The sequence below is a fragment of the Corvus hawaiiensis genome, chromosome 3, assembly GCF_020740725.1.
Source record: "Corvus hawaiiensis isolate bCorHaw1 chromosome 3, bCorHaw1.pri.cur, whole genome shotgun sequence".
In the NCBI taxonomy this organism is placed as follows: domain Eukaryota; kingdom Metazoa; phylum Chordata; class Aves; order Passeriformes; family Corvidae; genus Corvus; species Corvus hawaiiensis.
This window is the reverse complement of record NC_063215.1, coordinates 94,505,998-94,612,094: the sequence shown is the minus strand read 5'-3', so window position 1 is coordinate 94,612,094 and position 106,097 is coordinate 94,505,998. Positions and strand designations below refer to the sequence as shown.

Here is a 106,097-nt window from a genome sequence, read left to right as displayed (position 1 = left end):
AAGTTACATTTTATAAAGGAATAAGGGTTGAGGTTCATATCAGTAATGTTATTTACTCTGTTCATACTAGAAGGTAACACTTTTTACTCCCCCCAGTCTGCCACAGGAGGCTCTTTTTTACTCTGCTGGAAGTCTGTAACCAAGATAACAAACTCCTGATGCCTTCTGACTTGTGCCAAGAGCCAGTGCTCCCACAGCTCTCTTAGCACTTCCTGTGATGTTACAGGGAATTTGGCTCAGATGAAGTGCTCGTGGATTCTCAAGACTATTGCCATTTTCAGCTCCCCTTTGGTTCTCTTCAGCTTCCTCCCATGTCCCTCAAACTAGTCTGCAATGCTGATCACTAAGCAAGTAAATTTCATGCCTTCCCACTTTAGCACTGGGAAGAACCTGGACTTGAAGGGTTCTGTGTGTTCCTGCACTATACAGTTCACTCCTTTTCCTGGGACAGTGGACATGGAGTGTGTAGGTGCACAGACTCTTTTCTGTCCTTTCTCATTTGATATAAAGCCCTGCCAGCTCTCATGGTCCAGCCCTGGTGTCTCATTTTAAGTGCATTTTACTTTATTTTATGTTAAATGACAGTGTTTTGTTTCAAAGCTCTGTCATTATGAAAATTTTCTCTGCGGCCTGAACGTGTAGAGGAGAAGCTGGATGTTCAACCTACCTTCAGCATTAAATCCCAGTTGATCTTCTTTCTGGAAGATTAAATTGTACAAGGGGAGTTGCATCTCAAATCTCTTCACAGTAGTGTTGTGTCATGATCAAGTGAGTTTCCAATCAGCCTCGCTTCTTCCCTGGACTCTCCTTCACTCCTTTCTAGGAACTGCCTCCAGCAGAAAGTGGTGACCCTGTTATTTCCATTCTGCTGTTGAGATTATTGATTATAGAAGTGAAAATGACAGTATTAAACAGTTTGGGCTTGAATATCAGCCCCATGGGAATTCCACTTGTAATGGTTTGCTTCCAACTGTGCACTGCCACCCTCTGAAACTGAAAATCCAGCCAAGATTCTGTCCACCTTGCAGTCTGCCTAGTTTACATCTCCCCAAATTGGTTATGAGGATGTCAGAAATCGTACTGAAAGTTCTTCTAAAGTAAGCCATCTGCTGTACAGAGAAAGTGTTTTACAGCAGCAAAATATATAAAAATACACACAAGGAGGCCACCTCTGGTAATAGCAAAAGATACTGGGGTCAACTTTCTTGTGCTTCTATAGGTCTTGGGATCTGAGTATCTTTGTGTTGGAATCAGCTTGGCTTTTGTTGAGCCAGTCCTGCATCATAGTGGGAATGGAATGGTGCTTTTCATACCTTAACTGGCATTAAAGGAACTTTCATAGGGAGGCCTCTACTTCTCTACCATTTGCTGTTCAGCTCCTTAGCTCTGTATGGTGATTGTCCCAGAGTTCTTCTTGGTGCTGTGTGGAGAAGGTTGCAGACTTCATGGGAACAACACTGGATTCAGTTATTATCCAGGCTTGCCTTCTGCAGGACTGCTGCCATGTGCTGAAGGAGTGTTGCAAGCCAGGGAGCCTGCCAGCCACCCCTCTGCACACACAGCTAACACGTTGCTGTCTGACTCTTACTTCCTCGGGGTAGCTGGTTCAGGCTCTATGGAACGGCTTCTATGGATCCTCAGGGACAGGCACACGGAAAGGTTGCTTAGCAGCGGTGGGAAGTCTTACAGGCAAGTTGTCTTTAGGGAAATGTCTCTCTTACCATGAATTCTTTTGGGTTTGGTTCTTTTTCATCCTGGGATTTGAATGTTGAGGAATTAGAAAGAGTAGAGTTGGCTTTTAGTTTTGGGCTATGTTCACGCAAAAGTGGGAATAATCTCTCAGCACACACCACAGGCAGCTCTAGAGCTTGGAGGTGTGGCCAGGAGGAGCTGGAGCCTCCCTGCCTCTCCTTGCTGCCACTCAACAGTGCCCATGGAGTCTGGGGGTTCTGCTGTTGTGGAAGTTTGAACTGTTGGGACAGAGAAGAACTCATGTCAGTGGGGTGGTTGGGGATCCCAGCCTTGGCTGAGGCTATCGATCTGTCAGTGCTTTCCCTCAGACCGAGTTCTGGAAGTTCATCCACTGGAAAACTCAAGAGGCCTGACTAAAAGTCCCACAGAGCTGTGCTTTTCAGACAGTTAGGCAGCTTTTTCCAGTAAGGGGAAGAAGAGGTTTCATTATCTGTTTTATTCCAAGACTAAGGGTCAGGAGAAATAGTGATTCCTGGTTCTGTTCTGGGAGAATCAGCTCCAGGCGTGGCTAATTCAGGTGTGACTTTTATGCAACAGTATTGAGCTAGTTTTATTGATAATACTATTTTTCACCTTGTAGTAGTCAATATGTATTAGTTAAATGTGTTACAGGCTGATAGAGGAATATAAGCTGCAGTAAAATAGTTCAGGTTTTTACAAAGCAGAGCCCTGTGAATCCCACATGTTGGATGTGCATTGTCCCCCTCTGATCATGTTGGGAGTGTTTCGGTGCTGCTCAGTGCCCCTTATCACCAGCTGGCTCTGAGAAGTAGCTGAGCATTTAATGAGTAGATGAGTATATGATGTATTTATTTATAAAAGCTCAGTACTAAAACATCCTCTCATTTCAGCTTGAGACCCTGCGGAAGGTTATGGTGATTTTGTCTTGTTGAAGTTCACTGTATCCACCCACGCACACCGAGGTGGGGGTGTGTGTGTCCCAGCAGTCTGGCCAGGACTAGGTGCTACAGAGGACAGGAGCAATGGCTTCTGGAAATGTCTTTTATATTCTTTGGGATTCAGTAGGACCTGTGGGGCTATGGGTTGCCTCAGTATCCTGCTTCACCCATCCTAAATCTTAAGTAAAGCTGCCGGTTGTCTTTTCCTGTTTCGGATGCCTTGGCTGGTACCTAATAATGTGAAGAGGAGTGGCACACACCACACACTCTCCCTCTTGTTGCCAAAGCACAGGTCTGCTGCTGAGAAGGCGACTGTACCACGGCCATTTGGAGCTCAGGCTTCCTGGGCTGGGTGGAAACAACACATTTCTCAGCATCTTCCCACTTTATTGCTGTCAGTCACATCCCTTGTTATCCATACATGCTGCTCTTTAAAGACTTGCTCAGTTATTTCTTCTGCTGTTTCATACATGTACATTTCTATTCATACTTCATTCGTGGCAGTTTTAACATTTCTTCTACAAATCTTTGTTCCACAGATAAAAACTGCTTTGCATATTTTTATCTTGAGGCTTTTGCATATTCATCCTCTTTTTTTTTTCCTGCTCTTCTGCCACCTTTCCCCCTCTCCTGGCATGCAAACATTAGATGCCCAAATCTTACATCTTTGATGGAGACATTTGTCAAACACTCCTCTCTTGGAGGAAAAAAGAAGAGGGAGAGTATGAGGAGTTTCGCAGTGCGCCAGGTGTAGGAGCTACGAAATGGCAAGTACTGATCTTCGTCTCCATGACAGCAATGATTAAATGTTACTTTTTCATCAGTTTGTGAATATATATTTTCACAGTCTCTTTTCAGACAGCGTGAGCTCGGAGGTGGTAAGTTTTCCAGCTTGTCCTTTGCGTGGGATCCTGGAAGGAAAGCCAGACTGGGTAGAGAGCCCCGGGCAGGGTGGGACAGCTGAGCTCAGGTTAAGGATGATGTCTGTGCAGACCACTGCGAAATATTTCAGTGACTTATAAAAGCAAGGTGTTGATTTGAAATCAACCATGTATTTGAGGAAAAACGTGTGAAACATATTTCTGTACTTGCAGTACCCTTAAGTGTGGAGGATGGTAAAGTGTGTTAATGAATAGGAGAGAAGATTATATAAAAATAACGAGGGTGAGGGGATCAGCAGTGTGTTCACTGATGTAATTCACTGGTGTCCTGTAACTAGACATGCCTGCTTTGGAAAGGTAGTGTTTGCTCCCTGTAAAGACAGCTCCAAGAAGCCTGTGTTTTCTTGCAGTGATTGTGTCAGAGTCTTGGAATGAATGTGCAATTTAGCACAAAATACACTAGGAGAAGAAAAAAAAATCTGCAGTAATTGCTAGGCATCTACTTAATGCTGTTGAGCTAATCAGGTGTCTCATCTGTGTATCCTTCCAGGTCAGGTTTTGGTAATTCATAAAGTGCTCTAATAGCTGAAATCTTGGAACATGGCATGAACTCTGACACAAAGAACTTTGTGTTTTATTTTCTTTTTCTGTGTACTGCTTTGTAATGCAGGCTTTAAGCTCCACTCTGTCAGCTTGAACAGGATGGAGCTGAAAACAAGGAATTTTGAGGGTTTTTTTCCTAATGGAGTGGTAAATGCTCTACACTAGCAATATGTTTGTCACTTGGAGCATGCAGAAGCACAGTGTTCAGCTGGGAGGCTGGGGGTAACTACTTCTAATGCCAACATATGTGAGACAAACATTTCTGTGTGGGCAGCGTTTCAAATCGTTGGGCAGATGTAGAAGAACAGTTATCCAGACATTGAAAGGTGTCACATCCATTTAGGACAGCAAACCCAAGACCCAGTGTGGTTGCTTCATCGCCCTGGAGCACAGTGGGAGCTCAGGGTGGGATGCCCTGCTGCAGGCATGGCTGCTGAGGTGCTCGTGGTTTCCAGGGCTGCCGTAGCAGTGGTTGTGGTGAAAGGAGGATGGGGTCGAATCCTGCTCTCAGAGGTTTGGGGTCCACTTGTAAACCTTCACCAGTGACAGAGACCTAGCTGTGAAGTATTTGAGGAGGATATGTGGCACTGGGAATGTCTACCTGTGTAAGCTGCGCTCCTGGTTGAGTGCCACCGTGCAAAGAGGGAGGGGACAAAAGGTTGTTTTGTCCTACTGGAGTCAGGGATATAGTGTAGTAGTAATTATTTGAAATCTAGACATACCACTGCAAGTTTTTTCCTGAATAAAATGCTTCCTGAAATGCATTTAATCCATTTTTAATATCACCTAATCTCAAAAATAATCTAAAATACTCTAAAATGATAAAAGAAGTTAGAGAAGTAGAGAATAAATTTGAATTTTAAGTCCTAATTACATTTAATGTTCTGGGGTGAAAACAAGAAATGCTGTCATAATTTACTTAAAATATGCCAACAGCAATGTTACAGAATCACTTTTACTTATGCTGTTGATTAATTTATGTAATTAATGAAAGATTCATTCATACCAAGTTGTGAATTCACCTTGTTGGTATGTCCCCCGTGTTTTTGTAATTTTTAACCTTAGCCTGTTATTTGTGCTGGAGAAAACACGTGTGTAAATGGGAAAACTCACATGCATTTGGAAAAGTGTTTGTCTGAGGCAGAGCTGTGCCACCCTCTGGACAGCTTATTTGGGCAGCTGGGAAGGCAGGGGGTGATCTGTAAGAGGAAAACTTTGTGTTTGGGAACTGTGTGTGTCCTGGAACTGATGAACACAGCCAGGGTCTCTTTCCAGCTTGGGTATCCTGGCATTGCTGCCTGGCTGGAGCATGGGCTCTGTGTGTCTCCAGCAGGGAAAGACAGCACTTCTTTGGCGCTGCTGTTTAATTCTGTATCATCACAGATTTCAAAGTGACTTCTGTGGGGTTTTTTTTCAAGAATTAAACATTTTCACCCTATTACCAAGGGAGTCAGTCTGGGGAATTCTGTGCCTGAGGATTAGGGCTTTGTTCTCCTCCTTTCATCACCCTCCAGCTGCAGTTGTGCCTTTCCAAGTTTCCTCACTTCTGCTTTGCAATGCTTGACCCTGTTTTGCTCAGGAATGTGGTGCTTGGTTGCCTGGTGCAGGAGGTGTGCATCAGTCTGGTGGCAGGCTGCAGACCTGCCCTTTGATCCTTGTTCCACTGTTTGACTAGTACCTCTGATTCCTGAACCACCCTTTGCTCTGGAGTGCTTTGAGAACAAACTGTGGATATGTACTTCCTCGTGGTTTATGGACTATCCTCTTGATGGAAACAATCAGGCAAGAGTAGTTGTTTGCATGTGCTTTGTGGGGAGCTGGCGGGATGGGAAGTGGGAGTCCTGCTCCGCCTCCCCCTGGCACAAATGTGAGGGGGGGCTTCAAAAAGGGGTGTTCCCCAGGGCAGGGTGCTGCAGAGACTCTGATGGAGAGTCTACAAAGCTGAGCTCCAGGCCAAGGTTTCCTCCAGCTTTCCCACCTCACAACTGTGCTTTGGATCCGAATTCAGATGTACCTATGAAATGACATGGGAACAGCAAATGCAGGTGCTTTGAGAGAGGCATTTTGCTACTTCAGTCAGTTTGCTACTTCAGTGTTTCAGTCAGTTGCTGAACACTATAGGTCTGATATAATTCAAAAAAAGTTCCATGTAGGCATTACTTCAGATTTGAGATAGCTGCATTGCTGTTGCCAGAAATAAATTTGCCTAAGCCTGTGTCTTCCCCACAGGGGGCTGTTAATCACATGGTTCCATTCTATTTTTCTGGCCTTATCTCTTAATTAACTAATCTCCAATAATGCTCTTTATTTTTTTTTTTTAATAAGCATTTGTGATCCGTCCCCGTTTTCCATCGATTACACTAAAAGCAGCGTTGTCTTCTTTTACAAAACAAGCCAGTTGGGTGTGAATCAGTAAGTGTTTTGCTGGGATCCCTTTTTCTTTATATCAGCCTTGAAAATCTTCCCAGCCTATCAGGTAGGGAGTCTGTGGTGCCTGTGAGCCTGATATAGCATTCCCATGCTCTTTGCTAAGATGCACACTTGTGTTTGTGTGGTATTACAAAATGCCCAAGCTCATGTAATGCATGGAGGCTAATCTTATCAATTGTATTAAGGCTACTTAGGAACTAATAGCTTTAAGGAAGCTGTTTATATTTCCTCCTTTAAAGCACTTTAGTCAATGTTCTGTGCCCCTTCAAATAAATGTCATCAGTAAAATAGTGCACTTTTTGTCATTTCTTTTAAATGTGATGTTTCTTAAGAGTTGACATTTCAAGGCCTTGGGCTGGCTCTCATATCTGGGTACTTGGATTTAAGCCACTAATCCATATGGAGGTACCTAAAAAGAAGTGGCCTGGTTTGCATGAATTAAGCTCACATCCTTCTGAAGTTTATTAGTTTGAAAATCAGGGCATGGCTCTGGAAGTCGTCGGATTGCTGCAGGGAGATTTGACTTTGTGAGCTCTAGACTTAAATTTAAAATAAGAACAATGTGTTCTTTTGAATGTCCATTGGAAGTTAAACGGGGAGAAAAAGAGGTTATAAACCCAGCTGATTGTCAAAGATCCTGAGGATGCCAGTGGTTTCACTGGTTCAGCGTGACCAGAACATCACGTTTGTGGCTGTGAATATATTTTAATTCCTATGTACTACAAGAGGATGCTGTTAAAATAGTACAGCAAATTCTGTTTCTAGTAAGAGGCAGGTGATTTAGGGGTCTGCTTGCACATCCTGAGCTTAGCTGGGCACATGAAATGAGGAAGGTTTGCTTTCTCTCAGAGCATTATATAGAGGTGGGGAAAACCTTCCCACGTATAGGGACACATAAAAGAGATCCAAAAAATGAATTCAGAAGGAAAAAGTCAGCAGTAATGCAAATTAAAGAAATCTGTATTAAATTGTATATATTTAAACATTTTCTTTAAAGAGATCTTTACTTGCAATAACATTTTAATACCTAAATTTACATTTGCAGTCAGCAGAAATATCTTTATCTAGAACAGCATTTGCAGTATCACAAGTAAGTATGTGTAAGATTGGACGAGTGATATATTACATGTAATATTTTACAAAGCAGTCGTATTACAATCCTGTGGTAATCATAAGATGTCACAAAGATCTTCATCAGCCAGGAGGCTTTATTTTAGACAGCATTAGCCCATATACTCCTTGTTCCCTGGTTCCAGCACTGCTCTTCATAAACCTGTCTCAGATGGTCTCTTTACCCGCCTGATACCATTGCTCTGGGAACTGGCTTCTCCAGTGTGGCATTGAAAGAATGGTTTGAGAATTTGTTACATTGGTTTAGCACTAATCTGGTAAAAAAGAGAGACCACGAATAATTGGAGAGTCCTGTCTAAATTAGTGGCCTAAGCCAGATTTCTAGAGCAGCAATACATCTAGATCTCTTTGAAAAGTCAATCTAGTCAAATAACTGGTATAGATCACAGCTCGCTGAAGCCTCACAAGGAAAGACTGTAATTAATCCTTGTAACGCAGCTCCTATCCACATGTGACTCCTCTGAGAAGTTCTTCTCTGGTACATGTGGGCACATTGTGTGCCATCCACAATCCTGTTCTTCCCTAATGGACCAGCTGAGAGGGGCAGCCGGTCCCAGTGACGTCCTACTGAGCAGGGAGGAGCTGCTCTGGCTCGTACAGTTCTGTCCCTCAGCAGAGCAAGAGACGATAGGCTGTGGTGAGTAGCAAGTTGGCCTTTTGTCAGTGCCCTTGTCCTAGTCAGTCTTATGCACAGAAGAGGAGAGTGACTTTTAAATTCATTATTGTAACTAAATTCATGATGATAACTAAAGTTAAAAGCTTTGACCAGCTTTGAGAAAGTGAAAGGTCACCACAGACACCTGTCAAAACCAAACCTTGCGTGCAGGTGGCCTGAAACAGCCTGGGCATTGAGATGGAAACCATGGCTTGATGTACAGACACATCCCTACCTGTCCTGCCTTGAACTGATCTGTCCATCCTAGAAGGAATTTGGACAGAAGCCGGAGGAGCTGAGTGCTGCTGGGGCAAGTGCACAGGTGATTAAGAACGAAAACCAGTGGGCTGTGCAATGGTTACGCAGTGGCAAACACTGCTCCCTTTGAGGGCCGGCCACCAGCCAAGGAGAAGGGACCCTCTGAGAAACCTCTCCCAGGTACATCCCTGAGAAGTAGAGGGTTTGCACAGCCAGGGTAAATATAATGTGGTGCCTGGCTTGCAGGGAGGGACTGAGGTGTCTGCAATCGTTGGTGCAGCAGGCTGGGGCTTGTTCTCTTGGGTTTCTTTCCCTTTAGCTGAAATTATCTGGCAGCTGAAAATAAACTGAAGATGATGCTCTGTTCCCTTATTAGAGGCTGCACACCACAGCAAACTCTTTCCATATTTTGTTCCAACTTGGTATATGAGAACAGGATCCTCCAGCTATGACAGTATGTTTGGAGAGATGCAGCATATGCAAAATCTGCCTTCTCTTTGATTTAAAAGATATAATGAGGAGTACCCTTTCACTGATAAAGAAAAGTAAAATTTGCACATTGGGGATTGATTTAAACTTAGTTTTCCCTGGCCTGAAAGGGTGAGGCTTGATGTACTTGTGGATTAATGATACCCATTTTCTAGGCCCCTGGAAAGCATTTAAAGTGTGAATTCTAAGTGGCCTGTCTGGCTTTGGGTTTGTCTTTTTCTTGCCTTAAAAATAGTTGGGCTTGAATATTCTGGAGCAAGTTATGAGATGACATACTCTGTAAAATGTCCAGAGTAACCATAACTGGCATGTGCTCATAGCCTGGATTCCACCCACTACAAGACTTCTGCAAAGAATTTAAATACAAGGTGAAGCGTAAGTCTACAACACATGCATTCAAGATATACAGCCTGCAAAAAAACCCTGAGAAACAAACCCCATGAATCTCACCTGAATGTTGTTTTCAGCATGCTTGGCTCCCTCATTTAATTACAATTTTTGCTTAGTACATAAATTCTCAGCATAAGTTTGCATTTTGTTCTATGTACATCTTAAGAATACAGCAGAAAATACCATTGCTTAGCACATTAACAAAAATCACATATGAGAGGTTTGTCAAAATACCTGTATACTAAGTTATATACAATTCTGGAAATCCTTCTGTCTTTGAATTCTATCATGTTTTTCTCCAGAAACCCAATCTGTTTGTTCTTAAAAGCTGAAGTACAGAAAGTATGCTGATGAAACAACTTGAGCAAAAAATACTAATTTTTCAAATTCCACTTTAATTTCAAAGTAAGATGGGATGGATCACCATGTGATGCCAGCAATCTTTTTTTTTTTTTTTAAATTTTTTTTTTCTTAAACTAACTGTCTCTGATAAGGGAACACGTGAATATTACAAGTCGTAGTTGTGGTCATATCCCCAAAAGGATATGGGTATGGTGTACTCACATTGTGGATAAGTGTTTTATCCCAAGGTGCACTATGTTGTATGCTCCCATGTACAGAAGTGAACATGTGTAGAAATGTGTATACGGTGGTTGATACATAGCTTTTAAAATGTAGATATATTCACGATTCTCAGTTTGTGTTATTTTTCTCTGAGAAAAAGTCCACCTCAGTGAGCAGCTCAACTGACCGTTGTGATGGCTGGCGTCTTCCCACCTTCCTCTCCTTCGGCCCCTTCGCCTCCTGCTTCCACCTGGTTGAACTTACCCAGCTTTTTCAAATTCTCCAGCGCAGATTTGAAAGTGTCCTTCAGGCTGTTCTCCAGGATCCACCCTTCGCTTTCACATTCGGGGTCTTCGGGATTGGCAATGCTTTCCAGGGAGGTGTGCAGCAGGCGCAAGCCAACCATCACCGACATCTGTGCCAGGCAATGGGAAAGGCAGAGAGCGTCAGCCAGACCTGGACGCTCCCGTCCCACCCCCGTTGTCCCCTGCTCTGGGCAGCCTGGGCTGCTGGTGCGAGCAGCAGCTCTGAGGCTCCGTGTGCCCAAGGGGCCTCTCCACGTGCCCCGTCAGTGTCGGTGCCTCCCGGGAGGTTTTAATGCATCCCCGGCTGCTGTGCACGGGATGTCCACAAAGCAGGTTGGATGTGCAACAACGTCCTTGGCCACCACCCACTTAGTTTTAACTAAATGTTTTGACTTTGCATTGACCTTAATATGTTTGGTGAGTATATTAAGCTGATCAAGGAGATATGAATGAATCAGCGTCTCTGCAGCATTAGGATTTTAGCCACCAGTTTGTCTACTTCAGATTCTGATTTTGTTTTGATATAGGTATGTGCAAATAAGGAAGCCAAGGCAGCAGGTGATCTCTCCCTGGCTCCATCTAGAACAAATTTGTATTTCTGATTAAATATTACCTAGTCCCAGCAGCCCTGATTGAGACTTTTTCTACTGTGCTGTGTAACACTGCTGACACTGGCAACACCCTGCACCTGCCTGCAGAGAGAAAGTGTGTATTTAGCCAGTCTCCTGCCTTCTAACACCGTTCAGAACAATCTGACCTCATGCTTGTGGTGCTTATGGAGAAAAGCAATTGATGAGTGAAGTAGAGAAGGAAAGAAGAGCAACTCCCAGAAGAGCCAGCCTGGTGATGTGGTAGGGCAGGTGGTTGGGATGGGGCAGCAGTAAGACTGGTTGGGTCCTTCACGTGCTGGGTAAGGCTCAGATGGAGAACACTTACTGCTATCAGGACCTCACAGGATTTGTTCCCTAAGGGAACTATGATGCCTCTGTTCCCCTACCCAATTTCCCAAGGAACTGATTACCTTTGGTCCTCCTAAACCCTGATGGCTAAAGAGGCTGGCAGATTTGAGGTTGGGCTTCAGCCACATGCCATGGCCAATGGCAGAATTCAGCTCTGGCTTTTGGGCTCGAGGGACTGCCCAAGCATGTGCTTCCATGGACCATCCATCAGCCTGTCTACTGGCATCATCCCACTTGTGTATGATCAGTGTCTCTGAGCTCTTGGAAGACTAAACCTGCACTTGGCTACTCAAACTTTGCAGATGTTCATATTTCTCTGCCTTCACTCAAGATCAGAAAGGGAAAAACATTGGTCAAAAAACAAGCTTCATTAAACACTTCTATATCCAAAGGCAAACGTTCAAACTGCTAAACACCGGAATGTATGACGAGCCACACTTTGATCACTAAGGAAGTTTCCAGTGGGTCTGAGTCTGGAAATAGTCTCATCTAGCCAATACCATGATGACTTAAATCAGTTAAAGCACTATTCTATAAAAGTCACAAGAAGTGACAAATCCCATCACGTTAGTCTTGGGATTTAATGCTTTTGACAACTTCCTTCCACTCTGAGTCTCAGTTTTGCTGCTCTCACTCATGGGACCAATATCTTTTAAATCAATGGCTGTTGCAAGTGCAGATTAACAGGGCTGGGTGCAGGAAATGGCCTCCACGTTGCTCTCTCCTTGTGCTGCCTTGCTGCATGTCCGCAGGAGCTTTGTTTTGTGATTGACTTGCCAAGTGCCACTCTTTGATAGCCAAAGTAGGTGGACTGGCTTCCTGGATGGCTCTAAGTCACTAAATATTATCATGCTTTTAAAAAGGAAGGTGCCTTTGCAGTACTGAGCATCTGACCTGTCCTTGGATGAGATTTTGTGACATTTTCTCTCAGTTTAAGACTTTGTTTTCTCAAAAACTTTTCTAAGCAAGATTTTGAGTCCCTGAAGCTGAGATTGCTTAAAAGCAATGCAAAATGTCTGGGCTCTTGTCACCTCCACTGACTTGAGCCTGCCTTCTCTGCCAGATGAGAACAGAGTCCAGGAAGTTTGAGACAAGTATCTGGTGAATTAGTTTATCTCCTGTGTGATCACAGAGAGTCTTGGAACACCAGTTTAGCTGAAGTCTTGCACCAGGGAAGGCCTAACCCCATGCACCAGTATGTGCTGGGGGTGCCTGGCTGACAGCAGCTTGGAAGCAAAGGGCCTTGGGCTCTGGATGACACCAAGTTGTCCCTAAGCCAACAATGTGTCCTTGTGGCAAAGCAGGAAAATGGTATCCTAGGCTGCATTAGGCGAAAAATTGCCACCAGCCTGAGGAACGTTGTCCTTCTTCCCCTCTGCTCAGCCCTGGCGAGGCCACAGCTAAACCTCCAACCTTAACCAGTCTGTGAGCTGTAGATTTGAGCTTAACCACAATCCAGCACAGAAGGCTGGGCTGTCAGAGCCCTGGAGCGAGACCAGTCTTGCTGTGTGATGATTTCCCTGTCATGGAAACTCTTGTCATTTTACAGCAACTTTAAAGTGCCAGGAAGAACATGGCCACAGTGTTCCTCCAGGGCTAGGGCTGCGCAGGCTGGGCTGGTGTATCCCCTGCACCACAGCATGCTCAGCCTCTCCAGCTGGGCCAACAGAGGAAACTGTGTCCGTCTGGAGGGTCCCTGCTGCCTGTGGGCTGGTTTTGGAGATTACCAGGAGGTCACTCCTACTGTTCAATGCATCAGAGAGTTTACTCTCCAGCACAGGACATGCAATGTGCCTCCTGTGAATGTCTCCGTGCTCTCCTGGAGCTCAGTCTGGGCCCGGTCTGTGGCACATGTGGGGTGAATCCCAGGGTCTTGGCTGTTGGAGCAGCTGTGACCCATTGAGACCCACATGTTTGCACAAGTGGAGGACCTGAAGCATCTCAGGAACCAGCCTCAGCCCTCTATTCCTTTTGAAATGCTCTATTCAGGGCACCCTTGAACCCCTCTTTTCCTCTTTGCTGGCTGAGGCAGGTCAAGAAGACATCCAGGCTTGCTCTTCTTGACCTTTTGCAGCGAAGCCCATCTGTTTGCCAGGGTTTAGCCTGAGGCGGCTTAGCCAGAGCAGGGTGTGATCTTTTTTTGTCATCCTCATGACCGGTTGTCACTCATGGGAAGCCTACAGCTTTTGTTAGGAAAACCAGCTTCTAGATATTAGCATCTTTTTCAAATAGAAGTTTTGATATTTCAAAATAGGTTCATTCTTCCTTGTGCCTAATATAGGAAGGTGGAACAGAAATGACCTTCCCTGACATCCCTACACTTGTTTGTCACGTTACCTTTTTCTACAGCTCAGAATAACAGCTGTGATTAGTATTTCCCTCCGTCTTCTCTCCCCCTTCCCACATCCCAATTCCACCAACCCAGCTGGAAGAGTCCTCCACGGCCCCCAGCAGGGCTTTGGTGGAGAAGTATTTGGTTTGAGTCCACGATGGCTGCAGATGTAAAGCAACCCAGGATTTTGCTTTTGCACTTTGCTGTGACTTCCCAGGGAGTCAGTCAAAGGGGAAATGAGAAGTGCAGAGCCAGCACAGCCACTGCCCCCTGGGCTCACCCTGCTCAGACCCACACTTACCTTGGCCAGGAGTTGGGACCTCTGCTGCCCTCCTACTCAGCATAAAATTGTTTCCTGACTGGAATTTAAAGGAAGTGGTTATATTTCAAGGGAGACTAAATTAATGTCTGCTTCCTGCTTTGCTTCCTCTCTTCAAAGTTTGCCTTAAAAGCAAAGGGAATTTCAGACCCAAATCTGGGCCCTTTATGGCAGAATATCAGGCAAGTCATAAATATTCAGGAGGGCGAGTTATTGTAACCCAGGATTGTGTTGTTTCTTTAAAGTTTTGCCCTAAAAGTCCTCTGATTGCCTGAAAGAAAGTCTCAGCTTCTATTTTGAAAAAGACAAAGAAAATAAGATCTTATTTCTTATTATGCCACAGGCTGAAAAACATACCCAGGTGTACTTTAAAGAGTTAGACATAAAATACTGCATTTTTATCACTGCTATTAATGTTAACATATCACTGTCATTAATCTCCTGTAAGTTAGCAGAGGTAAGTTACAGGTTCCTAGTCATGATTTTTTTGCAACTGGCATTGGTATTTTTGTGCTTTTTTCCCCTGAGTTTTTGAATTTCTTCATGACTTTCAAATACAGTTGAAATTCCCCTCTCTTCAAGAACTTTGCACTTGAATCTGGGCTAAAATAAAGGCCTTCTCTTTCTTTTCTTACCAGAATAACAGTGCAAAGAAGTTGCACATTTCTCTGCAGTTTGGAGCAGTTATTTTTAAAACAACAACTTAATGATAGTTTTTTCAGTTCACAGATTTATGTAGGTGTTTATTTTCTAAAAAGCATCTTCATTCCTGGAAGGCTGTAGGCCAGTGCTTGTATCAAAATGTAACTCATCTTTTTTTAATTTGCATGCATCTAAATCTTTTGAAAGGCATCAGAATAACTTAAAATAGGCAGGGCCATTTGCAGCAGCCATTGCAAGGGTTGAAAGGATCTGCTGCACCCCAGGGAGCTGCACCCTCCCTTTTACCAGCAGGTCCTGCCTGATCTCCAGCACTTCACGTGCCAGCCCTCGTGCCACTGCCAGCCCACGCTCCCCTAGCATTAGTGTTGATTAAGCACCCTGGCTAGAAAACTGGCCACCTCCCAGAGGCAGGAGGATGTGTTTTCCTCACGTTGGACCAATGGTACTCGAACTGCACTTTGGGTTATGGTGCCCACAAACACCTGCACTGGGCAGTGTTGGCGCCTGTTTGCGTTCACATCGTGGTTTTGGGAAGCAGAATAAAATAAATTTAATCCACCTGCTCCACCTAAACCACTTTTTCTGACCAAAAACCATGGTGGAGCTGATGAAAGTCCACATGCTGCCTTGAAATTGTTCCACCAATGTGTGTGCAGCCTAAAGTCTTCTTTTCTTCAGTGTGTAAACCCTTTAACTGCACTTTCTGTCCCACTAATTGCTGTCATACATTTCTGATGTGCTGCTTTTTTGTATTTCTCATTCCCTGCAAGTGGTAACACATGTAAAATTAATGCATCTGGAAGCAGAGCTCTTGCACTCTCTTCCCTACTCAGCACCTTGCCTTTGACAGAAAATCACTCCCTTTTCCCCCTCTTGCTGTGGGATACTCGAAGCTCTGGCCCCTTGCTCTGCAAGAGGAGTCTGTGATCCCACACTCACCCCAGCTCTGTCTCCAGCCTGGGACCTTTTAGCCCTTACTCAGTCGTTAGCTATTAGATATTTTCTCAGCCAAACAACGGGGAAATTTATTTTAAATAGATTTGGTTTTCACTCAGAAGTCCACGCTGAAAGATGCCCCGCTCCTGCAGACCTGATGCTTCCCTGAAGTGTGTCTGAGGGGAGAGGGTTACCTCAAAGAGCCAGACGAGGAGGGTGACGGCGCCCATGGAGCTCATCATGCCGCTGTAGTAGTTGAGGAGCGCTTCCCGGCAGCCGCGGCGCCACAGGTTGAGCTCCTCGGTCTGGTAGTCGTAGCTGTAGTGGGCAGAGTTGTTGGTGACCTGGTACTGGATGCAGGGCCTGGGGGAGCTGGGGTTGCAGCAGCTGAAGGGGACGCCGTCCACCAGGTACCTCCCGTCCACGTTGCTTTTGATCCGACTGCGGGCAAGGGCAGAGGGAAGTGTGAATACTCAGACACACAGACACAGAGACACACACAGGGATACCCAGGAGCAAATTTGCACGAGGAAGGAAAGCAAAGGCAAGGAGGATTTTCCACCGTGCCTTTCCTCCGTGTCCCCTTGTTCACATAAGGGTGTTTGTCCAGAGCTTCCTTCCTCTCCGAAATCCTTTTCTATGTCAAGGCTACACTGAGTCTGTAATTAACTCTTCCTGGTGGAAATGCACGCTCTCGGGTCACTTCTTCAAAGAAATCAATTTTTAACAAAATTAAATGGCAGAGAGAATTCAGGAGGGGCAGTCAGAAAAGAGTGATCACAGCATAGTTAGGGTGGAAGGGAGGTGCTGGAGCTGACCTGAGCTTGGAAAAGAACCCAGAACAGCCTTAGGATCCACCATATCCAGACAGACCATTGATCTGGAAGCAAACCTAATAGCTTCTTTTTGATGACAATAGCTCCAGGGAGGGGTTGTGCATTTATTCTTGGCTTGGGAAGGTAGCCAGCATTGAAAACATGAAATGTGCTTCAGCAACAGGATGTTGCAAAAATTTCCAAAGTCCTTGCAGGAGCTCCCCAACTATTGCTCATCTGACACTGTGGTTGTTCTCTGTAAACAGTCATTTAGCCTGGTGTCTGAGGAGATGTTTACATGAAAGATAACTTAGAAGGCAAATAGTTCCACTGACTTTGCAAAAAACTATAATGAAAGGACTGCAGTTCTAAACCAGGCCATTTTGCTTAGAAAATGACAGAATGGAGAGCCCCAGTGGTCTAGAGAGGCAAAAAAAAAAAAAAAAAAAAAAAATCTGAGTGTCACTTGTAGCTTTCTATGTGGATGTTTTAAAATTATGTCATAGAGAGAGAGGTGATTCCAACAACCTGGTGAAGGAAAATTCCACTTTGCAGTCATGACCTAAATATATCTAAACAGCAAACGCAGTTGAGGTTTTCTCTTTAAATGTAAAGTGTGCTCTGGATTGGGTCTAATTCCCATTCATGTGTAAATGCTCCATCGGTTTCAGAGAGATTGGATCAGGCCTTTGCTCTACAAATACTATAAAAATTCCATTGTGGGGGACAGACTCCCACCTTCCCTGGAATTAAGGAGAATTTTACTATTGGCTTCAAAGGGGCCAGGCTATCCTGCCAGGAATGGGAGCAGAGATCGTGCACCACCACATAGTACAAACCTTGAATTCACAAACCCCCATTTGCAGATTTTTAATGCCCTATTTCCTGCCTCAGTAGTACAAAGAAATTACCTTGAGTCTCTGTTCCAAACAAGGCATCAGTTATTAAGGACAGTATAACCTTGTTTTCCCTCTGTGCATTGCCCTTCCACTGCTGCTGGATTAAGCTACAGCTCTCAAATCTCCATATAATGCTGGCAAGGTTTTTTTCAAGTAGTTATTTATATCCATGGGCATAGCTTTGCAATGGAAACACCCCCTTATTAAATAGTGAATGTATTTGCTATAGCCCTGCAGCGCAATGGGTTAAATCTGGAACAGTTTTCACTAAAAAGTCCTCATTCAGAATTGCAAAAACAACCAGACCACCCAACAAGTCAAAAGAATATGCAGAGAGACACACACAAGTGAAATACCACTTACACAGTCAGGCAGGGATCCCAAGAGATCCCAAGAGATCCACAAAGCTTTTTTTCAAAATTACTTCAGACATTTTAAAATACAGGCAGTGTATTTAAAAGGCAGATTGCTTCCAGTTTATAGGACCCATTATGCAACCACAGAGGATAAACATTAATGAATGATGTTCCCAAAGAACTTGGAATAACCATCTCTTTCCCTGGTGCTTAATTTTTTAAAAGGTTGTGGGTATTTATGCCCAATGCTATTTTTTTAATTTCAAAGGCTCATTTTGTTCTCATGTTTATTTTCTGCTTGAGCTTACTGCACCTAACCTGATTTTGAGATTACTGCCTCTTTGGGCACTGACATCAAAGCCATTAAGGTGTTTCTGGTCAACAACCTGGTCTGGTTTGTACAGAAACAATAAACTAGTGCTGGTTTCATGTGAGGTTTTAAAAAATTAGGCACACGAGAGAACTTAAAATACATATGGCTACAAGGGCCGCTGTGTAAAGCTAGGAACACCAATAGATGCTCAGTATTACCACAGCACTGAAGCAATCCATTGAGTGAATATAAAAATAAAATTCTAAATCTTAAGGATCTAAAACACATGAGTTATTGGCAAAGTGTTACTGCCTCTATTTATTGCCATGCGGCTGATTAGCTGCCAATATCTAAGTGGAGTTTGAAAAGTGGTATCAACAGTATTTCTCCAGGGAATTCTTTTTTTAGGAAATTAATAAATCACATTGACATATTCTTAAGGATCAGTAAAGTTCTGATACTTTCCTGTTGATTTTGGGAGTGTGGCTCAAGGTAATGGGTTTATAGAGCAGAAAAAGACGGTAAAAAATATTGTCTGTTTCCATCACATTGAGTAAGAGTGAGAATTGTATTTGGTGCTTTATATTTTACGTTATGGATGAATTTAGAGAAATTTGCCAGGGGAGGAAGCAATCTAGCTGATGATTTGGGATGCTTTATTACACAAGATCCCATTTTATACAAACCCCCCTCCAGTCAGTGCCTGTTGGCACTTGAGCATTACACTGATCAAACATCGATATTACACGACACAAACCCCAGTAAGTCACTTACTCTTTCACTTCTTTGGAGCTGAAGTCCAGATATCTGTTGCTGATCCACTGGATTTCGAACCAATCTTTGTAGCCGTTGTTGCCACAGCACTTGAACTCAATCTGGAGCATGTCGATGGTCTTCTTCATGAAGCACCTTCCGGGGGTGTCTGTGTCCCGGTAGAACTTCATGCCGTTCTTGAGCCCCTGGGCCAGGGTGCTGTCCAGGGAGCCCCGCATGAGAAAGCACATCAGAGCAACGAAGAAAATGAGTATGTTAAAGACGCAGCATAGTGCCAGGTAAGGTTTCAGCAAAGGCTTCCACTTGGCAAATTTAGCGGGATCCAGAGAATCGTAACAAATTTTGCCAGCAAAACCATTGAAGGCGCAGGATAATATACCCATCAATATCAAAGAATTGGGCACAAAGTGGCTTTCAGAATTGTCCATCACTTCGCTTCGCTTCCGGAGCTCAATTTTGAGGAACAATCCCATGCTAAAAACAAGGATTCCAGCAAAGACCGAAAACCAGTTCATGAGCCATAGTCCCTGTGCTAGTTTTACCCGTTTCTTCTGATTGAATTTGACTTTCAGCAGTGCCATCTTTGTAGTGGGAGATGTTGGAAGATTTCACAGCCTGGACCCCTCTTCTCAGCGTAAACAACTCGAGGAAGAACCATTCAGGCGTCGGAAGAGATCCCGAACGGCTCATCGGGAAGCGAGCTACTGCACAGTCCTTCCATCTTGAAGTCTCCTGTAAGGATTCAAGCAAGTAAAATATTCAAAGGTCCCAATTAACAATTTCACATTAGTGAGAATAATGGGCAATTAGGACCCACAACTATTTCTGGTGGTTTCTTACAAGCAAAGGAGAAACACTCTCAAGGTTTCAAATGATTTGATCTGGATCTGCAAGACGTCATTCTAATACCTTTAATCATTTGATCCAATTTGAAGAAATGTCTGTCAACAGATGAGAGGAGGTAATCCCTCATTTTACTATTTAGTAGATTTGTGCTCTCCTATGATAGGCTGCTGGGCAGAATATGAAACCCCAGAGATATAAAAAGATCTTTGTTGCCCGATGAATATGGAACCTTTAAGGAAAAAGGAAGAGGGCTCTGGATTAAAAAAGGCTGCTTGTATACAAACATGCACTTCCTCACCGTGATCCTGATATATTCATATCTACAGCCAAACCCACGTTCTAGTCCTTATCCTTCTGTGTTGACTTGAGATGACGTCCTGTGGCTTATGCATTCAGAAAGCAGATAAGTGTGTAGTTTACAGTGACCTAAAAAAACTAAGCTTGGCATTTTCTATTTACTTCCAAGGCTTGTACCATCTCTGGGTCTTGGCAGGAGAGGAGGAGAAAGGAAAAGTGCAGAGAAACTCAATAAATAAACCCTGGGCTGAAATCTAGAGATGCTTTTATAAAAAGTGAGCTGGCATGAGCAGCTTACTGGATAATCACCAGGTCAGGGAAGGGAACAGGGCTGCCCAAGGAGACCCACCAGGAAGGAATTCAACTCAGCAGCTGGAGAAGGACCCTGGGGATGTTGTATCTGAGTGCAAGGGAGCATCCCAGCGGTCGTCAGGCTCTGCTGAAGGACCTGCAGCCAGCTCTGCTTTCATGCTCTAGTGGGCAGAAAGCAGGGTACAAGCCCCTCCTGTGGCTGTGGCCTCCTGCTTGCACCACACAGCTGTTTCAGGCAGGCAGAGGTGCTGGGCTTTCACTCTCTCCACTGCTTGAGGAGTTCTGCTTGCTTTGAAATACCATCTCCCACTTTCCCCACAGAGGTTTGGAGCTACTGGGAAATTCCTGCACTGGCTCACCCCTGCCACCAGAATGCAAAATTAACCTCAAGCAACCTCCAGCAATGGAAAATTCTCCTGCAGGTGTGTGAGGGCATGGGTCCTAATGCTGCAGGGGAGAAAGGAGCAGCCCCAGAAGAGGGACTGGGAGGATTCTCTCTCGCCTGTCAACCAGACCTGCTGCTGCCACCACCCGAGTCCCTGGGGGCATCCTCTAGTGGCTGCCAGGAGCATGGCTGCCAGCCCTCAGGGACAGAGAGGGGAAGGGATCTGCTAGGAGCAAGGCAAGTGTGAAAAATAATAATGACAATAACGAAAAAGCCCAAGAACTGAAAAATAGTATTTTGGTGTTCTGCAGCTCTGTGGTACCGTGGATGCTGCTCAGTTGCCATTTGAAATGCTGGAATGCTGAAGGTTCCTTCAGGAAGGACAAAGGCTGGCAATTCACTATTTCTTCCTGTCCTAATAGAAGGTTTGTGTGGTGAACCTTTCCCAGCCCATCCTGGCGCTATTGCAGTGAGCTGGAGGGCAGCTGGTAACCGGGATTTTTCTGAAGCAAGCCTGGTTGTTTGCATTGCTGCTGCCCCTGCCCGTGAGTGTGTAAGAGGAGACAGGGAAGGTGATTATCCATCACGGGCTATTCTCTCCTCTTGCCGTGAAGTGAATGAGAAGTGCTGTTTCTGAGAGAGCCTATTCGTGTTTTTATGCAATAAGTCATGGTGCTGAAATAGCATCTCTCCTGGCAAAATACCCCACAGCCAGTGCCGCGCATGCTGCGTTTCACTGACTCTTTCAGGGCTCAGCTAAGAGACTTGAGTTTGGAAAGTATCTGACAGCCTGGAGTTAATTCTAGATAAAGGAACTTGAAACCATTTCCTTTCTTGTCAGTGATGACAGTGAAACTGTAATTAAAGTGGAAAAGAATTCTCTATGAGGTCTGTGGGTCATGAGGATATACAATGAAATATTTCCTGCAGAACAAAAAGTAGTAAACCTGCCCACAGATGTAAGCCTAGTGCTGCTCTGGATATGGGTAATTTAATATTCAGCAGATGAGTCTGAACACCTGTCATCTTAATAATTTAACATTTAGATACCCATGATAAATCTGATGATAAAATCATGTAGGTGTATACACTACGGTGCGTCCTCTAATTCAGGAATAAAAGTACTTTAGTAGAACATGCAGGACATCCTTCAAGGCTCACAGATCCCTCCGAATTTACTTTCTGCCTATAAACAGAGGAAACGGGAGGGGTCCTCGTAAATCAATGCTAAATTGCTAGTGTTAACTGGGGAATGATCAGTAATTCACCTGATGTTCAGAAAGGGACACTCACGTACTAATTAGACCTTTGAGACTTCGGGTGGTACCCTTAAAGTCATCACAGAGGGCAATCAGCACTACCAAAACAACCCAGATTAGGAAAAGTGCTGTTGATTTAAGTAGTTTCAGTAGTTCAGTACCAGCTGGGGATTTAGAGTGGCAAAAACTACCCCACCCATCAACTTAACTCGCCATGCTTGAGAGTTTTAAAGGGGACTGGTGAGCAGTACTCTGACACTTCCTTCAAAAAATGAAGTTAACACTTTTTAAAGTGGGAATTAATGCTTTCCCATTATCCCAGACACGGAGCTGACAAACCCTGGGCAAGCATCGGCACAAACCTGTCAGCTAGGGGCTGTCTCTGGCAGAGCAACCTAAGGGAGAGGAAGGTGATGGGGGATCATCGAGAAGCGTTTTGGGGTGTGGACAGTTTAAAAAAGAAGCCCCTTTTTGCCTGGCATCTGCTTTTCTTAAAAAGCTTTTTCTTGGCTGTGATTTGTCTTTAGTTTGGCACTTACTACCGCTTTCTATTTCAAGTAGAAAATGCTGAAATTGATCCATAGCAGATAAAAGCTAATTGCTGCAAGAATATTTGAGTTAACGGTCTCCTCAGATGTTGTCTATTAAATTCAAATGTATAATTCATATGCCAATATTGGAGGAAAAAAAGGTAGAATAAAATATTCAAATTATTATTGATCTCACCGTGAATCTGTTCAAATTCAAAATCTAGTTTAAATTTATAATGTGCATGTATAACAACACAATATTGATACCTTTCCAAAAAGCTATGCCTGTTAACCTACATATAAGCTACACATTTATCAGTTAAGAGAGAGGAATCTAAACAATTTAATCTGGTATTTGTTAAACAGTCTGGTTCTCAGGTCTGGACCAATCTTAACCTATCTTCGGGGGCAGAAGATATAAAATACATATACCCCTAAACTATGGAAATACCCTCAGTTGGTAAAAAGAATAATTTCCTGGCCCAATCTTTCTTTCACACTACTCTGTGATATGAAATGTGTGCCTTTCTGAGGCTTTTTTTCTTCTTTCCTTTCCCTAGGAGTGGTTATATTTCACTGCAAGAATAATGATGTCTGGTTTTACCTTTGATGGGAAGCTATTGTGTAGAGAGGTTTGCTCATGTACCCTCACTTACGGTTTTGCTTTCAATTGTAACTCTGTGGTGTGAACAGGGCCACTCCTGAGGAACAATGTGATAAAAATGCTGTACCTCACTGTACGATTATCAGGTGGAGAAAGGTCTGATTTATGACTTTTTTTCCCCTCCTTACACAGGTAACTAGGTAGGCTACTGTTTTTGTGGCATGTGAGGTGACTGCAGGTTCTGAGGCTGGGAACAGAGGCAAGTACTAAATTCACTGCTGCGATTGTTGTAAATCCTGGGAAGAGTGATTTGACCTGCTGGACTCCGTAGCTCCTGAACTTTGCTGGGGCACACTGTGGGGGTTTTGGTGTGGTTTTGCTCTGTGTAGTTACCAGGATTTCAGCCATCATTCATGTGGTGTGTAACATGTTCAGAAAACACAGCTTTTTTGGAGCCCCGAGATGGTCATTATGAGTATTTGTTTGTATTATTGTGATACCTGGGGTGTAGCATTCACTGCTGAAAAAGTAAGAGTTAGAAATCAAAGTTTATACTTGCAGAAACAGGAAAGAAATATGTTGGGAATTAAAAGAAGCTCACAAAAAGCTCATGATAGTCATTACTGCTGGAAAACATCTCAGCACAACAGGTGGATCCTCCAGTCAGTCAGATAAATCAGAGCATGATATGAATGGAAATGCTGAAATTTCCCCAAGTTGCACAGATCCTTTTTCTTGCTATTCCCGTCTCTCCTTGTACGTGATGAAATTGGCTGTTTAGTAAAACCTGAAGCAATTCCAGGTAAAGCCACTGAGATTTGAACCTTGTCTACATGCAGCTATTGCTTAAATAAGAAACTTTGAAAAAAGAAAGCCAAGCCTTCAAAAATACAATTCATAGAAGTGTGTAGGAAATTGTCTTATGCATGTATTTCTTACCCGTTTTTTCTCACAGCAATTCTACTACAGCTCACATCAGAATCTATTGAAGTGAAGGAGGGCTGGATAAAGAGAGAAAGCAAGTAACTCCATTTCTGCTCTTGTTATTCAGAGAAGCCGGGGCAAACAAAGGGAAATGCCTGGAGCCGAAGGGTGTTGATCCCTCTCGGGACAGGCCTCTTGGTGAGGTGATGGCCCCATGGGAAGCAGCAGCAAAGCTCCTGGCTCCTTCTCTGGAGGCAAGTTTTGGTCTGTGCTACCCTGCAGTGCCTCAACAAATGGCAACGCCCAAAGCTCTGTGTGGCCTGGAAAATGGCCTCAGATTTCTCCCAGGGGTTCGATGCTGTGTACCTTTGCATAGGATTGTTTTATTTCCTCCACAGACACCTAGGAACTTTAAAACACTGAGTAACAGCCCTGCGGTGAACTAAGGAAGTTTCGCTGGCTTTAAAGATTTTGGTGAGGCTGCCGACTGGAGGTGGGTTTTCCAATCAGGCTGTCTTTCAAACATGTTTGAAACAGGACTTTGCTTTCCTGACTCGATGTGGAAAATGGTACTGCAGCTCAATGCCCTCCACTATTTTTATAAACTTTCTGCCTGTTAGCCTCTATTCAGGGCAAATTTGCACCGGGTTTATGATGCTGATGTTTCTGTTACCCCGTGTTTCTGGCAGTCATTTGTTTTTCAGCCCCTTGTGATGTCTAGCATCATCAATTTATTTATACTATGTGATTTTTAAAGAAGTTCTGGGTTATTCTGGTGGCAACGAGATGAAAACCAGAGCTAGAGTTCTTGAAGAGACTTTGCTCACTTCAGTTGTACATTATGCAGGGTAAGTGAACCCAGCCACTGTGTAGGTCACACTGACAAACTGGTGCTGGAGGTGCTCTTAAATGGCTGGGGAATTACTGTCCCTGAACATCCTCATCCACTGGCCTTCTTTGAACAGTTTTCTCTCTTACTTCATGTTTTTAGTCCATCTTGCTCCTAGGCAAGCTGGCTTGCAACTAGCTTGTTCCCACAGCAGTTCTGACTGCTTCTGCCTAGAAGAGGCTGGCAGGTGTTTTCTTATTTCTCTGAGGGAAGAAACCGAGCATGCGTGGCTCTCCTTTCTCCAAGCTGTGATCAGCGGGAAGACAAAATGCCTCTGACCAAGCTGGCATTGCAAGTCTCCTTGACCCAAGAGGATGGAGGCAGCCTGGCACATCTGAACTCTGTCCAACCTTCCCTCTGAGTATTTCTAAATTGCAGGCTTCAGAAGGGGAGTCCAGGAGCCTGGACACCTGCAGCTGGCAGCTCAGAGCACATCATGACACACTCCTTACTCTCTTAGAAGGAGTTTTGTTTCCATGTGATGTAGGAGATGCTCCATCATCAAGTCATCTAGAGACAAGACAGCACAAAATTCCTTGCTTGTTGAGGCCAGACACTCTCAGTAAAACTGTTCCATCGCTTCCATACTTAAGGTATGTTTTTGACCCCTTCAACAAATAGCTTAAGTGAGGAAGTGATTTTTCTGATGGCTTGTCAGTTGAAGAAAAACCTACAGACATGATTAAGCTACAAATACTGTGGACTAGACTTTTAGTCTTTTCATGTTCAATGTTTACTTTGTAATTAGATCGAGCAAAATAATCTAGACTCTATAGCATAAACCTCCCAAAATATCCCCAACACCTTATTTCCAAAACTTGCGCCAACATAAAAAACTATTTTTCCTTCCAAAATAGATACTAAGAAATGTTGAGTTTTAAGCAATAGCTGTGGAATTTAAAATATGGATTTTTCTATATCTGTGTCTATCCAACCATTCTGTAAAACATATATACTTACTCCTACCATGCTTTTAAATACTTAAAATTTATTGAGAACATAATTCACAAGGTATCCGAGTTGCCACTTTCCACTAGATTTGACTGGAAAATGGATTCTCAAAGAACTGTAATTTGGGGGTATCAAGCAGCATCCTCTCACTCACATGGCATTTTACCTCTTTCCTACCTAGAAGGCCTTGCAGAATGCTGGGGGTTATTGTATTGCACTGTCTGCACCATGGTGTCAGAATGGAACGTTCTGGGACGTGTAGATGGCAGCCTGCCAGTGCTTATACTAACAGTGACCTTTTTTCCCATATAAAATAATAATAATTTTAAAAATTAGTGTTGCTAGCTGACTAGAAATACTTAGGGGTTTGGCTTCTCTCCCTTAGAGACCCAAAAAAGTTGCAATTTCTATACTGAATAGCTCATGAACATACCAGCAAAGCTTTACTAGGGCTGGAGTTCACGTACTGCACTAACATACTTCTGTTCCAAAATAGTTTTGAATTTCTCCTACAATGATTCTACATTAGAAAAGTGTAATTTAAAAAGGTGTATGGAAACATGTGCAACTGTGTATATATAAAGGGATACATTTAAAACTATAAATCACATTTAGGTATTTGCCTGACCAAACTTTTCTGGACTTGCTATTCTGAAATGGGATTTCCTTGTTTCATGCCATGCCTGACACCAAGAGCCAGTTACCTGTTTTGTATTACAAGGGTAATGCTAAATCTTTAAGGGAAAGTAGTTGAGTGGCACCATGTTCCTGAGGAGTATTACCTGCTAACTGTGGTTTGACCAATGTGTCTGGAGGAAAGAAAACGGTAAGAGCTGGGATGTCAATAACTGACTTGTGAAAAACATCCCCAAGGACGCAATTTCAGAGAGAAACTAAACTTCCATGTTTTGATTCCTGCTCTGTTTATTCAGGCACTACTGCATGCCATGGGCCAAGAGCTGGAACAGGACATGGCACTTCCATGTGAAGTGCACTGGGAAGCCTCAGTGCACCCCTGGTACCTGCCACAGCCTGGGGTCTCTCTCCCTGCCTGGATCTGCCGGGATCCATCGCCACAGGAAGGACGTGTAAATGCTTAGAGCTTTGGGCAAGTAGGACAAAGGTGTTACTGTAGTTCTTACAGGCTGAACATTTTGCAGTCTCAAGGCTAGAGGATGCTAACAGGATTGATCTGTCTCTACTGGCATCTGTGGAGAACAATTAACTACACAATCAGGTTCTGTACTAAGATGGATGGGTTAAAAGATACCTGAGAGCCTCAACTGATCACACCCCTCTAAAAAAGGATATAAAATATGTACATTAAATTAAGACTGAGGGTGTCTTCTTTAAATCATTTTATGATGCTGACAGTGCAAAGAAGAATCATTAGTAAAAGGACAACTGAAACAATTCAAAACAAGTGTATTTGAAATGCAAAATCCAATTCAGTCAAAAATATACGTTAACAGAACAAAACTGAAAGCTGTCAGGAATATAAAAAAACACCCTTTTCCCCTCCCCCTTTAAATTAAATATGCTGAAAACACATTAAAAAAATTTCTGCTCAAAACCAGTCAAACACCCAAGTGAAGTTTCAGGTAGTTCTTCTGGCAGTGGTGCAGTTTTTGATGGTTCAGCTAGGATTCAGTGTCTGTTAGAGGCACATAGATGATGGCTGCACAGCATAAACAATTTGCAGTTTTAAAATAAAGCTTTTTGCTAAGGCAAGAGAAACAATTATTTCTTGCAAAATGTCACAAGTTAAATAGGGGTTTTAGAAACCTAGAACTGCTATGTATACTTTATGTATGGACAGTGGTCACTTCAGCACCACTAACAGGGCACTGGAAAGACATTGCATTCCACAGTGCTGCTACTTTTTTATTATTATTTAGCAGGAGTGAAGAGACTTAAATTACTCGGCACTTTATGCAAGATAACATGCAATTTTGGAATTGGAATATAGCACCTCATCTTTCTGTTTTGCTGACTCCCTCTGTCAACACCACACTCATGCAGTAGCAGAGTTCTGCAAATTAGGATCACAGCACAAGAAGCCTGTTGTCTGGTAAACTAGTGGGACATCCCTGAACACCTCTCCCCTGAAGCTTCAGATTGCAGAGGAACAATTGACCCAGCTTCTGTGAGGTTCATCAGCACTTGATGGATGCCTCCGAGTTGCTTACAGAAGCAACACCCTTTCACATAACATTTACAGATTGTGAAGCTTTAGTATTTATACAAACTCCCTAAGTTTGTTAATCTTGGAACAATCAATATATTAGAAGAGCATTAGATGTTTATTAGAACACTTTTTTCCTTTAGACTTATCTCACTTGAAACAAAAGCCTAAAGCCAACTTACAGACTTAACCCGAACCAACAGAAACTGGCTCATCATTGTATCATAGCCTAAGATGCATCTCGGTCTGCTGCACTGTGCAGTTACAAACTCTTCCTTTAAATTAACCTTTTTTTCCCCCACTACCTCACAGCAGTACCGTCCTGCACTCCCCATAAGATACAGTGTACTCTTGTCAGCAACGGGAGAACCACAAAAATATGAAAAATTTGGTATTTGATCTTTTCATTCCAGTACAGTTTGTACGTCTTGCAGCCAATTCATATTCTGCCTGGGTGAGTGAAAACAGCACAACAGCTCTAACGGAGGCTCACTTTTGTTTGTGTATCAGTGGCCTTTGCCCCACCTTAACTAGGTAAAACTCACAATGAGATACTTCAGAGTTCGCAAATCCCACATACAGATTATAGCAGCAACTTGTGTAAGAACAGTAAACGCTATGACTGGTATTCTTCAACTAAGAAATCCAGCCATATACTATAATTAAAAATTTAAATACTGAATGGAATCACTTAACGGCATATCGGGGATTAAGTCCCATAGTTTGTGGATCAATGTGTTTACATCTCTTGCACAGCAGAGCTGCCTCCGCAGTCAGTCCCAGCAAGTGATTCTTTCCGGCTCGGGGATCAGACTCCAATTGGGCGAAGGCTTGTCAGTCGCCAGCCAGTCAAAGTCATCCACCAGGTTCCAGTTGTTACTGTTTCTGTCCAGCCCAGACGACTCGAAATCCCCCTCGATGCCAGGGTACCTCCAGGAGTAGGGCGCGAAGGAGACCTGAGTGCAGGCCTCGATTACGGCCCGGCTGGTCACCTGCACGTAGACCCGGCAGTCGCGGGTGCGGTGGGTGCGGAGCTGCTGGCAGGCCACCGCCAGCAGGCAGTCGCTGCAGCCGTCCACCAGCACGGAGGTGGACACGGGCCCGCAGAGCACGGTGCAGCCGCGGCAGTCGCGCATCCGCAGTGTGTTGGGGTTGCCGCGGAGCCGCACCCGGCAGCCGCGCAGCTCCGACAGCAGCACGTCCCGCTGCAGCAGCTCCGCGGGGCCGAGCTCCAGCTCCTCGTCCTGGGCGCCGCTGAACCCGCACAGCGGCGGCCCGCCCGATTCGCCCTCGGCGAGACCGGGGCCGGGCGCGGCGGGGGCCGGCGGGGCGGGCTCGGCGGGGCGCGGGGCGCTGCCCGGGGCCGCTTCTTTCTTGAGAGCGCGGAAGGCGAATTTCTTCTTGGGCTGCAGCTGCTGCCGCCGCGCCGCCAGGTCCCCCTGCAGCCGCGCCACGGTCTCCTGCCCCTGCCGCACCTCGTAGGGCGCCAGGAACCGCACGCTGCCCGTCAGCAGCTTCTGCAGCGCCTGCAGGCGGGCGGCCGCCTCCTCCAGCGTCCCCGCCGCCAGCAGTGCCTCCACGGCCTCCCGCTCCCGGGCGAAGGCAGCCAGGAAGAACTCGCTCTGCTCCTCCTTCACTACCTGCGCCTCCTTCTTCTGCCGCTGCCGCTCCACGCCCTGCTGCCGCTCCGCTTCCCGCCGCTGCAGCCGCTCCGGCAGCACCACAGCGGAGGCGGCCAAGCCCACGGCCACCTCAGGCTGTGAGGGAGCCGCCACGGCCGCTGAAGCTGCCTCTCCTGGCGCCGCCATCTTGCCGCTCGCCTCCCCTGCGGTCACTAAGCGGCGCGCCGATTGGCTGCCCGCAGCCCTGACTGCGTCGCCGCCGCCGATTGGCGGCGCGGGAGACGCGCGGCGGGGGAGGGCGGGAGGGCCGGAGGGAGGGGTCTCCCGCGGTCTTAAAGGGGCCGCCGCCTCGCCGCGGGATGGGGTGAGTGCTGGCGGCAGGTGCCGCGATGGGCGGGTTATCCCGCTTCCCAAATTAGCTCCCGGGATATAAATAAGCTCCCGCCCCGCTCCCCCGCTGTGCCCGCGCGGAGCTGTCCGCTTTTTCCCGTTGCTCTACTTAACAGCCCCCGTACCTCGGGCCGCGCCCGTCTCCACCGACCCTGGGCGCAGGGCTCCCGCGGGCGGCGGGGCCGGGGCGGGCGAGGAAAGGGGCGGCTCGGTGCGGGGCCCGAGCGCGAGGCGGAGGGGTCGCAGTGCAGAGCTCCACCCGCCCTCCTGAGCGGGGTCGGGGCCGCCCCGAGCCGCCCCCGTGTTGCCGAGGCGCCGGGCGGTCCCGGCCCCCTGCCCGGGTGGGGTCCCCTGGCAGCCTCACGCGGCCGGCGGCTTCGGGAGGCTCCGTAAACGCCGTGTTTTAATAAACGTTCCCTGCTGCCTCCCTCTCCCGCAGTGAAGTGGCTGTGAAAAAGGCTGCTGAGCCTTGCAGGTAGCTGCAAAGGTGCTGCCAGGTGGATCGATATCTTCCTAGGTGCTTATTTGGTTTCTGGAGTGTTTTGTTCCAGAAGAGAGTTCGGTTCTTGAAGGAAAATGTGGGAGCAGTGCCAGTGGATTACTGTGCTCCAGAGGGAGGACTGTATGAGCAATCCACAGAGGCCTATATGGAAACATGGGAAGGAAGGCTTTTATAATTCTGAAATGTGTTTTAAGTAAATTTGCAGCGGGAACCAGAAATTAAGTACACTGGCTACAAAGTAAAAAAGTGACTGTCGTTGTGCTCTATTCATTTGAGAATTGTTTTTCTATTCATTGTATTTTAATTTGTGCAAAGAAAGTTAACACTAAGCACTCTTTTAGAAATGTGAAAACAAATTTAACTCCTGTTCATTTCTACAAATACCACCTCCTTTCCCTTGTCATTTCGATGTCAGTTGTAACAAATTAACACAGGACCTACGACTACCCATTGAAACAAAAAAGTGGTAAACCCAAAGTAGATAATCTGAATTATCCGTCCTCTGGTAATAGCATGAGTTTTTTGCCTAATGTTCCTGTTTGGAAGTATAAGATCTTATGCCCCTTAAAGATTGCATTTGAAAGTAGCTGTTTCCTGAGAAATGTGGTTTAATTTCTGTATTAGAAATGGTATAATGTTAGAACGTATGGAGTACCCAAACCTTATATGTGATAAAGTCAGTCCAGTTGGGATGACAGAGGAAAGGCAGTGAAATGCCTTTAACCCTTGCAATGTACAGAGGACTTGCACTAAAATAGAGAATATTCTTTCCTTAACAGTGTTAACATAAAAGTTAAGGGGATTGCAAGGGATTGTTATGTAACAGCAGCACTTTGGAGCAGGTTGGATGGACAGTGGGATAGGTGAAGTGTTTGATGCATTACAGCTCTTAACGCAGCATTACATCTGTTGCAACACTGGGATGTTCAGAATTTTGTTTCTGAAAAATCAGATTGAGTCTTAAAAATTAAAACCTCTTGGATTGTAGAAGAAGAGTGTGCTCAGTCATGAAAAAGGAAGGGTACTGAAATATTCTTGCTTGATATTTTTCCCTACCAGTGTGTTTAAATGATACATTTAGTAAGTCTTAGGCATTTTTTCTAATAAATAGTCAAATCCACTCCTGCAGTTATTGCAGCAATGTTTCATTAGGCAGGAATATGGTGCAATTAATTCTCCGGAAGACAAAAATCCTTATTTCCATGTTGTTGAAAGATGTGGTAGTTTAGTTTTAGCTAGCAGGCTCTTTTTGCCTTATGTTCCCATGAGTCTAGCTAATACAGGTGGTAACAGTGATGGAAGTGCTTATCCCATTCGTGAGAATATTGACAGAAAAAGGTTTTTGCTGTTTTTCATAGGCACAAATGTTCCTGGAGTATGGCTTTGGTATTGTTACACAGATGTGAGCCAGTAGATGAACTGCACTGGGTAAAAGAACTTTATATATGGAAGGATTGCAAGCAAACACTACTGTACACAGCACAGAATAAGTGCTAAATATTTTATGCTGTAGTATAATTACTGCTTATTATATCTGGACGCTTAGAATGCTAGATATTCTGAATTGTTTTTTCTATAGGCAGTTGGAGGTTTAAATTAATGAGGACCAAATAACCTTTTGAATAGAAGCTTCTGGGAGAGACTGGAATCTTTTTACCTTGCTAATGCGTACAATTGTTTTTTTGGTTAAAAGCAAAAAAAATCCAGACGCAAGAAGGTGAAATATATCACCATAATGAAAAATGAAAAAGGGAGCTGTCAAATTCTTCCAACTATTTCATCTTGATGTTCCAAAATTACTTTCCACACTTACAATTTGAGGTTTTGGTATAATTGATATTGGCATGTATATATATATATATATATATATATATATATACATATATAGATAGATATACTTTTTTTTTTTTAATGGTCATGCAAAGACTGACAATTTTCTTCCTGACTGCTGGCAGCCACTTCTATGTTTTGAGGCTGCTTAGTGTGCCAAACAGTAACCACTGGAATAAAATGTAAGCCTTCTAGCTCAGGCTTGGACTCATTTGGGTAAGCTGCAACAAGTAGTTTGGCTGTTTGAGGGTATGAGAAAAAAGTAAGGTACATAATTCTCTGTGTTATATGTTTTTCCTGTTTTTCTCCTCTTGGATGTGCTTTCTTTCCTCTCTGGTTTGAAAGTAGATAGCAATCATTTCAGTAAGACCTTTTGCCATTGTTTGCACTGTACAGTGTAGTTTGTTTTATGTGAAGTTGCAGGTTGCACTTGTTTACTTTGATCCAGTGCTGTGAAACTCCAAAACATGAGCTCTGTGCATGCTTCCACATTTAAATCTGTGTCCCATGGTTATCAGTCATGAATGCTATCTACCTGAAATACTTCACACTGATTTGCTATAGCTCGACAGCATTACCTCACAGCCTTTTAAGTGAGATGTATTGTGTAGTTCAGCTGAAGGTTCAAGATCCTGTCTCGTTCCATCATTATTTTAAGAAGACTGGGCAGTAAAAGAGAGATCCACAGAGGCAACTGGGTATTCAGCCTCATAATAATGGATTCTTACACCTGAGGTTCCTGTGCTTGTAAAAGTCAGGAACCTTATCGTTGTGGTGTGATCTCGAGATGCAGATTTGCAGTCTCTCAAGCAGAGGAAGGAAGGAAGGGAGTTATTGCTTATCATCAGTACGTATTCCCAACACTGACAATTCTTATTCCAAAGGGCGTAATGCGTGTATGTTGCACCGTCACACACACAAAATGCTATGTGTGTTTTCAAGAAAAGCAGCAGCCTCTGTGCCTTGCATGGAGCTCTTATCTGATAGATGTGATCTCTGCCTGTTAGATTGAGTTTCTGCAGAAGAGATTAGCAGAGCAACGTAATTACTTCTGGCTACACAGTAGATACTTCAGCGGCTTGTGCAACCAGCGTATTCTGCTGATGGTTTTAGTAAGGGCTCTTTGAACTCCTCTGGCACTGTGATCAGGCATTAAAGATGCAAGCCATATTATGATTCATTTAAGATACTGTAGGCTGCACATTTTTCACGGTGCAATGGGGCTTCATTAAAAGTGAATGCCGAGTTACTGTATCTCGGTTCCTTTGGAAAAAAGAAATTCTTTGAACATTACGTTTGGCATACTGATTGTTTTTTGAAAAGCTTTGGTTTGCACTAAAATGTTGTGCTTAATATATTTGGCCATATGGAAAACCAGGACAATGTAAAATACATGTTTTTTTAAATCACTAATTACAGAGTTAAAACTATGAAACTTATTTGGTGCAACTTAATTGCTGTGAGTAATGCAAAAGCTTTGAAATGTAATCCTTAGGAATGCTTAAGATACTAATTATATTCCAACCAGTCAAGGTGCACTTGTTTTGAAACTAGTCTGAGCTGGTCCCTTCTGAGAACCTGGTATTTCCAGTGCCAAAGGTGGAGAAACAGATTAAGTTCTATGAAAACGAGTTATCTTTCAAAACCAGGGACAGACTTCAAAGCATAACATTTTATGACAAGAGGTACTTCCAGGTTAACAAAGCAAGGCAAAATAAGTTAAACACAAGAGCTCAAGAGCAGAAAATCACTTAGGTTTGGTCCAGGCCTAGCTGCTGACTGCTGTATAGAATCCTAACTTGCTAACTGACTGTAGTTAAATTCTGAAGACCTGGTATGTAAGCTAGAGATACTGCTTTATGGACTCTTCATTTGAGGCAATTATTCTATTAATTATGGAGTTTGAGAGATTTTTTTCATTGCCTTGCTTTATACTTCAGATAGTTTTACAATTTTTTTTTAATGCATTTCAGAAAACTATGGTTATTGGACTAGCCAGTTCAATGGACCACCTAGGTTCAATAGCATATCAAAGTTTTCTGTTTTGGAATTGTGAATCTTACTTGCAAATATATTCCATTTATCTTTCTCAGTAATTTAAATTGAATTAACTCCAAGTCATATCCAAGTTTTCCTATTAGCTCTCCTGTAGTATACTCCCTAGTGGATAAAACGATACTTGTATTCTTTTTACCATTTATTCATCAAAAAAGTCTGTCAGCTATCATTTTGAATGAGGGTTCCCTCCTCCTATAATTAGCATTTGTTCTTCAGTCTAAATCTGAGAATAAATTCCATTCATATTGATACACTTTCTAGTGATAACATGAAAACTTCTTTTACAGCAGTCTTCATTCATATCCAAATCTTACCCAGTTGGTTTCATAGTAGGGACTCAGAAATGCCCAAGTAAAACTATTCTGTCTCAAAAGTCGTGACTTAGGTGATGCTTTATTAATAATGTCCCTTCTGTTCCTCCATTTTGTCTTGTCCTTATACAAGTATAGCTTAGCATGTCTTTGTTTCTTTCAAGAAAACAAATGCTTTTGGTATAATTTATTATTCTACTGTGTTTCTATATCCCTGTATCACCTAATTTCATGTTTTAGGCCTCCATTTTTTGCTTAAATTCCTCCTATTATTTTTTTTTTTTTTTTTTTTTTTTTAACATCTTCCAGAACACCTCAGTTGTATTAGGAATGGTTCTTTTGTTAGTTTCATTGCCTGGCTGCTGTTTTTAATTACTACTACATTTTAGAAAACCCCCAAACCCTTGTGTCCATCTATTCATTAATATACTCCTCTGTGTTTCTGTATCCTTACTTACCTGATTTTTCTCCCATTCATCTGTGCTAGCCAAATTAACGATGAATATCATAGAAGGTTGTCCCAATTTCTGCCATCATTTTTAGTTTAAACTCTTCTATAAATTTTGGCAGTGTTAGTTGTGGAAGATGACTTCTCCATTATTTCTGTAGTAAAGTTCTGTCTCTAGAGGTGAGTTGTTTTTTATTTTTTTTTCTGATACATTTCAGTGGCTGAATATCTTAAGATTATTCTAACTTGGAAGTGAGAGCTATTAATATTTCAAACTTAATTCCCCTTTTTAAGGTACTCTAAGCTGAAGAATATGAGACTATATTTAAATAACCTAGAGAATGATGTAGTTATTCTTGATCTGTTCCAGTAATAATTTTGAATTGCCATTTGTTTCAATGGGACCTCCAGTCACCATGTTTTCTTTGGCTCTACTTAATTGTCTGCTGTATGTCAGATCCCCATCTCAGAGAAGCACAGTTCTCCAAAATCTGCTCTTTAGAGTCATCACAGACCAGCCCTGTTGGCCATCACACCATCTCCAGTCATAGAAACCTGTCTGTCTTCTGGTATTGGTGTAAATCTCTTGTTCTGAGCTTCACTCTTCATTACCTCCTCTTACTACCTACGTCCTTACCAATCACCCCTTAAGATACCTTTGGTTAGGTAGTCCTGTCTTTGGTGTGATGATTGATACTGGAGTCATACAGCTTTACAAATTACATCATGCAGTTATGACCCAGGTTTTGTAAGTACTGTTTTGTATAAGGAAGGCATGGTATCAAGCTGAACGTTGTGATGTTTAGGTAATTTTTACTGGTGAGTCATCAAAATAGTGGTGCCAATTATTCAAAATTTGGTGGTTAGTATGGATATTGAACTAACTTTTTCATGTGTTATGTTACATTTATATTCCATGTTAAAATCCTTGTCTGCCTTCATGCCACTGTATTTGCATGCCCTACTACTAGAGGTAGACCTCTGCCTCTCTATTGCTTGTGCCCTTTAATGATGACGTATTTGTTTCTGTACCTTCAAGCTTAGTAATTTGTTCTTATTTAAATAATTAATTAATAAAGCAGTGTGTAGAGGGATAAAAGGTGTGAGAAACATGTTAATTAATGGAGAGAGAAAGAAGCATGGGAGGAAGAAGTGCCATCAATAGATCAATAGAGCTGAAGGATTTGGTCTGAGGAAGCAAGGCTGCAGTGGAATAAATGGCATTCTTTTCCATCCAATATATCTCTGAAAGGATGCAGTGAGTTGAGGTTACAAACCATCTATTCATGCAAGAATCTTGGGATGGCTGTGGAATTAATTCCTTTAATGCACTAGCTTAGTCCTTAAATTCTTCATTATGAATCTACTGCTGCTTTATCTTCTTTTGGGGTACTAATTTATGATTGCACAAGAATTGGAATGTATGTGATGCAGACCTGGAAAAATGGGCTGATTATCAACAAAGTGACTTAATGTAGGAGAAACCTGGAGACAGAATGAATGCGGGTGTTTCGTACCCCCTTATTTTCTCCCTCTCAATATCTAAGCATAGTTTTCAGTTCTTCACAGTCCGTCATTTCAGGGCGATGTATCAGACACTCCAAATGTCACTCGGTGTCTTTGCACACCTATGAGAGTGGTATTTGTTAAACAGCATGGTCACAGTTTGACAGCTGGTGTCAAAATACAGCCAAGTAGTTTGTTGTGTGATGGCTGCACATGATGTTCCCAGTAGCTGTTTTTACACCAGTGTCTGTCTTCTAAAGATTTACCTCATTCCTTTTGACACTGGTCTTGCCTTCCTTCTCGTGCTTATTTCCCCTTGCTCCTTATAAAGCTGCTGCAGGAAAATGTATTAATGTGATTGTGAAAGCTCAAGAAAGACAGCAACTGATTATGCATTGTACATAATTTGGAGAATAGGACTCTGGTTGAAGATGACAGCTCTGAGCAGGTGACCTTGAGGTAGAAGAATGCTGACATGCAAGGGTCTTTTGTATTAATGTAAGGCAGTGAGAAGAGGGGTAACCTCCTGGGGCAATGACACCCAGTTCTGAAACACCACATGATGCTCTTAAAAAAGCATGAGAACCTGCCAGCAAAAAGCAGTAGTTCTTTAAAACATGGTCTGGAAAATTCTGTAGTACACCTGAAAGTGGTAACATTACAGCTGTTGACTGCATTCAGACCTCTTATTATTGAAGGTAACATTAAGTGCATACTTCAATATGACCTATACAGTTACATCCAACCCTTGATTTTTTTTGGTAACCATTTCTACCTGAGCCAGTTTTTTTTGGAAACAAATGTGTGTAGATGTGAAGAAATCTAGTTGCTGCAGGGTGCTTCATTGTATAGATGATGTTAGCTCTCCTTCCCTTTTTGTACTGTACCTGCTTAGTAATGCTATTGTCAATGCTGCTTTGAAACATCCTTCAGGGAAAGTTAGTTAGGGCACCATCATGGAAAATTTACGTAGGATTCCTTGTATTTCTTATGATAACAGACTCCATTCAAAATCATTTGTCTTCCTTTCTCCAGTTCCTTCTTTGTATCATATTGCCTACTTCCTATTTGTGGTTTCTGTAGGGCTGGGAGAGTGATAATAATACACTGATCAAATGTTCTGCCTTGTAACCTCTGAAGCAAAGTTCCTTCCTGTTAAGCAAATCAGAAGAATGCTGGTGGTATCCCTCCATACAAGTTGAGCAATATTCTCTAAAGCCAGTGATGCTGAGTAGGCTTGAATTCAGGGCAGAGTTTGGCCTTGAAGCATTTGCTGAAGTTAGGAACCTTGAAGTTTGGCCTTTTGGATTTTCTAATGCTGGTGTCAGGAGTACAGGCTTACAGCTCTTCCAGAGCTCTTTGGCATGTGTGGTGTTTCCGTCCATGCTGTGGCTGTTGGGGTCCTTGCTGTACTCATGAGAAGGGCAGTTAATATTATATATAATATAATGTTATATATTATATATCTTTAATAACACACTGCCATGTGTGGGTTCAGTCTGGGCTACACAAAGGATCTGCTGGACTCCTGCAAAGGCTTGTTTGCTTGGGCCCAACCCTCCCACTTAGGGATGATTTGAAACTTCACCTCAGTTTTCTACTGTGGGCATGCATGTAAACAAGGTTTGTAGAAGAGTCTTAGCTTGGGGGAAAAAAAAAGTTTGGAATTGGTTGATTACTTAAAAAAATAATATAACAAGATTCAAATTGAAAAGCAGTGCTGAGGTTTTTCTTCTTACAAGATAAGGAATCAGGCCAACTTCTTTGAGAAGGTCCACTTAGTACGCTGTCCATAACCATTTTGATACAGTTGTATTTAAAAACCAAAACCTTTTTAGGAGTTTCTTTGAGCTGTGTAAACTAATAAAGAAGGATGTGCTACTAAATAAAGTCTTCAAATCCTCGTCTCTAAGGAGTAACTTAACAAAGTTACTTAGGAATAAAATAGAAAAGCCCTTGGGAATTACCATTACTAGCAAAATAAAGGTCTTAAAGAGTTTTTTTGTTGTTGTTTTGAAAGCATTACTATACATATCTGCATGCTAAGAATCTGTTTTCAATCGTGTTTTTTTTTTTTTAAATAAACCAGGCTTCTCTGAATTATCTGCAAAAATAATTAATTTTTTAGAATTATTTAAATTACGTTCAGTGAATGAATGAAATGAATACTGTAAGCTGGGTTCATTTTCTATAATGAAAAAGCTTTGAATAAAGTTATTAATGTTTTTAGCACAAGTGAACTGTAGAATAGCATCAATGAACTCTCAGTGCTATAACCTTTGACTTTAAATTAACATTTTTAGGTTACCCAAAACTTTTTTAAGTAGTTGAAATTAATGTAATTTGTTTCCAGCAAGGCTGATAAGAATACATCTAAAAATACTTAAAATTTTGTAGCTTGTCAGGGGATCAAATCTTATCTTTTTCAAGGTGACCTCGCATTTATTTTTCTGGGGAGCCCCCTGGTCTTGCATTTATTTTTCTGGGAATCCCCTCCCTCCCACAAAGCTCATAGTGGCTTACAGCTTTAATATGAAGGAAATCAACCAAATTTTTGACATTAACAGGATAAAAACTTTAGTTTATTTTCCTGTAACCCCTAACACACCCCAACTTTTACCTAAAGCAAACAGCTCGGGCTAGGTAGCCGGACCTACGGCTTTCTCAAAAGCAACCCCCCCACCCCACCCCCCCCCCCAAAAAAAAAAAAAAAAAAAAAAAAAAAAAAGGAGCTAAAGTTTTTAAAGGGCCTGGCTGTAAAAACGCGGAGCGAGGATCGCGCTGGGGCTGGGGACTCATCATGCCAGGGCGGCGGTGCGTGTGCCCGGGCGCCGGTCTGCGGCGTTGTGTCCCGGCGGAGCTGCGCGGCCGTGCCGTGCCGGGCCCGGCGGTGCGGTGCCGGTGGCGGTGGCGGTGCGGGCGCGGAGCGGAGCCGAGCGGAGCCGCGCTCTCCTCTCGCTCGCTTTCTCTTTCCCCCTCTCTCGCTCGCTCCCTCTCCCGCTCGCTCTCCCCCCTCCCTCCCTCGCTCTCTCGCTCTCCCTCTCTCTCTCCTACACTGCCAGCCCCTGATGTGATGGCGAAGAAACCCCGTTGACAAGGCACTGCTTTTTCATGACGGTGAGTTTCCCTTTGAGTGTATTATAATTTTGTGATAAAAATTTCAAGGAAAAAAAAAACACACAACCTCCTTCCTCCCTTCCTTCGGGGAGGGAAAAGAGAGGGGGGAAATCTATCTCCAGACAGACAGAAAAGAAAGAGGAGCAAATTAACAACCAGGAGTTGCCAAAACCAGGATATTAGGTTTCAGCCCAGAGAGCTATTGGCTCTGGGGCTATGTATATAAATATATATCTAGAGAGAGAGCGAGCGAGAGGGGAGACGAGGAGGAAGAAGAGGGATATTTTGTGGGTGGCTGTTGTTTGGGCAGATGTGGATTCACATGGAAATGAACTATATATATTAATTTTTTTTTTCCGCGAGGCTGGTGGTGGTGGCTGCTGAGGGCACTTAAAAAAAAAGTTGTTTCTTAAAATAAAGGCGCGGGGGGGGGGGGGTGGGGGGGTTGAAGGGAGAGATAAGGTTTCAGGTCCAGGCTGATAGCTGCAGAGAGGGGAGAGGTTTGGGGTGGGTTTTTTTTTCTTTTTTTTTTTTTTCTCCTTCTTGCTGATGCCATGCAAATTCAGGAGAGGAGGGAAGAAAAATCTCTTTTAATGACTCATTGATTGAGCCGGTTTAAAATTAGTTGTTGTTGTTGTCTTTTTTTTTTTTTTTTATTTTCCGCCCCCTTGATGGCCATCAAGAGAGGGATGGAAAGAGGAGAGGAGGGAGAGTGTGTGTGTGTGTATGTGTGAGTGTGAGAGAGAGAGTGAGAGGGAGAGAGGGGGATAGAGAGAGTGTGTGAGGGAGAAAGAAAAATAATCTTTTCAAATCTCCTCCCTCTTTTTTTTCCCCCCTCGTTTCTTTGCTTTTCTCTAAAGCTCTGTGGTCTGTGAAACAGTCTTTTCTTCCTCCTCGTCGGGAAAATGGAGACACTTCGTCTCTCTCCTGGCTGTGCAGCTGGGAAGGATTTTTCTTTTCTTTTTCCCTTTTTCACTCATGGCTTGATTTTTTCCTTTCCCCCGTCCACTCGCCACCACCCTAATCTTGTCTTTTCTTTGAGCTTGTGTCTCAGATTTGTACCTTCTGGGGATTTATTTTTCACTCATTTCCTCGTTTTCGGTGTCGCCACTAGATTTGATTTGATTTGTTTGGTTTTTTATTTGCAATTTCCTCCGAATCGCTCCGTGCCTCCTGCTTTTAACCGAGGAATGGAAACGGTGCCGCTTTTTGTGGGTGCGCGAAATGCTCGAGCGGTAGGTTTGGGCTAATGCGCTTTTTTTTGCCTTTTCGGGACCAAGTTTTTCGATGTGCTTTTTGTTTTATTTAATTTTTTTTTCTTTTGGAGAGAAATAATATTTAATTGTAACGCCTCTTTAAAACACAATAAAGCGTCTCTTTCTGGAGTGACCCCTTTGGCTTCGCTGTAGAATGGATGTGAATCCTATCCTTTGTGCTGCTGGGATTATTTTGCGTAAAAGAAGCAGTATTTTGTAAATACATTTTTTACTTGTGGCTTGAAACAGTAGTCGGTCGTGGAGGGGGTTTTCTGAAATGCTCACTGTTAACATTTATTGAGTCACGAGTGGTATTCAGTATGTAAATGATATTTTGCTTTTTTGGTATTAATTGCAAAATTCAGTTACAGATGATGGCAGAAAACAGGCATAGAGATGTTAAAAGCCGGGCAAAATCGAACGACGTATAGAAAGCACGTTGATATTTACTCAGAACTGTTTCTAATCACTGTGGGGAGGAAGGAGATGTGGAGGCCTCTGCCTTTCGCCATTCCCTGCTCCCCGCTCCTCTCCTTCCCCGGGCTCGGCAGGGCGGGGTGGCCGAGGGACTGCAGGGAAGAGGGGAAAGCGGCTCCGGCGGCGGCCCCGGCCGTGCCCGGGCTCGGCGGGCAGGCAGCCCCGGCTACGCGGGGGAGCGGGAAGATGGCGCTGCCTGGCTCCCTGCCAGCGTTTGTTGCGCAGTTTCACCCGCTCTCCTCCCCCACGGGCGCCATTTTAAGGTCTTTTCTGCTGTCGCCGCGCCGTGTGGGGCGGTGCCGTCGCGCCCAGCTCGGGCCATATTTCTGTGTCTTGTCTGGGAAGCGTTCTTGTCTTGGGCTTTGGGAGCCTCTCCGCGAAATCCTAAAAGCCTTGCTTCCCTCCCGTACCCCACACTCCTTTCCTAGTCTTTGGTTACTGTCTTGAGGGGGGTGTTAAACAGGCTTAGCTCGCAGGGGCCCGTGGGCGCAGCTTCAAGCCTGCCAACATCCCTTTCTAAGCTTGTTTTTTTTACCTCTGAAATACGTGTTTCTTGTCATTCAGAGTATAGGAATTTAAAAAAAGATTTGAAAGAACATCTTGTTCGGAACCAAAAAAATGACCAAAAAAATAAAACATGACATTGAAAAAGAAATCCACCTGTAAAAAAGGATCCAGTGTAGTGCATAGGGCAAGGTATTCTTCATTGAAAAGGCTTCAGTACCTTTAAAAGCGCTTGCAAAAAATAAAAGCATAGGTAATTTTTTGGTGGCTAGGTTGCTTTATTTGTTGCTGTTACTATCTTTGTAATTTTTTGGTGGGGGGAGGGGCTAGCATATTTTCAAGTTTCCATCGCTCCTTTATGTCGTAGAGGAAGCTGTCTTTTCTAAATGACTTAATTTGGCAGCTCGACCTCAATATAATTTTAAGGTTTTGTTTTGGTGCTGTTTTTAGGAAGAGGACTGAAAATACTTGCCTGGGTTTTTTTTCCAAAACCACTTTTTTTTTGTTTTAACATTTCTGTACGATCTGCTCAAAGCTCATGAGGCTTGAGTTTAATGCCAACATCACCTGTACCTGGGAAGAGCAAAGTGTGCTGCCAGACCAACTTAGGCTGTGCCCGCTGAGGAGTGTGGAATGCTTGTGTAGTTCTTGGGTTTTTGTTTTTTTGACACACCAGAGGAGGGCTTCCCCATTGCTGTTGCTCATTCTGGATGGAAGTGGGAGATTTTCTAAAATTCAGGAATAATTTTAAGGCTGTTTAAATTTTTTGCCCATTGAAGTGGAAGGGTTTTAAACACACACTCATTGCTTGGAATATACTAAAAAATTGTCTGGATATAAACTGTCTTTTCTAAAGACTTTTGGGGGTCAAATTTATTAACATTTTAGCTTTGAAAAAACCACACCAGCTGTAAAACTTTAATTGTTTACAGATATTTTGAGTGTGGAGTACAGTATTTGTTCACATATTTCAGAAATCTTTGAACCTCATTGAAGTCACTGCTTCTTGAAGTGATTACTTTTGTTAACAGGAATCTTGGGATCAAGATAATGAATTTTTTTTTAATGATAGTGTACTTTTATATAATAAAATTTCTCTATTATGTCCTAATGTCTGGGAGATTGTGCATTTTTTTTTTAATTAATTTGTGAAAATAGCAAAGAAATGGGATAAAAATGACCAGCTTATATTCTCTCAGGGCCTAATACTTGCCAAATGACTATATATAATCTGCACACTGGCCTGCTTGCATTAAAGCATGGTGTATGCTCATCTTGAGTTGAGATCTTTGTTGGGTAGTACTTAAATATTCCAGACCAGTTCTTTTTAGATGTGTTTTTGTCTGTCTGAGCTTAAAAGTTTGTTGTTGTTGTTGTTGCAAGTAGCACTTTGCATTGGGTATCGCTTGTTTACATTGCTGGAGGAGTGTGAGGCTCACCCTGTTGATACAGTAGCCTGGTTGTGCTTCCATTGATACACCTTGGCTTACTCACTGGCGTGATGCTCGTGTGTTTAGGTGTGTGCTTATTTTTTTCATACTTCGAGTGCTTGCTTTGTATATGATACCTGTATTCTTGAGTTGAAAATGCTCTCGGTAAATGTGTGGACTCAGTTGAGGTCAGTGGTACAAGAGATGGTTCTACTGTAGCTAAGTATTAACATCACCTTATGGATGTGCAGCTTTCCTGCCCCAGCTCCTTCAAGTGTCCTTTTCCAGTACAGTTTATGTATTTAGTTTAATTTTACTGAGAGGAAAGCCCCAAAGTTGTGCTAGTATAAGCTGCATTTCCAGTTTCCTCCAAGGTCCCTTTCTGTATTCTTGAAGTTTTGTGGCAGAGCTAAGTCCATAGTCTAGAGCTGAAGGGCTTTGCAGTCATGGATGCCTGGGTATGCTCCCTGCTGTCTTTTCCAGAATTTTGCTGGTATCCATATGGGTTCCAGAGAAGTAGTATCTTCGTAACTGCAGTTAGGTTTCACCATGAGGCTCTAATGATCAATGATCGTGCCTCTTTATGCTGCATTAAGCTTGTGTTAAATCTAATGGCTGGTGCTTTTTAGGGTAGATGTAGCAGTGAGAGCGTGAAAGTGTGTCATTCCTGACTAAGTAGTGGCTGCAGAGCAAGCATAAGAGCCTCTCTGATAAAGTAGTCACTCTGTTCAGAGAGTTGGCAGAATTCCTTACAGTGGTTCTGCTGGAATAAGCTGCATCTGTACTTGAAAGGTTTTTAATTTTCATATACCCGGGCCAGCATAGACATGGAAATTATCTACAAAGACAAGTGTGATTTTCTTTCTTATGGCAGAGGGGAAGCAGTGACAATAATAAACTGTTCTGACATTCATTGTGAGCTGCCACTGTTTTAAAGTCAGAATGAGCAGTTTTGGGAAGGCCCTTGTCACACCAACTAGATGCATAAGGACCAGCCTGAACTGAGGTTTTTTCAAGGTCATCACATAGTTAAATGAATGTGTGTATCCTTATTTTCAAATATTAATTTGTTCCTGCTTTCCTTGTGGAAAAAAGCCCAACTCATCTGTTGGTATTATTTTTGCTTTATTTGAGAATTGTTGAAGTTTTAGACAAAAATTACCATCGTTAACTAGCACAAAGAGACTATCAAGGTTTTTTTTATTCCTTTCTTTTCTTGCAGTAATTTTAAAATGTTCTAGAATTAAGGGAACCCTTACCAAAAGAAATAGAAAGCAAGCAGTAAAAATCACTGTAAAAATGTAGCACAGTAACCTTTCTCTCATTGAAGGTATTAAGAAAGGGTGGTGAAGTGAAGAGAGGGGAGGTCTGGGGAGAAAGATTTAACTTCATTGCGAGAGACTGATTGATTATTTTTGTGAACTCTGATCTTACACCTTGTCTCAGGTGGAACTTGCAGTAGTTTTACTGTGAACTTGATCCAAGCACGGAATTTCAAGATCTGGTGTTGAAGCTTGAATTTATTGAGATAAATCAACTACAGAAGTTATCTTGGCCCCACTGAAATAGGTGGCGAAATCTCCATTGGTCTTAAGCAAGGCATTGGCTTCAAGACTGACAGAATGGGTGGCATGGGGGAATTTCAGGTTGGATTTGGGGGTGCTGATATGGACTGCACTGCTGAAATAGTTACACATCTGTCAATTCATCCTATTCAAGTTTCAGAAGATTTCCCAAACATAATAACTGAAAGGAGTATAAATGGCTGTTCAGATAATTATTGGCAGTTGTTAGCTGATATAGCTCATGTGCTTGTGGCAAGGTTTGGTTTTTAAACTAGGATGGACTAGAGTGGCAATGAAAAGGTATTAATTGGGCATTGGCTTATAAATCAGCTGAGAAATGATCAGTTCATAAAGAAGTTATGGGATTGCAGAATAATTTTTCAGAGTCTTTGAAAACTATATGCACAGAAAGACAAGTATGAAACTCGAGTATTCTCTAATAGAAACAAGGTAAGAGCATCTGAGGGACTGACTCAACATTCCTTGAAGTATTGTTTTGCACAAATAACATATGCTAACAGTCTGCACTATTGCATACAGTAGTTTGTAGAAATGCTTAGGAGCATCTAATTTCTTTTGGGCAGGCAAATGTTTCCTTCCTGAGGAACTGCTGAGATTATGCCTCCTTTGCCTCTTTTGGGATGAAACCGGTACCTTTCAAAATGTTTTATGAATATTGAAATTCCTGAGGAATTGTGTATGTGGTGAAGCAGCTTGGAAGACAGAGCCCAAAATAGGCCATAGCGTAGTGATGAGGATAGTCATTGCTGGGGGAAAGGTCTGAGCCCAGCCTTTAGCCTCGGGAGTCCCATGGGATAGGGAAGCATCCTGACTTCCAGACTGAGGTTACTCTGGCTTTTTTCTGTGTGGTTTAAAAAAGTCTGTTTCCTGATGAAAGTTTTCTCAAGATTTTGGTATTGCTGAGAGCAGCTCTGGATGCAGTAGGAAAAAGATTGTGTTGAATAAATTAGAAATTCTGTGCTGAACATGTGTCTTTGGAGGAAACCAGACTGTAGACAGCCACACTGGGCATTCACACGTGTACTTGGTGTGTTGACTGTATCTGGATTAGCCTTTAGTATCATATAACAGTTCAACTGTTAGTTGAACAGCACATTTCCTGTTTTTTTTCTTAACATACTAAAATATCACTGTGGATTTTGGAAGTTCGATAAGTTAACACATTTGACAAACTCAAATCAGTATTTTTTTAATGGCGTACTAAAGGGAAATAAAATGTAAGAGTTGGATAAACAGCCTATTGTAGGTTGTCTGTGTTGTAGTGTGTGGTTTCTATTTCCTTCTGTGTGTGGAGCTGGTATTTCACAATTGTGTAACGATCCTGCTTGTCCTCTTAGGTGTTCATCTGCCAGATCTTAAAAACCATGGAGAGGCATAATGTGCCTAGAAATTCATGAGAGGAAGCACTTTTGTGTCCCTTTTCTTGTTGCTATTTTTCTGATTCCTGAATAGTTTTTATTTTTTAGAGTAGTTTTTCTCAGAAAGGTTTTTTCATAATTCTTTTGAATATTTAAAAATTACCGATTTCTTCTCATACTCTGTTGCATACAGATGTATTTGAAATATTGATGCTTAAATTCAGTTCCACATCTAATTTCAAACATTAGAAATTCATCTTAAAAGTACTGTTCAGATTTAGATTCTTGGACTGAAAACATATTTTTGTATATTTAGAAAGTTAATGCTTGCATAATGCACTATGTGACTAGGTTAGAATCCCAAATTTCTTACTTTGTTAGCTGTTCTTTAGAGCACAGTTCCTGGTAGATTTTGCAACAGTGTAGTAGTTACTTTTTTGATTACTCTGGGAAAGAATATATTCATAAGGAGTAATTCCATATTGTAGAATATAAGTACAGCATAGTTTATAAGTGAGTAGTTAAGGCCTTGTGTTTCACAAAGTGTATTTTAAAATTAATTTTGTTTCCTTACTCCTGTTGTCCTGAAATGACAGTTTTTGGAAAATTGTGATGTTTGAATGAGATTTTCGTTTGCAATGAATTTTTCAATATTTACCTCTTTTCCACTGAGTGCTGTGCAGCATATGATTTTTTTACAGTAACAAGAGGGGGAAGTGGAAATACCTCTTAATATCAACTTTTGTATTCCATTCACATAAAAATCAATTTTTTGAGAGCAGAGGGCTTGACATGGTGAGCCGCTCTTAAGTTGATTATAAGATAACGGTCTTGGTTACTTACAAGAATCTGAAATTCACTTCGCAAGATACTAGATTGCTCAAAAGTCATATTGACTTGAAATTTAAGAATAAACTATATGGTAATAAGGGTTTGAGTTTATACTCTTTTCTTACACTTCTGTGTTGCAGAGAATGCAAATGAGGTCTGATTGTTCCTGTGTAGGAGTTTCCTTCACTGGATCCGAGGCTGCCTGTTGGATAGGAACGTGAGAGAGAACTGACAGGGTAAGGCAGGCAGTGGTTACAGCACGTTAGCAACCTGAAGTGCACGCTGCTGCTATGTTACCCAATGGGTGATAAAACTCAGGTTGTTTCCCCCTGGTTCAGAAGCACACTGAGCAAAATACTAGCACTCTGGAAATGAATGAGAGTTCTGGTGGAAATTTGTGTGAGGGAAGGACGTGAGTTCTGGGTGTTCGACCTCTGCAGTCAGTGTGGGGTCACTTAATGCTGCTGCAATCCTTTTATGTAATTTAGCAAGGGATGGATTGGGTTAGTAGAGGTGTCTTATATCCGTGCTCAGAAAGGTTGTGAGGGGTGAAAATGCCACCAATTTGATGTAGCACACTCAGTTCACAGCGGTACCATTCTCTGCAGTGACTGTTGCAGTAACTGATTCGTTCTGGTTTTGTTGTTCTGGTGACTGTTGTTCCAGTGGCAATGTGTTTCTTCAGCTATTCCATAGTGAAGTTACTATTTACCGTTGGGATTGTCAGTTAAAATTCTGAATGGAGAATGGTAGAGCAACAGAACAATTCAGAAGATTTGATAGGACAGGTTCATTATAAAGCACGGGAGAGATCTTGTCAGAATTCCTGCTGACATGATGTATACAAAGTCATATTGAAGTTGTGAAGATTAGTGGGTGTGTGTCATAATGACAACAGTAATTGCTTCAGGTGCTATGTGCGTTACTGCGTGCAAGTTTATCTCCCATTATAAAGGTTTAGCTACAGCAGTCATTACCTTGCTCTGAAGCATCAATTTCCAAAGGTCAGTGTTCACTCTCAGGAGTCATGCTGCCAGTCAGGGATTGATCCCATGTATTTGCACAAAACTTTTAAGTCTAGATTTTTCCAACGGTTTTGCAGATAAATTTATTTACTTGTTACTTACCAGGTTTTGATATTGATTATATCACACCTTTTGGAAATGATTGCTCTAAATGTTGCTCTTCTAAGCTATCCATTAGCTTGTGCTTTTTGCAGAAAGTGAAAATAGTGGTTTATTGCTTTGTATCTGAAGTGATCTATTAAGGCTGTATGAAATTATGTGGCTTTGAGAAAGGAAAATAATTATTTTGTGGCAAGCTTGAATATAGCTTGAGTAAATTTAAAATCCAGTGCTTACAGCACTTAGAATACGGATAGTATATGAAGCATATGTGAATAGTTGGACTGCTTCCGGGCAAATCTAGTTTTAATGACGCTGCAGGTTGTAGAACCTGCATGTGTTACATGATACTATGGATTGTGTAGCATGTTGGTTAAAAATTTAGGCTGGTAAGGACCACTAGGGGTTACCTGGCCCTGCCCCTTGCTGTAAGCAGAACAAGCTTCACCCTTAGAACAGGTTGGTCAGGACCATTTGAGTTTTGAACATTTCTGAAGAGGGTGATTCCACCCTCTTGCTTGGACATTCTTCTTAGTGAACATTTTTCCTTGCATCGGGTTGGGATTTTCTGTGTTACGTGTTTTGGCCCTTGGTTCGTGTCTTGCTGTGTGTTGATAAGAAGAGACCTGCTTGGCTCATCTTAGTGCCCCTTTTAGCAGGCTGCAGGTAGCACCTGGGTTTGCCTTCTGTTGCTCAGGCTGAAGAAAGGCAGTTCCTTCATGTGACCACAGGATTTGACTTGCACTCTGTTGGACTCCTTCACGTTGTTTTGTATTTCTTTTAAGAACTGTGTGTATGTGTAAAAGCCAAACAGAGATTTCAGCACAAGTGCTGATGGAAAGGGAATCACTGCCCTGGACCGCTGCCTGCGCCGTGCTAATGTGAGTGTGTCGGTTGTATTCATATGTGTGCTGCAGCCCCACACTTGCTTTAAGCTGACTGAAGCACTGCTCCCTTCCCCCTCTCTTGTGCTGGCACCAGCACTGCTGTAGCCCTGTGGCAAACCAGAACCAGTCAAGAATCTTGCTCATCCTAAGTTGAAACAGATCAATGTATTTTATCAGATTTTTTTGTTCCAGATGACTCTTCAAAGCCTTGAGCTGATCCAGGGAAAGTGGATGAGAGGAGGGCAGGACTGCTCTATTCATCTTTCGTTGCTCTTTGCTCTGTAGTAGGTCGGAGTGTTGAAATGAAGGCAGAGGCTTTAAGGCCAATAAGAGTCTCCCAGAGGATTGGCTTGCATAGCTGGGATTTCCTTGTTAGTTTTATTACTTTCAACTTCTTTCCTATTCTGTTTGGGAGCATGTGATAAAGGGCACTCTGGTTATTTCCTGAAAGGGATAGGCAGGGCTTCTTGCACAAGTACATGTGATCCAAATTGAAATCTATGCTATATTTGCCGGTGTGGTAGCAAGCTACAGGGAATATCTGTGCTGGGTTGTGGCTAATTAGTGAGGATTGCCCTTTGTAAATTAGTTGGATGCACTAACAGGGCTGAGTTTGGCCTACTTCTTATAAGCAGATTTTTGTGGCTTTTTTTTTTTTTTTAAGACACTGTAGACCAGTATTGATAATTAGATATTGCTAGGCTACATTGTAACAGTGCTCCAGCAAGTTGTGTGACTCTTCCCAAGGTGTGTTTTCCCCAGCTGTCTCTAGCGTGGGCTCTTGGCAGGGCCCTGAATGCGTTGATGGGCCCCAATGGCCCAGCCAAGCCTCGCCTAGAGCCTCCACTGGCTGAAGTCTTCAAAGACTGATTCAAATATAGAAGTGAGTCAATATTTAAGGGTCTAGGCCAGTGATCTCCAAATGTTTTTGATTGCACGCCCCTATTGGTAAGATTTTTGAGCATGCACCCCCATTATATGTATATTTATTTACATACACAAGTATATGTGTGTATATTAAAACTTCATGTAGTACTGAAGTTTTGATACTTTCTTCTTGCACCCCACTGGATTGTCTTGCACACGCCCACTTTGAAGACCACTGTTCTAGGCTTCATAACTCTTAACTCCACTCATTGTGGCAAGTTTTATTTTCAAACTCTCCTGGCTTAATATAGTTTATACCCATTTCATACATCACTCATTGCTTTGGCCACTGTATTGTTAATAAACAGTGAGGAGGACAGAAAAGCAGAAAAAGATAGTTGGCAAGAAAAGTGACGCTTTTATATCACTTGTGCTGTAGAAAATGCTTTAGGAAAATTCCACAGGACAGGCTTACTTTTGTTAACACACTTTTAAATGATCATCTGTGTCAAGGTCATGTGTTGGTCAAATTCCTCTTTTCGAAGCAGACTGAATGACTACTTTTGGGTGAATTTGCTTTTGGGTGTGCAAGTACTCTGATTGTTTGGCACTGCCTCTGTTGCTCTCCTGAAATTAATAGGGCACTAATCGTTTGGTAATCCGTGTTGAAAACAGGCGTCAGTTAAAAAGATTTAAACCTGCAGTGTCCTGGTTTCAGCTGGGATAGAGTTGATTTTCTTCCTAGTGGCTGGTACAGTGCTGTGTTTTGGCTTTAGGATGAGAATAACACACTGATGTTTTAGTTGTTGCAGAGCAGTGCTTGCACTAAGCCAAGGCCTTTTCAGCTTCTCATACTGCCCCGCCAGTGAGGGGGCTTATTTGTATTTGCAAGTAGTAATGAATACTGTGACCAGTATTTATGACTAGGGGGTCCTGCCTCCAGCTGGGTAAAGGAAGGGGACTACCAGGTTTGACTACCAGGTTTATTGGACTATGGATTTGGCACATCAAAACCACAGGAGATACAGGACTCATTTCCACAACAACCTCATAGGCATCTAGGCCAAAGAGTTGGATATATCATCTTTGCTATCATGCATCAGCCTCTGGGAAAATCAAACAATACAGTGGACTGTTAAAGGCCACTCTGAGAGCAAGAGGTACTGGGACATTCAGACATTGGGATATCCATTTAGCAATAGCCATCTGATTAGTTAATGCTAGGGATCTGCTAAATTGGCTGGACCTGCCCAATCAAAACTTTCATATACTGTAGAAGGGGATAAAGTTCCTATAGTGCACATAGAAACTTATTTTGTGGAGGGCAGTCTGGGTTGTTCCTGTCTTGGGCAAAGGCAAACCCATCCATGGGATTGCATTTGCTTAAGGACCTGGATGTACTCAGTGGGTAATGCAGAAGGATGGGAAAGTCCAATGTATACTCAAGGGGATTAGATTTTGGGTGAGAACAACCCATGATGACATTAATTGCTGTATAATACTGTATTTCATCACTACTCTGGTTGCTTTATGCCATATCTATGGTATTGCAGTAAGAATTACTCATGTTAATGAAGAATGAGTGCTGATGAAACTGAGTAAAGTGAAGTGATGATGGAACCAGACTTCAGCAGGTAGTAATCCCAACACCACATATCATCTCTTTCTCTTTGAAAGACTGATATGACAGATGGAGCCCAAAGTCCTGGACTAAGTGAACTGAGTGGACATCTTAGAAGGATGGCACATAGACTATGGGCCTATATCTCATATATCTGCATATATCTGCATATATCTCAAAAGACAGGAAAGGTGGTTGTGATTATTTGGGATGTACTGGAAAGTATGGGACCTGGGCATGATGAGATTGGTATAGAATAAGGGGGTGGATACTGTCCTGGTTTTGACTGGGGTAGAGTTAGTTTTCTTTCTAGTAGCTGTGTTTTGGATTTAGGATGAGAATAATGTTGATAACATACTGATGTTTTAGTTGTTGCTGAGCAGTGTTTGCACCAAGTCAAGGACTTTTCCGCTTCTCACAGCACCCCACCAGTGAGGAGACTGGAGGTGTGAAAGAAGCTGGGAGGGGAAACAGCCAGCAGAGCTGACCCCAGCTAACCAAAGGGTTATCCCATACCATTTGGCATCATGTGGAACGGTAAAATCAGAGGGAAATGGCTGGAGGGTGATGGCCCATTGCTTGGATTGAGCTGGGCATCAGCAGGTAGTGAGCAATTGCATTGTGCATCACTTCTTTTGAATATTCTTTCATCATGGCTATTATTTTCCCTTTCTTTTTCTGTCACATTAAGCTGTCTTTATCTCAAGTTCTACCCTTTTTTTCTGGATTATCTCCCCTATTCCACTTGGGGGAACGAGCAAGTGGCTGTGTGGTTGCTCAGCTGCCTGCCAGGTTAAACCACAACATGCAGTTATGTGGTTGTGTCCGTCTTTGGTATGTATGGTGAAATAGGAACAGATTTTGGTCTAAATAGGTAGGTTTATGACTTGGCTGTGATCTTGATGGTTCTTTCACAGACCACATACCCCTGTGAGTCTGTTTAAATTGCACATTGCTCCAGTGGTAATTCACAAAGCACTGCCATGCAGCATCCTGTTAGTGCAGTGTTGCTTACACGTGTTTGTGGGGATATTGAGACGGTGGTGATCTGTCTGTGTGTTTTTGCGAAGCCCCTTAGGCAGTGAATGCTCATTGGAACAACTTTTGAATGTAGCGAGAGCTGTGTGTGGTTAAGTGGCTCTGTGATGTGGAGCACTGATCAGCTGTATAAAAGCTTGGTGTTGGTTTTACACAGGTGAGCTCTTTGGTAAACCAGCCTTAAAAAATGAAATGGTGACATATTTTTTCATGTGTGACAGAATTCTGCTAGTGCTGACAAAAGTGTTGTTAAAACTTATTAAGAAGGTGCACTTCTGAAGGGAACTGGTTGTGATTTTTGGTATTTATAAAAAATGCAGCTGTTTTCTTTGGGGGTTATTATCTGTCCTAAAATGGTAGGAATTTACGGTATGTTGCATAGATTTTTCTTGTATCACGTTTATCTAATAAAACCAAGTGTATGTTTAGATAAAGGGTCTAATAGTGAAGATTATGTATTACCATTGGGGTTTTCTCACATCAGTGTTTTCATGCATTTTATTTTCCTTCTGATCATTATATGCAAGTTTTGAAGAATTCTGTGAACTTAACAAATTTATCTTAATTTGTGTCAGTTGTTTTAATACCTTCAGGAGTATTAATTGAACAAAGTTCAGTATTGTCACTTCTGCTAATGGTGAACGCTTATTGTAATAAAATCACAGAGCATATTTGGTTATGTAAAGAAAAGACTTTTTATTGTGTTTTAATAACGCTGTCAGTATTGCCATAGACACATGGGTTGGGATATTCAAAAGTAGGTTCGCAGTGTGGAAACAAAGATAATTTTGACTCACGGTAAATTTTTGCTTTTGGTTAGCTGGGAGACTTTGGAACCTTGTTCTTGAGACATGGGTATGCTTTCAGCAGTTAGAGGAAATAACAGCTTTCTGTAAGTGGTACTACCAGTACAGTTAAAGCAGAATGCTAGTTGCTTATTAATTTGATCTTAGTAACACAAGTTTACATTTAAATTTCATGACATCATACTATGTCATGCCACTTGCTTATCGTTAAATTGCAGTATCAGTGCTCAGGCTGGTGGCTCTATGCAAGAGTAAGCAGCTGGAATACTGAATTGTGGGAGAAATTGCTTTTCTTAAGGTGCATAATCACCTCATGAATGCTGATTTTTGTCAACATTGAGATAGTTATTGATAGCTGTGCTTTGCTTTTCTGTTCTCCCAGAGAGGTGATACTGAATGATCCTTATACTGGCATATGCTCCATTTCTCCTTCACCCTCACTGTAAACTAAAGCACAGAGAAAGAAAAAATCTGAATAAGGGTATGCAGTATAGAGGACATGGTACCCTCTGCTAGTCTACAGTATAAGCTATTTTCAGAACCAGTGGAGTATAGAAAAATTTCAGGAAAGAGGTTGCAGAATCACAGGACAGCCAAGGTGGAAATGAATATCTGGAGATCACATTATCCCCTGTCCTGCTCAGAGGAGGCTCTACCAGAGCAGCCTGCTCAGGGTCAGAGCAGGCAGGTCAAGGCTGTGGTCCAACTGTGTTCTGGGCATCTCTAAGGATGGAGAGTCCATAACCTTGCTGAAAAACTTGGGCCAGTATTTGGCTACCCTCAGAGTTTCATAAAAGAAAAGTTTTTTCTGTTGTCTACATAGACTTTTTGGTTTATTTTGTTTTGATTTGTGCCCCTTGCCTCTTGTTCATTCACTGGAGACCACTTAGAAACGTTTGGCTCAGTATTCTTAATACCCTCACACCAAGTATTTATACACAAGATAAAGATTCCCCCACACTTTTCTATTCTTCAGGCAGAACAGTCCTGGTGGTCTCAGCCTCTTGTATAGCAGGTGCTTCAGCCCCTTCTCTGTTTTAATCATTATGGAGATCAGGATGAGGAATGATTCATGTGGATCTCTGGTCAGGGAGAGTAAGTTTCTATTTGGCAAGAAGTAAGAGAGAGAAGACAATGAGTTAAAGCCAAAACTGTGTTAAAACATTTGAGTGATAAGTATGACAGCACATTTTTTAAGGGAAGTTGAGAAAAAAACAAACATGGAATGCAATGATCAACTTGATGTGATTAGAAAATACTGTAAAGATGAGATTGGATAACTTAAAGGAAGCCAGGGTACCAAGAGGTTTTGGAAATGCTAACATCTGTTGATAATTGAACTGGGGATTAGATGGGATGGTCCTGAGAGTTACTGACAAGGACAAGGGAGATGATATTCTGAGAGTTATGATGAACAGGAGAGCCCAGAATGTGCAAACAGAAGCTTTGAAGGAACAGCAGTTGGAGGGGAGAGGGGAGTGTGAGAGTGTTTTTGGTGCAGCAGTACCTGATGGAGTAGGCAGTATGTGAAGGAGTTGGTGGTCGTGACACTGTGAGGCTAAAAAGGCTCTGCATTGGATAGTTGCCCTCAGTTTGGGCAGTGCACATAAATTCCCTCCCTACCCATTGTTAAAAGGACTGTCAGAACTCTGTACTATTTATTAAACAAAGTTTAAGTACACTTTTGAATATTGCTGAGGAGAAACTTGAAATGGCCACATTGTCACTTAGCTATTGCTAAGAAAGGTCTGTTAGAAAATACTGTTTCTTTTAATGCTTAGTCATGTCTTGGCTATAGTTTTGGTTCTAGACTGTAGCAGCATCCTCATGACACTGACCTAAGTTTATTTACCTTTTTGGCTGCTCAGTGTTAAAGCCACTAATGTGTAACAGCCTTTTTAGGTTCTGTAGGGTTTGGTTATTCACTCACTTCCTATAGAAGCATTTTAATTGGACTCTTAGATTGCATTGTGTTGATATTTTTACTACTTGAATTCATAGAAATTCTTTTTAATCAGTTTGCTTAATCATTTGTCTTTCTTTGATTTAAAATTCTAAAAACCCCCTGAATGGTAAAACACTGCATGGGATTTTATAAATTTTTGCATGTGACTGAATTTGATTTTGAGATAAATCAGCAGACATGTGTAGAAGGTGCAGGTCTACTTAAGAACTTTGTCAATAGTAGACAGCTATCAACTTCATAAATTGTTTAATAAAAAATACTGAGATAGTCTAAATTGGTATTGTTGAAAACAAACTTTTGCGTTATACATACCAAATACCCATCCTCTCCTTCTTATTCTAGTTGTCATGGATGATGACGATGATGAATCCTGTCTCCTTGATCTTATTGGGTAAGTTTTCCTTCCATAAGTAATTATTGCAGAAAAGTTGGGAATAATAATTTTGCAAAATCGTCTTCTAGAAGATGATTCTATCTCAGTATTGTCTAAAGATGAGGTGACTTGCAGTGAAATGAGTAGACATTCTTCACTTCTTCCACGTGGAGATGTGTGGATTGCAAGGCCTTCAATCCTGGTGGTTAGTAGCTGACAGTCCACTTGCTGACATTCTCCTCAGGGGAGGCTAAGCAATGTGTGTTCATGGAGAATGGATTCTCTTCTCAGGTAGCAGTAATACCAGATCAGTGTTGATGCATGTTACTGCATGGATGTTAGGGACGTTACTACAAACTTCACTGCAAGTAACTTTTTAAAATCAAAACCCCAAAGATCTCAGATTTTTTTTGTGGAACTAGATAAGTTGGTGGAACTAGATGATTTATTAATACTATGCTTGTATTTTAAGGGAAAAGAAAAGTTTTTTTTTCTTAATTACAAATATGTAAATATTTCATTTCTACTAATAATACACGTTTGCATCTAAATGTTAGAAAAAAAGAATAGCTCTGTACTGTTGTGTATTCACAAGAATTTACCAGCATTTTGGTCAAAGATACTTCATTTTAATAAAATTGGTGATTTTGAATGGTCATGTGGGTTGTTGGGGTTTTTGTTTGCCCCCCTCTCCCTTATTTCCATAACAGATTTATATGAGCTTTTATAATTCTATATGGCAATCTCCAAAAATAATTAGGATAGCTGAAACATGAGCAAGTTTTGTGTGGATTGTGTATGTGACAAGTTGCCTTCCTTTGGCTACCATCCTCGTCAGTATTCAAGAACAGATAATATGCTATAAATGCATTGAAAACACAAGAAGAGAATTGAGCTTTTCATGCACAATACTTTGTTCATACTCTTCTGGAAATTAGTCTGACATCGGTCTCATACCTGCTGTTAAAAGATCATTCCCAGTTCATACAAGCATTTTTTACTGTCTTAAGTGTAGGAAATAAACAGACTTTTTACCTTTCTCACACACCTGAAAACTTCCAGTGAAACCAGTGAGAGCTGTAACTTCAGAAAAACCAAAACATCTCCACAGTGGCTGCTGCAGTTTGAGGGTTGCTCTGGGTACTGTAGCAAAAGCAGTGCCAGTAAAGGCTTGGTTACATTCTGTGAAGTAACTGTTGTGCGAGGTTGCTGATTGTGGCCATATGAAAACACTGCTTGGAACATAAAGATGATCATGGGACAGTTAAGTGCTCTGTCATGAGCACGAATCATGAGTATCCTGGTACAAGATCACAGGTGGTCCAGAAAATGAAGTGCTCTCCATACAGATGAGTGTTTGTGTGAAAAATTACAGTGTTCTTCCTGCTGCTGGCAGCAATTACCGTCTTAAGCGTCTAGAAGACTGGAAAACAATTTTTTTTTCATCTGATCTGTGATTTGGTAAGTGCCTTTTAGAATTCCTTCCTTACTAAACACAATATTTAAGATGATGAAATGTTCTTAAATTTTTAATTGCATTTTGCACAACTGAAAGACAATGAGGGTAATTAGTATTAAATGGCCTGCTTATTTTACTGATAAAATTCATAAGCATAATAGAACCCTATATGAGATCATGAGTTCTGTGCTGCTTAATTTTTGAAATTCAGTGAAATCTACTATGAAAACGACATTTTTATTTTAAAATATATGTAACCACTTCAATATTGTAAGCATAGTAGTACCATAAAGTCCCTGTGAAGTACTGTCTAACATGCCTTTTGTAAACTTGTGAACACAATTTGTTTTTTAAAACAAAAAAAAGAGGAGTAGACGGGTGTTTGTCCTTTTAGAAGAGTAGATGTGAATCTGAAAGATCTTTAACTTTATGCCTGTTTCTTTTCTAGGACCATCAAGCAAGAAGGAGCCATTTTTAATTACTGCTTTTTTACATGAGAATCTCCTGCTTTTAAAAAATGTTTTATTATTACTTGTTAATCAATAAACATGTTTTAAAAATCAAAGAAATCCATGTCAGTTTACTCTTTATGCTTAGGGAAACACTGTTTAATTGTTACATTAGAATAATCCCATGTAACACAGCCTTTTATTCTTTTTAGTTGGTCTATACATACACTTAAATTAATGTATTTGTATTTGTTTGAATTTCTGATACTTATTCTCACTCATTCAGACTACATTTTTAATATGAGTTTTATTTAGTGCTAGTGCTAAGTTAATTAAATACACTGAAATTCGTAATATTAGTCCGTTATTCCTATGGTTGATTTAACTTGGAAAAGGTGCCACTTCTTCTTCTTGAGGGGACTGTTACTCTGGCAATCATAAATTTTTATTAACTTGTGTTAAAGGTGACAGAGAACGTATCAGAGAATCAGGTTTGTAAATACCCTGTTATTAGATGCTAGCTAAACAAGGCAATATAGTTTAGCTATAGAAGAGGTGGTACCTGTGTTAGTTCTCACGTTATTTGGTGGTAGTATATTCCTTAGGTCTTGTACTGTGTGCTGCCATAAAATACCATGTGTTTTAAGAGAATATGAGTAACACCCTCAGAAGGGAAATAGAGTGCAACTAAAATTTTGTGATCAACATAGTTTATTACTTGCCTTGTTAAAATGGCAGCAGATACGATCAGCATCTGGAAGTTGTGCTGATACAGAAACACAGATCCCCAGATGATATAAACTTTCAGCTTTGCGTTGGATTCAATGAAAGATGTGTTTTTATTAGAAACCTGATTTATATGAGTACAGTATGTGGCTTAGTTAAATTAGCCTCATTAGTAGAAAGGGCTTCCAAAAAGTGTTAACTTCTTTATCTTTTTTCTCCCTTTAAGGGACCCACAAGCGCTGAATTATTTTCTACATGGACCTAGTAGTAAATCGGTAAGTAGCATTGCTGTGTATTAGACATAGATAAGCTTCATTGAGTATATTATTTCTAAACACAATTTTTGTCTTTTACTAGAGCAATGAAGACTTGACTAATGCAGAATATTCTGTAGCCAACTCAAATTCAATCTTCGCCAACTCCAACGTAAGTGGTCAGGAGATAAATTACATTAGTACTGAGATTGCATGCTTCTGTATGGCTGTACTTGGTTTTTATAAAACTGAATGAAGTAGATGTGGGTTTTAACTTTTTTTGTGTGAAAATTTTGAGTACTGACATAGAACCTATCTTGTGCTCTTAGTATGTTAAGTATTACAGTGGGGAATTAATTGAAAAATACTGCATTGTTGGGCTGTGCTTTGTAAATATGTAAAGATATATAAATATGTATATATTAAAATGTGTAAATATGTGAAGATGCTCTCTGGTATAACTCTCTCCAGCAAACTGCACTCCTGGCTTTAGAGACTGTAGGTGTAGTAGTGCTCAAAGATAGACCTTGAAGATTGGTCGTTCATATGTTTCCTGTGTATGTTAGAATAGCTTTTTGTTTCTTACTTTATGTAGATTCTGGGCTGGCAGTTTTTAAAAAAATAATTAATGGGTTGTTTTTTTTCTCTTTTTGTATTTTTTTCTTTAGACTCAGGAGGTAGTTTGGGATGTGTCCTCCCTGTAACTTCAGTGTTAGGGAAGTCACTTTAAATTCATTAGGTGTTGCAAGAAGTCTTCAGTGTTCCTTCTTGCCAGGACTGTATTGCAGCCTTTCGCTGTGTTTCACACAGTGAGGTTGTGGAATCTCAATCCTTGGTGACAAATTCAAGGCTGGTCTGCTCTAGTGTGGGTGGCAGTCATGCTTTGAGTAGAATGTTGGATGACTTAGAGATTGTTTCAGACCCACATTTCTTCGATTTCATTGGTGTGTTTTTTAAAACAACTGAATTGTTAATCCCACAATTAAGTTACTTGAATGCATAGACTAGGATTTTCCTGGTAATTCCTCTTTCTATTGTACTGTTTTCTTGACTCTTGTTTGTTTTTCCTATGTTCATAACAGATACATGGATACACTTGTAGGTGTGTAGGGACCTTAAATAATTGGCAGGAAGAAATTCTGAGAGCTATTAATCTGTGTGTGGAGAACTAGTGACTTTCCTGTAGGCACAGTAGTGTAATGGGAAGTGTTTGTCCTGTCGTTCTCCTTTCAGGATCGTTATTAAATATTGTAGAAGAAGCAGGCAAGCTGGTTGAGATAATGTTGAGGGAGTAGGGTACCAACAAGTAACAGGGTATGCCCAATTTTTGGCTTATGGGGAACAGTGGTTTCAACCTGGTACCAGGCTGGCATTAGCAGACAGCAGCTTCCTGTATGCAGCACTGGCCAGAGGTGGGATTTGAGGACTCACCCTAAGAAAAAACAGGTTTGGGGGGAAAAAAGGGTGACATATGACATGCATTTGTTATAGCCTAGACTTCCTAGTTGTTCTTTGTAGACATCCTTCTGATAAGCATGACTAGGTAGGCAGGAGTCAGGTGTTTCTGGTATATTTTCAGAAAGTGAGTTTCTTTGGGTAATTTTGAGAGGCAGTGGGAGATTCTGGACAAGGTAGATTTGTTGCATAGGGAGTAGCAGTTGAAAGAAATAAAAATATTTGGTGAAAGCTAAGAGCTCTCTGGTATATGAGATTGGGGATAGGTAATCTAGAAGGCAGGTGGTCAGAGGAGCAGGGATTCCTAGTGTATGTTCCTAGGATGACATACTACAGTTTAATTCTCAGCACCTGTTCCTCTCATACTCTGTACGCATCATTTTATATCTTCATATATAAAAGATATATATTCATATATCTCTTCACTGATGCCATCTTCTCTTCCCTCCTCCCTCCTGAGAGAGCCCCGTGCTGACATAAGTGAAGAATGACTTGATTGGAAATACAGATTCTTACGGTGCACTGGGAAGGAACAATTGTTACCATAAACAGATGGTTTAACAGTCCCTGCTCATAAAATGAGATATCTGAAAACTTACATGCTTCTGAGGTTTTTGTCATTAAAGTTTTTACAGATACTGAAAGTTCTGTATTTGTATGTATTCAGAACTGCTACCATGAAGTAGGATTGTCTGTCTTGCTGCCCGTCTAATGCCTTTCAGTGGCAGAGTTTACAAATTCAGTGTCAAGGGTTCAGTGCCTCAGCTGGTAAGCATGCTCAGCCAACACCTAACACAAGCAAGATGAAGTTCCTGCTGACTGAAGGAAAAGAAAGCGCTGTCCACCCTTCCCACTCCCTTACACTGCCTCCCATCCCCCCCTTCCCTGAGTTGATTGAGCCTGTACCACCCCTACTGATTCCAGGTTGGTTTCCTGTGGCAGTTGTCATGAGAGGGTTCCCTAGCCATTGCCCTGTTGCCTGGCTTGTACTGGGTGGCTGCTTCCATTATCGTATTACAGTATAATAGAACAGCATAAGAGAGCAGAATATTCATGGAGCCAGTGAGAATAAGACTCTTCTTGATGGTCAGCAGGTTCATGAAGCTGCAGAGGCTTTGATTTCTTCTTGAAATTAGCATGGTATTCTGCATGGCTCTTCTTCTGGATAGTAGTGATTGCGATATTAACTTGGAAAGTTCCAGTTCTTGCATATAAAATTGTTCTCTGATGTTAAATAGTCCTGGGAGCAGGGAATGAAACTTGGAATTGTCTGTTTCAGTGGGAGAGTTTTAAGCTATTAATCTTGATTGCATGTAATATTATTTATTAGTGTTACTACTGGTAGTAGTAGTAGTTGTATTGTTAGTACTAACTGGAATAGTATTAGTGGAACTGTTTAAGTTACACAGTTGTAAAAGATTTCAGTTTGGTCATTGTCCTTGGAGACAAGTTACAGATGCAGTAGGGAATTCTCCTCAGGAACCTGACAGTTAAGAGTACTAATTATGGCCTAGTTAGTGATTCCTTTTTGCTTTGACTGATGGTAGCTAGGTACAGTTGAGAACCTGATTTGTAGCTTTAGGTGTTCATGAGGTTCAGACACTGTGACTTTGAACCAGTGGTTTAATTCCTTTGTTAACAGAAGTGTTAAAAGCTTGCTGTAGCTTTATAGTTGTAACTTGAAAATGTTTTATCTAATCTTAAGAAAAATCTTTTAGTATTTTAAAACATGACGGAAGTTTCAGAAAATACACAGATTGTTTCAGAAACAGACTAGGGTAGAATTCTGAATAAATATGCTTGGGGAAGTTAGGGTGGGGACATCATTGCATGTGATAATTATGGCTTGCAGCATCCTCACACTGTTTACATGAGGTGAAAACAAGCGTCTATGACCTTCAGGGAGAAAAGGCTCAGGGTATGAATGTGACTGATAATTGCACACCCACAGTTTCCATTTATCCTGACCTAAAAAGAAACTGGTTGTAGCTTCTGAATAGCTGAGATGTGCTTATGCAATTTAGAAAGGTGTACTTTGCCTTGCTTAAAACTATTGCGAGTATTATTGTGCATTTAAATTGGTCATTCTATCTGCAGAAACCTGATGCTTGTGTTGTCTAGAGTTTCTGGAGAGAACTTTGTTTTAGGAAAATCTTGGCAGAGTAAATAGGTTTTGATTTTCCTTATCATGGTGTTTATGGATGTGGATTTGAAGGATTTTTTCATTAAAGGTGCCACTTAATATTTGTGGTAGTTCCAATGTTTATAGTTTCAGTAATCTTTTTACGAGCATAAACCACAAAGTCTGTGACATTTTTTTTTTCTTCCTGCCTTGTTTCTAAAATTTTTTTAAACAAGGAATTAGCATAATGTTCTAACTTTATGAAATGGTCACTAGTTTACACTAAGTGATTATAGAAATGCTGGTGGAATTTTGGAGATGAATCTCATTTGATAGAAGTCAGTGAAAGGAAAGCTTTCTCCTGCCTTTTCTCTGCTTGTACTGTTACTACTGAAGCCTTGCCCCAAAGTGAGGTACAGTGGAGGTGTTTTTGCTCCTCGTTTCTTTTATCCATTTGTTGGTAGAGTGCTCTGCTTGAGGAAGGGAAAATGGTACTTAGAGAGCATTTTGTGTCGTCTTGAAACAGTGCAGCTGCAGAGCTAAGTGCTGTGTATTGAGAGATTTGAGAAGGGAGAGGAGCGTCTCCAGCAGTCTGAGGGTGTGAGCAGGATATCCATGACCTGTTTGTGCTGTCAACATCACCCTGCACATGCTATGGGAAGAGTATAATTCTGTGTAGAAAGTTTGCTTGCATGAAGAAATAACAAATGAGGAAACAAAGCAGATACTGGAATTTCTGAAAGTGATTTATTTCTTGTTTTGCATTTCAGAACACTGATCCTAAGTCGTCTGTAAAAGGTGTAAGTGGTCAGCTTGGAGAGGGGCCTAGTGATGGACTGCAGCTGTCCAGTAGCCTTCAGTTTCTTGAAGATGAACTTGTGTCTTCTCCATTACCTGATCTTACTGAGGATCAGCCTTTTGATATTCTTCAGAAGTCGTTGCAGGAGGCCAATATTACTGAACAGACTTTGGCGGAAGAGGCATATTTGGATGCCAGTGTAGGTTCTAGCCAACAGTTTGCACAAGCTCAGCTTCATCCTTCTTCATCAGCATCCTTTACTCAGGCTTCTAATGTTTCTAATTACTCAGGTCAGACGTTGCAACCTATAGGAGTTACTCAAGTGGTACAGCAACCTGTTGGAGCATCATTTGCAAGCAATACAGTCGGTGTGCAACATGGCTTTATGCAACATGTCGGAATTAGTGTTCCTGGCCAGCATTTGTCTAATAGCAGCCAGATTAGTGGTTCTGGGCAGATACAGCTGATTGGTTCATTTAGTAATCAACCTTCCATGATGACCATCAATAACCTCGATGGATCTCAGATAATACTGAAAGGCAATGGTCAGCAAACACCTGCAAACATGAGCAGTGGCCTCTTGGTTCATAGACAAACTCCAAATGGGAACTCGCTGTTCAGTAACTCAAATTCAAGTCCAGTAGCACAACCTGTAACTGTTCCATTTAACAGCACAAATTTTCAGACTTCGTTGCCTGTCCATAATATCATCATTCAAAGAGGTTTGGCACCAAACTCTAACAAAGTTCCTATTAATATCCAACCAAAGCCTATTCAGATGGGTCAGCAGACTGCTTACAATGTGAATAACTTGGGAATACAGCAACATCATGTACAGCAAGGGATTCCATTTGCTTCTGCAAACTCACCTCACAGTTCAGTAGTTGGTCCTCATATGTCTGTTAATATTGTTAATCAACAACAAAATACAAGAAAATCAGTTACACCTCAGACAGTTAGCAATGCTGGAGGTAGTATTGTTATCCATTCTCCTATGGGACAGCCTCATGCACCTCAAAACCAGTTTCTCATACCTACAAGTTTGTCTGTTAATTCTAACTCAGTTCATCATGTCCAGGCCATAAATGGACAACTTCTTCAGACTCAGCCTTCCCAGCTGGTTCCTGGCCAAGTGTCTGCTGAGCATGTAATGCTCAACAGGAACTCTACAAACATGCTAAGAGCCAACCAGTCGTATTCAGGACAGATGCTGAATAATCAGAACACAGCTGTTCAGCTTGTTTCCGGCCAGACATTCACAGCTCCTGGCAACCAAGTTATAGTAAATCATGGAACTTCCCAAATTGTTGGTGGACAGGTGCCACTGCAGCAGGCGTCGCCAACCGTGTTGCATTTGTCACCCAGCCAAGCTAATGTTTCTCAAGGCAGATCGAGTTTTACTACCATGTCACCTGGGCAGTCCACAGTCTCAAATATGTCAGCTTCTAATCGATTTGCTGCTGCAAGTTCTTCTGGTTCAGTACATCCCAGCTTGGGAGCATCGGTTCAGTCTGTCGCATCAGGAGGGAGCTTCACAGGAGATCAACTGGTCCAGAACAGAGCTCAAGTTGCCGTCAGCGCATCGCATCGTCTTCCAGCATCCTCCTCCAAGTCTGTCAGCACCTTTAGTCACACGTCTGTGGGAGTAACACAACAACAGTTTGCCTTTGGTCAGGTATGAAAGCTGCTTGAGAATGTGGCCAAAGAAAGGCTTCTAAGCTGTGCTAAAATCTGGTTAATACAGAGAATGTTAATTTTGCTGGTTTGTATTGTTACAAATACTGTGGAACTGCTGAAAATTACTGTAACCCAGAGTCATCATTTCACTTGGTATTTTCTAAATCTGTCACTGACTGAACAACTCTGTCACTTTGATTAATTCCAAAGATGATGTTGGTGATTTATAGTATTTTCAGAAGTGCTTAGGACTGATCCATTTCTGCTCCCATTTAAAGGAATGGGAATTATAAGTTTATACAATTGTGAGCTCTCCTGTAAACCTTACCATAGGCTAGATGTAAAGGCTCAAGTACATTCTGAGCACTTAAAAGTCTTCTGACCTCACTAAAACCTATGGATTTTTAAGGTCTGACTTACTGAAATTAGAGATGAAAAGGTTTCTTGGGCTTCCTTTTGTTATTTATATATTGGTGCTTTTGTTATGTGTATCTGGAGCAGTTAGAAGCAAAGACAAGAAGTGTTTCTTAGAATCCTTAAAAACAGTTTGTAAAAGCATAACATTTTAAAAAAATGCTCTAAGAAGTCAAACTAGTAGTAGTTAAAAAAAAATCTGAATTCATTCTTAAGGTGAGATGTGGTCTTTTCTGTCCAGTAGATACACTTGCAGTATATATTCAACTCAAATTTTTCTGTTTTCTTAAGTGAACTTACAAACAGTCAAAAGTTTAAAACAAAAAAAAATGCATAAAGTTCCAGAGTGACCTGTCAATTTTAACTCAGTGACTTTTCACACAATTAGCAACAAGCTATTCAATTTCTGTCCTTTTTTTGATTTTTTTTTTCTTTTTTTGTCATTTTAAAATACTGGTAGCTCTCTCAGAATGCATTTGCACTAATTAGATCTTTCTCTTTTTCTTTTACTTCTTTTACTTAGATCTTTTTCTTTTTCCAAAGGTCTGATGGATTTTTTTTTACCAAACTCAAAATCTGCAGTGAAATAACGCCTTAGAAAATAATGTGTATTTAAAAAATTTGTATGAACATGTTGTAGAAACACATTTGTAGTCTTTGCCAAGACTTCTGGTACAGGTTGTAGCATTTTGTTTGCAGATGAGTAATTTGAGGCCTGTCTGACTTTCTCTTCATGTGTCTACATCTTCCTATTTGCAGGTTATGTGCTGGGTCAGTGAGTTTCAGCAGTTATAAAAGCATAGTATTTCCTATTGCAAAAAGATAATTTTGTTTTTGTGCTGAAATTTCAGAGCTGTAAATGGGAGGACAAATGCCGCTATTTGCCAGAATCTTTTTAGTTTGTTTGTACTTTCATTTTAAACATTGTACTTTATACTAAACCATGTATCATTTAGTTGCTAAGCAGTGGACGGTTTGTTCCCCTGTGGGTGTTTTTTGTTGTGAAAGCAACTTCGTTGTCTTGCAGGTTTGGAACTCTGAGAAGCTGAGCTTTGTGAGTGCCACTTGTAGTGGTAAATCAGGGGTCTTGTAGAGTGCAACTGGTATATATTTGTGCTGTTAGTGTAATTTCTGTTCCTCTCTGATTTACTTTATAACATTCTTGAACTTGGAGGGATTGAGATGTGTGAAATTTCACCACTGATGAGTTTGAAGTTAAAAAAGTATACAGAGAGATGAGTTTTCGGTCCCTTTTCTTTGTGTTTCTTAAAGCTTTCAGTAAATATTTCACTGTGATTTTTTTAAAATTTGTTTTTTATTTTGTGTATGTGGCACAGAAGAAGGCTGTGAACCAGACATCACCAGTTTCTGCATCGAAGACACAGGACAATATGAGACAGCCTCAGCTAACAAGTCTTCTGAGCAACACACTATCAGGTCAACTAAGGTCTTTTTAACATAATTTTCTTAATTTTCGCCAGCAACAGAGATTCATTCTTCTTCAGTATGCCAGGCTTACATTGATGGCTTATGCTCATAGGGTTCTAAAGCTTGTTTGAATTTTATTTTTAGAAGAATTCAAGCTATATTTTTTCAGTATTGAATGTGTGCTTTGATTTTTCCCAACCATGGCACTTCATCTTCTAGAGTGAAAAGTTGAATGTTCACAATTAGCAATTTTTTCTCCCCTCTATGAAATCCAAAATTATACCTTCTTTCTTTTTTTTTTTCCAGCTTAGGAAAATAGAAATAAGTAATTTTCAAAATACAGACATCTGCTAAAATTCTGTGAAACTTCTAGATTCTCTAATGTGGTGGCTGCTTCAGATACAGAGAGAAGAGAAATAGCTGTTACGAGGTTTTGTGCAGGCTGTCATCACTCACTTTGTTCTTGAATGTGTCACTTTCAATTAGAATAGTTCATGCATTGTTCATGGCAAAATAGCAGCTTTTCAAGCAGCACCATACTACTAAAAGAACAAAACCAGTACATTCAAGGCAAACAGAAGAATGCAGTAACCTTCCTGTTCTCTTTGTACATAAGTAACCTTTTGAATAAGGTCCTATACTCTACTTTGCTTTTTTTTTCGTTGTGTACTGTTATGTGTGTAAGGTGTCCAGGCAATTCTATACAATCAGCACAGTATGCTGGGTGTCTTTGGGAAAAAAAATCTAATAAATTCTTACTTGTTTTGGTTGTATCATAGCATGACTAATAAGATGCTGTTTGAACTATAGAGCAAGGCAATTGGAGGAAGTCTACCTATCTAAAAAATCTAGGGGAAAAAATGTGCTTGCTGTCTAAGTACTTCCAGGAGCTCTAGAAAAATTTGGTTGATACACTTGAGGGAGGGTTAGTATTGAAAAGCTTGATGAAATTTACTGTATGATTTTAGGTAAATTGTCGGGACACTAAACTTAAAATACTTGAATTTCTTCTTATGTTGCAATACTATGGTAGGATGTGATTTAATCTGAGGATTTTTGTGGTTTGCGGGACAAAATATGAGTCCTGTTTCATTTTTATGAGTTGGTTTCTCCACAGGATAGTTGCAGTAATGCTTTTAAGCATAAGACATATCTTTCCTTAAAACTCAATTACCAGGATAGGTACATAAAATTATTCTCTTCTTGCTTAGGATGACAAGAGTATTTTTAATTTTTGTTTTATAGGACAGGACTCTGGAGGAAAAATTATACAACAATCTCTAGGAACAGCACAGCCACAAGAAAAAGTGATAGGATCATCATCAGTTCAGCAGAGTATACAGGTAGAGAATCCTCTTATTTATATGTTTCTCTGTCTGTCCTGGTTTTTGTCTGGGATAGAGTTAATTTTCTTCTTAGTGAGTAGTACAGAGCTGTGTTTTGGATTTGGGATGAGAATAATGTTGATAACGCACTGGTGTTTTGGTTATTGAGCCGTGCTCTCTCTGCAAGTCAAGGCCTTTCCAGTGCCCCATGTTGTGCCAGTGAGGAGGTGCACAAGGAGCTGTGAGGGTGCAGAGCCAGGACAGCTGGCCCAAACCCAAAGGAATATTCCATACTCTGGAACATCATGTTCTGTATATAAATGGGGGAATTGGCTGCGAGCTGCTGATCACTACTTGGGAACAGGGTGGGCATCAGTTAGAGGGTGCTGAGCAAATTGCATTGTGTGTCGCTTGTTTCTCCTGGGTTTAATTGCCCCTTTTTCTCTTTTTCATTACAACTTTATCATAACTATCATTACTATGTTATTTTATTTTGTTCTGTTTTTAAACTGCTCTTTTCAATTCACAAGGTTCACTTTTTTTCTAATTCTCCTCTTCAGTAGTGTGGGGGGAGGGAGTGAGCAAACAAATAAGGAATCATTGGAGGTTTTTTGTAGAGTATATGAACTCCCTCAAACTTGACAAATTCTACCTTGACATAGCAAATATTGATTATTTTGCAAATTGATACACTGGATGCTGCTTTGAGATTCAGTTCAGTAAGTGGAGTCTGACTGTACTGTTCCCTGAAGATAATTTTGTGTGACATGGCAATTCTTCATTGAGTTGGCCGTAAGTTAGACCTACTCTTCTCATTAGTTCTTACAAACTCAGCTTTTTTCTGGCTGATTGGGAGAGAGTGGTTTGTGAGAAGTAGCAGGAAAGTTCCACCTGCTCTTTGTCTGTTTTACTGCAGTCTTCTTTTTTTGCCATCAAAAGTTCTCCCACATACTGCAAGTATGCACAAAAACACTGTCCAGGATGAGTTTTTTTGGAGAGGATCTGACTTAGAATTTTTGTTTGTAAATGTATTTATCAATGTAGTAGGACAGGAATGCTTTTCTATGTCTTACTGATGTACAAGTAGAGCAGAAGGTAAAGTAGTGCTCAGTTAGGAGTTCAGCCTGGTTGTGTAATAGTTGATCTGATGTTCATTCTCCTTGGTGGTGACTACTTTTTATGCTCTGAAGTTAGAGGCTTTTTGAGGCAAATTCTGTTACAGTCTGCCTGCCATGAGTCTTTACCCCCTCGGAGAGCCTCAGGTCCTCGGACAGTGTTCCCAGGAAAAATCTTGGCTTTGCTAAATGTCTGAGCAAAGGGGAAAATTAGTTAGAACTCTACCTGATGGGCATATCTGTAGTATTGACACTGAAATAGAATTCCTAGAACGACTTTTACCACCCCCCAAAGCTGCTGTGGCTTTTGAGAATTTAAGTGCACAACCTTAGCCTGCTTTCCTCACAGATACTCTAATCCATCAATATCAGCCAAGATAACATCATCTGAGAAATGCAGAGACAGTTTGTGAGAGCAGATTTATTTGGAGAAGTATTTAGTTGCACCTTTCCTTCTTTGCACTGCTATATTTTATCTCTTTCCTAGTGAAGTATGTATAATGCACAACAGTGGAATTTGCCTACAAACAGCATTTCTGACCTTTGGTTTATGTCACTTCCGTATTTTGTTGATACAGTGCCCTGTGAAAATAGGAGATAGTTGAAAGTGTTCATATTTACATGGTGGTTACAATTAGTGTTGGTGATGTACCTAATTGACAAAAACAAATACTGAAACTTAGGCTTTGGAAGTGAGGGGATATATTGTAACTTGTCTTTTATTTTGAACTTAGGTGGATGGTCATTTAGTTGGACAGAAAAGGCCTGCTGCTAAGCAGTTAACTAAAGGAGCTTTGTAAGTCGTTCTTCCTTTATAATTTTGTTTCAGAAACCTTAATTTTTACTTTTGTCAGGGTAAAAACCTGTACAGTATGTGTTAATTATATATCATTAATTTTTGTTGTAGTATTCTACAGCAATTACAGAAGGATCAGGTACATGCTGTGACACCAGATAAAAGCCGGTTCAGATCATTAAATGATGCAGTTCAGAGACTCCTTTCATACCACGTGTGCCAGGGATCACTGCCAACAGAAGAAGATTTAAGAAAAGGTAATTTTCTTTTTAAAATTTGGCAGTAAGTTTGTAATCAGTGTATTGCAAGGATTCTTAATGTAAATTAGAGCAGTAAGAAAAGGAACATTTTAAATTTTGTGCAGTTTATTGAAGAGCAGTGTTTGAAAGTGTACTTTGTCTTTCTAGTGGACAGTGAATTTGAATCTGTAGCTACACAGCTTCTGAAGAGGACGCAGGCTATGCTGAACAAATACAGATGTTTGCTTATAGAAGATGCAATGGTAAGGTGTAGAACCCAGGTACACTTTGTTTATGGGATGGGATTCAGTTTGTTAAAAAAATACCTACAGAGCAGGCACATGAACTTCTGTTGTCTGCTTCTGCTTTGCTCTTACACTGAAAAGGCTTTGATAGTCAGGAAGGTGATTTCTGTGTATTTCTGTGGCTGATGGAACCTGAAATAGTGGTGATATTGTCCATTCAGAGGCCTCCAGCCATATTATAATTGGAGCCATATCATATTACAGTTTAGGAAATCATTGTCCTTAAAAGCTAGGTGGAACTTCATCAGACATGCTTCTGATTTAAGTGCTTTCACAGTCCCAGGTATGAGGTAAAATAAAACTGACTAAGTTACTTCAAGAATTGTATTTTACAAGGATCAGGAAATGCCATTGTGACTTCGGACATGCTAATTTTCAAGCCTGGAAAAGTTCTGAGTTCGAGTATAATAGACATTTAGGTATTTAGAGACAGGAATACATAATATAACTATTAGAATTAACATGGTTTTAAAAATGAACAGTTTCATTGTAAAAGATCCTAGCCATTAAATATTTGCAAGTATTTGCAGGTGCAAAGGGAGGATGGAGGTTGTGATTTGTTCTTTTAGCGTCTGGTATGCTGTATAGCAAATCCCATTAAGTAGTTTGGAAGGGTTTATTTCACATAGCAGTCAGGTTTTAAACTAGTTGCCTGTGTTACAGCTTAGTACAGTGAACATTTTCTGTGATGAATGGATCCAGCTGGCTTGAAGGCATTGTTAGCAAAATGCAGCTCTGCACCAGCTAGTTACAAGGATGGGAGAGAAGTGCAGGGAAGATGATAGGGTGGTCCCAGTTCAAGATTTTTGCTGGTTGATCCTCTAAAAGAGAAAGATACTGTATGATGTAGAAAAATTGTGGTATACAGTAGTGAGCATACTAAGTCATGAAAAAGTACAATTCATACAAGTGAAATAGCAATTCCCTGTTCTAAAATCTTTCTCAAATAAAATTTGCAGTATAATGTGAGTAATATTTTGTGATTGAGTTTCAGAAGTGGTTGGTTCAGAGTCAAGATTGTTGAACTGTGAATGTTCTTCACAAATATGTAAAAAAAGAAACGTCTTTTTCTCTGGAGAGTAACTAAGCTATAAATGTTTTGATTTGGTACCAATATATGAATCACTACAGAGATTGTTTTTTCCTTTTCCTCCAGCGGATAAATCCTTCTGCAGAAATGGTTATGATTGATAGGATGTTTAACCAGGAGGAAAGAGCATCTCTGACCCGGGATAAGCGTCTTGCACTTGTGGATCCTGGTAAGTAATGCTTAACTCCTAAATTAAGTTTGGAGTGTTTAAAAATAGTTGCGGCCGCAGTGAGGCTATGGATTGCTATAGATTCCAGTGATTGAAATATTTGATAAGAAGTTGCAAGATAACTTTTTATAACTCCAGAATTCAACAATCCAGAGGCACTGTAGTATTGAAGCAGTTATTTGTGGGGAAAAACAAATATTTTACCTGTTTGTCAGAGAAATGTTTGAGTTTCTTTTGACTGACTTTCTTTCCCTGCAGTCATGACTCCTGCAGGGCCTCCATTCTAGCAGGGAAGACTCTGTGAGTTTGCTTGCAGCCAGAAAGAACACCACTGTTTGAAACATGAATACTCTTGTTCATCCTAATGAAGTGTTGCTTTTGGAGTGTCAAGGCCATTTAAATGGCAGCAGTTTTAACCGGAATATTGTTGAACATAGCACCTGGAAACGCATTATTTGTAATTGTTTAAAGGTTCTGTGTGATCTGCATATTTTAAAAGATATTCACAGGTGGTGTTGTAGAAAGTGTTAGTCTTCAGAGACCATGTTTGCATATTCAGAATGCCAGGAAGTGCCCTTAATCTGGTTTTACAGTGGACATATGTGCATAGTGTGGTGATTAATTTAGTGATAATCTCCTGCACTGTACGAAGCAGAACACTTAAGCATATGAACATCTCTTAAAGACACAGATCTGTAAGCTGTGGATATTATTTGAATTCCAATACACAGAAACTGTGTTGGAGTGTCAGTTATTTGGATGTGTAGGTAATTTTAGTAAAATGTTGCTACTTAATTTTCAGATGGTTATCAGGCCGATTTTTGTTGTTCTGCCAAACAATTTGAGAAAACAGCTGAAGAAACACAGTCCAGCAAAAGTGACCATCAGTCTAGCAAAACATTACCTTCTCGAAGTCAGACTACCAAAACCCAAGCCAGAGACCGACCAAAATCCAGCTCAGCAGAGTCCACAAATCACAGTAAACTTCCTCTAGTGCCTAACAACATTGTGACACCACAAGAAGGAAAAGCTTCTTCTAAAAAATCTGAGAGCCTCACTAAAGCTTTAAAGTTTGAAAAAGCTAATTGTTCTTCAGAGAGCCAATACGTGGCCCTTTCTGAAGAAAGGATGAGTGGGAAAGATCTTGCCAAGTCCACTGAGAATTCTTCAAGTTCTGAAGACTTGTCAAAAATTGTGTCAAGAGGCAGTCATGGAACACACAATAAAATATCAAGGAACACAGTTCAATCTTTCTCAAAGGTAATATGTAATAATTCACTTCAAGACAAAACTCTGAGGAGCTCTCCAAAGAATGAGGTTTTGCATCCTGGTAACAGGAAAGGCTCTGGTGAACCCCAGCAAGACTTACTGCTCAGTAAGAGTTTAGAAACTACATTTAAAAACATCTTGGAACTTAAAAAAGCTGGGAGGCAGCCACAAAATGAGGCAGCAAGTAGTGGCTCGGTTGAATTAGAGTTTCCTAATTTTTCACCTATCGCTTCACAAGAGAACTGCCTGGAAAAATTTATTCCAGACCACAGTGAAAGTGTTGTAGAAACTGACTCTATTTTAGAAGCAGCTGTAAATAGTATCTTAGAGTGTTAATAGTTACAGTACCATGGACAAGTTATGTTTCTCTTAGCAGAAGCAAATGTGAATGACACCACAAGTACAGCCTGACATGCATTTAAGGTTAACCTTTCTAAACTAGATTCTGTTCTGTGTTTGAGAGCAATACTCATTGTGGTTACAGTGAGATATCCAAGTAAAGTTAATCCTTGTTAGAATGCAGTCTGTTAGGGCCTTACTGTTTCAAGTATTACTATGATAGTGCTTTTGATAATTGAGCAGTACTGCAACATAACAGGGTTGCAGGTTGTTAGGCCCTATATGATATGGTAATATACTGACAATCACAGTCATTTGAAAGGATATATTTATTAAGAAAATGTTTTTAAAGAGTGATGGAAGCAACAATTCTCCCCTACCCTTCTCTTCCACAAATCATCAAATTTTTAGTTTTTCTGGAAAACCCACTGTACCTCTATTCAGAAGTGATTATTTGCTTTGTTAATGAATCTGTATTCTAGGATTCTTAAGTTGGAAGGAAATCATCAGTGTGTTTACAAGGCTTCATAATTTAAACTTTAAGTGCTTTTCTATTGCTTTCTGAGCAGAAACTAGTACTTGATGATATATTTGTAGTGGGTAACTTTAGTCTGTGGGATGATATTATATGATCTTAGTCACAGTGGCATGATATGAAGTAATAAATGCTTGACTAAGGAAGGTAGAATGGAAGCCAGTAAATAGCAAAGTGTACAGGATGAGGCCATGATAGAGCCATGAATTTATATATATAATACATATATATGTTATCTCTTGAGGAAAAGATTTTGCATTTTATAATTGGATGTAGTCAGCCTTGAGTCTTTCTGAAGTGGTATAAATGTTTTTTTTTTGTTTGTTTGTTTTTTTTTTTAATTTGTTGTTTGTTATTTTTTTTTAGACCAAGTGTCAAAAGCACTTTTTTTTGAAAACTGTATTTGTAGCTTATATTTTAAGAGGATGTTAGCCTTACTCTGATTAAATTTAAAGGCCAGTGTTTATTTTTTATTTTTTTTGCTTTTTGCTGTCAGAGAATGTTAAGTCATCCACCGTAGCAGTCATAATTATCAAGATATGTACAGACCAAAGTTGATCAGCAATCCCATTGTTTAAACATATCAAAAAATGTGTAATTATTAATTCATATTGTAAAGCCAAGTGAAACCATTGCATGGTTTGTATTTGGCTTGCTGTCATGTTGTTAAGATAGAATCTTATTATTTTATTTATTTATTTTAATCTATGACTTTTTTTTTTGCTGCCCATGCTGCTTTGTTCTAGTTTACTTTGGTCATGAGTGCTTTTATGCACATAAGCGCGCTGACGTTCGTCACGTGTGTGTAGTACATATGTCTGCTCAGGAGGATACAGCTTTTGTGGTTTCTAAGGTATGCTCATGTTCTCCCCCAGAACTTCTCCACCATTTCTCAGAAACATTACCAGCCATTTTCCAGACTTGCTGATTATGATTTTCACGATATAGAGGCTCATTGTGACAAGCTGTGGTTGTCAGTCAGATTGCCAGGAGAGAAACCAAAAGGTTTTGCTGGTGTGTAATTCAGTCTATCTGAATGGCACAGAAGGAAAGCAGGATTAGATCCTTGGGATAGTAGAACATTACAGCGCAACTCAGTATTGAGCTACAGTCCACTGTCTGACCACTAAAGGAAACCAAATCTAGAAAGCAATGAGAGAAAGATGAACTTCCTTAAAATTCATTTCCCCTTCAACGTGAATGGAAGTACTGGTTTTGTATGTTACTGGTTGCCATTTAAAAAAATTGTGCCAATTTTAAAGTCCATGTTTGTAAAAACCCAACATTCCCAAGTGTTGTATAAAATATAAATGTATTGCCAGTTTTAAATTTTTAATTGGGTGTCCACAGAATAGATGCTCAGGCAGTTAGTTGTTTTCTTATTGGCAAACTGACAAGATAGTCTTCACCTGTTGCCTTTTTAGATTTAATAATATTCTCATGGCTGTGTATCCTGATGCATATTTTATTTTATCATTTTGGAAATGGAACCATTCTGAACTATTTAGGAAGGAGAGCAGTAAGTTACACAGCTGTATGTTAACTAGTTAAAGTTTTCTTTTATTGAGGAAAAAAAAGTGAAGTTGTACATTCATCAATCCCCTTGTTTACTGTACCACCTCGAAATGGGTATGGGGATGCCAGCCTCTCTACAGCAAGCACATAACTGAAGCATCAGGTTGTGTGTCTTCTACTGGGTCTCCTTGGGAAAGGGGGACAACAGCATATAAAAATGACAAATTACAAAAAGTAATCGTGGTTGATTTGGTCAGATGCATTTCTCTGAACTGCTGATGAGAGGAACCCATTGAACAATCCTAGTAAGACTGATCTTAGATTGTTAATGATCTGTTGTTCACTCCTTTGAATTCAATTCTAAAGGAACTCTGGTACGTGGTGAAGCAGTTAATGAAAAAGTTGTATTTTTGTGGTGCTTAAAAAAAGTTTATTAATCATATGGGCTGAAGTCCAGCAAAGTATTGTGAATGTGCATGACTTTAAACATGTTTTCATTATTTTGCTGGATCAGCATTGTGATTTCAATGTTATTTAATACTGCCTAATATTAAAACAAATTTTAAACTGGCAATTAAGAAAACTATGTTCATTTTGAAGATTTTAGTATAATTTATCTGTTAGAGTAGGGAGGCCTTACAGACTGACTTCACTTAAAGAGGATGTGTCACTTATTGTCAGTGTGGTATGGACTTTATTTGCTTAAATACCTTCATTTGTAAAGTATGTCTCACTTGAAATTGCTTTGTATACATTTTGTAAAAATATTTATAAAATGTTTTGTAAAAAAAAAAAAGTATAACAAATTGCAGTTTATTTTGTTATGTTGGATAAATACTGTTAAAAGACACAAGTCAGTAAATATATTGTTAATCCATGGATAGGAAATGTTTAGTTGGAGATTACAAATTGAAACAACCATTGCAATACAGCCAAAGATTTGGGAAAAAATGTCTATCTGTGATTGTCTTGATTTAACCAAGTTGAATATTTACATTTCCAAAAGATGATTGGTCTCAGTTTTAAGTAATATGACTACAAAATACTTTTATTCGTCTGCTTTTCATGATGCAGCTCTGTTGTAATATTCTTAGTAGGCCAACTTTCCATACTCCTTATGCATCTTTCTGAACATACACTATTAGGATTTGGTTCATGTGGCATTATAACTACATACAATAATGTTAATCTCCAAATTACAAGAGAGCCAATGGTCCTGCCTTGTTGGTATTGGAAGTCTTGCCATGGCGAGGTTCTTGAGACATCATGCTCTCCTTCTCTGGTGTGTTTTCACAAGGTAGAAGAATCATCTTCTTGATACCTCAGGGAAATGGAAGATAAGAGTCACTGTGTGACTGCTGCATCCACACTGCAGATTTTACTCATGTCCAGCTGCATTTGGTTATAGATACCTGTGTTTGGGTATTTCTCATTCCTTCCTTCTGGCTGTGAGAAGATACTACAGTTGCAGGTGATAAAATGAATCTTCCTTCTTTTATTAGAGGGGTGATGAACCTTTTCTTACTGTGATTTAATTTTTCAGAAAGAATGCTGAGCCTCTGATCTAGTAAGCTCTTATGCCTGGAACTTCCTCACTTTATTTTTGGAGGCTATGGAAGTGGAGCATTGGTGAAGGGCACTGCCTCTCAACTTGGAGTAGGGCCTGCACTGTTGAAAGGTAGAAATCTTCACGGTTAGTATTTGTTATTTTGTCAATGAGACAAAATAAACATGCCTTTTGAATGCTTCCCACATGGATGCAGACAGCAACAAAATGAATAAAATCAGTTATATATTATTTTAATCTCTATTTGGGTTAGGATGGCTAAGCATCTTGGGGTTGTTTTTTTTCCTTTTTTTGTCATGTCCCTGTAGAATCACCAGGCAAACCTTTTGCATTGCTAAACATTTTATGTGAAGTTTACTGTGCAGCTGTCTTCACCTGGGAATATCTTTATGTTATAGGAACATGGTGTATTTTTTTTATTGCCTTTCAATAGCATTTTTATACTGGCCCTTGTTATGTTTATTCCAACTTACGGGGCAGAATTTCAGAAGATTTGGGCATGTGTGTTAATGTGTAGCTGATTTAAGAAAGTCAAAACACCATTCATTTTGAGGATCTGAATGAAGAAAAAAAAAAAGCCAGAATAAGATTGGCACAAGGAAAGGTAAGTAGATAATTTTAAAATGTAGAGGAATTCCTCTCTTCTCGGGGAAGTGTTTGTTTTTATAAGCCTTTAAATTTTTCCTTTAAAATCATACACACATTTCCTTGGACTTTACACAACAATGCATTTTTCAGACAGCTTCAAGAAATGGGAGAAATTGTGGCTGGGGGTCAGCTCTCACTTTGGTTAAAGAAAGTCACTGCAGAGAAGAAGCAAGTTCTGGTGAGGTTCTGCTCATAGCAGCTCTGGTGCACAGATGCAATGCATGTACAGATTTCAGATGGCAGTAGTGGTGGGCGTACTTCTCTGTGATTTATGGATTGGCATTTGTGAGTGCTGCTAATCTTGCAGCTGGTCGTTGTATTGGAATTGGAAAAAAATGTGTTACAATAGGTAAACACCAAGCAAGCTTAAGGGAGCTTCCTGTACTAGGGAAGAAAACCATCAAAGGACACAAAATGTCCAGCTGAACCAATATTTTTGGTGTAAAAGCAAAAGCCTTTAAAGTTGCCGTGCTGTATGCTGAGGACAAACCCCATTTTATTTTTTTCTAGAGTTTATATCTTATCTTGTGGGGAAAAAGTATTTTGTCAATGGAGGAACTAGCTGCATCAGAATTTAAGGCTCTTCTGTATTTTATTTATTTTTATATATTTATACACAGACATGTATATGTATACGCAAGGTGGGAATTGACCTCTCCTCCCAGGCAGCTAGTGACAGGACAAAAAAAGACTTAAACTGTGCCAGGGGAGGTTCAGGCTGGATATAGGAGGAACTTCATCACTGGAAGGGTTGTTCATCCCTGGAATGGGCTGCCCAGGGAGTGGAGTCACCATCATTGGAAACCTGCTATGGCTTATCTCACAGCGTGGCATTGCTGGGTGTATCTGGGGCTGACAAATGGCCAACAGGATAAAAAAATGCGTGGAGTTAGTATTAGTGAGGTTGAATAATTTCACCTTGCTTTCATGGTAAAATTAATGAAGGATTTTGAAGGCCTCTGTTAGCAAGGACAAATAGCAGAATGTCTCCTGTGTCTGTGGAAGGCTGGATACCGAGTGCTCAGGAACAGGGACTTGGAAGCCTTTGTTTCCAGAGAAGGAAATTCACATGAGGCTGAAGGAGATGAGGCTCCAGGGTTTGGAAGAAATTAACAGGAAGGTGAGTAGGTGTGTGTGGGATGGATTTTTTGGGGACTTTTGAGATTTAAATGACTTGAACTTGATTTTAAAAACACAGGATGTATTGCAGACACAGGAAGTTGTACAGTATTATATCTGTTTATATATTAGATAACATAATCAACATACTTAATATTAAACATACTGCTCTTTTCCCCCTTTGCACCTGGGTGAAGAATGAATTTATTGAATATTTTACTCAGATGAGGATTTGTGTGTCTTAACAGTTGCAAGGATGGGCTCACACACTATTTGAAAGCTGCTTGTGAAAGAACATACCTAATATGCACGATCTGATGTTAATTTGAGCAAGAACATTACTAAAAACTGTGAGTCAGTTCCAAAGTAATGTGGAATGGGGGAGGTATTTTCATGCTACTGAGTGGATGTCATTGACAACATAATTCTTTACTAAGAGGTAAGGGAGGTATGGAATCTATTTGCTACTTCACTGTTCTTTTTCTGAGGTTAAATTTTCCCCACCAATTTGAATAATTTTGAGTTTTTACTGAAAACAATATACAACCTTAAGATATCTGTAGTAATTAGAATTCCCTTTATGAAAATGCATTGTGTTTCTCTCATCTATTAAGAAGGGCAGTTTTAATCCTGTGACAACCAGTCTGAGAGTTAAATCTTAGTTCCCAGGAAGTTGAGGACTGCTTTTTTTAAAGTGGAATATTAACACGTATGAGTTTGTTAAAGCTAAAAGGGAGATACCACTCCACTCTGATTTTGTTTTGTTTTATCCTTTGGCAGTCAAATTTTAATGTCCTAACTAAGTAATAAAGCATTCTTGGATGCTTCTAGTCTTAAGTCACTGTGACCTGTTTCTTCAGCAATGTTCTGTCAGAGGCTGTGTGGTTCGTTTCAGAGTCATTGTTATCAAGCAGGTTCCTACAAAAAATAGTCATATTTTACCTGTGCCCCCATTTTCCATAAGTTTTCCATAACTTTTGGGGAATTCATGTTTATGTCTTCAATTTGTAAACTCTCTAGCTAGGACACCCCCTCTGCTATTTGCATGCAGATGTGTTTAGCATCTACCCAAATCAGAGTGAAGGTATTTTCTTCCTTACCTGGCTGGTTTGGTAGAAATAAATACCAGGGTGAGATTATTGATGGCAGAGAAAACTGAATTTATTTACTTTTTTTTTTTTCATCTGCCATGCTCTTTCAGAGTGGAAGGTGTTAGTAGTAGTTTTATGGCTCTGATACCAGGGTCCAGGCACTGAACGAATTTGAGACTGAAGATTGGAATAAACAATGCTATGAATGGTGTGACCAGGAGCCTCAAAACCTTATACTCAAATACAGACCTGTTTGTTTGTACTGCAATCCAAAAGCAATATTTATCTTGAAATCCAATTTTGTTGTGTGTGCGGAGAGGAAGAGGAGAAGGAGCAGATGTAAATTTTTAGAGGGCCATTTTTTTTTTAGAACAGGAAAAAAAAAAAAGAGGGTTTTCACTTGCTTCTTCCTTCCCCTCATTTACTTAACAAAGTGGCAGGAGCTTTGGCATTGGTGAGTTGACAATGTTCTGTAAAAGGTTTAAAAATGAGAAGCATGGTGGAAAGCAGAATATGCAGCTCTATTTGTCCATTCTAGAGGTAGCTCAGTAACATCAGGTTCTGTGCAAATAAACAGTAGGTTTCACTTGTCTGCTACTAATTATCACCCAAATTTGATTTTCAAGCTCTTCAAAGGGACTCATATCTTTCCATTTAGTTATTTGTTTCAGTGCAATGAATCTGTAATTCAAACAAAACATGGGTCAGTTTCCTACTGGAAAAAGAATGCAAGGAATGTATTTATCCACAGTCATATCAGTTTAATTTTAGTTTAATGTATGTGGTGATTCATGGCCTCAGTGGGGAGGTGAATTTGTGTCAATCCGTGAATTGGCTTTGCCTGTTTGGCGAGTTTGTAAAGGGCTTGGTCAGTTGTAGAGGGTCTTAAATAATTGTGCCAAATGGGGTGGTTCTGGTGGGCTTTGAGTAATGAGAGGAAGTTTTAACATTATACAGATGTAACCAAATCTCACTGTGGAGACTTTTCCCCCCAGATATTATTTCCCTTATGTGAGATTGGGCCAGTTGGTCTTTCACACAGACATTTTTTGTACTGCAGTAATTATCCTTTTAATCTCTATAGGCAGACTGTATTTATTCCTCTCTCTGTAGTGATGCAGCCAACAGTCTCTGAGGGCACTGAAACTGTGGCCTCATGCCTTTCCTTCACCAAAAGCACCTACTAAAAATGATAGGCCCAGGGAGGAAATGAGGCAATTCAAGACATGTCTGGTGGAGTGATTGACTAAGACATCAAGCAGTGTCCTGGAAATCCTTCAATACTGTGTCATGTGGATATTGTCCTGGGAAACATGTGCTGGGTGACCCTGCTTGAGTAGGGACCTTGGACAAGAGGACCTCCAGTCATGCTATCCATCCTTAACAACTTTGTACTAATAATATTCAGTTAACATTGTGTAGAAAGGTTATTTAAGTGTGCAGTACTGGCTGCAGTTTTGAATTGAACTTTATGGGGTCCCAGAGGTGATGGTGTGTCTTGAAAAATACACTAATTTCCTCCTTTTATGACCTAGAAAGAGAATATACTGTGAGAAATGTGTTAAAAGATTGTTACCAGTCAAATGGTTAGTATTTTAGAGAAAAAAAGAATTGCAGGTGTGATAGCCTGTATGACCCTTGATCCTGCTTAAGGGAGCATATTTTTAATTTTTATGCTCTCACAGATTAAGTGCTGAGAACATGTCAATACTGCCCTGGTGCACATGGTCATACAATGGGTTCACGTGCTCACACACGTTCACCTTTTGGACCTGCAGTTATCCTTGGCTATCAGACAGCTTTCTAAATGACATGACTGCTCTTCTTCCACAGGTGCCTGTCTCAGTGCACAGGGACAGCACAGGTATCTTGTACTGTAGTCAGGTCTATCTGAGGGCTTGTCTGTGTGCTCTGTAAAGTTAAACCAAGCCTAATGAGGCCAGAGCCCCATCTGAGCAGCATCTCCATTTCCTAGTTGAGTCCGTTCCCTAGCAAAATGCTGAGCATCAATTCCCACCTCCTCAGCCTCCTCCAAAAGCCAAATCTCCTCCTCTGACTGCTGCAGAGAGTGCCCATCTCCCAGATTCCTGGATGCTCTCAGCAGCAGTCTTTGTGAAGCCAAAACAACAACTGTCAGTAAAGTAGGTGTCATCTTCAGCAGAGCTCTCGTGAATATTCGCCAAGTGCCAGCAGCTACCGATCCTCTGCTGGGGAGTGTCCTGCATGCTGTATCTTGGAACTCCAGGCAGTCATTCACAAAATGTTCACTGGATGCAGTGAATGCTCTTCACTTGAACTTAACATGTCTTGTCTCTCTTCATCACTAAAAATATTCTATGTCTGACCTAATCCACAATCTCTTTTACCTGGTTTGTTACACACTGCTGCAGTAGCTGAAGAGAGCAGTCCTGATCTCTTCCTTCAGCTCATGGTGAAAGCAGTGCTGGCAGCTGCTCTCTGAGCACAGATGGCTAGCTTAGACACTCCTTGTTCAGACACTTGAGCCTCTGCTTTTTCTGTCCCTTGAAATCAGTCTTTGTGATAAAAACATTATTACTTACTTAATGCCTTTGTGCTGTAATGGATCCAGCCAGGGGGCAGTCTGCCCAGCAGCTGGCATGGAACAGCCACAGCAGGGAAAATGGTAAATCCAACTGGGAACTGCTGCCTATAAAGGTGGCAGTGAAAGTGTTGCTATCCCTGAGAATTGGTAACAGCCATTTACAGGGGTGGGTGGTTTGGGTATGCATTCTTGCTAAAAATTGTGTTCCAGATTGTGCACTCCTGTTTCCTCTCCTGCATGTGGGAATGCATAAGGGCCCTCACAAACCAGGGACATGCAGCACTGGCTGGGTGTGGATGTTAGAGCCTGCTTTGGCTGCAGGATGCCTGGCTGCACTGAGCCTAACACAGGGCCCTGGCCTCCTTTGCCCTCAGCCAGGTGAGTGGGTTTAGGCTGAAATCACTTGGGCCTCTGGATAAAGAGCTTTTAGGTGTGTGGTGTTTGTTTTGTTTTGTTGAGGTTTTTTCAACTTTCTTTTTTTTCCCAGGAGAAGGAAGAAGGAATCGAGGGCAGGAAAACACTAGAATCTGGATAGAAGCTGAAATTTGCTCTGCAGAGCCTTTTTGTCCTACATTTTTACTACCTTTCAGAAAGAATAGCATGTATAGATTCTGTAGGCAGACTGACACAATAGCACTGCAAAGTGTGAATTTCTTCCAGCTGTCTTAATGGAGTGTTGATTTTAAAACCTAATTTGACTGCTGCTTGCTATGCAATTAGCACACAGTGAATATGTTTGGTTAGTTCAGCTGTGTGGTACCACACTGTGCTTTGGGGTGGGTGTCAGTATGGACACTTCAATCAAACCATCTTTGTAAGGTAAGTGAGCAATCAAAGAGCAAACAAAATCTGAGGCAATGGAAGCAAGAATATGCCAAGAAAAGTTGGCAATACTGTAATTCTATAAAAATTTATTTGAATGAAGTGTTAATTTCTGTTGGTAAAAAAACCCCAACAAAACAATCAAATCATAGCAAAAAGAGTTGAGATACAGGAAAATCTAAACCCACAGAAACATTTTTTAAAGGTATCAGATAAAGTAGAACCTGACAAACAGTGGCTGATCAAGGGAAGATGAATCTGATACCATCATGTAAAATTGAAATACAGGAGAGCAAGACAGCTGATGAAACAAAGCAAGCATCAATAATAATAATATTCTGGAACAGTCATATTCTTAATTAAAGAGGCAAAACCACTTTTATTAAGAATATAACTGTTCCGAAATAGTAACAGAGCTACTGTCTTGTGTAATAACAATAGTATTTGCTGGTACAAAGTTTTGAGCACAACGAGATGAAAAAACCCACCCAGACTGAGGAGGTTCTCCCCATTTTTTAATGCTTAAGCAGTTCATAAATGTTGGGACTTCCCAGGTAGCTTAAGATCTGACCATTCCTTCACAGTAGGGATCTCTAAGTCGCTTCTCTGAATCTCTTGTTTATTTAATGACGTTCTGCACTAACAAGAAAAAAGGAAGTTTTCAAGCACTTAATGATAGATCAGATGGAACAGAAAACTATTTCCAAAAATTCTGGAGCACTCTGGGCTGGGGAAAGGATTTGTTGTTGTTGTTTAAATATTGTGTACTTTATCATTCCTTGGTGGCTGTGGTTTGCAGATCATTCTCATGATTCTCCACGAGGTGGAGGAAGCAGCTTGTGCTTCGTGCTGCGGTGTGGAAAGGGGCTGCGGGCCGCCGTGCAGGGCTCCTGCTGCCCTCCTTCCCCACTGTCAGCCCCCACACCCTCCCACTGCGTGGAGGCAGGATGCGAGGAAGGGCTCTGAAGTGTTTCTTGCTGGTTTGCTCCTTTTAAGAACGATAATGGCGATTTCAATATCATGATTCGTCAGGAGGTCTTTAAGGGCTGCACAGAATCACAGAATATGCTGAGTTGGAGGGGACCCACACGGATCTTTGAAATCCAACTCGTGACCCTGCCCAGGGCATCCCCAGGAGCCGCACCATGTGCCTGAGAGCGTTGTCCAGGCATGAAGGATGCTGATGTGATTGTGATGGGAGAAGCTTAGTCCCACAGCTGTGTGCTGCCTGTCTGTGCTCATACAGCCAGGGCTGGCCGATAAACCTGGTTCTCTGAGATGTGGTGTGCTGCAGTGTATTCAGTCCTACAGGGCTGTTTCACTATAAAACTGCTGTGCTTTATGGATAAAGTACAAGTAGGAAAAATGACAGCTGGTGTCTTTAATTAAAAATGCTGTAACTTATACTAGATTTCTGCTAAGGGCTCTGGTTTGTGAACAGTGTTTCAGGTTTTCTGTTGACTGTGGTGGGATTTGGAAGGCTTTACCTTGCACAGTTATCCCCAAACTTGTCTTTTGCAGAATCCTGTGTTCTCAGTCTTTGCAGCTTCTAAAAGTCAAACTCCATTTAATTTGTAATTTCCTTTCCTTGTCTGAAATCCTCACCCAATTGATTTTTATTTTTGCCTGTGATGAAACATGTCAGCCCAAAATAGAAAATACTAGTTTTGAAATTCAATTCAGTGGATTTCTGTTGAAAAAAACCCCCAAAACTCTGTTAATACTCCTATGTGACTGACACAACACATCTTCTGTTTTACCTGATCATTTTATGGCAGATCCCTTGACTTACTTTTCAAGGCATTAAAGTGTGTTTGCAGCCATGCTAAGGTTGTTTCAGCGTTTCACAGGGCTAACTCAGTTGTATCAAGATGAAAAGTCACTGGAATGGGGTGTTATCAAGGTGATTGCAGTAAGTGAACGCAAGAGCAGAGCTGCAGACTGAGAGTGAATTGCTTGGAAAGAAGGCTGGAAAGGGGTGTTGAGGAGCCATTCCATCCTTGGTACTTGATCTGCTGTGCCTGTCCTGTTCTTGGCAGAAGTCTGTTGAAGGTTGCTGTTGTGAGCTTGCACAAAAGGTCGTTTTTCTTCCTTTTAGCCCAAACATTTTCTACAAGCTGATTGTCTCCGTGTTCCCACAAGCATTGTGTTGCCATAAATGGGGCATCTGAGAGCTGCAGTGTGAGGTTAGAAAGAAGTGAGATGTGAGGAAGGTCTGGACTTCATAAATAGTGTTGTATCAGGGAAAATATCCATTAAGATGTTCTTAAATGTAGGAAGGAGTGTGTTCTATTATGTCCCAAAGATTTTATTTTCCAGGGGGAAGGGCAAATTGTCGTTGGTTTAGTTTATGCTTGGTTTGTTTGGGTTTTTTTTTTCACTTTACTGGTATTATTTGTGCCATCTCCTTAAAGGAAATAAACAATTTTTTGTTTTGTCAAAATACATGAGGGCTTCTTCCAGCATAGCTTCGCCAGTTAGAGCCATAATTTCTTCTTGCTTCTGACTGATGCACCTACGATGGTAACCCATCTAGCTCACAGCCAGAACTTTGACATTTCTAACAAATTTGGATATATGATCTGTACTTCAGGTGAGCTTTGGTCTCTCCTCCTTTACATATGTTACCTTGTAGCAAGATGTTAACATAAACTTTTCTGAAAAAGGCTTAGAAGAGTCAAGCTTTGCTAGCTTCTGTGACAGCTAAAGAATGTGTTTTGTTACTGAAAACTCAACTGATTTAGTGGCAATCTGTTAGTGTGGTAAATCAGTCAGATGACCAGGCCCCAATTCCTCTTGAGAGGCTTACAATTCAGGTGACCATACTTATGATTAATAGAATCTTAGCTTTAACAGAAATCATTCTGCATTGGTAATATGGAAATTTAATGGTAATATGCTTTCTCTGGGTGGAGGGTTAAGTATTTGGGAACACCCTCCAAATTACTTGAAGAAAATCCACATTTATTCTGAAGTATGTAAACTTGGCCAGAGATGGCTGATCTCTGGAGCTGTTATGTGAATTATCTGTCCCCAAAGAGGCAAAACTTATCTCCAGAGTCCTGAAAGCATGTTGGCTTTGCTATTTTATTTTTGATACAGGACTCAGGCTGGGCAATACCTATATGGGAAGCAGGTCACACCTTGCAGGGTGGGACAGCAGTCTCCTTAAAGCTTCACTCTTCAGGTGAAGAGTTTTCTCTCTGAGTGATGAGGAGAGGGACTGCCCTAAATTCTCTAGCAACAGCCGATTCAGAGCAAAACCCAGTGAGGAGCTGCAGAGAAAGCTCTGTGTCTTCCCAACAGGGTTGGGCTGAAGCAAGGATCAGACCAAGGGGCTGTCTTTGGTGAGGGATGGCCCCTTGCTGATCCATGCTCAGGGCTGGAAATGATAGTAGAGCCTCTCAGGAGGTGCCCCTGGTGCTCCTTGAAATGACCCAGCAGGCTCCAGCATGTGCAGGATGCTGCTCTTGCTCCCTGGCTGGTGGAGCTGCATGGGAGAGGGGTTCCCTTCTCTGCCCACTCATGGCCATCCCTCTGTCCCCGTTGCCATGGAAAACTGCTATACAATGAGGCAATAACAATGTATAGGAATCAAATTTTACTGTCACAGGTCCTAACTCCAGCAGATACAAGTGAGTGTGAAATGAACACTGTCTCTTCCTTTTGGAGTGAAGGCTTTAGTAGCTCAAACTGGGACCAGTCTCCTGATACAGGGAGGTCTGTGTCTTGAGGCTTGCAATTGTTTTCCTGTGGAATTCATTAATCTGATTGCTATTTCCCTTTATCACAAAGGTTCTATATTTTCTAGTATTTTAAAAATCTTCATCATCCTCCTTCTATTTGGTGGTAGCTCAGGCTGACTGGAAAAAAACAATCTATAAAACATGTGGTGAAGTGAAAAATACACCAAAATTTCACTTGAGTGCTCTGGCCAAATCTATCTTATGGGAGTTGCTACTCTAGCCTGCTCTGTGCTGGAGAGACATTTTTCTCATCTTCACTTGTGCTGCAAAACTGTGCTTCTTCTTACACTGAGGCCAAGCACATCCTGAGAAAAAGTGCTTGGTTTGCCAAACATGCAGCTGATGACATGTGTATTTATGCTCCCTGGCAAACTAAGTTAAACAAATAGGGACTAAGTTGGGCAGACGTTATAGGAGGTAATACTTCATTATAACTCGACTATGAGCTGCTTATTCTTCTTCCCAATTATGGCATCCCTATGCATCACTTTCCCAAGAGAAGAATATTCTGGAGGAAAACGAATTACAGCATATAAAGCCTTGGAAGCACAGTAACTGCACAGGAAGGGACAGTAGCTGGAGTGAGGGGTCTGAGCACATGTCAACTTGTCTCATTTTGTTCAAAGCATGGTTGTTTCTACCTCAGATATTAAACTGTTAAATTAATTCCTGAAAACTCCGTTTCTTGGTTCACAGTGTGCCTGAATTCAAGCCGTGTGTCAGTAACATCAGGTTCTGTGCAAATAAACAGTAGGTTTCAATTGTCTGCTGCTAATTATCACCTAAATTTGATTTGCACGCTCTTCAAAGGGACTCATATCTTTCCATTTAGTTATTTGTTTCAGTGCAATGAATCTTTAATTCAAACCAAACGTGGGTCAATTTCCAACTGGAAAAAAAAATGCGAGGAATGTGTTTATCCGTGGTCATATCAGTGTCTCTCTTTAGTTTAATATATGTGGTGATTCATGGCCTCAGTGGGGAGGTGAATTTGTGTCAATCCGTGAATTGGCTTTGCCTGTTTGGCAAGTTTGTAAAGTCAGTTGTAGAAGGTTTTAAATAATTGTTCCTAATGGGATGGTTCTGGTGGGCTTTAGAATAAGGAGTGCAAGTCCTGAAGTTACACAGGCACAGAAAAATCTCGTTAGACTTCAATTCCCATCCTACCTATAAAAAGCTGTCTGTGTGAAGATGAAATGGAGAGATGGGATAACGGGATCTAGATTCTTTTCTACTGCTTTGAATCTCAACTTAAAAACCTGTGTGTTATATTTTACACAGGCTCCTTGGTTGTCACCGTAACCCTCGGGCTTGTGCACCACCATAAAATTTCAGTCCGAGAACTGGAGGAATTCTGGACGTTTTTCTTTTAAAAATAAACAGAAAGCACCAAATGCAAGCAAGAGGGCTACAGCAACAAGAAAATTTCATTATAATAAATACCACATGTGATCACGATTTACGAAGCAGACAATAAAGAGTAATTTAAAAAGAGAAATCCATCCATTCTCTTTCATGTGGCTAAAGGCAGCATAATTTCTGGCTGTCTTTACTGGAGATTTATTCGAAGATTTAACACCCCCTTCTGTTTTTCTTCTCCTGGAAGCTCAGAGGAGGATACTTTATTAACTTGCTATTCTTTAGATTCACATCTGACCTCTGATTTCTTTTAACATGGAGAGAGTTGGTAGGAGTTTTGATTTTTTTTATTTAAAGAATACCTCCAAGATATTTCAGTAGGGTGATGTTGCATTTCCTGCAGTTTTTTTCTAGTGAATGGAGTAAATACTTCGATAAGTCCATGAATACTGAAAAACCCCTTCTCAAATTCTGTATGTTGTCCTTTGATACCTTAGAGATAGGTTATCTAACATCTGCAAAAAGAAGAACCTGTTTTGATTTGATACTCAAACAGTCAGCTAAGTCTGAAGTGGTGACCTAATGTAAAAATGTTTGCTGTTGGCAGTGGAGGAAAGATGTCAACTTCATAGCAAGTATTTCTTACGCCTCCCTGTTCTGGGCTTCTGTCAGTCCCAGTTAAAATCAGGGTGCTTCTGAAGTGGAGCTGTAATTACAGCATGAACATCCCTGTGCATTTTTACTGTGACTGTATCTGTAAGGTGCACCTCAACAGGGTTCGATACAGGGAATTCTTCTTTGTCAAATGGAAACTTTTCTGGTGGGATCAATGTTTCTAGATTCCAGTGCTGTGTGACTGGTTAATCTCTGTAGTATTTTTATGGTTTATTTTCAGTCCTACCAAATCCAATCCAAATAGTTGTATGTTTTCATCCTATAATGAAGGTAGAGTATGTTCTGGTAGAATTGGTACAGCATAAAAGACACATTAGGATTTATAGGATAGAAGTTTTGTATTTAGATTGTCTCAACATTTGTTGACAGAGATGGGGGATCTTACTTATTTAAAAAACCCCAAAGTAAAAATGAACTCAGGAACAAGTTTTTTCCTGTCACAGTAGACGTGGGATGAATCTCAAGATAAGGACATTCAGACTCATAGATGTATTTAATGTAAATTCTGTGTGTGTTTTGTAAGGTTTGGTTGTGAAGTATGTAGGCACCTCTTGTTTCCTAATGTCTGTGCTGTTCAGTGATGAACAGCAGCATGAGAAAGGCTTTGCTTTCCTATATTCCTAGGGCTTTCACATGATGTATTAAAATTATTTGTCTCAGAGTGAAGCCCTCTGTGCAGAGATTTTGAGGGTGGATGGTGGTGGGCTTTTTTAAGTTCTTCAGTACTTTAACTATAATCTTCATAGAGCTGGAGCTCACTTTAGTAGCATCTGAGCATTCATCTTTTTAAGGATGATCTTTCTGCAGATTTGCTGCCTGGAATAATGTTTATACCACGTGAAGCATGATACCTTTGCTAAAATATCTTTGCATGATGCTGTTTTGTGGGAGTTTCTCTGTTCCCATTCTCATTCCTCCAAAGTCTCTGAGTTGAGACTCTGGGAACTTGTGAATATGATTGATACTGTTTGAAATTACCAGTTCTGAATGAACATAGCTGAATGAATGGCTTTCTCTTAGCCATTGCATAGTAATAACTGGTATCCTTAAGGGTTTGCCTTGCACACTCTTGTTTTGCAGTTTTCTGTGTCTAGAATTTCTCTTTGATTTGAAAATTCAGTGAAAACAAGGGCTTGAAAATGGCCTCCAACTCATATTCCTTTCCAGGCAAGGGAAAAAACATGGCAGAACCCCCTACTCACACATTTTCTGACATTCAGATCATCTCCTTGTTGTGTATCTAGCTCTAAGCACAACCATTTCTGTGGGAACAATTCAGAACTTTGGTTCATTTTTCTTCCTTCCCAGAGGAGGAGATAGACCTGAAGTTCCCTTCTAGCCAAGAAGTGTAGAGTGAATGGCTTTTAAAGATATATATTTTTGAAGATATGATTACTTTAAAATTCTTTTGCTTCAGAAACAAGTTGGTTTGTTGTTTTTTAAAGGTACCAGTGTGCTTGAATTTTTCCTTAATAGTTGCTGTTCGTAATATTGTGGAGGAGGAATCTTTCCAACTCCTTCGTCTTTCACTCATTCTTTCTGTCAGTCTGTCTCCCTAGATAGCTTCTGTGACCCCTTTCTCTTAGAAAGCTTTTTAACTGAAGTAGTCTTTTGATGTCTAGGTTTCAGCCAGCTTTGTTACTTGGCGCAGGAGCCTTATGTTGTTGACTCATCACTTATGAGGAAGATAATTAACTGCAAACACCCTGATGCATTCTTGGTAATTCAGCACCTATAAGATGCTGTACCAGTTCAGCCACAGAGGAAATTGTTACAGATTTCCGGACTGGGAAAGAAACTAAAATAATTCTTTGCTTTGCCTATCTAGTAATTTTATTTCATTGACTAGTTTGCTCCAGAGTAATCTGCACCCCTACTGCATGTTACTGCTATTAAATTGGTGACAGAGACAGTCTGCGTGTGCCAGAGCTTTGTCTGCAGCCTTGTGCTGGACGTTTGTAGCTGGACTGAGATTCAAATTGCCATTACATATGTAGGAATCTACTCAGAAGTATTTGTTTATTTCTGCTTTTGGTCCAGCAAGTCTGTTAGAACTAAGGGAAGTATTTAGATTCTTCTCCAGTCCTAAAATGCTTTGGATTGCTTGTGTAATTACAGTCAGAAAGCAAGTAACAAAATAAGGAATGTGGAGAAAATCAGCTCAACTATATATGATTTTAAATAGATAAAAAAAAAAAAAAAAAAAGCTGGTTGGTGCAGCTGAGTCCTGAATTGAGAATGTGGAGAAATTAACTGACTAAACCTTCAGTGAGGCACGGCAGAAACAAGCTCTTGGAGAACAGAGACAGACATTTTACCCACTAAAATTTCCCAAGTTATCCTGGCTAATCTTCACACCTGAGGAGTTTTGGGGCTGCTGTGACCTCCCATGCTGCTTTCACACATAGGTAACTTCATGAATTTCATCAGGGTGAGGTCAGGATGTATTCTCAAAGCACAGACCAAGTCAATAACCAATCTTTCATAAGGGCTCCAAGATTAGTGGTGTCCAGGGCATAGAAACACTCTGAGAAAAGTCTTTGACAAAATATCCATGTCTTTCCCCCCTTTATGCTACTATTAAGAAAAATGGGTCTTTTATGTCCAGTGGAGAAAGCTTGTCACAGTGCTCCATGCCTTTGACACCTTAACGTTGGATTATGTTATCACTGTGCACTCCATGTGGAGCTGTGTGCTGAGGCCTGTGGAAACTGGAGCTGGTGCACACTGTGGATCTCCATGCCAGGAACACTTGAGATCAGCCTTGCTCATTGTTAATAAGTTCCTGGGCAGAATTCAAGGTGTTAGTTGGAACCTATAAAGCCCCAAATGGTGACCCAGGAGGCTGCTTCCCTTCCTGCAGCACAGCACTTGTATCTGGGATCAGCCAGAGACACCTGACCTCGGCTTTGGAATTCACTTCCCACATCCACCCTCCTGGGCTGGGGTCTGTCAAAAGTTTGTGTGTGCTACAAGCTCAGCCTGTCGTGCCTGATGACCTGGTAGGGGAAGGGGTGAGCTACTGGGAATTTGCTTTATCCTGGTGGTGGTGGTGTGTAATTTTCCCTACTGGTGAGTAGTTTGCTTTGTTTGTTTTTTTTTTTTTTTTCTTTCTTTCTTTTAGTGCTAGAAAGAACAGTATATTGCTTTTTGAAATGAAACCATAGCTACAGTTTATACCTGCAACCATGTGGCTGGAAGCAAGGCATTGGCAACTGCCTTTCAATTAATTACCTTTCTGGTTCCATCGAAATCAGTGGGCGTATGCAACCCATACCTGTTATGGTAGCATTTATTCCCCAGAGCAAAACATTTGAGGTCAGATAGGAATCTATGAAGAAGTTCTATGTCAAGATGGATGAGATGAGGAAACCCTGATAATAGGGCTTCTCGTTAAGACTGAGAGCAGTGATGAGCCATTATTGGAGCAGCCATGTCAGCTGGAGAAGGCAAAGCAAAGACAAGCAACAGAGTAAGGAGAGGCAAAATCTGTGTTGGTGTTTGTTATGTGATCTGCTTTATTCTCAGCTTGTTACATGAGGTGCAGAAGAGGGGAAGCTGCAAGGGGATGGGATGTGCTTGACCTTGATTTCTGATGAAGAGAGGCAGGATGTGCAGTTTCAGCTCTGCAGTGCAGAAAACACAGCGTGCAAGCTGAGCTGACTCTTCCTCAGTGCAGATTGTATGAGGTGCCATGATAGGGTCTCACAGAGCACACTGGGGAAATTAAAGTGGGAAACCGAACCAGGGATATTTGGGTATCTAAGTAATTTGGCATGGCTGTGCTGTGCCCTTTGAGAAAGTGCCTGTAACAACATTTTTGGGTCTGTACTAATGTAGTTCATGGACAGGAAGAAATTATGACAATTTGTTTTATTTAGCAGTATAAAAAATAATATAAATGGTATTATATACTAATAATATACAACTGTTTTAAGTGGAGAATCCAATGACTTAATGAAAGAAAGATGTGTTGCTTCTCTATTTCACCAGGAACTGTCAGGAGAGGGAGGATAAAGTGTTAGAAAGCTGAGAGTATATATAAATCCAGAGGCTGGAGTGTTTTATTCACCAGTGGCTCATCCCTAATATTTTTTGGCTATAGACCAAAGCTCCTATCTGACAAGACAGGATGTAAAACTGTGAGTAATCCATCCACCAAACAGCACGGGCCAGAATTTTCTGGTTTTGTGTATGTAAACAGTTTGTCCCTGCATTTTCATTCCCATTTGTTTAGACAGATCCCAAATTTAGGTGTAGCACTATGTGTTTATCCACAGGTGGGAGGTACTGTATCCCCAGTGAACCCCATTGGCCTCCCACCCACAGACCCCTGAAAGCTCCAGGTCCCAGTGCAGCTCATTCCTTCACAGAGAAAATGTGTCAGCTGCTTGATCAACCCGAACTTCACCTTTCTCTACTTTCAGCCTCCCAGCTATGGGGATATAGCTCTTTCAGGCAGCCTGGAATCTGCCTCTCCTTCTTAAAGCCCCAAAATATTAGCGCAGTGAACAAGCCCCACACGTCTGTCATGGCAAAAGGCTTTTCTTCAGAGACTGAGCCATCCCAATGTAAATGTGATTTTTCTAAACTGTTCATTCATTGCCAGTGAAGAACTTCTTTTCCCTCAGAAAATAACCGTGTCCCAGCTCTAGTAAGTTTATTTGTAAGTCTGATTGACGTATGATGGGACGAAGTTAGACTGACAGTGAGTGTTTCACTGATGTGAAATTTTACACCATATCTGGACATAGTATATACTTGGTTTATGATCCAGCTGGGCATGCTTGTTAGTTATTGTTGAGGTCAATCAAAGTGTAATTGTAACATAGGGAAAGACGGTCCCAGGGCTACAAAGATTTGCTTCCAACAGCTGCTATTCATTATTCATTAAACTCTACCTTCTGTTTTTGAAATTAATAACCCTTGGCTTTCTAACAAGGTATCAGACGTGCAGAATATAGATTTAAAAATCAAAGATGCACTGGTTTCATCCCCAAACAAGAGAGCACAAAGCACTTTAGCTAGCAATAGTAGTTGGCAGTAGAACACAGTGTTTCTGTTTGTGGAAAACCAGATGTGAGTTAATTAACCTGAAATTTTCGGGCACTGTACGCTGCGTGTGAGAGAACTGACTGGTGTACAATGAACCCCAAACTTATGGAAGTCAGGGGGAACACTCAAAACTTCAGTTAAATAAAATTTCATAAAAATTAGGGCAAAGTACAGTGTCACAAGTATACAGTGGGGGAATATCAGATGAAACAGAGTTCATTCAAATTGGCACTTGCACCTCCTTTAAGGCAGCAAATTTCCAACATCCATTCACCAGTTTGTTTGAAGTGTAGCCCAAGCTTTAGCTCAGGACGATGGCCAAAGAAGGCACATGATGTTTCTGTCCCGTGAATCCCACTCCTGTGTCCCTGTGAATGTTGTCCGACTGAGATGGCACATGGAAAAGTCTCAGGAGAACTTTGGAGCGCAGCTAGGGGCAGGGTCTATCCCAGGCAGGTCCAGGCACATTTTTCCCATTTCATCATCGTTTTGTCATCACAAAGTGCTAATACACTGTGGCAAAAAATTTGTACAAGACGCTGTTCTGAGGCTGAGTCTCAGTGCAGGCCCTCTGTGGGAAATATGATTGACTGTGGTGCATGATCACAAGACAAGCAACTATGGTAGTATATCATAAAGTTAATTCAAACTGGTCTAAGAGTGTTAAAACAGCCACCTCTCTACTCTCTGAGTCAGGTCTTTGATGTCCTTTCTTTTCCTGTGTAAATTCCACGACTTATTCATGTGGGGTGCTTTAAACCATCACGAAATGTTACTTTTATGACATGTTTCTAAGCAAACATTGGGATATCCATTGCACATGAGCATGTTTCCTCAGCTCTGCAGGCCTTGTTGGGCAGCTTATCTTCTGTTCTCTCTAAGTCTGACCTTTCATGTTTAGTTACTTTAAAGACACTAGAAAACCAACTATCTACTCAATTTCCTTGTAGCTTGGGGGTGAGGTTAAAATATCATGTAGCTACTGTGTGCTTGACATTATACAGCAACAACTGATAAGCAAATATTTTCTTTTTAAATACACAGTACATTTTGGAGGAGTACCTCATTGTGTATTCTCATTGTGACTCTTTGTCCTGGAGAAGGCCTGATGTTGTTAAATATAAAAAGTTGCCACTGGTGTTTATCTTACTAAATCTGCTCATATCAATTGGTTCTGCCTACCCCATATTTCAAAGCAAAATGATGGGGAAAGGTCATATAGATTGCCCTTCTCTTCACTTCTCAGCTTACAGGTGTCCTGTTTGTAATTAAGGAACAATTTCTTTTGTGATGGTAGTCAAGAAATCTTTCTTTCGTTTCCCTCTTTCTCATTTTTTACATGATGTTTGGAAAGGCAAGTGAAAGCCAGAGAACAGCTAATGCAGTTGGAAGATCTGTCATTCCAGAGGTAATTCATTTTATTAAAAAAAAAAAAAATCTGAAACGTCTTCTGTGTATTCATATTCAAATTCAAGCCCATAGACTATCAGCAGTGAATTTGGAGGTGACAGGCTGAAGGCAAAGGTTTTGATTGCAAGGCCATCTGGCATTGTTATGAGAAAAGTTCTTGAATGCTTAAAAGAAACCAAAACCACATTGCTCAGTAGGTGCTGACTCCAATGAAATTGAACCATCTTAGTGCAGGTTTGCTATCTGACTTGTTGGAGAGACTGTGGGAAAATCAGCTATTTCTATCCTGATGAAGTGGCTGTGGCTGAGAATTGTGATTTTACGGGAAAAAATGTGAAATGGAATGTTTGGCATGTTGAAGCAAAATGTTTTAAAATTGTAACTAATTTTTTTAAACTTCCTGCAAGATCCATGCAAGAGGTACCTTTCTAGGAGGCCAGAAAGAGGTAATGAATATTATGTTGCTTTAGTCTGGTCTTACAGCAAGAGAGACTGAAGAAAGATAAAATCTGTTTACTATCACAGAATGGTCTGAAAGTGAGCAATACAGAGAAATATCATTCTGCAGAATATGGAGAGTTTTACTGGGGTTGATTTCCTGAAATCTGAGTTTTTAGATTTCTGTGAAACTTGATTTGTTTGCCTGCTTTTCTTAAAGTTCACGTGCTGTGTTTGCTATAGGCCTCACTGCTTGGATGGAACCGAAGGGATTAGAGATGGGATGTAAGGGCTTTTCAATCTAGGTGAGATTGGATTTAGCACTGACTGAAAATGACACTGGTTGTTCGGTGTTCTGGATCAAATGTACAGTGGTCAGATTCAGCCTGGGTCATCTGAGGTCGTAGTGCAGCTAAAGTTGAGAAAACATAGCCCCAGCTGAAGCACCATTTTCACTGTGCTAAGCAGGGCAGAACAGCACCGACTATTCCCACACAAGGTTTCATTCCTATGTATTTCCCCTTCCTTTTTGAGGCTGAGCACTTTATTCCTAGATGCCACATGTAATGCATTTACAAGCTAGGAAAGCATGCAGCAGGCCAGGCATAAATCTGATACGTTATTTTTAGTTGCACCCTTTCCTTTGCTCAGCAATGACAGGAATAGCAATGGGAAAGAAAAAGGGACTGGTTCCTGCTTTGGCACTGGGGACCTGTCTGCACAGCAGTCTGGTGGCTTGTGAAAGGCAAATGCTGTTTGCCTGGGTCTCCTTTTGGCCAAGCTGGGTTACTTGTGTCATGCCTGTAGAAGAAGGTTCAAGTTGGAATGCACTGGGTGACAGCAAACAGCCCAAAATCAAAGGAATGGGAATTTAAATTTTGTTACCTGCCTTCTACGTACCAAGCCAGGTGTGCTACCGTGCTTGTTGCTAAGAACTAACTTGCATCTAAGAACTTGTATGCTGGTGTCTAAGAACTACAATTAATTTATTGTTTGCAATAGTGGAGCCCTGGTTTAAGGCTTTAGTTTTGTATGGGTGAAGCAGCTCACCCATGAGAAAATCAGACTTCTAAGGTTCTTAAATTTGGCAAAGTGTGAGACCCTCTCTGTAACCAAGATCTTTCTCATGCCAGTGGAGAGTGAGCTCCACTGAATTTGCAGTTGCAGAAATGCTGAGCTCTGTTGATAGCTTATTTCATTTTTCTGGCAGAAGAGATGTAAATCTTCATTCTATCTGTGATAAATTGTGTGTTAATGAAGATAGACCTTGCTTTGATATGAAACCAGGTTAAAAGAAGAATTCTTCTGATAAGCCAAATCCAGAGATAGTGGAAACAGCAAATTAGGATACAGGAGCAATTATGGATTCTGAAGAGGACTTTTTGTGTGGACAATGTCAAGTTCTGTGCAGCTATACTCAAACATTTTTAACATTTGAGTTAAGATCTAAAGGGTGCATTTACAAGCTACTAGTACTGAAAAAAATTGGTGCTGAGTTTTGGGCACAAGATGTATTTTGCTATGAGCACGCCTCCTCGGTTCCCATAAAACACAGCCTGTCTCTGCATGTATAAATGGTCCTGCCTTATTCCACAGAAAGGATCTGCAAATGAGTAAATGGGAGAAGGGATAGTTCACCCAAAATGCTGTCTGGAGGGTTTGCTTTGAAGCTCTCCCATATCTCACATGCGGTGTGTCAGGAAATGAGCCCTCATACTGGTTGATTGGTATGTCCTTGGTTTGACTCACTGCTGCATTATTCCAGTTTTATACTGATGTATCACCATGGGAGTGACCTCTGAGCTTTTTATCTCTGTGTCTCATCAAGGCAGTTATCAAGCATCCAGTCTTCTTATAAACTGAGTGCCTATCAGTTCTATGCTGGCAACACTTAAAAGGGCAGAGCGTGTATTGCTACTGTATATCCACTCCATCTTCAGGACTAAGTCATTCAGAGCTTGGTGGAATACAGAAAATCTCCTGATTCCTGCAGATTGGTCACCTATGTCCTAGCACAAAGCACACGGAAATTACCAGCGACTTACTACAGACTGAAAGGTCACCTTCAATAACAACTATTCTCTTCTTACAGCTCACCTTCAGTCACGATCAGGCTGCACATTTTGGTGTTGCTTTCATTTCTCCCACTGATACAGAATGTTTTAAGGAGGGAAACAACTCTGGCCTCACCTATCATTCTGTCAGATGCTGAACATCAGACCTGTACTTGAATTATCAGTTGCATGTGGATTATGTTACCTGTCTGTGTTCTGATCAGTTTCTGTTTTCCATATGATACAGCTGGTGGAGGGGTTTTTAGCATATAAAAACTATAACCTGGAAGAACCAACGTTAATTTCCTCTGGAGCCTTATGAAAAGTATCAAGGGTGTGCCTGACTTGTGGTGACAGAGCTTTTCAGCATACCCTGAGAAAGAACTGCTTCTGGGCACACATGGCAGCCAGATACGACTTACATGCACAGCAGCGTACACAGAGCACCAGCTCATTAACTTTCCATCCATGGATATGCTAGCCAGATACTTTAATTGCACTTTTTATGTACCATCACATGTCTGGGGTCACAAACTGGTAACACCCAGCTGCAGATCAGGCTGAGGTTCCATAAGACCACAAACAGTGGTGATAAGGTGAAAGCTTGATACCTTAAGTCTTATGAACCCTCTGTCTCAGATATTACATCAGGCATTCATGAAAGGACAGACAGAATAAATTACTCAATGTAAAATGTATCTGAAAGCCTGAGATAATCCTATAATTCCCAGTATTATCCCTAATAACATGACTGTGGAACCAGTGATGAAATGGAGCAAAGAGGTCATTGCATGTCAGGGTTCAGATAAGATCTTCTGTGGATTCTTTCCTGTAAGATCTAACCAAAGAAGTTGAAAGTAATTTGAAAAGAACTCTTTAAAGTAGTCTTTCATCTGAAGGGATTAGGAGCCCACAGATGAATATGATGTTCCTCAATCTCCCTGGAAAAAAAAGGCTTTGCCGGGACAGCCTCAAATCACTGCAAAGAAATCTTTAGAATTCAGAACTCAATTCCCAGGCACAATGCAGTGCATATTTGGTGTGATCAAGGAACGGTAAAAGGGGACTTTAAATGGACCCTACATGGGCAGCTGATTGAAAAAGCTTTGGGAAGGGTCATGCATCTGGGTCAGGTTTCTGGGAGGAGAGCAGCATTTAGGAGTTACCTGCATCTTGCTCCCAGAGTAGCAGCAGAGGTGGTGAAGGTGTGCTGTGGCTCTCAGAGGAGGGATCCCGGTGTGGTCCTTGGCTGGATTGTGCACCGTGGCTTGAGGAGCCACCTGCTTGTGGCTCCTGTGTTCTCTGGCCCATGTGGTGGCCTCTGCAGTGGTGGCCTCTTGATGACTGCACTATTGTTTTTATTTTTGTGTGGGAACAGGTCCCACCAGCAGGATCTGATGGATGAAAAGGGACTGAAGAAACATGGTAGACATGCAGGCTCAGCTGATGTGCAACTGGTCCTGTGCCCACAGCTGTGTGTTGAGAATATGGGTGCCTGTGGCCCTCTGGTTCTTGCAATGCTGGGATGGCTGTAACAGAGGGGCCAGCAGCTGGGATGAGAGCATCAGATGGACAGGTCACCAGAAGTGTGGTGGTGCATGTCCTGAGCTGAGAGGGGAGTCTGAAACCAAGAAGAACTTGTGTTTTCCTTTCTTTTTGCAGAGAGAAGGTAGCAGAGTGTAACTGATTCCAAGGCATCTGCTTAAAAATTAGTGATGCTGGTCATGTCTGGAGTTTAGTACCACAAAGTCCTCCTTGAAACCACTCCCTGTTCATTCTTCCCATAGCATCCCAGGAGAAAGGGTAAGCAAGAATTTCTGGTTCCCACTGGAGTAGACTATGAATGTGGGAGGACTTTCTATGATTTTCCCTGGAAAGGAACTGTGGTTGGGACATATGGTCTTCTAATTTGGAAAAATCTTGTATTTTCCAGGGTGCTTGCCATAAGTCAGGGAGAGTTTGGGCTCACTGGAAAGATGGGTGGGCAGAAAAGGTTTTTTTTTTTGCTTGGTTTGGTTTTTTTTAAAATTTCTCCAGTTTGGGCTCTGACACAACACTGTTTCACTCTGTTGTTTGAGATTTTGCCACTAAAAAACCTTGGGAAGAAAGGAACCTTCTTCCCTATTGCAAAGCTGCTGTTGCTTGGGATACCCTGCCGGGCTTCTGAGGAGAAGTGATGACAGACACCCTGTGACAGACGTAAAAACCAGCTCTGGAATCCGAACAGCAAACCAAGCGTGTGAGCAAAAGCTGCTCTGATTTGTGTGTGTCTTCATTGTCGCCTGCCAGTTTCAAACCAGGCTGTGTCAGTGGAGCCCTTTAAACGCTTCTTGGGAGAACTGGCTGCTCTGAAGAACCAAAATGGGGAACATAACTTACAGCTCTGAAATGTGTAGTGCAGTTTCTGGAGAAACAATGCAACGCAAGGATATGGAGATCTGAGCTGTAAAAGCCTGTAAGGCAGATAAGGCACCAGGGATTTGCTTGTACCACACTGGGAAGATTCCTAGTCGTCAGTACGGATGTGAGACATTCATGCTCAGTGAGAAAGAGCTGAGCCCCTCAGACAATTATAATTAGATCATTAAAGTTAAATGCCAGACTCTCTCTTTATATTGCAGTAATAAAAGGGTAGTGAGAACCTCCAGTAAAAGTGTCAGATGATGTGCTATTCCCAACCTGCGATTCCTATGGATTATGGATGAAGTCGCAGCCAACACACAGCATATTTCCCATGTGAACAGATCTAGTTTCACCATCACCACTGTGAAACAGACACAAGACTCTCCAACACGCGAGCTCTAGTCTGGTTTGGTTTGACAACAGAGAGTGATTCCTGCATGGAAACATTTCCAGTGCTGGGGGGTCCGAGGGGTGCCATGTGCTGACCTCACCCCACTGAGAGCAAAAGGATGGAGGGCTACTTAGCTGCACTCATGGCAACAGAAGAGTGGGGGAAACAGTGTAGGCCTGACGTGGTTAACCAGGCTTGGTTAGCCAAAGGCTGTCTGGGGTATAGAGACAGCCTCAGGGCAGGGGGGTGGCAGTAACAGCTTCACTCCCCATAGCAAATCTAGCTTTGTCTGCTGGATGTATCCGTTCTGAAGGAAGAGGAATCCTAGGCTAGTACAGCTCTTCAGATCAAACAGCGAAATGAGTGACTTGGCACACCTGAAACTGCTGGTTGAAATCTTTTCTTCCTGTTTCTCTCTATCTTGATAACCATATATCCTTGCATACTTATAAGTTCCACAGGGGTTAACTCATTGGGACTACCTTGGGGATAGAAATATTTGGAACCACTGGCATTCCTGTTTCCCCAAGTGTCAGTGGATGTTATCTGTTCATGTCTGACTGTGTCTTTGATATCTTCAGATGGAAGGTGATGGTGACGCCCCATCCCCTTCATGCCAGCCATATATCACCCTTCTGGCACCAGAACTCCGCTGACATCTGACCTGAGTACTATCAGTTGCAGCACATTCAGTTGCCTACAAAAGCCAGCTTTTTGCTGCAGGGAATACCATTTCCTGTAGCTCCTGGCAGACCTGAGGGGCCAGACAAATCACTGTGCAGGGCTCACCCCTGTCCAAAATGCCTTTTTCCACTGCAGAAGAGGCCCTCTCCACCTGTACGTTGCTTGCACCTTAGGGACTGCTCAGCCTTGCGCAGGGAACAGGATGGACAGCACTTCATGAATGAACAGTTACTCAGAATCTCGCTTCATTATTTCATGTTTTTTGCCTGCTCTTTTGGGTCATATAGGTTCCCAAAGCACCCTTTATTTATAAAGCTCTTTTTGTGGACTTTCTATGGTGCTGATCGTGAAGTTACCTGAGGCTTTTATATCAATGCATTAGTTTTTACTCTGCCCGTGTGAGGGGTGGAAATGGCCCAAACCAGTGGTAGAGGGGATTTTAGACTGCAGCAGGGATGTCAAGAGCCTCCAATAATTTCAGCTGGTTTTGTGAGAGATTAGCACTGTAGACAAATCCGGATCAGACTCTCACTTCCAGGTGAGACTCCCAGAGCTGGTGCCATGTGTGGGGAGCTGGCACTGCCTGAGCTGCCTGGATCCGCCTGAAAGCATTGCCCTTTGCAAGAGTAAACTTCAACTGCTGAGAGCAGCATTCATGTGTGGGAGCCATGAAAGTGGCTCTCTCTGCACTCACTTTTCACCTTTCAGTCTTCCCAGAAAAAAAGGCAGAATGAGGGAAAAAAGCAACAGAGGTGTAAATATCTGTGAATGGTAAATAGGTAGTTGATCTCTGTGGGTTTTGTTTGCTTGTTTGTTTAAATCCCCCCCAGCAGTGTTGATGTTCAACAGGGATTCTATTCTGCTCCATTGATGATAGTACAAGCATTTTTTGTTTCCCTACTATCTTCAGCTGGAACTTTATCAAACCTACTGGCCAAATCCAAATCATTTTGTGTACCAAACCACTCTGAGCACTCCAGTTGAGAGCCTTAATGCTCCAACTTTATTTTTAACAACTATTCTCGTTAGTGTGATTCCTGGGAAGCTTTGCACAAAGCCCTTCTCTCTAAGCATTGGTGTGTAAGACTCCCCTGTGATCAGTCAACAGGTCTGAACTGCTGGAGCCAAGCACAAGCCTGACTCGTATGAGACAACATGCTGCATGACTAAAGATGCTATAGTCTTTCTGAAAACTTGGGGGAGACTCCCTAAGAGCACCAAAGTGGGAGAAAAGCCAGTACAGGAGATTCCATCAATAGCTGTAGCTGAAAATTTCCTTTTGCCAGTTAAATGGAAACAGGAGAGGGCTTGTGACTCCTGACTGAGGTTTAGTGGCATAGGAGAGAAGGATATTTCTTTCAATGTGATCCTGACAACATCTATTAAGCCCCACTTGGCAAAGCTCACAAAATGACCTCTGCCAGTTGATACCACCTGGACCACTGAATTTTTTCCTCCTACATTTTAAAAATAAATATTCATGTTTATTTTTTCTTTTTGAAGATTGCAGAATTATTTTGATTTTGTTCATGCAGAAGAATATAAAGACATAAGGAAAAACTTTGCTTTTCTTCCCAACCCCCATTATTTAATACAAACAGTTTTGTCCATTTGAGAACAACACTTCCACCAAGGTCTAGTAACTGAGTTCTGACTTTGTTTTTAAGCCATATTTCATCTGATGTTGGGAGGGAGTGCACTCCTTCACTCCTCTGTAAGTTAGAGCTCATAAAGAAGAAATACCAAGCTTTTCTTGCTGACAGAGTACTTTGGAAATTTAGGTTTGGAAATTTATATTTTTAATATTACCACACCTTGAAAGTAAATAGAAAATTAGGACTTTCTTATTTCCAGGGGCAGAAATGGCAAGGGAAGATGAGAGAGAGGTCTAGATCTCAGTCTGACAACATCAGTCTCTTGAAACTGACACTTTGGCGGGCAGTTTCAGTCTGGTGATTTGTTTGATCTATTATAAAATCCTCGCTACCAGTGTGCAGCTACCACCCACTTATATTTATTATGCAGTTTTATTTTTGCTTGGTAATATTTTTCTTGTGTTTATTTTAAAAGGTCTACATTTTGTGGTGACAGTCTCCCATTTTCCAAATTAACTGCTAGCAGATGTTGCTGTGTGGTGTGAAGCACACACAGCAGCTGAAACCGCCAAGGTCTGGATACGGGCTTAGGAAGAAAAAATCCTTGTGTTATTCAAGCAAGTTTCAGGAGTGTCTATAAAGTGCTTATGTAGAATCTTATTCAGAAAATAAATTACTGTTGTTTTTATAGCTTTTAGCTGGTTTTAGTGTTTGGAATTACTGTTGAAACCTCACAAGTCTGTACCATGTTTTAAGAAATGAAATATCATTCAGGCAGTGTTATTTAGGAAAGGATTAGCTGCTGATACATTATATACAGGCAAATGCAGGTAAGTTCTACTTGGAACTACAGCTGCCTGGTTTTGTCCCTTCTAAAATCCCTGCTACTGTTGCATGTGTGCTAAACCCTAGCTTGTGGACCTAAAATCTTCAGTGTGAGCAGAGCAATTTGAGCAGACTGTTTTTGAAACTCTTGATGAAAATGAGGAGTCATGCTTTTCCTTTTGGAATGAAGTACTGCTATTTGGTTGGGTTATTAGTTACGCCCTTGTTTGTTTGTTTTTTTGTTGCAACTGTGAAATTTCCCCCAGTTTTGGACAAACCGTGATGCATTTGTGAGAAAGTGAGGATGTGTGTGTTGCAGAGGTGAGTGGCTAGGCAGGTAACTAACCTGCCTGCACCATTTATATATCCTGCAATTGCAATTGCTCATCCAGGTAACTAAGTAAGTTATAAGCACTCTCTGTTCTCCATGTCTGTCCTGAGTAGGACAAGCAGGGAAAGAAAGAGTGTCATATTGTGGGAAGTGATTCACTGCCCAACTTGTTGCTGGAGTGCTCAGGAGGCAGTGTGGTCAGTGTGGCTGTGGCTACATCACAGAAAGGTTTTAAGGTCTGTTTGTGTGAGCTTTTGTTAAAAACAAACCAAGTATTAGAGAATCACAGAATGGCCTGGGTTGAAAGGGGCCTTAAAGCTAGTCTAGTTTCAACCCCCAGCCATGGGCAGGGACAGCTTTCACTAGACCAGGTTGCTCAAAGCCCCATCCTTGAACATGTCCAGGGATGGGCAACCTGTTCCAGTATCTTGCTACCCTCACAGTGATGAGCTTCTGCCTAATATCTAATCTAAACCTACCCTCAGTTTAAAGCCATTACTCCTTGATTTATCACTATCTTATGCTGTAGTTGGCTCTGCATTAGAGCAGGGAAACGGACTAGAAAAAATTTAGTTTCCTTTTAAATCTACCATTCTCTGTCTGAGCCTTGCTCTGCAGCCTCCGTCAAAGAAATGGGAAAATTAACCGGGTTTGCTCCACTAGATGCGCGACTGTAGAAGAGATGCCCACTAGATGTCACTGGTACTTCACTGAAATAAGATTTAAAAAGCCTTTTCTGGTAGCTAGCTAAAAAGAGATGAAGTACAAGTGGGCATCATCCCCGTGCTTGAGCCCTTCTCAGCGCCACTCCCGTGCCAAGGCTTGTGATGCCTCCCACTCCTCGGGACGTCCTGTGCTGGCCCAAGGAACGGAGCCATCCTGGGCTTGTGTGTGCTGGTTAATTCGTCCCACAAGCTTAAGGCTCTAAAACTGGGCTGTGTTATATGCTGAAGTTTTGAAGAGCCCGTGTACAGGTATAGGAATGCTTTTGGGATTAGCACTGTGCACACACATTTGGACAAAGGCCTCTCTCCTTGTGAAAGTATTTCAACAGTGCTATTCTATTCACTAGGACTGCTAAGGATTTTATTTTCCTTATCTTTCAAAGGCAACAGCTAATTCTGCATCTGATTCTGAGGCAAAGCTCCATGCTGATATGGAATATCAGCAGACTTTTGTCTGTAAAGAGGACCTGAATGTCCAATAATCTTGTTAAAGAAGGGTTATCACAAAGGTGGCAGATACACAGAAGCTGGTCTTCAACAGTATTTTTAATGCAGAACTTGGACAAATTATATCTGCTTTATTTCACTTGACCTACTAGAGGTCCCTCCAGTTAAATCACCTGCAGTTGGCCTGCAGTTGACCCTTTGTTGACTTATTTAATCATCTGCCTAGTTTTCAGAACAGGGTATGAGCATTCAGTCCTTGAAAAGGTCCTGTCACTGGGCAGTGAGGCTCGTACCTGATAATCTGCCCGTCACACAATATGAGCAGAGATGACAATCACTTACCTCTTTTATGTCATGATATAAGGCCGAAATTGTCGAAAATGAGGAAGAAAGCCATTATTTAATCAATGGAATTGCGTCAATTGAGTAAAATTTGTCTCTAGTGTAAACAAATGGAATGTCTTTGCACTCTGTGAAAACAAGACTAAATTACTTGCAGATCTTGCAGATAGAAAAACATAGGAAGTGGACTTGTAGGCTGACACATTTGGGGGTTTTGAGTATGCATTTAAAATAATTATCCAGATTAAACTGGATTACTTAATATAGTTTTTGCATCATGCGTATGCACGTTCAATTTTAAAGCAATAAAACCAATATTAGTCTTTTTTGCAGTCATGTTTGATTATTTGAGAAATTCCTCAGAACAATGCAGGACTATTACCAATGAATATACTAGTTAAATATAAAAATGCCAAACACCAGTTTTAACTTCTGCGGGTGAGTTGAAGAACAGTCCTCAGTGTGTTCCAGGACAGAGAAAGTTTTGGTACACGTACATGTAAGAGACTTGATG

General features: G+C 41.2%; 3 protein-coding genes and 1 long non-coding RNA gene across 8 annotated transcripts; 2 read left to right on the top strand and 2 right to left on the bottom strand.

Moving 5' to 3' along the window:
* Positions 1-7,504: 7,504 nt before the first annotated feature.
* Positions 7,505-19,568, bottom strand: PRPH2 (peripherin 2). The gene is made up of 3 exons (XM_048299144.1): positions 18,724-19,568; positions 15,761-16,007; positions 7,505-10,467 (listed from the first exon to the last, which is right to left on the bottom strand). Exons 1-3 carry the CDS (start codon positions 19,302-19,304, stop codon positions 10,231-10,233), a joined length of 1,065 nt encoding a protein of 354 aa, XP_048155101.1. The 5' UTR covers positions 19,305-19,568; the 3' UTR covers positions 7,505-10,230.
* Positions 19,569-19,674: 106 nt separating this feature from the next.
* Positions 19,675-22,536, top strand: LOC125323830. Its single transcript, XR_007202668.1, has 2 exons — positions 19,675-20,600; positions 20,875-22,536. It is a non-coding gene; the product is annotated as an uncharacterized LOC125323830 (long non-coding RNA).
* Positions 22,537-27,128: 4,592 nt separating this feature from the next.
* TBCC (tubulin folding cofactor C) lies at positions 27,129-29,753 on the bottom strand. Its single transcript, XM_048299145.1, has one exon. The coding sequence runs from the start codon at positions 29,711-29,713 to the stop codon at positions 28,679-28,681; it is 1,035 nt and encodes a 344-aa protein (XP_048155102.1). The 5' UTR covers positions 29,714-29,753; the 3' UTR covers positions 27,129-28,678.
* Positions 29,754-39,458: 9,705 nt separating this feature from the next.
* Positions 39,459-76,246, top strand: BICRAL (BICRA like chromatin remodeling complex associated protein). Of its 5 annotated transcripts, none has more exons than XM_048296407.1 (13): positions 39,459-39,689; positions 47,272-47,367; positions 55,783-55,831; positions 58,674-58,722; positions 58,805-58,873; positions 63,049-64,752; positions 66,506-66,605; positions 67,842-67,939; positions 69,771-69,832; positions 69,944-70,089; positions 70,240-70,334; positions 71,533-71,635; positions 72,438-76,246. In XM_048296407.1, exons 3-13 carry the CDS (start codon positions 55,788-55,790, stop codon positions 73,238-73,240), a joined length of 3,273 nt encoding a protein of 1,090 aa, XP_048152364.1. In that variant the 5' UTR covers positions 39,459-39,689; positions 47,272-47,367; positions 55,783-55,787; the 3' UTR covers positions 73,241-76,246. The 5 variants fall into 5 exon arrangements, with proteins under 5 accessions (XP_048152364.1, XP_048152362.1, XP_048152366.1 ...); XM_048296409.1 differs by lacking the exon at positions 39,459-39,689 and adding an exon at positions 40,474-40,924; XM_048296405.1 differs by lacking the exon at positions 47,272-47,367.
* The last annotated feature ends 29,851 nt before the right edge of the window (positions 76,247-106,097 follow it).

Bases quoted from the DNA above. Each gene is read 5' to 3' on its own strand.
- PRPH2 (XM_048299144.1), bottom strand. From the start codon at position 19,304: ATGGCACTGCTGAAAGTCAAATTCAATCAGAAGAAACGGGTAAAACTA. The intron at 16,008-18,723 runs GTAAGTGACTTA...CCTTGCCCGCAG, and splicing joins AGCTCCAAAGAAGTGAAAGA to TCGGATCAAAAGCAACGTGG. The intron at 10,468-15,760 runs GTAACCCTCTCC...TGCCTGGCACAG, and splicing joins TCCTCGTCTGGCTCTTTGAG to ATGTCGGTGATGGTTGGCTT.
- TBCC (XM_048299145.1), bottom strand. From the start codon at position 29,713: ATGGCGGCGCCAGGAGAGGCAGCTTCAGCGGCCGTGGCGGCTCCCTCA.
- BICRAL (XM_048296405.1), top strand. From the start codon at position 55,788: ATGGATGATGACGATGATGAATCCTGTCTCCTTGATCTTATTGG. The intron at 55,832-58,673 runs GTAAGTTTTCCT...TCTCCCTTTAAG, and splicing joins TGTCTCCTTGATCTTATTGG to GGACCCACAAGCGCTGAATT. The intron at 58,723-58,804 runs GTAAGTAGCATT...GTCTTTTACTAG, and splicing joins ATGGACCTAGTAGTAAATCG to AGCAATGAAGACTTGACTAA.